The 122,660-nt window shown below is 50.5% G+C and overlaps 1 protein-coding gene and 1 non-coding gene across 5 annotated transcripts in view; both read right to left on the bottom strand.

Annotated features, from left to right (window-relative positions):
* The window catches only part of LOC113833408, a 170-nt gene extending 145 nt beyond the window's left edge, over positions 1-25 (bottom strand). Inside the window, exon 1 of the small nuclear RNA XR_003481057.1 lies at positions 1-25. This exon is cut by the window's left edge and continues 145 nt beyond it. This is a non-coding gene — a small nuclear RNA (U1 spliceosomal RNA).
* A 30,788-nt stretch (positions 26-30,813) lies between these two features.
* Foxp4 (forkhead box P4) lies at positions 30,814-85,393 on the bottom strand. 4 transcript variants are annotated; one of them, XM_027394508.2, is made up of 17 exons: positions 85,133-85,393; positions 66,055-66,292; positions 52,792-52,887; positions 44,911-45,033; positions 44,433-44,519; positions 42,934-43,081; positions 42,609-42,819; positions 42,249-42,353; positions 41,513-41,600; positions 40,052-40,135; positions 39,740-39,944; positions 39,583-39,659; positions 38,812-38,913; positions 35,186-35,307; positions 33,302-33,368; positions 32,759-32,928; positions 30,814-32,430 (listed from the first exon to the last, which is right to left on the bottom strand). In XM_027394508.2, exons 2-17 carry the CDS (start codon positions 66,274-66,276, stop codon positions 32,283-32,285), a joined length of 2,055 nt encoding a protein of 684 aa, XP_027250309.1. In that variant the 5' UTR covers positions 66,277-66,292; positions 85,133-85,393; the 3' UTR covers positions 30,814-32,282. The 4 variants fall into 4 exon arrangements, with proteins under 4 accessions (XP_027250309.1, XP_027250308.1, XP_027250311.1 ...); XM_027394507.1 differs by having other exon boundaries at positions 42,609-42,822; positions 85,133-85,391; XM_027394510.1 differs by having other exon boundaries at positions 39,740-39,908; positions 85,133-85,389.
* Between the last annotated feature and the right edge of the window lie 37,267 nt (positions 85,394-122,660).

Here is a 122,660-nt window from a genome sequence, read left to right as displayed (position 1 = left end):
TGGGCCCACCCTGCCAGGTAAGTACCTAGGCAACAGTGCACTGCTGTGCCTGAAGGAAGGCGTATTCTACAGACAGCCTTGCCTAACCTCCTGGCTGCAATTTTTCTGGATCCCACATTTCTTTGACAATGTGATGATAGCTATAAGCTCCCTCTCCAAAAGCTTCCTCTGCAAGTAAACAGCATTTCTAACACAATTCTGGTAGGTTCCTGAACTCCAGAAAGCTCCATGGCATTAACATCAGGGGCTGGGGAGAGAGATTCCAGCCACCTCTGTGGGTCTGTCCCCTGTCAGCTGGATTTTTGAGGACCTCTGACATTAATGATAAAAAGTAGCAATGAAAACTACATGGAAAGTAGGTTGAGTTTGGCAGCAAGAAAAGAGCACTCCCCCCTCCCCATAGCAGAGAGAATAAGACAGGACTTCAGGTGCTGAGGGAGGTGATAGAAATGGGAAGGACAGGTGTAGCCTTGTGTATACATGGACTCCTGTTGGGGGCCATCTTGCTTTACCCTGAAGCAGTCAAGCTGATGTGTGATGTCCTCTTCCACTAATGGGACAATTGCCAAGAGTTTAGGGGTTCCTTTCTGTTTTGGACCTTGCTATAATAAGAAGCAATAGATTTTCACCTTTGTCACGTGATGTTTTCTGTGTCAATCAGGAAAACAGAAACTTCAAGGAGAAACCTGTATCAAGCAAGGAGGAGCTGGTTTACAGGTGTCCTAGGGGACAACTGAGGGATGACTCCAGGGCTAGGAAGCTGCTGGAGCACACTGGCTGGTAGACAGCCAGACACAGGAACTGACTGTCACTAAGGATTCCCTGTACCCGCCCTGCTGCAGCTGACTTCCCTTGGGCCTTCCCATCCCTCACTAGCTCCCCACATGGGGAGGGAGTATTGGAAAGGCAGTTTGTTGGCTTTAAGCTCCATGCAAAATACAGAAGGGAAGGAATGAATCCGAGTGCCTTTGGACAAAGCTATAACCCCTCTTCTGCTCTCCCCAACCCTGCCTCTCTCTCTTGCCTCTCAGAAACTGTTTGAACTTGACTGCTTCCCAGTGCCTCATTAGAAATGGATCCGTGGTTTATAAGCGCAAATCATGGTACCCGGGAAGCCAGGGTTCTGTCTCATCTGCTCCGTTTTCTCCCACAGCTACACCCAGTGCTGAGTCAGTACCGCTAAGGGTGCTCTTGATGGCTCCATCCTCTCTCCAACAGAGAGGGCCAGTGTTCTCCGCCTTTTATATCCAGAGATGCCAGAGGCCAGAGAACCTGGACTTACCCCAACCAATAAAGCTGCCATGACTTGCCCGCCTGGCCAGCCTGAGGAAGGCTGACGCAGCACTGCCTGCTCCCTGCCACACCTCCCCAGCCGGTGCCCTGGCTCCCAGCCATGATGCCTATGTCTCTTTCAGGTCTCTGAGTTTTGGGATCCGAGGCCAAGAAAGGCTGACTCAGACGTGACCTCTTCAAGGCCCGCAACTTCCTCCTGCGCAGGGAAATAGAGCATCCTGCACCTCTGCCAAGTCCTGATCCCAGAACACAGGGCATGATGTATTGAAGAGGTTCAGTGTGCAAGAGGCTCACAGTGGAGGTCAGGGAGTCTAGTGACTGAGGCCTGCGCCGCCAGCCGGAGGAACCCTGTTCCCCAGGGTGGGGCTCTCAATCCCGGGTCGCTGCTGTATTTATGGTCACCATACTTCCCAAACTCAAAACTTATGCATGTGGTTAGGCACACACAATTCCCCAGTCACTGACTCTGACTTCTGTTGGGGGCCTCTCGGCAGACTTGCAGGATGTCCTATTTCCTAGGACAACAGGAAGTTGCCAGTCCTGGGGAGGTCACCAGAACACATAACTTGTCTTTGCAGCGCTCCTGACAGTTGGGGGAAAGATAATTATTTGTTGGAGACCTATACTTGGAACTGGAGGATGCCCCGCAGCTTGCTGGACCCCTGCTGGGTAATGCCAGTAGCATTTACCCAGAAATCCTTTAGTCATGGGAACGGAAATGGCCCCAGGCCAGGGAGATGGCTTGTCAGGTGCTGCCAAGACTGACAACCTGAGTTCAGTCCCTGGGGGAGAGAGAGAACTGATGACTCTTAAGGCCTCCAGACATGGCCAAATGTCTCAGGAGAGCGGTGACAAAAGCTCTCTTGGTTGGACAGTCCTGATCCCAGAACACAGGGCATGAATGTATTGAAGAGGTTCAGTGTGCTGCAGAGAACTGCAGAGAAATTCAGGCCTCACAGTGTCAAATCCTGTTACTGGGCTAGGGAAAAGGGTAAGTCTCACCTCAGAGAACTTCTGTGTTAAGGGAGGAGAGCAAACAGTCCCCAGGAGGCAAAGAAATAGACTTGGTTCCAGCCTTGGCCTTCATGAGAGAAGCCATCTGCTCATGCTTTACTCTCCTAACCTATAAAAGGAGGATTCTGATTGCACCTGTCTTAGAGGACTTTGTTAAACTTTGAAGTGTTTCTATTTATAATGCATTTTCTTCTAGAAATTTTTCATTTATTTATTTTTAAAGATTTATCTCATTTTAAACTATGTGTTTATGTGTGTCTCTGTGTGGGTATGTACACACCAGTGCAGTGCCCTTAGAGGCCAGAAGAGGGCCCTGGATTCCCTAGAGCTGGAGTTACCAGGAGCTTATGAACTGCCTAAGATGGGTGCTGGGAACCAGACTCAGGTCCTCTTCAAGAGCAGTATGTGTTCTTAATTACTGAGCCGTCTCTCCAGTCCCATGGACAATTTCATAGAGAAACTGAATTTAGAATTGGTGGTCCATGCTTGTAACACCAGAAACAAGTTTGAGACCAGCTTGTTCTACAGAGTGAGTCCCAGGACAGCTTGACTTCAGAGAAATACAGATTGAGACCTTGTCACAAAAGCCATACCCTCACGCAGAAGGGAGTGGATGTAGTGCAGTTGGTTGAGGACCTGCCTAACACATAGAAAATGCTGGATTTAATTCCCAGAATCACCCAAACCAGGGTATGGTGGTTCATGCATGAATTACCAGAACTGGGGAGGTAAAGGCAGGTGGCTCAGAAGTTGAGAGGCTCAGAAGTTCGGAGGCACCCTTATCTACATAGGGAGTTTGTGGGCAGGTTTGGTTCATCCTTGGCTACACAGGCTTGGTGTCATGGGGCCTTGCCTAAGCAGACAAAACAGCAACAAAACAGGTGACACCACTGAGCTTCATCACTTGGGTTTAGTTCTCAGGCCGCTGATGGTGGCAGCAGTCCTCTGACTTCCACACATTGCTGTACATACCCTGCTGCAGTAAATAAAGTAATAAGGAATTTTAATTTGAAAAATGGCAACAAAATCAAAGGGTTAGGAGGTTTAGCTCAGTGGTAGGGCACTTGCCTAGCAAGTGCAAGATCCTAGGTTAGGTCCCCAACACTGGGAGAATAAAAGGAAAAAGAAAAAAAAAAAAGGAGAGGTACAGAGAGATCCCATACACACGTCAGAGTCAATCCACCCACTAACATTTGTTACAGCGAATAAACCAGCACTGACACATCATTACTAACTAAAGCCCCAGTTAATTCAGTTTAACTAATATCTTTTCTCGGAGCCAGAATCCTGTCCAGGACATCTCATATTTAACTGCCAAGTCTCTCCCTCCCTCCCTCCCCCTCAATTATTTTTAATTTTTTACAGGTGAGTGTTTTGCCTGCATATATGTCTCCACACTATGCTCATGCTTGATGCCCACGGAGGCCAGAAGAGGGTATCAGAGTTCCTGGAACCCGAGCTACAAATGGCTGTGAGCTGCTGTCCTAGTTAGGATTACTATTGGTGTGATGAAATACTGTGGCCAAAAACAACTTGGGGAAGACAATGTTTATTTATTTGGCTCACACTTCTACATCACTGTTCATTACTGAAGGAAGTCAGGACAGGAACTCAAATAGGGCAAGAACCAGGAGGCAGGAGCTGAGGCAAAAGCCATGGAAGAATGTGGATGACTGGCTTCTCAGCCTGCTTTCTTATAGAACCTAGGACCACCTGGGAGGGACAGCCCTACCCACCATGGGCTGGTTAAGAAAATGCCTTACAGACTTGCCTACAACCTGGCCTTATTTAGGTATTTTTCTCAAATGAGGCTCCCTCCTCTCGGATAATTCTAGCTTGTGTCAAGTTGACATAAAACCAGCCAGCACAGCTATTGTGTGTGTGTGTGCTGGGAATTGAATGGAGGTCCTTCTGGAAGAGTAGCCAATGCTCTTAACAGCTGAACCATCTCTCATGTCTACTGTAAAGTCTCTTTATGGCCCTCTTGGCTGTGATCATGGTCCTAGACCTTTCTTACTTTTGATGATCTGGGAAGATCTGAGAAATCGGTGAGCTCTACTATTGAAATGAGATTTGCCCTGATCTTTTCTCGTGATTATACAGGGATTGTGTTCTAAGGAGGAAGATCACAGAGGTCAAGCATCATTCCTATGATGTCATAATAAGAGGACACTATGAGTGTGACTGGGGCTGTTGATATCGACCTTGACCATTTTTCACTGTAGAGTGACCTCCTTCCCTCTGGACTCAAGTGCTGGAAAGGAAGTCAGCCTTGTGCCGAGCACACTTGAAAAATGGGGAGCATCACAGAGCTGTGAAGATGGACTGTTAGGGAATGTAAGGGCTGGGGATGGAGCTCAGTGGTAGAGCTCTTGTCTAGCATTCAGTAGGTCCTAGGTTCAATTCTTGGCCAACACTGCTCCATATATATGATGGGGCAGGCTTTGTGGCACATACCTGCAATTCCAACAGTCAGGAGACAGGGATAGAGGCTGGAAAATTTAAGGACTGTTTGGTCTACATTGTGTATTCTAGACCATCCAAGGATACATAGTGAAACCATTTCTCAAAAAGGGGGAGGGGTCTTGAGAGACAGTTCAGTACCTAAAAGCACGTGTTCTTGCAGAAGACCCAGGTTCAATTCCCTGCACCCACCTGACAGCTCACAACCATTGTCTTCACTACTTTTCTGTCACTCTGATGAAACAAGTGTCTTAGTTAGGTAAGGTTACTATTGCTGTGATGAAACACCATGACCAAAATCAACTTGGGGAAGACAGGATTTATCTCACTCACAGTTCTAGATAACAGTTCATCATGAAAAGCAGTGAGGGCCAGAACTCATGCAGGGCAGGAGCCTGGAGGCAGGAGCTGTGCCAGAGGCCATGGGGTTGCTGCTCAATGGCTTGCTCCCCCTGGCTTGCTCAGCCTGCTTTTTATAGAATTCAGAACTACCAGCCCAGGAGTGGGACCACCCACAATGGACTTTATTTTTATTTTTTTAAAGATTTTATTTATTTATTATTATGAGTACAACATCCTGCCTCCATGTATGTCTGCATGCCAGAACAGGGCACCAGGTCTCATTATGAGATGGTTGTGAGCCACCATGTGGTTGCTGGGAATTGAACTCAGGACCTCTGGATGAGCAGTCAGTGTTCTTAACCTTTGAGCCATTTCTCCAGCCCCCCACAATGGACTTTAATTCATAAAAATACCCTATAGGCTTGCCTGCAGCTGCTCCTAGGGAGGCATTTTCTCCATAAAGGCTCTCTCATCTCTGATGACGCTAACTTGTGTCCAGTTGACACAAAACTAGCCAGCACACAATGGGAGAAGGGAGGAACCAGCTTCTACTGGTTGTCCTCCGACCTCTACATGCAAGCCATAACTGGTGTGAATCCACACAAAGATTAAATGTTTAAAATGTGAAAAAAAAAACAAAAAACAAAACATGTATAGGGCATGTGAGGCAGCACATCCGGCTTGGTGCTAGACAGATCAATGGCCTCTCAAGGCCTCCAGGAGTGCGTGAATATACTGCCTTACATAACAGAAAGGACTTGTACAAACAGAAGGGCATAGGCCTCAAAATGGGACGATCTCCTTGGTAGACCTCAATCCTCAGAATGAATCGGCCTTTGGATGAGACCAGGGTAACTAAAGGCCAGAGGAACCACAGCACAGGGACTCTGTCTTCCCTTCCAAGGGCACACCAGGAAGACACGGTCAGCCCAGTCAGCCCTGAGTTGGATCTCTGACGTAAGAACTATAATATAAAAGTTGCACAGGGACTGGAGAGATGGCTCAGAGGTTAAAGAGTACTGACTGCTCTTCCAGAGGTCCTGAGTTCAATTCCCAGCAACCACATGGTGGCTCACAACCACCTTGAATGAGATCTGGTGTCCTCTGCTGGCGTGCAGGGCACATGCAGACAGAAGACTGTATACTTAATAAATTAAAAAAAAAAAAAGTTGCACATGGCTTAATGCTGCTAACGTCACGGTGATTACAGCAGCGATGGGAATGAGCACACATGCTGACAAGCATGGCTGGCTGTAGGAAATAATTGCTGAGCAAAAATTACCTCTCACTGCCTTTGTATGTGCTGCCCCCGGACCTGCAAGTTCAGTTCTTTTAACAACAATAATCACCAAGACAACATTGTGCTGGGTGTGGGGCCATACACCTGCAGTTCCAGCACTTAGGAGGCGGAGAGCAGAGGATTCCATGTCCCAGGCTAGGGTGAGGTGACTCTGGGTGAAGGTGCTTGGTGCCAAGACTGATGCCTTGAGTTCAATTCCTGGGACCCAGACTCCCACAGGCAGTTCACTGATCTCCACATGTACATGCCCCCAATAAATAATTAAATAATAATAATAATAATAATAATAATAATAATAATAGCAATAATAATATAAACCCGTGTTCCAGACCAGCCTAAACCACAGAATAAGAACCTGGTGTCAGAAAGTCCCTCACTGGGGAGGCAGAGACAGAGGTTGGCAAACCTCTGTTAGTTTGAGGACAACAATACGTAGTGAGTTTCAGGATAGCCAGGGCTACAGAACCAAGTCCATAAAGTTTTTCTAGTACCTCCATGAGTATACTGTGATATGTATGCCCTAAACAGACATCACACACAAGGGATAATAACAATAATAATAGCTAGGCGTTGGTGGTGCCAGCACTTGGGAGGCGGAGGCAGGCGGATCTCAGTGAGTTCGAGACCAGCCTGGTCTCCAGAGAGAGTGTCAGGATAGGCTCCAAAGCTACACAAAGAAACCCTGTCTCGAAAAGCCAAAAAAAAAATAGTAATAACAATAATAATAATACTTTTTTGTTTTGTTTGAGACAGGGCTTCTCTGTGCAGCAGCCCTGGCTGTCCTGGAATTTGCTTTGTAGACTACACTGCCTTGTAGTCACAGATATCCACTTGCCTCTGCCTCCTGAGTGCTGGGATAAAGATGTGCCCCACCCCACCACCCCATGATAATAATACTTTTAAAGCTCAACAAAAACCAGATGTGGTGGTGTATGTCTGCCATCTCAGAACCAGGAGGCAGCAAGCTAGCCAAGATGTACATAGTAAGATTATATTAAATCTGTTCAGAACAGGGCTATCTAGATGGCTGAGTGGATAAAGGATTCTGCTTCCAAGTCTGATGACCTGATTGGACCCCTGGGACTCACATGGAGGAAAAACAGAACTGACTCTCTAAAGCTGCACGCACGCACACGCACACACACACACACACACACACACACACACACACACACACACACACACACACAGTCCCCAAGTCAATAAACAAGCAAAAACAACACTAAAATTGGACAACTGAAAACAATATTGTGATCTTGCTAATCCCTGAGGGTCAACTTCAAGCCAGGTCCTCAGTGGGGCCATTTTGTCTTCACACCGTATCATACTCTATTGTACGTGCATCCCAGTTGGAAGGCAGAAAGTTTGCTCTTGCTCTATCTTCCTCTTCTTCTACCATCGATCATTAACTTATGAGTCAGTCGAGGTTCTTAAGTCAACCGAAGTCCAAAGACTTAAGGAGGTATGTTTGCTATTTTGCCTCAGCTCAAGACTCCCATGAAGGTCTGGATGGGAAATACCCCCACAGCTTGGCCCCCAACTAGTGTTGACATTTGGGGAGGTGGCAGAATGTTGGGAGTGGGGGCCTGCAGGAAAGCGAATCTCTTCTGGTGGGCTTTGAGGTTTACAGCTTGATCCTACTTGCTGTTGCAGATCTGCATCTGCTCATAGCAATGTGAGCAAGTGGCTCCCGCTGCAACAGCCACGAGCGGGGAACTCGTAAGATGCCCCCATGCCTTTGTTGCCAAGATGGATTCAGTGAGTATACTCTCAAACCGTGAGTCACACAAGAAAAACAGGCGCTATGTCCCCTCCATACGATCCCGGCAGATCATCAGGAGTATCTGGTGGCATTCATTCATTCACTCCTCCATCCATCCATTCATGCAATGCTCACTGCATTAGTTCCTTTTATTGTTGCTGTGATAAAGCTTCATGGCCCTGGGGCTGGAGAGACCACTCAGCAGTTGAGAGCATGGGCTGTTCTTGCTAAGGACAAGGCACGTTGGCTCACAACTGTCTGTAACTCCAGCTGCAGGAGATCCAACCTCTTCTGGCCTCCGAGGACACCAGACATGCACGTGGTACAGACATACAGGCAGGAAAAACCTTCACGAGCATAAGAAAAAAAGACAAAGGAGTGACACAACCCACCACGACCACGGAACTTGAGGAGGACTGAGTTCTGATTCCAGAGAGACAGGGAGGTATGGCAGAAGGAGCAGGAAGCAAAGAGATCAAATCTTTACCACAAGGATGAGCGAGACAGACACAGAGACAGAGACAGAGACAGACAGGGACTCTGAGCTCTCAAAGCCAAGCCCCAGTGAACAAAGCAATACTTTCCAAACCCACCTCCTCCCAACAGTGATAACTGAGGACTATGTTCAAATATCTACACCTACGGGGAACTTTTCTTTTATAATTTTTATTTTCATTTTTTAATTTTTGGCTTTTGGTTTTTCGAGACAGGGTCTCTCTGTGTAGACCTGGCTGTCCTGGAACTGGCTTTGTAGACCAGGCCAGCCTTGAACTCAGATTCACCTGCCTCTGCCTCCCGAGTGCTGGAATTAATGTATGTGCCACCATGCACAGCACCACCACACCATGCTCAGAAGTTATTTTTATTTTCTTTGAGTTTTTTTTTTTTTTGTCTGCATTTCCCATGAGCACTTGGTGCCTAGGGAGGCCAGAAGTGGGTTTGGACTTCCTGGAGCTGGAGTTGCACACAGTGAGCCACCTTGTGGGTACTGGGAATTGAACTCAGGTCCTTTGGAAGAGCTTCAGTGCTCTTAACTGCTGAGCCAGCACACTCTTACTCAAACCACCACACTTACCAAGCCATCAGCTATGGATCCCTGTCCCTCAAGCAGGTTGCAGAGGGTGAGTGAGACACTGAGCAATATTAATGTGATCTGGGGCTGGGTGGGACTGTGGCCTTCAGGAAGCATGCTGGGTCATTGGACTGGGCAGGAGACACCAAACCATGGGAATCTGGGAGGCTTTATAGAAGCAGTGTCTTGAAGCTGGCCTTGAGTGGGCAAGCTTCACTGAGGAGACGATGTCACCAGCTGTCCACAGCATAGGCCCAAAGGACGGGGAGCAGGCCCACACAGTGCCTCTTTGACTCTAAACTCTACCCCTTTCTCTTCGCATTCACAAGGCCTCATATTAATGAGCAAGCACATCCAATCACATCGCCACACTCTCCACCTCCAAACAGCATGCCCCTCAGATTCGGTGAGCTACACTTTGGCTCCTAGAAGGCAGCAGAACCAGGGACAAGGGCTTGCACCTGCAATGGAAGCACTTAGGGGGTGGAGGCAGGCGGTTCAGAAGCTTAAGGTCAGCCTTGATCAAATAGTGAGTTCAAGGTCAGTTTGGGTTACTCAAAGACTCTGGCTCAAAAAACAATACTAACTAGGGATGGAGAAATGGTTCAGTGGTTAAGAACGTACTGTTCCTTGCAGAGGACCCAAGTTTGGTTCCCATGTTGGGCTGTTTACAACCATCTGCAATTCCAGCTGCAGGGGATCCTACACTCACTTCTGGACTCCATGGCACTTGCATGCACGTGCGCGCGCACACACACACACACAAATAAAAGTAAATCTTTTAAAAATTAAATTATATTAATTGATTGGTAGTGATGGCTGAACAATTCTATATTAAGATCCTTTGAATTTCATGTTTTTGGGGGCAGAACTGCACATTTTAGATGGATGAATTATGTGGTGTGTGAATTACATTTCAATAAACTGTTACCAAAAATACACATACATCTGATCATAAATATCTCAAGAAGGCAGTGGTAGAACATTTGCCCAGCATGTGTGAGGCCCAAGCCTCAGCAACACACACACACACACACACACACACACACACACACACACACACGTAAATAAATAAAATAACTCAAGGCCATTAAAATAAAAAAGAAAAGGAGCAAGCAGAGGGCAGAAGTCCTGCAAGCTCAGGGAAATGTCAGAAGGGGTTTTGTTGGAATCAGATGCCCTAAGCCGGTGGCAGTGTAGGGGTGCTGCCAGTGAAGGGGGCTGTTGGGCAGGGAGAGGGGTGGAGAGTGGCCGGCACAGAGAACTCTTTCAGGGCAGTTGTCAGAGAAAGGGAATAGAAGAGAAGGCTAGGAGCTCCTGGGGCAAGAGGGATGAGGAACGTGAGACAGGAGTGTGTTCTCTGAGAGAAAAGTCTGCAGAGAGAGGGAGAATTGAAAACTTCCAGAGAAGAGGGGAGAAAGTGACACAGTAGGATCTTTTTACCTCTTCATCCTGACAACTTTAGACAACGGAAAGCCCCTGGGGATCTCAGAAATGATTTGTGGAATGTGTTCCACAGGCCAAGCTGAACATGAAGCATCTACTCATGTCTCATACAGACCGTTTGGGTCAGTACTAACATAATCTCCATCTGACACCAGGAAGACTGAGGCGCAGACAGGTGGGTAACGGGCCCAGAGCGATTCCATAGTTAATAGTGCTCTTAAACCGGGGCAGAGGGTCTGACATCTGTGTGTCTCAGCCACACAGAGAGAAATAACCTTGTTAGCCAATGAAGAGTAGGAAGAGGAGGAGGAGGAGGAGGGGCAGGAGGAGGAGGAGGAGGAGGAGGAGGAGCAGAAAGGAAGGAAGGAAGAATCTAAATGGAGCTATCAAATAATAGAGAAAACAATGCCCTAAGAGTACATCTTAGGTCACCAGGCAGTCTCCAGTGCCAGGAATGGGTTGCATCTTGTTAAGTGACTGGTCAAAGGGGTCCCATGGAAACCCCTAAACATCATAAGTTATAGCTAAGGCTGTTGGTAACTCTCCACAACCTGACACCAAAGCCCAGTTGCTGAAGACAGGGCTTACATACATCCATCAAACATGGATAACTTGAGAAGGTGCCTCACCAGAAGCTTCACCCCTGTTGTCTAGCAGCCAACAGTGCTGCCTCTGTGTGCTGCCAGAGGAGAAAGGTAGCCATCAGTATTCCCTCTGCTAGAGGAATATAGAAACAAAATAACTCATAACAACACATTTCTATACTCATAGGGCAGTGCCTCACTCAGCCCCCAGCAAAGAAGCTTCTTCTTGCAGTAATATGGGAACTAACTCAACTGGGCAGCGTTCAGAGAGTGAGAGACTTTGACGCACTCAGTCCTAAGTGGGGCAACTTCATCAAAGCCCTCCCTTGAGGCTCAGGGCTCTGTGCAGAAGAGGAGGTGAAGACCGTAAGAGCTAGAGGTGACGCATGACTTCAGGTGAGCAGTCTTCCAGGTACAACAGGAATAATGCCCGAATGACCTCACAGAGGCTGTGGCAATAAACACAATGTTTGCATAGGCTCAAGCTAGGCAGGGTCCCAGTGCTGAGAAGGGGAAGCAGATACAGGCTCCCATCCCTGAGTTGTTTGCAGCTGATACCCACTTGCAAAGGAAAAATGAGTTTTCTTCAGTGGAGTCTGTTACAATAAATCTTTCCGCCAAAAGCCACCGAGCCCCACCGCCACATGTGCGCTTTACACCAGCTGCCCACCTGAGTTAGGGCCCAAATGAATACACGGAAAGACTTGTATTAGGTACAATGCTGCTTGGCCAATGACTAGGATTCTCATCTGTTAGCTCAGTCTTAATTATCATAAATCTATATATTTTATAAGACTTATCTTATCGGATGCCTTATTGGCATCCCTTCTTGCTGGTGGCTCACATCCTGCCGCTGGAGGAGGCGAAGGGGAAAGAAGGACACTTCCTGTTTCTCCTTGCTCAAATATGAGTCTCCTTGCTATGTCACTTCTGGCCTGGATCACCACTTCTCTACTACATTTCCCAGAATCCTCTTTGACTCCTAGTCCTGTCTACCTTGCTGTTTCAATGGCCAAACAGAACTTTATTTAACAATCAATAAGATAAACATACCAGTACATTCCCCATCAGGAGTCTCCCTAGATATATTAACCAAACCTCAGGGAAGGCCTCATGCCCAGGAAATATATGTTCAAAATATGTTGTATGAAAAAACCAAATAAACCAGACATGAATAGGCTGGGTATGGTGGTGCAGGCCTCTAATGCCAGGGCCTGAGAGGTAGAGGCAGGCAGATTTCTATGAATTCTAGGCCAGTCTGGTCTACATAGCAACTTCCAGGCCAGCCAAAATGAGATAGAGGGGGGGAGGGAGTGAGGGAGGAAGGGAGGAAGGGAGAGACTACCTCAAACAACAACAAATCAAACCCAGACACAGGGAGATGGACATAGCTCAGCAGTGAAGAGTGCTGTTCAATTCCCAGGACCCACATGGTGGCTCAACACTGCCTGTAACTCCAGTTCCAAAGGATCCGACACTTTTCTCGCCTCACAGGGCAGCAGGCACACATGTGATGCACAGACTTACATGTAGTTAAAACTCCCCCACATGTAAGAGGTAAAACAAAAAGTCTGATCCTCAGCACCTCATGCAGCACATGAAGAAGGACATCCCAAAGTCACCCAGAGCACAGGCTGGACCAGTGCCTGGAGCTCCCCCAGAGCACAGGCTGGACCAGTGCCTGGAGCTCCCCCAGAGCACAGGCTGGACCAGTGCCTGGAGCTCACCCAGAGCACAGACTGGACCAGTGCCTGGAGCTCCCCCAGAGCACAGGCTGGACCAGTGCCTGGAGCTCCCCCAGAGCACAGGCTGGACCAGTGCCTGGAGCTCCCCCAGAGCATAGGCTGGACCAGTGCCTGGAGCTCACCCAGAGCACAGACTGGACCAGTGCCTGGTGCTCACCCAAAGCACAGGCTGGACTAGTACCTGGAGCCCCCCCAGAGCACAGGCTGGACCAGTGCCTGGAGCTCCCCCAGAGCACAGGCTAAGACATTGTGTGTGTTAGATATTGCACGCAATCCTCAGCGGTCCTCCGAAGGGAGTCACCTTGGTGAAACTCTAAATTAGCCTTGGACAGCTAGTCTGTACCTGTGCCAGGAAGTCTTAAAGGCAAGAATCACAGGAGAACTCTAATTCCATCTGGGGAGGTGCTCAGATGCTGAAGTGCCCACGTGAGGACGAGTGTTGGGATCTCTAGAACGCGCCAAGTGATTGTGATGGGCCACCTCTAATTCCAACCTTGGAAGGTGGAGACTGGAGATCCCAGAGCAAACTGGCTAGCAAGACTTGCAAATTGGCAAGCATTGGATTTGATGGAGACCTGCTTCCATGAATAAGGTGGAAAGAGCAACATCCACCACTGGCTTCCACATGCATGTGTGGACACATGCAGGTAATTCACCCATGAACAAACTCACCCCGATAGAGGGCAGAGCACAGATCCAAGTGAGAACACCACAAAACCCACTCGGTGAAGGGCGAGTTTCTTGGGGCTTCTTAAAGGAATGCAGTAAGGCAGATGCATCACTGGAACCCAGCTGCAGTGTGGGTGGTGCCCCTGAAAGTGGGGAAGGCACAAAGGCACCACACAACTGCACAACTGCACAACTGCACAACTGCACAACTGCACAACCCCAGGCAGCTGAACAGTCTAAACGGCGGCTTTGGGGTGGGGGACTCAAATATGGTTTCAGAAAAATGAAACAAAGTGTCTTAAGTAGAAGGTACTCTGGGTTAGAGAAAGAGCTGATTTGATAATGTTGAGGAAAGCCAACGAAAAACAACTAAAGGCACATAGGGAGACCCTGTTTTCAAAAAAACAAAAATAAAATTGATTAAATATTTTTCATGTCTTCTGGAGAAAGAATGAAGTCTGAAGACCACATTCACCTACAACTCCTGATAGATAGACCTGGCATTCACTCTCTGACTGGTGCCTGCTCCACCCTGCTGGGAGCAGAGCCAAAGATGGGGTTCATCTTGACTTCCCTCGTTGCTAAATGACAAGGCAGGAACAACGGCTTGGTGCTTGCAGAGTCCTTCATGGCAGACACAGCCAGCCTGCTGGTGTCCAGCACCTGTTCCAGGAGGATGAACTTCTCATACTGACTGAGACTGTATTTTACAGAATGGATTGTGATGACATTTCACGACAATGTAGATTCCCGAGGACTCCTTTGCTGTGTGCACTGGAGTGTGTCTGTGACAGGTGGCAGTCTCAGGACCCAGCTACTTCTCTCTACACTGCCTGGGAGGAGAAGAAAGGGGAGGAGTTAGGAGGAGCAGAACGTGGAGAGGTTTCTGGAAGAGGCCGATGAAGATGCTGCAGAGCTCCTATTGGAAATGAAATGCTGTAGAGGAAAGCCAGATGGGCTGGGGGTGAAGACAGACTGACGATGCTAGGGGCATTGATTTCTTTCCCCTGGGGACAACAGACTCACAGAAAGAAATGTCAACAGGAGAGAGCTTCAGCTTGTAGTTGAGATGTGGGCTGGTAGTTCTGAGCCCTCTTTTGCCATGGTTTCTTCGCTCAGCTAGCTCCTTGTCACCCTGGGAATAGAAACCAGTTCCACTCGGCAGTCCTAAAAATAAACACCGGCCAGGCAGAGACAGAGACCTGGATGGGTGAGAGCCAGAGACTGGCTAGAACTGCAGAGGCCTTCCTGACTGGCCACACTAAGCCAAGATCCTTATGAATAAAAAAAAAATGATCTGATAGAATCAAAAGAATTCAAGGCATGGGTATGTAGCTCAATTGGTAGAATGCTTGCCTAGCATCCATGAGGCCCTGGGTTCAATACCATATAAAACCAAGTGCTCACTCCTTTTACTCCAGCATTGGGTGGTACATGCAAAAGTATCAGAATTTTGAGTGTGCTGCCAGCCTGGGATAAAGGTGATCCTGCCCCCCACAGCCCCCCAAATGTCAAATGTGAAGTTACTTTTCATTGTGCCCAAGGTCCCCCAAACAATCCCTAATGCTTCAGTGGCATGTTCCCATGGCCTGGTTTCCTTCCAGACACACTAAACCCTGAAATCAAGAGAGACTCTGTACGCTACCATCACCACCTCTCACCCCCTGACAGCCTCTCTCATCCAGTGCCATGTCCCTTTTAGATGTCGGTTAAGGTCTCACCCTGAAAGACAGAGATGACTACATTCCACAAGTGACAATGGGCCATGGCCAGTCCAGGCTTTGGTTGTTTATTTTGCTACAACCCAGGCCAGTTTGATGGCTTCATCCTCCTGACTCAGCCTCCTGAGGGTAGGATTAAAGGTCTATGTCACCACCACCTCCCGCCCCACTCCAGCTCGCCAGCCTGGTCTTTAAAAGGAGTCTAGCTGCTTCACTTCTGGACTCCCTGGACTCTGGGACAAATTGCTGGGGGAAAAAATCCAGCCAGCCTCCACGTACTGCAACCACCCCAGCAGAATGCAGCCAAATGAGGACCAGTGTTGACCAGCTTCACTCCTAGTCACAAGTGTGACAGTAAGTAGTGCTGTGTTAAGTCACTTAAGCTTTGGGGTAGTTTTTTTGAGGTTTTTTTTTTTTTTTTTTTTTTTTTTTTGTGAATACAGGTTCTGCCTACAGGACAGAAGAGGGCACCAGATCTCATTACAGATGGTTGTGAGCCATCTCTTGGTTGCTGGGAATTAAACTCAGGACCTCTGGAAGAGCAGGCAGTGCTCTTAACCTCTGAGCCATCTCTCCAGCCCCTTTGGGGCAGTTTTTCTTGTTGTTTAGACACCGTCTCAACATGTAGTAGTCCTGGCTGGCCTGGAACTTGCTATGTCGATCAGGCTAGACTTGAACTCTCCGTCTCCAGAGTGCTGGGAGTGCTAGGATTAAAGCACTACCATGTTCAGCCTTGGGGTGGATTTTACGTGGGACACACATGTGGAGGGGGATCTGGTGAGAGCCTTCTCTAGGTCATTCTACCCTGATGTGGCCCTTGAGGGCTGCACCTTCAGTTTTGTTTTCAGGTAGAAGACTGAAGTTCAAAGGGTGACATCGTCCCGCCCTCTCACAGCTGGGAAGCAGTGGATCCTGGTTCCACATCTGAGTCTGACTCCAAGGAAGCAGGGCTGGCTAGAGGGTGACAGGGTTGTGGGGACTGTGTCCCACATGTTAGGGAAGGAGGAGCCATGCCACCCAAGCCTCTTACCTACACAGGACCAGCCTGGGCTACAGCAGCAGCAGAGTGAGGGAAGGACAGGGTTGGCGAGGGTGGCCCTGTGTCTAGGTGAACAAGGGCTCTTTGTGGTTAGGGGCTCCTTGATCCATACTGGCTGGGACAGAACCCTGGCCCTTCCTGTTCCTCACTTTGCATGAAATGAATGCCTCCTTGGTGTCACAGGGTACTGGTTGACTACTCTTTCCCCACAGGTCCCTGCTTTGGCCAGTTCACCAGCCTGCTGCCCATGTAGCCAGCTTCTTGCTGTGTGTATCTATGGAGTGGCTGTCACAGGGCCACCTGCACCGAGCATTCCCTTGATACACTGAGAGTCCCTGAGCTGGGGTCACATGAGGCTCTCCTTCCAAGTCACATCATCTACATTCTTTTCCATGAACTCTCTGTCCCCTTTTTCTCAGTGTCAGCTTGTGGCATCCTAGTGGCTCCAAGCCAAACATGAGACCTTTGTTCCTCTCCGGTAGCTGGACTCTCTGATGGACAAGACAGGAAGGACAAGGTGACCTGCTAACGACACTGTACACCTGTGAGGTTGGAGATCCTGCTGGGTACCTCTGTGTTATGCTCTGCAGGGTTGGTTGGTCAGAACTCCTCTAGGCTCCTGACTGCATGGGTACCCTGACAGGTGTCCAGCATTTCTTTGGGAACCTGAGAGGAGAAAGGAACTTATCAATGCAATTGCTGGGGAAGAGAGAGGTTGGGAGGGTCACAGATGGGAAAGTCAGCTAGCCTCAGATTTTGTCACAACTGAGGTAGTAGCAAAGTGAAAGAATATTCTGGAAGCTGCTGAATGGACACTGGGGTCTGTTTTATAGATTCTGGATCCCCTGATTGCAGCATGGAGTGTGTCTTTGGAATTAAAAATTCCATTTATTTATTTTTTTGTGTGTATGTGTGTGAGTGTGTGTGTATGTGTGTGTATGTATGTGTGTGTATGTATGTGTGTGTATGTATGTGTGTGTATATATGTGTGTGAGTGTGTGTATGTATGTAAGTGTGCGAGTATGTGTATGTGTGTGAGTGTGTATATGTGTGTATGTATGTGTGTGTGTATGTGTGTGTGTGTGTATGTGTGTATGTATGTAAGTGTGTGTGTGTATGTGTGTATGTATGTATGTGTGTGAGTGTGTGTATGTGTGTGAGTGTGTATATGTGTGTATGTATGTGTATGTATGTGTGTGAGTGTGTGTATGTGTGTATGTATGTATGTGTGTGAGTGTGTGTATGTGTGTATGTATGTATGTGTGTGAGTGTGTAGTGTGTGTGTATGTGTGTGTGTGTAAGTCAGACAACAATTTGAAGGAGTCGGTTCTCTCCTTCCACCATGTGGTTCTCACAGATCATGCAAACCATGTCCTAGGACTCTTTCTCGTGTGTGTCCTCAGAATAAGAAGGTCCCTGCTGCCACCTCCTCTTCAGTGAATTTCTATTCTCTCAGCACGGGCAACATGACACAATTCTGGTAGGAATCACATAAGCCTCTTCTCATATGACCTTCTGAATGGCAGCTCCTCCTCCTTCCCTCCCCTTCCTCTTCCTCCTCCCCTCCTTCTCTCTCCCTGCTCCTCTCTGCCCTCCTTCTCTCTCTTCTCCAGTGCTGAGGACGGAACCCAGGACAGGCATCTCGCTAGGTGACCACTCCATCACTCAATTTCACTCCAGCCATGTCTTTCCTCTTCCTTTGCTCTCTTTGGAAGGCCCCTCTCTCCCCAGCTCAGGAGAGATGGCTCAGTGGGTAAAGTGCTTGGTGTGCAAGCATGAAGATGTGAGTTCAAATCCACAGAACCTACACAAAGTGCCTACAGAGAGGAAAGGAGGTGGAGACGGGAGAATCATGATGTTTGCCGGTCAGCTGGCCTGGTGTACATACAGAAAACAAAAGAAAACAAGAGACCCTGTCTCAAACAAGGGAGGAGATGAGGACGGGCATCGGATTGCATTCTAACCTCCACACACGCCATGTGTGTAGCCACATTCACACAGGGAAGATAAATAAAAAACAAAGCCCTCCCTAGGCGGCTGTTTTCCTCCTGTAACTATCACCTCTACAGAGCTTACAGGCAGTGCCTGCTTGCCACAGAGCTCTAGACAGAGAATGGAGGCTGACGTGACAGCCCTGAAGCCACTGCTAATTTCTTCATAGGCCTCAGTTTCCTAACATCCAGTGATAGGGCGAAGCAAAAGCTGTCTGCCCTCTGGAACTTCCAGTGACTCACCCCATAATCATGTAATTGAGGGCCTGCTTCTGACAGGTCCTGGGCCGGGTGCTGGGGCAACATAGTGAATGGGGCTTGGTCCATGACTGTGTTCTTGACCCTCTAGAGCCTGCAGGGAGACTCCTACAGCTGGGGCAACATCTGCTTCACTGAGCTTGTTAGAAAAGCAGGGGCCATCCTCCTGGGTTTCCCCTCTCTCAGCCCCAGCACAACCCAGTTCTGTGAGTGGACTCTCTGATTTAGAACCCATCTGTAGATAACGGATGGGTGGCACTGAAGAGATGGCTCCACTGGCAAAGTACTTGCCAGTACACACTTGAGGACCTGACTATAGATGTCCAACACCCATGGAAAAAACCAGGCACTGTACCCCTGTAACCCCAGTGCTATGAAGGCACAGGCTGGAGGGTCCCTGGGCTTCCAGCCAGTCAGTTCAGCTCAACTGGTAAATTCAAGGTTCAGTGAGAGACCTTGTTTTAAAAAATAGGATGGGCTGGGCGGTGGTGGTGCACTCCTTTAATCCAGCACTCTGGAGGCAGAGGTAGGAGGATATCTGTGAGTTCAAAGCCTGGTCTACAAAGCAAGTTCCAGGACAGCCAGAGCTATACAGAGAGACCCTAGCTAGAAAAGAAAGAAAGAAAGAAAGAAAGAAAGAAAGAAAGAAAGAAAAGAAACAGGATGGAGGGGGCAGGTGAGATAGCTAAGTGGGTAGAGATGCTCGCTTCAGAGCCTGACAACCTGAGTTCAATCCCCTAGCTCACACCATTTGTTGTTGTTTGGTTTTTCAAGACAGGATTTCTCTGTGTAGTCCTGGCTGTCCTGGAACTTGCTCTGTAAACCAGGCTGCCCTCAAACTCACAGAGATCTGCCTGCCTCTGCCTCCTGAGAGCTGGGGTTAAAGGGTGTGGCCTCCACCACCCAGCCTGCCTTGGTTGACCTCGGTTTCCCCCATCTGTATGCAGGAGGTACAGATCCCCTATTCCGTGCTGGGAGAAGTAGTGAACAGGAGTTACATTTGGGGAATTTGCATGTCTCCACATGCTTCCCCTGTATACTTAATTAATAGGCAGTCAGGGTGCGATTTCAGGTTGGGGATAATCTCCCCTTAGAATTGCCAAAGGCATCCCTCTTTTTTAATGGAGCGGTTGAACAATCAGATGCTACTTTGAGTCCCTGCCTTTTGATGTCTCTCTGCTTTCTCTTTGCGAGTCCGTGAGATCTGCTTTCTGTTGTGGGTTCTGAAACTCTGTGGTGGTGCCCTGGGGAATACTCTTGTACTTGCTCTTTGGTTCGCTCAGCTTGGAAACTCAAGTTGAAAAACTCTTGAATTGCTTCTTTTTCCTTCCCCTTCCCCTCTCCAACTAATCCCAAGTGTCCCTTTTGAGAGGCTTTCAGCTTTGCCTGGGCTAGCTTTGAACTCCTGGGCTGAGGTATGTCTCCTGTCTTAGCCTCCTGGGCTAGTCTTGGATTCCTGGGCTGGGGTGTGTATCCTGCTTTAGCCTCCTGGGCTAGCCTTGGACTCCTGGACTGAGGTATGTCTCCTACCTTAGTCTCCTGGGCTAGCCTTGGACTCCTGGACTGAGGTATACCTCCTGGGCTAGCTTTGAACCCCTGGGCTGAAGTACATGCCTCCTGCCTTAGCTTCCTGGGCTGGTACTTGCAGGCGCCACAGTGTCTTTTCTGTTTTCCTTTATGGTTTATGTATATGTGGGACACTTTAAGAATGGTCTTTATTCTTAATTGTAATACTTTAATAAATAGTAACTATTACTTAGTTTATATTTGATTTAAAATATTTACTTATTTTTAGGATTTATTTATTTTTATTCTATATAGATGAATGTTTATATGTATATGCACTACATGTGTGCATTGCTCATGGAAGCCAGAAGAGAGTGCCAGATCGTCCATGGAACTGGAATTACAGACGGTTGCAAGCCACTGTGTGGGAGCTGGGAACTTAACTTAGGCTAGCTGGAAAAGCAGCTGTGTGTTCACAACTGCTGAGCCATCTGTCTAGTTCCTATTTGTTTGTTTATTTTGATATAGGGTCTCACATATCCCAGGCTGGCCTCAAACGCGTGACAGTTGACCTTGTATTCCTAATCCTCCTGCCTCCTCTACCTCCCAGTCACTGGCATGGAACCTGTGTGTCACCAGGCCTGGTTTATGCAGGGTTAGACACTGAGCCTAGGGCCCTATGCATCCTAGGCACACACTCCCAACTGAGCTGCATCCCCGGCCTTTTTTCTTTCTTTCTTTCTTTCTTTCTTTCTTTCTTTCTTTCTTTCTTTCTTTCTTTCTTTCTCTTTCTTAAGACATGGTCTTGCTATACAGCCTCGGCTGACCTGGCATCCTTGGCACCCTCCTTTCTCAGTCTTCTCGGAGCTGGGATTTTCCCCACCCTGCTTGCCTGACCCTGTCTTTAACTTCCAGTCTTCATGGCTTTCATTTCCATTTCAGCTATCACATTTTTAATTTCTTTTTTTCTTTCTTTCTTTTTTTTTTTTCGAGACAGGGTTTCTCTGTGTAGCTTTGGAGCCTGTCCTGGCACTCGCTCTGTAGACCAGGCTGGCCTCGAACTCACAGAGATCTGCCTGCCTCTGCCTCCCGAGTGCTGGGATGAAAGGTGTGTGCCACCAACGCCCCACCACATTTTTAATTTCTAAGACTTCATTTGGCTCTATAAATTCTTATTTTTATATCATCTGACTTTTATTCCATGGATATAGATAGCATCATATCTGAGAATAAATGATTATTTTAGGTCAGGCATAGTGGCACACACCTTTCATCCCAGTACTCGGGAGGCAGAGGCAGGCGGATCTCTGTGAGTTTGAGGCCAGCCTGGTCTACATAGAGTGTTCTAGGTCAGGGCTACATGTGAGCCCCTGAAACCCTGTCTTTAAAAGGGTGGGGGGATGAAGTTTACTCAGGTATGGTGGCACAAGCCTTTAATTCTAGAACTTTGGAGGCAGAGGCACGCAGATCTCTGTGAATTCAATGCTGGCCTGGTGAACAGAATTCCAGGGCAGAGAAATGCAGAGAAACCCTGTCTCAAAAAAGATACAGTTTATTTCAGATTTACATGTGTGGATGTCTGTATGACTGGTGTGCATGTGTGTGCAGATGGGGATGAGCTGAGAGTCTGTGTGAGTGGGCATGCCCGTGTGTGCAGCTGGGGGCGAGCTGAGAGTCTGTGTGAGTGGGCATGCCCGTGTGTGCAGCTGGGGGCGAGCTGAGAGTCTGTGTGAGTGGGCATGCCCGTGTGTGCAGCTGGGGGTGAGCTGAGAGTCTGTGTGAGTGGGCATGCCCGTGTGTGCAGGTGGGGGTGAGCTGAGAGTCTGTGTGAGTGGGCATGCCCGTGTGTGCAGCTGGGGGCGAGCTGAGAGTCTGTGTGAGTGTGCATGCCCGTGTGTGCGAGCTGAGAGTCTGTGTGAGTGGGCATGCCCGTGTGTGCAGGTGGGGGTGAGCTGAGAGTCTGTGTGAGTGGGCATGCCCGTGTGTGCAGCTGGGGGCGAGCTGAGAGTCTGTGTGAGTGTGCATGCCCGTGTGTGCGAGCTGAGAGTCTGTGTGAGTGGGCATGCCCGTGTGTGCAGCTGGGGGCGAGCTGAGAGTCTGTGTGAGTGTGCATGCCCGTGTGTGCGAGCTGAGAGTCTGTGTGAGTGGGCATGCCCGTGTGTGCAGATGGGGGCGAGCTGAGAGTCTGTGTGAGTGGGCATGCCCGTGTGTGCAGCTGGGGGTGAGCTGAGAGTCTGTGTGAGTGGGCATGCCCGTGTGTGCAGCTGGGGGTGAGCTGAGGCTCCCGAGTGAGTGCCCTGTGAAGGGAAGGCTGCATCTCGGCTGTCCTTGCTTGCCTCAGCCACCCTCCCTTCTGCTTTCTCCGCTTGTCATCTTTCTTGTTGTAGTCATCTTCTGGAGTCTATTCCTTAAAATAAAAGGATCCGTGTAGCATCTCCGGCTTCCGCAGGCAGGAGGGAAGTGCATGAACTCTGTCCTCCATCTTTAATTAGAAGTTGCTCCAATTGGGTTTTCTGGAGTCACCTCAAATTCTACTGGACTCCGAGCCGTGCTTTCATCTTGCACCACAAAATGAGCTGCTTCTCCATATATCCCTCTTCCTGCCCTGGTTTCTGTCACTCTGTTATCTAAGCTTTAAAACCATAGGGTCCCTTTTGTATCTTTGTTTTCCTTGCCTCCTATTTGTGGAACAAGGTCACCTTTTCCTCCTTCCTCACAGCTCCCCCCCCTTCCCTTCCTTAGTTCACAGCAGGTCTGTCTCCTCACAGCGGGCAGGAATGAAGGCCCTAGGGAGTGATCTCCCAGCTTTGCCCTCATAGCTCATCTACAGTCTGGTTTTAGTTTTCTTTGGTTTGGGATTAGGCTTTTGTTATTCTGTGTTTTCAGACAGGGTCTTGCTATGTAGCCCAGGCTGGCCTCAAACTCCCAATCGCTTCCACCTCAGCTCCCCTAACAAGTCTGTTTAAAAGAAGAAGAAAGGCGCTGGAGAGCTGGCTCTTCCAGAGGACCCACGTTTAGTTCCCAGCACCCACAACAGGTACCTTGAAACTGCCTCTAACTCCAGCTCCGGGAGCTCTCAGGCCTCTGGCTTCCTCAACACCCACACTCACGCCTTCCCCCCCATACATATATCACTGCAAAATAAAGTATCTTTTTTTAAGACTCTGGGGCTGAAGACATGACTCAGTGGCTAAGAACATTAGCTGCCCTTCCAGAGACCTGGGTTTGATTCCTAGCACCTATATGGAAAGGCCCTGGGGAGTGATTCGGGGTGTGAGCCACATGGTGGCTCACAATAATTTGTAGCTCCAGGTCTTGGGGATCCAATACCCTCTTCTGGCCTCCTCAGGCATTGCACACATGTTGATGTACCAGCATACACATACAGATTTTTTGTTTTGTTTTGTTTCAAGACAGGGTTTCTCTGAATTGCTTCGGAGGTTGTTCTAGAACTTGCTGGCCTGGAACTCACAGAGATCCACCTGCCCCTGCCTCTCGAGTGCTGGGATTAAAGGCATGCATCACCAATGCCCAGCTACATAGACAGATTTTAAGACGGGAGGGCATAGTAATGAATGCCTTTCATTCCAGCACTTGGGGGTAGGGGCAGAGGCAGGTGGATCTTTGTGAGTTCTGTGAGTTCAAGGCTAGCCCTATCTACATAACAACCAGGTCCCCTTCTCCTGCTTCAGCTTGCCATCTGGCTCCCTGGTGCTCTGGAGAGAGAGAGAGACTGTCTAACGCATTTTGTATTTTAAGACCTCATCAGTGTCTTGTATGAAGGACAGTCTCAATAAATTTTGAATGTGTGAGTGACTGGCCTGCTATATTCCATTATTTATCTGCTGCCTTCGCTGTCATATATTAATAACACTCTTTATAGGAGGCCTCTTAAATAATTAAGTGTCGAGAAGGACTCTTTCAATGGAAAGCTGTCTAGAGAAGAAGGCCCTGGAATAAGTTCTTTTCTTTGGTGGGGACAAGGAAGAAGCATGTCACTGTGAAGACCAGTTGGAGTAGGTTCTTTCCAAGTCTTTTTTTGGGGGGGTTTTTCGAGACAGGGTTTCTCTGTGTAGCTTTGGAGCCTATCCTGGCACTCGCTCTGGAGACCAGGCTGGCCTCGAACTCACAGAGATCGGCCTGCCTCTGCTTCCCGAGTGCTGGGGTTAAAGGCGTGCGCCACCAACGCCCGGCCTCTTTTCAAGTCTTTTAAGCTTTGTGTGTGTGTGTGCACATGTGTGCCACTGTTTTTTCTCAGAAGTTCTTTAGACAAGGTTATCTTTGCAGCCAGGAGCTCCCCGCTGGGTAGGTTACACTGGCAGACCAGGGAGCCCCAATAGGGAGGGTTCCTGTGTCTGCCTCTCCAGTGCTAGATTCAAGTAGGCACCATGCTTTTTTTTTTTTTTTTTTTAACATGGGTTCTAGGGATCAAACTTGGGGCCTCAGGCTTGTGCAGCAAGCATTTGCTGACTGAGCCATCTCCCCAGCAACGCCCCCAGTGTGAAGCAGGATCAGTTAACACTGAACTTGGGTGTGAAGCAGGCTCAGTTAACGCTCCTAAACTGGATGTATGCTCTGGGACAGAAAAAGGCACATGAGCCAGCTTGGGGTCTGCTCTGACACGGATGCAAAATCAGGTCTGGGTTGGTGGCAGACCGGTGGCATCTAGGAACTGAGTGACCTCTTGGAGGGGTTTCTGGAGACAGTGACAGCCAGCTTCTCTCAGAGAGAGCTGAAGCAAGAAAAGTATAAGTGTGGGAGAGGACACTGGTGCTGCGTAGGCAGGGTGGGGGCATGGCTGTAGAAAAGAGATTCTTGTAGGGACAGGTCCCTGGAGGGGGACTTGGGAAGCTCCTTCACTCTGCTCATGCTGATGCTGAGCCCCCCACCCCCCGCCTGCCATAGGAGCCCCAAGTGTCAGAGAGCCATGCCACTTCCAGGGTGCCCATTAGGCTCAGGCCTTTGTTGGTGGAAGGGACTCCCTATTTCCTCCCCTCCAAATACCCAATGATGGTTTCCAGATCACCCCAGGGTCCCATCCCTCTTCCTGAGTGTTTTGTATTGAGCTGGGTTCTGAGCAGAACTTCCTTGGTCTGGAGTGGTAGCAGGATGGAACGGGGTACGGGAAGGGTGGAGAGTGTGTGTGTAAGTGGGGTGGGGGTGGGGGTGAAAGAGACGGTCTAAAAAAGAGGGAAGGCTGGCCCTTGCAAACTCAGAATCCTGTTCTCTACAAAGGAATGAAGTCATCCTAGAAAAGAGCCCAAGGCCATGTCCCCTTCCCTCGTCATCAGAGGGTCAGTTCTACCCCCTTGGTGACTGAAGTCTTTGGAATAGCCTCAGCTCTACACTTCTCCCCGAAAGCTTGCTTCTGAGCTGACTGTCTTCTGGGGCTGTTCTTCCTGGGGTGCCATTCCCAGGCTTCCGCCTCTACAGGCCCCTGCCTTGGCCTAGGCTAGCCCTCTCTCCTGGCTGTCTTTGAGATTCCCCACCTTTGTTTCAGGGTTCCTTCATGGCCACAGCTCATGCTCCATAGTCATATGTGGGTCAGCTGTGTTTCACCAATGTCCACCTGTCCACCTGCCAGGCACGGGCAGCTGGGTGTTCTACTGTCTTCAAGCGCAGGTGAGATTTAATCTTTGTCCTGACTTGAGTGGGTAGGGATTCTCCCTGGGTGTAGGCCTCACACCTTGGAACGACCTCCTCTCCTTCGTCCTCCAGTGACAACAGAATGTGTGAGGCTTTAGTGCAGTCACTGAGCTATATCTCAGCTCGGGTGAAGTCTTTCCTTGTTTGTTTTGTGGGGAGGATGCACACAGCTGTGTGCATGTAGACGTCAGAGAACAACCTGTGGCATCAGTTCTCTCTTTTGACCGTGTGGGTCCTGGGGATCTCAGATCGTGGCAGCAAGCGCCTTTCCCTGTGGAGCCATCTTGCCAGCATCTGTTGGTCGTTTTTGAGACAAGGCGTCTGCAGGTGGTCCAAACTGTCTTCCAGTTCCTCTGCCTCCCGAGTGGTTAGATTGCTAGCATATACCACCATGTCTGGCCGGTACTCCCTGCCCCTCCCTCTTCTTCTTTTCGAGACAGGGTCCCATGTAGTCCAGGCTGGCCTCAGACTTGCTATATAGCCAAGGCTGTCCTTAAACTCCTGGATTCTCCCGTTTCCAGCCCTAGACTATGAGGTTACAGGTGTGTGCCACCTCTACAAGTCCAGGTCAGCTCTTCGTTTTCTTTTAAAAGTTTTCTCACATTTGTTTATTTACTGTGTGTGCGTGCATACATGTGCTCCGGCACGCATGTGGGGGTCAGAGGACAACTTTCAGGAGTCGCTTCTCTCTTTCCACCATGCAGGTCCCAGCGATTGGACTCAGGTTCAGCTAAGGAACTTCACCTTCTGAGCCACCCTCCTGACCCCAGCTCCGCCCTCCCACCCCCGCCCCCCCCCCCGCTGCCCCAGCAGGGTTTCTTTGTGTAGCCCTGGCTGTCTTAGAATTTGTTTTATACATCAGGCTGGCCTTGAACTCAGAGATCTGCTTGCCTCTGCCTCCTGAGTGCTGGGACTAAAGGCGTGGGACATCACTGCCTGGCTTCTTTTCTTATTTGAGTTTATTTATGTTTTGAGAAAGGGTCTTGCATGTTGAGATGGGCTCCAACTGACCTGCATCTTTCTATCCTCCTGCCTCAGTCTCCTTTTGTTCTAAAACGAAACATTCCAGCTAGGGTAACAGTGTGACCCTTTTTCATATGTTCCAATGACATTAGCTGTGTACCAGAAACACCTGGAGCTCCCCCCAACTCCTTCCCTTGGAAGACAGCCAGATTCTGAGTTTTTGTCACTCCTATAGACTCCTCAAGTCTGTGTTGCATGTATGCACCTGATAGAAGGTTGCCACAGGTGCTATAAATGTAAGCATTGTCCCCTCTCCCCCACCCTTATTTTTTTCATTGTATCTCTGCTGTTGGTCTTGCTGCAGGGTCCTTGCTTAGTCTTCTTTGCTGCCTTGGAAACTGTAGCACACCTGAGTTCCCCCCTCTCTTGAACTAACACTTAGCACTGCCCAGCCTACTGCCCTGAAAGGCCTGGACTTTGCCTATCTCCATCTATTTCTTGGTCATAGAAGCAACTCCACCTCGATAGATGCTTTTGTGACCATCCTGCCCACCTGTTCCCCACAGCAGGTAGTGGCCTGGTACAACTTGGGGCCAATCTAGGTCCCAGGGAAGAAGGGACTGTGGTGGGAGGACACACCCATTCCACCTTGGCACTGCCAGTTAGCTCAGCTACCTAGTGGGTGGGCCAGCCCATGCCTGCCTGGGCCCTCTGCTAGGATAATGGACCTTTCAGACGGGCAGGCACAGGGACAGACTGTCTTTCTAAACTTTTGTATTTTACATCATTTATTTATTTTACATGGTGTGTGTGTGTGGGGGGGGGAGTGTGCAGATCACAGAAGAGTTAATTCTCTCCTTCCACCGCTGTGGGTTTTTCTGGGGATTGAACTCAGGTTGTCAGGTTGGCAGCACGTGCCCTTACCCCGGGAACGTTTGATCCTGAGGCCAGGGGAGGGGACCAGGCTTGAGAGGTGGGACTGCTCTGCAGCCTGTGGAAGGGGCCTCTGGGTGTAAACCAATCAATGCTGGGTGTGCACAAGCAGGGCTGTCAACCCCCACTTCAGACAAGGCTCTCTTTGTCTGCCCTGCCCCGAGGTGCTGCAGAAGGCCCTGTGTGATTATTTCCTCAGGGCAGTTCTGCCTTGCTTTGCTGCAAACCTGGGTTTACCTCATTCAGCCTGGAGAAGAAAGTCAGCTGGGGGCTCAGACAACCACTGTCTACACCTCACCTCTGAGGCTCCCTGTACCTCAGTTTCTCAGCTGAGTATCTCCAGAGAAGCAGTAGCCACCGAGTCTCTCCTTCCTTCCTCGGGGAGCAAATTTGGTCCCTACCTCCTCCTCACATTCTGTAGCCCAGGCTAGCTTTGAACTCATTGGTGGTCTTTCCTGCCAGCCTCCCGAATGCTAAAATTATAGGCACGAGCAACCATGTCTTCTGAACCACCTGCTAGCTAATTAGATTGTGACTCAGTTTCCCCATCTGAGAAATGGGGATACAGTACCTAGCCTAGATTGTGGGGAATGAAGCACAGGGCTTCTTGAAGCATGCAGGACATGTTAATACTTCATTAAATGTTAATACTTCTTTTGAGGGTTATTTTTGAGACAGGGTTTCATGTAGCCCAGACTGATCTAGGACTATATGAGCCAAAACATTCTTAGACTCCTGATCCTCCTGCCTTTTGTTAGTATAGGCCACTTGTTAGATGTTAGTATGTATTACTGTTAGAATTCATCCTTCCTTTGATGAGTGAGCAGCTGTGGGGGTCTCTGACTCTGGATCCCCACATTCTTCCTCCTTCCTTTCGATTTTCTGTAGACTGCTTCGTAAGTCACGCGTTGGAAGAATTTGGAAGGCCCCATCAAAGAGCCTAAGTTCTCCCCGGGCTAGGCAAGGGGTAAGGGCTCAAAGGCGTTGGCTCCACCTTCCTCGCGCAGCCAGCGTCCTCAGTAGCGGGTTCGCTTTGTCTGAAGCGCCCTCTGCCGGCCGTGGGCAACAGGCTCTGGGACAGTGTGACAGTTCTGGGAGAGGGAAGACGACCCTGGGGGTGCAGCAAGACCTTGCCTCCCAGAGTCAGGCTCCCAAGAGCTTCTCCACCAGGGCAGGAACCCTAAGATCAGGACGAGCCACTGGCCACAGCCAACCCAGTCAACAGGGGGTGCGAAAATGGCTCAGCAGTTTGGAGCATCTTGGTTCTTGGTTCCCAGCACCCACATGGTGGCCCATAACCGGCTCTAACCCCATTTCCTGGGGATCTGATATTCTTTTTCTGGCTTCTGCAGGTACCTGGTACTTACATGATGCACTTAACATACACGAAGGCAAACTATTCATACACATACAATAATCTTCAGAAATAAGTACAGAAGCTAGACAGCATAGAGGACTTCCTGATGGCAAAGTGACTGAGAGGCAAGGCAGAGTGCTGGCAGTAAGAGTACAGTGGACAGGGTACTCTTGGACACAGTGGCACATGTCTGTAATCTCAGTACCCGGGAGGCAGAGCCAGGAGGCTTCCCTCTGAGTCCGGCCCGGTTTCTATACTAAGTTCCAGGACAGCCAGGGCTACATAGGAAAATCCTGACTCAACACAAAAAAAGGTTAAACTGAGTGTCTTCTCCACAAACTGGCAAACATTGCCACTACTCTATGAAAGAATGGGAATACAAAACTCAAACCCCACTAGGATTCTAGTTGATGCCGGAGAAACTGGTTAGACTGCTGGGAGAACTGTCCAGAGTACAAAGCTGGCGGTGGGGAGGAGGAGGCATCTTGTCCCTTTCAGGATCTGGAGTAAAGAGGCGGCCACTGGGAATAAGTCTTAGAGCAGAGCCTGTTTTTGCAGGGGTAGGGTAAAGGAGGTATGAGCTTGGCAGCCAACACCCCTGGACTCTCCTAGGGCCTTTGGGCCAGGAGAGGGCAAAATGGAGCAAAGGTTTGACTGCAGAAGGAGTCATCTAGAATAAGAGCACATGGACTTTGTGAGGGCCAGGTGATCAGCAGTGCTGCCTGTCAGGGTAGGCAGTGTCCGTCTGTCTGTCTCCAAATGAAGTTTGTTCCTCTTTTGATGGTGTGTGTGTGTGTGTGTGTGTGTGTGTCGGGGGTGGGGCGGGGATGGACAGACACAAGGGGTTCATCTCAGACCCTTGTCGAGTGTACAGAGGGTTAGGTGGAGGAACTAAGGTGAGGGAGAGGGGTCAGTGAGCCAGAGTTAGAAGTGAACAAGACGGTCAGCAGGCGAGGTCACAGGTCACCGGTCCCACAGCTGCAATCTTTGGAGTCTCATAAGGTGAGAAGCAGCGTGTGGCTTGCAGGGTAATTGCATTTGCAGTTCTGCTACTTCTCCCGGCACCCCTCCCATTCCTGGCCGCTGACCACTTCCCAAGCATGGCAAGCTGACAGTGTGGGACAAGACCTGCAGATGAGGCCCCAGTGAGCGGTGCTGGGAGAGGATGTTACCCATGGACAGAACTCGCCTTGGGACTAATGGCTGAGTCCCTTCTCTCCTGTCTTTTCCTCCTCACGCTCCAGAATCCCCTGAAGGGATCAGACCATTCTTTTCCCAACCCAGAGCCACCTCCACTGCAGACACATGCATTACAGGGCCAACAGTAACTAGCTAGCCCTGTTGTGTCAGGATGCAAACATTCCTACCCAGGCGACGTGATGGTTTAGTTGGGTTGGGCACCTTGTATGGGACAGCACACACTTAGCCACAATGGCAGAGGCCACAGTTATGAGTTGTACTACTCCCCCGATGGAGCAGAGTGTCCTGGCTGAGAAGACCCTGTCAGCAATGATGCTGCAACGTGACCTGGCACTCAGGACTCGGGTTAGAAACCTGGTTAGTGCCGGGTGCCAGCTGTGAGAGGGACCCAGGATGACCTGTGCCCCAGACACAGGTTCACAGGCTTGGCTTGCCTGCCACTCCTGACCTCAGCAAATCTTCTGACTCAAAGGGCCTTCCCCTCCCTTGTCTTGGTGATACACACAGGGCCCGGTAAATAGAGGACTTTAATATTCTGTGCTGGTCAAACGGAACACAGGTGGGGGATACATGGGGAAGGCCGGGGCCCCTTGCCTCTCAAGAGGGTGGCTTGTGTAGGGTGGGATAAGGGTTGGTGGTGAACATGGGGTTCTCCTGGGAAATGTCCAAGGAGTCTTTCTCAGGGAAGGGGCCATGGCAGGGTGCTCCAGGGCATCCCTGACACCCAGTCTGTGGCCTTGGGTTGTGGGTCCCCCATAGGGGTTCCACAGAGTCTTAACTTTCCAGCTCTTCTGCTAGAATCCATACTCCCAGCATGATGGGGACTTGGTCCTATGCAGGGGTCTGAAGAACCTCCAGAAAACAGCCCAGGGTTGGGAGCAGGATTCTGCCCTCTCCCTTCTCCTTAGGCAGAGGGCAAATGGACAGGAGCACTGGACCCTGGGGAGAGGGGAAGGAGAGGGTCTTGCCACCAACAGACACTGTAAACTTTGGTTTTAAACAATAACTTAAGTGGAGGGATTGCTTCCAGCCTGGGGCCAGGGTACAAGGTGCGGGGGTGGGGGTGGGGTGTCAGGGTGCTCAGGAGGCGACAAAGGAAAAAGCCAACAAAAAGATTTGGTTTTTGCTTCCGGCATAAGAAAGGTCTTTGGTCATCCGTTTAACTGGGGACAGGTGCTGAGGGGGGTGAAAGGACCCCAGTGCAGGGGTTTGCAGGTTGGGGCTGAGGATGGTTCCTGCCTGGCTTTCTCCCATAGTGTGATGCTCAGGCCACAGAGGCCACCTATGCATACAGCTCTGAAGGTGCCCAGCATGGGGTCCCTCAGTACTCCCTCCGAGTTAGGGTGCCACAGGAGCACCCAGCAAACAGGGTAGTCTGGGTCCTGTCTCAGGTCAGGGGAAGTAGGGCAGGGCACAGCTTGCCCCACCCCAGCAGCTTGAGGGTCTGGGCTGCAGTTGTACTCCCAGTCTGCTTGCCACATTGAGTGGGTAGCTGGGGCTGGAGAACGTTATAATCTTCACAGTTGGGAAAGGTCAGGGGAAGAAGAACCAGGAAGGGACCTCTGGCCAGAAACCTCTGCCACAGCCAGGGCAGGAGATGAAGGTCAGGGATGTGAAGGTGGCTCAGCCCCGCCCGCGGGTCTCCCCTGTGCTAAGGGGCCCCGGAGGGGAGCGCTGGTCGGGGAGGAGGGCCCTGCTGCTGGTGGTGGTTGGGATACAGGGGCGGGTCTGAGAGGGTCTGGGCCCTCCATGTCCTCTATGGGTCCGGGCCAAGGGTTCTGTGTCCTCTCAGGGGGCAGGGATACGCCTGCCCCCAGGCGTCTGTCTGTCAGGTGGCTTGGGGAGCTGCTGGCCCAGGTCTCCCCCATTTGAGTCCCCGAAGTGCCTTGAGGTTGGAGGGGCTGTAGAGTGGGGTGGGTGGGCTGCGGTCTGGACTGGGCAGTAGGGTCGTGGCCTGCCCCGCCTGCCCACCCAGCCCTTAGGACATGTCTTCTCCTGGCAGGTCCTCCTCCAGGTCCCTGTCTTCCGGAGGTCCCACAGTGCTGGGGTTGGGGGCACCCAGGGGAGGCCCCGGCCGCCTGTCTTCCTCTGCCTCAGCAGGCTCCTCTTTCACTTGCACCTGGTGGCTGATGGAAAGGGTGGCGTGAGTATGTGGGTTCCAGGGCTTCCCTTCCTCTCACAAATTCACCCAGAAGCCCAGGATTCTGCCAGGATCCCACCATCTGAGGTCTGACACACCCCCCTCCCCCCGGCTCTGTGTAAAGAGACAGGAGAGAGGTAGAAGTGGGAAGAGAGACAGGGAAGAAGGAAGAATATATAGAAAGATGGAGAACAGGGTGAGGAAGGGAGGGTGAGTACAGAAAATCATGGGAAGAGATCGCTTGTCCATTGCATAGAGATGTTTTCGGGATGGACGAGCCACCTTCCACATCTGAGGGGCTTGTGTGAGCTCACCTGTACTGAGGAGGGGAGAGGCGAGGGGGGCTGCTGCTCCCGTTGCTGGGCAGTGGCTCCCCAGGGGCACCCATGTCATCCTGGCTGAGGGGCAGAAGACTGCTGGCTGAGCCAGGGTTCAGCATGCCAGGACTGCTGAGGAGGGGAAAGCTGCTCTCTGCCAGGGCAGCCTGGAGCACACAGGGTGGAGCTGTTAGTGGCTGGAGACCCTTCCCCATTGCCAGAGCCCTCATGGAGATGGCACACTGATCTATCTTGGCAACCCACCGCCCCCCCCAACACATACCAGCCAGCCTAGCAATGCCCCCTCCCACCTGGGGATGGAGGGCCCTAGTCTGATGGGCTGAGGGAAGGGACTCCATTGGCTGTACCAGTCTGCATGTGCTATGCCCGCCCTTTCCAAACCCAGGCTTGAGATCAGAGGTGCACACTGGTACAGAGTTAGAGTGGTGCAGAGGGAGGGCTGAGGCCAGTGTATGGGGAGTGTATTACCCTCCTTCCCGCCTCCTCCACCCACTAGGGGGAGCGGGTGGGCTCAGTCACCTGATAGCTGGCATTAAGGGCACCATAACTGAGGCCCGAGATCATGTTCTTCACCAGGGTGGGACTCCTGGGGAAAGAATGTGATGTCAGCTTACTGGTGGGCACATGACCGTCCCGACGACACTTGGCTCTCCCATTGCACAGGACAAGCCACAGATGGGTCCTTCCTATTTATTCTCTCTGTTCTGTTCTTAAAGCACACAGCCATGCAGGGAGCAGGGATGTCCAGCCTTATTGCTGATGGGCTGAGAGCTGGAGAGCAGGACCAGTGCTCCCAGAATTCCCCCTCTCTCATCATTCTTATCATTCTCTCTCTCATCATTCTCTCTCTCTCTCTCTCTCTCTCTCTCTCTCTCTCTCTCTCTCTCTCTCTCTCTCTCTCTCTCTCCAGGGTTTCATCCAAAGGAGACGCCTTTAATCCTAGCACTGAGGAGGCAGAGGCAGGCAGATCTCTGAGTTTTAGGTTAGTCTAGTCTACAGAGTAAATTCCAGGAAAGCCAGTGAAAATCCTGTCTCAAAACCAGAACAAAACAAAAAAGAAAAGAAAAAGAAACAGGGTCTCTCATAGCCCAGCCTGGTGGCTGAAGTGCCTGTAGCTGAAGCTGGCCTTGAACTCCTGATTCTGCAGCTTCTACCTTCTAAGTGCTGGGAATGGTGCTGCACCACCATGCCTATTTCCTGACATTTGGAAAACAAAGCCTGGTCTAGAGTTTATATTGCTCCTTATACATGAAGTCCATTTTCTGGAACTCCTGAACTTAGGACAGACGAGCCATGTGCTCAGACCTGTCCCCAGGAACACCATACACCAAAAGGGACCCTTCTGCTGCAGAAGCCAGAGGCTCTGGGGAAGCCAAGGCTGGGACTGTGCCTCCTACAGAACCTCAGGACTCACACCACAGGGGAGAGGCAGACATGCACCAGGGCCCAGGCTAGTAAAGAGATGACACTATCAAGTGCAGAGGCTGGCATGTAGGCACATAGTAGGGCATTTCTCAGTCTTACCCTACACCTGCTGATAGCAAGGCTATTCTTGGGTAGAAGAAACATGGGGTACTAAAGGTATCTTAGCCTGGGGCTGGAGAGATGGCTCAGAGGTTAAGAGCACTGGCTGAGTTCAATTCCCAGCAACCACATGGTGCTCACAACCATCTATAATTGGATCTGGTGCCCTCTTCTGGCCTGCATATATATGCAGACAGCACTCACACATAATAAATCTTTAAAAAAATTATCTAAGCCTACTTCAGGCCTCCCCTGAGCCAGGGGCCTCTGGCTGATGTGTGTACAAGAGGGCAGGGGCTGGTGTGAGAAGAGAAGGTTCTAACCTACTGTGCGGTGATGTGATACTTGGTCCGGGAACCAGCTCTGCCACCAACCTGCTGTGTGGCTTCCTGCTAGCCCCTTGCCCTCTCCACTCAATAGGTGGAGATTTCCACCTCCATTTCCACTGTGAAATAGAGGTGGGGCCCTGGGTTTTCCTCCTATGACTGGGAGGAGTATAGGTGACAGCTATCACCTCAGCCCACATCACAGTTCTGGCCATTACTGAGGGAGTTTCTCTCCAGTACTCTGTCCTCTTTGATTGCTTCTCTTAGTCAGAAGTGAGAACAGGGGATCTCAGCACTATCTCTGCACTGTCTTTAGTCAGAAGTAAGAACAGGAGATCTCAGCACTATCTCTGTACTGTCCTTAGTCAGAAGTGAGAACAGGGGATCTCAGCACTATCTCTGCACTGTCCGGTCCGTCCATGCAGCTTGTCAAGCAGTGGTCTCCTCTGCCCTTGACACCCACATTCCCTTTTCAGGGGAGCATTTGGAGCCAGGTGTTCTTGAGATGCAGGGTCTAGCTTGAGTACAGCTCACCCAGCTGGGACCCACATACCCTGTCATCTTTGGTGGTCTCCGTTTCTGATATTCCCGCTCGTCCACGGTCCACACAGCCCCCTTGACATTCTCCACTCGGACGAAGCACTTATGCAGGCTGAGGTTGTGGCGCACAGCATTCTGGGGATGCAGTAAATGGGATTCACCTCCATTCCAGTGAACATACACAGAGAATCCTCCTATGGTCCCATATCTCACATCCCAGTGAACAACAACCAGCTACCCAGCCCAGGGACAGCAAGAGAGAAGCTCACACTGCCCCTCCTGCCAGGAGCTCCCCACTTCTGTCTCATCCTAGAAAATGTTGTCTTTCATCAAATGTTGTCTTGAATAGGAATGTGGTGGCACGTGCCTTTATTCCTCATCATGAAAGGCAGTGGCCAACCTGGTCTACATAGGGAGTTCCAGGCCAGCCAGGACTACTACATAAAGAGGCCCTGTCCCAAATGGAAGAAAAGAAAATGCTGCAGCCAATGAAATAAAATCACTCCTTTCCCCACCCTGACAATCATTCTTGACTTCTGATTTTTTTTTTAAAGCAAGATTTTTTTTTAAGTGCACTGGTGTTTTGCTGCAGGTATGTCTGTGTGAGTGTGTTGGATCCCCTGGAACAGGAGTAACGACAATTGTGGGCTGCCATGTGGGTACCGGGAATCAAACCTGGGTCCTCTGGAGGGGTAGCCAGTGCTCTTAACCGCTCTCCAGCCCCCTGGCTTCTGATTTTAAGATTTAACATGGACCCTGGTGGCTTAGAGAAGTTGGGGTACTATACCTCAGGCACACAAGGAACTCTGTGCTTGCAAGCAACTTCTGCACTAACTCATGGACCTCACTACCTTTATTGAACCCTACTAAGTCTGAGGCTTCAAGCTGTGGTTCCGAACAGACAGCTTCCTGGAAGCACAGGCATACAGTGGAGCCCAATACATACACATGGAAACACACTGCTAACTTGAAAGGGCAGCCTAAATGCACAGCTCTGAGACAACACAACCAGAGCAGGTAAGTCACCTTGTCACCACCACCTCCTCCTAGCACGAGAACTTTAGAAATTGGGGTCACCTGGTTGGTAGGACACATGGGTGGGGGTTGCTGGTCCTAATTCCCTCTGGAAGCCTGGGTGAGGGCCCTGATCTACCCATCTCCTGTCTCCAGGTCCCTTGGTCCCACCCCCATAACTCTCTACTCTTAGTTTTTCTGTCTCTCACCACCAGTCTCAGTCCTGTCCCCATTACCTGTCCCCATCAGCCTCCTCCAATTCCCCCCATCCCTGTCTTCTCTTTACATTTCTAAATGGGGAAGAAAGCGGGCAGGGCGGGCAGTGAGTGCCCCTGGAGATCTCCTCTCCCTCTCTCCCATCCAACTCTTGCCTCTTGCAACTGGCCCGATTTCATTACCAATTTTAATTTGCCTCTAATTAAATCCTGTGTATTTTTCCGACTCGCTTGCTAATCCACGAGGGAGGCGGGCGGCTGGAGTGGAATCTCACGGAGCGATAATTACAAAGGGCCTAATCACGCCGGGGCTCCTGCCTCGGAATAAATTTGCCCGCATTACGGGGCTCCGATCCTCCGCTTTGCAAATGAGAATGACCCCAATTTCCGAGGGTGGCCTCGCCGGGGCTTTTTCCCTCGTTTCGAAGCCTGATTCGTGATGAGAGACTAATTCGTTACGCTGAAACATTAACGGCAATTTAAGGGGTCTGGCGGAGGCTGCGTAAACAAAAGGATGGGTGCACAACACAGGCCCTAGGAGGGATGGACATGAGAGGGCTGGTGAGGACCATCGGCTTGGCAGATGGCAGCTCTGTCCCCAAGAAATGGCAGCTGGCCTGGACCACACCCACTCCTGAGCCTGGATGCCCTGGATCTAAAGTACACAGCATCGCCTATGGATGGGGGCCAGAAGGGGGTGGGGTGGGGACTAAGAAACCCAAATAAAGTAGAGGGAGACTTAACAGAAACACAGGGAAGAAACCACAGGCTACATTTTCCCCAATACCATGAATGAAGTTGGCTGGCTGAAAAGAACTCTAAAAGAAAACATGCATCTCAAGCCAAGATAGTCTGACCCCCGTGGCAGTGTGGTGCCCCTGGGTGGTGCAGGTAACCACACAGGCACGTTGTGTATCCGGACCAGTGTGTGCAAAGATGAAACAGAAATGGAGGCCAAGGACCCTGAGTTGTTTTAACATGGCCACCGAGAAATCAAGAAAGCCACCGGAACCAGCTCCCACAAAGAAACCAGGCGCTACACGGTATTAAACTGTAGGTAATAGGATTGTATCATTTGTAAAGCCTGCCTTCCGACCTGGCCTGGAGTTTGGAGGCGGGATCAGGTGGCCCCAGAATGCCATGTTGGCTCAAAAAGAAAGCAGGACTGTGGTTGCCAGGAAGTGACATCACCCATAGCCAATCAGAACGGCTGCCCGAACCACACAGTCTCGCTAAGCTTTGGGAGCTTGGAATAGCAAAGGGAGATAGCCCTCTGTATATTACTAAGGTAGAAAGGCTGTGCAACTGCAGACCGCACCCAGTGCTTGGCAGTGCCATGGCCCGAAGGGCCTCGGTTACTCCTGCTGAGGTTGTCTGTTTCACTACAGTTTTTTTTCACTGGCCAGCAGGGGGACTCGAGAGCCAGGGATACAATTAGAGTTCTGAGATAGACACCTTCTCCTGTGTCTAGACTTCATTAAGGGGCCAATACTCCCTCCTCCTCCTTCTTAATTTAGATACCACCTTCCCACCTTGCTGCAAAGTGCAAGACACACAGGGGTGTGCATGCATACCGTATCTTGACTATAGAATGGTTTAGTGTCCCAGCCCACATCTCTGTGTCCCATTTTCCTAGGGTCTTGCGTTCCTCCAGTCTCCTAGGAAAATGCTTATGGCTGAAAGTGTTCAATGACTAATTGGATAGACAATTATCTCCATGCTGCGTGTGTGAGTACCCATCTGTGTCCCTGGGAATGGTTCATGGGCCTCAGTCCACCCATGTATCTGGGCCAGTATGCTTGTGACCTCCTCTCCTCCTTGACGTCATAGGAGCCTTTAGTTATGCAATGAGATCCATGAATTACCTGTGGATTTACCCCAAGACCTGCTACCAAGAATGTACCCTCCTGAGGCCCTGTCTTACAGGGCTGGATTCTTTGTACCTCAGAAGTACCATAAAAGAGAGAAGTAATTTCTTCCCATTAGAGACAGCATAAGGCTGGCCAAGGCCATTAAAAGCAAATCCCTGCAAATGCTTCAAATACACAGGGCTAGGTTCCATGCCTAGCAGTGCCTAATAGGGTGTGCTGATAAACACTTGTGATCTTGGCACTCAGGGAGATAAAGGCAAGGTGATCATCTGAACCCAGGGTTTTAAGACCAGCCTGGGCAATATGGCAAGTCCCTGACTTACAAAAGGGCAGTTATGGACACACTGTTAAGAGGTGTGTGTGTTAGGGCTGGAGAGATAGATGGCTCAGTGGCTAAGCAGTGTGTGGGGGTGTGTGGGGTGACCCTGGTAGGTTACTTCTGCAGAATGGTTGAGGGGCTAAAGTGTTGGGCAGCCTGGGTCTCAATGGGCTGTGGAGGCTTAAGAAGTGAGGATGTGGGGGAGGGCGTCAGGCCTTACCTTCCAGGTGGCAGTGTTTCTTCGGAAGTAAGCGAACATCCTGGTGAACCAGTTATAGATCTCATTCAGAGTCAGCTGCCTATCTGGAGTTTCCAGAATGGCCTGCAGGCAAGGAAAGGACAATGAGACCCTCAGCTTACACCTGCAGGGCTCACAGCCCCGTTTATGCCCTCCTATGTAGCCCCTGACTCCCTGCAATGTGTGTGGACCAGATGGGTGGATGCAGGAGTCTTTGGGAGGCGGCTGGGTGTCCCAGCAAGGCCAATGAGCTAACAGGGGCTGAGGATACTGGGAGCCCAGCCTCTTCTGGGGTTGGGGGTGAGGAGGAAATGGCTTCCCATGCCCTATCTGGGGGAAGCAAGTAAGCACCATTCTTGAGGCAGTTGGGAAATTGTCCTTATTTGGGCAAAGTGCACCCTGGGAATGTGAGAGAATGCACACCTGTAGTAAGTCCCACAGAACAGATGTGTGTTAAGAGTATGTCCATGTGTAAATATTGTGTGAGCATTAAACAGGAGGCCTGTGGACAGGAGAGAACAGAGAGGGAGGAGGCTAAGGGTTTGTGTGCAGAAATGAGCACGCCACCGTGGACAGACGGTAGAAATGAATGGGAATATACTCTGAGCTGCAGGCAAACTAAGCCACAGCCTGTAGAGGAAGACCAGATGAGGGTCCCAGGGCCCTTTTGGAGGTAGGGACCTCATGGTCAGGAATCAGGAGACCTGGGTGCAACTTGCTTGCCTTCCCACCCTTCCTGCCATCCACACTCACCTGGCGGATAAGGGAGGCATAGGTGAAGGGGGGCCTGACATCAGCATTCTTGTAGAACTCATGATTCTGGGCAAGCTCTGGGGGAGACAAGAAGAAGGTGAGGCAGCCAGATTGGGGACTCTTGGGGGGGGGTGGGACCTCCCACAAGCAGCCTCACCTGAAGAGATGGGGGAGCAGAATTTGTCGCTGCTTCTCCTGCGGGCAGGGCCCCCACTATGCAAAGAGGCAGAGCCCAGACCAGGGGGTCGCAAGGGTGTGACAGGGGCAGCAGCTGAAGTTGGGGGGTGCACGAGGCCATCTGGGAATGGGTCTGCAGAGACGGTCACCTTGGAGAATGAGGAGGAGCCAGGGACTGGGTTCAGCTGTGAGCATGGGGAGGGTGCTGAGAGCAGCACCCAGGAAGCCGTCCCCTGGAGGCCAGGGTGTGCTGGGGAAGGGCTCAAGGCATGCAGGGAAGTGGGGTACTCACTGGCTGGCTGAAGGGCTTGGGCTCTGAAGGCCGCATGTGCAGATGTGCCATCATGGCCTGTAACCGCTCACTCTCCTTGGCGAGCTGTGAAAAGGCTCAGTGAGGGGAAGGAGGCAATGGGACCTCGTTCCTACATGCCATCTTTGACCCGAGTACTCCTCAGAAGGCCTCAACACATACACACACACATTCTCTCTCACACATACATACACTCACACACACTCACATATATATACTCACAGTCACACATATATACACTCACACTCACATATATACACTCACACTCACATATATACACTCACACTCACATATATACACTCACACTCACATATATACACTCACACACTCACACATATATACTCACACACTCACACATATATATACTCACACACTCACACATATATACACTGACACACATACACTCACTCACACACACACATACACTCACATATATACACTCACACATATATACACTGACACACGTAAACTCACTCACACACACATACACTCACACACTCTCTCACACATATATACACTCACACTCACACACACACACAACCACATACTCATACTACCTTACACACTCTCTTACACACACAGAAGTATTTACTCCCTCTCACAAACATACTCTCACACACATATATACACTCACACATATACACAACCACAGACATACACACACTCATACTATCTCACACAACTCACTCTCACGCACACAGAGGTATTTACTCCCTCTGTACTTCACTTGTGAAAATTCTCTGAAGGCCTCAGACATTCTTGGCCCTCTGGACCTCTACACCCTCAGGGCCAGGATGTGATGTTCTCTCCCTTTCTCCATGGACATTCTGGGCTCAGCCTTTACCATCCTTACACATGGGCAGCCATGTGCCCTTCCTCCCCAGGAAGGCAGAATCTGTGGCTGAACCACGCCCCAGTGCCAGCCTGGTTCACTCCTGAAGAGGTATGTGGGAATGCATGAATGACTCACTTCCTCCATTCATAAAGTTGATGTATCTTTTACAACTACCCTCTCTCCCCAGGGCACCTGTTAGAAGCCAGAGATGGTTAAATATGGGTGGCTGACTGACTCCACTCAGGAGCCAGGGTTTCTGGTTCTAATCCCAGTTTCTCGATTCATCGGGCTCTCTGTGCCTGTGTCACAGGGGGATGGTATGAGTGCAGGCCCGGCAGGCTGCTCTGAGAGCTCCTTGAGCTACTTAGGTGGCCGAAAAGCATGGCACAAAGCAGGCCTGTACACTAGTCACTCACATTAGCCTTGTGTTTTTATAGAGCATAAAACCTCCTTGAATGCATAGCCTCCACTCAGCTCACCCTCACAACTCATCGGTCCTCACCTCACACTGTGGTAATTAAGACCCCCAAGAGCATAAGATGTTGGCTCTGGCCACAGGACCCTCCCAGCCCTCCGTGTGCTCCTCCCTGCACACCCTCGGATCACACCTGGATCTCCAGCTGTTGGACCACCTGCATCTGTACTCGGCATTGGGCCGTGCTCCGGTCATCCAAAGCATGTTCTGTGTTGAGGTGTCTTAGAGAGGAGGAGAGCAGGGAAAAGAGTGAGCTCTGGGCTTTCACCTCTCCAACCCATCCTCCAACCCCAACTCTGTCAGCCAGCCCTTAGCCAGAAAAGCAGACAGAATAAGATACAAAGAGAGAGAAAGGGGTGGAACAAAGGGGGGGGGGCAGCAATGGAGGAAGCTTTCTCCTCAGCCTCCTTTGATGTCTTAGCTAAAACCGGGCTACAGAGAGATCTAATTGCAAATGAACTAATTAAGTAAACCTCTGACGAAGCGTGAAAACAATTTGTTTGACCCTGATGCTGCAAGGGTCCGGGAGACAGCCGAGTTAATCAGTCAGTGACAGAGCTTGGCACTGTGGTGGCGGCTGGCCGCCTGCTGCCAGCCGCCTGTCTGCCTCCCGCCCTGCCTGTCCTTGGCTGGCCGTCTTAGGCCGTCACTCTCTGGGATGCAGAGAGATAGGTTTCCTCCACTGACATCCGTGTGGGTATTGGGGGGAGCTGCCAGCAGAAATATGGGGGTGGGCAGGAAAGCAGAGGAAGAGTTAACCCTGAAGCACAGCTCAACTAAGCTGGGAAATTAGGACCACAGGTGACAAGAGGTACTGAGGCAGGCTGGACAAAGAGGAGCCCTGCAGGGAGAGGCTGGGTGACACCTACTTGATAAACTGGCCCAAGTCTTCACACAGGGTCTCACAGCCTGGCCATTTGCATTCTCCATGTCCATAAAGGGGGTGGGAACTGGGGGTCTCCTCGTGGGAGGAGCTGGAAGGGGAGGAAAGAGGTGGTGGTCAGAGCCCGCCCTGCCCCTACTTAGCAGCCCTGGGCCCAGCTTTTGTCTGAGTGCTGGCTTCCCATTCTGTATACCTGGACTCTTAAGCTCCAGCCCCTCCCTCTCTCCCTCCCTTCTTCTCTCCCTCCCTCCCTCTCCCAGTCCCCACCATGCTGCCACCCTGGGGTTCCAGGTACAACCCAGAGCATGAAGGGCCTTGGCATGTGTACACCCTAGGCCATCCATACCTGTCTCTCCGAGATGTGAGCACAGTGGGCTGTCCATTGGGTAAGGGGTGGTGGGAGAGGGGCGGGGAGACCTTGGGGGGGCTGGCGAACGAGGTAGCAGTGGCAGCTGTGCTGGCGAGGTCCAGCCCCTCCTGCCTGACGCTGTCCTCAGCAGGCTGCCCTGGGGCACCCTCGCCTTTCCACAGCTGAGGCAGGTCTGTCGGGCACACGGCTGCTGCAGGAGAGAGAGGCTGGCTGGCTGGCTGGGAGCACAACACAGAGTCTGTGCCTCACCCAGGGCTTGGTGAAAGCTGTGGGGCTGGGGGCGGGGTGGGGCATTGCTCACCTTGCGGGAGGGCCTGGAGGGGCCCCGAGGCTTGGCTGGGCTGCAGGTTGACCAGCCCCTGCCTCTGCAGGTTGAGCAAGTGCTGTTGCTGCAACTGTTGCATCTGCAGGAGCTGCTGCTGGAAGGCCAGCTGTTTGTTCCCCAGAGCCTGGGGGGGAGCCCGAGGGGGCGGGCAGAGAGGGGCGCCATTGGCCTCAGCCGTGCCATCTGGCCCCCACACTGCCGCCACCCCCTCCCAGGGCCTGTCAGCCCCTGGAGCTGTCGTGTTGGCCTCTGCAGCTGCAGCTTCTCTGCTCCCGGCCCAGCTTCCATAGGGCTGCATGCCTTCTCGCAGTAAACACACGCATGCACGCACGCACGCACACGCGCAAACACACACAGCCAGACCCAGACACGCAGCACGAGGCCCTCCCTCCTCACTCCTCCTCCTTAACGGCAGCTTCCTCTACGCACACCACACCGCAGCTGTGCGCGCCTGGATGGGGGGTTCTCATCACAGTGATGAATGAGCCTGTCAGATCTGGGGGGGCCACTCCCACCTGGAGGAGATCCTTCCCACATGCCCAGGGCCCCCTTCTTCTAGGGTGGGGGAGACTTTGTACCCCCATCCCATCCTATTTTGCTTTTTAGATACAGTGCTAAAGGAGTGGATGGGATGGGACCCGACCAGTCTCAGCGGGGTCGTGGAACAGTGACATCAACATTGCCCAGACACAAACTCCTGGTTCTGCATACGTGTTTCCCCACCCCTCCTGTCAGCAAGTTTTCTAAGCCCAGAGAGCCAAGAATGCCCTGGATATTTGGGAGGCCAGGATATCTCTACCTGCCTGTCCTGGGGAGGGGGCTGGTGTGTAGTAGGGGTGGCAATTCTTTGAGGCAAGAGGATAAACAGCCCAGATTCAATTTGAAAGCACATTGGAAGGGCTGCAGGAGTGGGGAGTGCCTGGCTACCATCAGAGCAGCATTCTCAGGGGCAACCTGAGGCGGGGCTGCAGTCTGGTCACAAGGGACCCGATGTGACCTCTCAGGAGACACTGTGGCAGGAGGTGGGACAGAAGCTGGGTTGGGGAGCTGTGAGAGTAAAGTAGTGAGATGTCCAAGGCACCATGGGACAGGATAGAAGCCCGGGCAGGCTATGGTGCGGGAGACACACTGCTGAGGGTCCTGCGGATGGGACAGCTGGCTCACTAAGGGACAAAGTGGGCAGCAAGATGGTATGACATGAATCTGATGGATATAAGCAAAGGCCACCAGACACATCCGATGACCTGCACACACTTCTACACATACGCGCAGAGACAATACAATTCGAGGCAAGGAGGAAAAGATGGTAGGGATAAAGACTTGGGGGTGTGTGAATGTCTAACCCACAACTTCTTCCTTGAACCCTCCCCTCTCAGTGTTTTCGTCTGATCCCACAAGGCCATTCTTTTTATCAGACTGTCAGTGATGGCACTGGAGAACTCGGGCTATCTGGGCTGGGCTCTGCAGCCACTCACCTCTTTGGGCTGCTGTTTCCCAGCCTGCTGCTGGGTGAGGATCTGCAGGTGGAGCTGTTCTTGCTGCTTCTTGTAATATTCCTGCAGCTGAGGGAACAAGAGGGGTTGGTTTCCAGGAGCTGCTAGATGCAAACCTAGCCCTGCCTTGCCAAGGCTCCTGCAAGCAGGGCATGAGAGTTCCAGGAACATGGCCAGGCAGGGACAGAGATCCGATCTCTTCAGCATGTCACTGAGTGTGTGTTGCGTGGATTGGGGGGGGGGTGTTCCAGCACTTCACCCTGCTCCCCCAGAGTTCTAAAGACAGAAGTGAGGCCAGCACGTGGGAAGGAAGGGTGGGAGGTAGCTGAAGACTTTCCCAGCAGCCCCGGAGGAATGCAGATCTGTCTGGCCTGGGCAGTCTCTCTGGTTTCTGCCACAGCACAGGTCCTCAGTGAGGCTCAGAAAGGGAGTGGGGATGCTGCCCCGGGGCTAGACTCACCTGCTGGAGCATGAGAGCTTGTTGCTGCTGCAGCAAGGCCTGCAGCTGAGGGGGTGACAGGATCTGCTGCATCTGCTGAGGGGTGAGTATCTGCTGTGGCATCATGGCCACAGACACCGGCACCTGTGGGACGCACCCCATCAGGTCAGTCAGCGGCGGTGCCCAGGGCACGGCAAACTGGCTCTCCCATGTGCCTGCTGGGATCATGTCTGGCTCTGCCACCTATGGGGCTGTGTCTCTTCTGATATTTTTGTTTTCAATGATATTTATTTATTTATTTGCAGGTGATGATGGGATAGGGTCTCATCATGTGTCCCGGGTTGGCTTTGAACTCCTAACCTTCCTATTTCCCAAAGTGCTAGGATTACAGGCCTGTGCCTTTATACTTTTATTTGATGACATTTTCACTCTATAGCCCAGGCTGGCCTTGAACTCCTCTTGCTCCAGTCTTTCAAATGCTGAGATTACAGATAGGAGCCACTGCACAGTGTCAACTCTTCAGGCTACTAGAGGGTTAACAATAACAGTAGTCAGAGGCTGGTGCACAGCAATAGCCAATAAATGGCTGTGATTTCGGGATGCATGGTTCCAGGTGTGGGAGATGAGATGGCATTGGATCAGGCCTCTGGGCCACTTCCAGTTGAGACTACCTACCAGCAAGCGGAGCCTGCTTAGGAGAGCGGCTGGTAGATAGTTAAAAAGTATCCCATCTGCGGACATGGTGGTGATGGCCTATAATCCCAACACACAGGCAGAGCTCAAGAGTTTGAGACCAGCCTGGTGAACATAGCAAATTCCAGGCGCTTGACATGACCCCACCTGGCATCACTCTGAACACTCATGTTCACGGCACACATGGTCCAGAGGGCACACATTGCTGGGACCCTTCTGGTGAGTGTGCATGTGCATGGAGTCCTATTTACAGTTGAGCAGAACGCATAGTAGGCCAGCAGGCTTAGAGTCACTTGCCCTCTCTAGGATGCCACTGTCCTCAGACATCAAACACAGGAATTGGGCTATAAGAAATGAATTCAGGATTCCCAAAGCCCAAGCAGAGAAGCTCCTGAGCCGATTAGAACTCTCCAGAAGGGGCAGGGGATTTCATCTATAGTATAATGGCTCAGAGAAAAACCAATGACATCATATTTACCCATATCCCTACCTTCCCTGAACTCCCTCAGTCACAACAAGGCACTTTAAGCCACTACACAGCCCTACTGTGGTGAACAAGTGCTCTGATGGGACTGTCCGTATCCCCACCAGTCTGTGAGCCCTGCACAAACGACTCGAATCTCTCACTCCCATGCCCTGATGGAGGACCTGGCACACAACAGATACTCAACTAAGTACTTGCTCGATGAGCTGAAGTGCCTTCCACAACTGGCCAGAACATGGCAGGCCCTAGGACCCAGAGGGAGGAGAGGAGAATGGCCTGTCCGAAGCAAGGTCAGCAAGCAGTCCTGGGTCAAGACAAATGAGGTGCCCAAGGGATCCTTCCCTCAACCCCAGCCTGGCTTGTAGGGCAGGGAAGTAGGGCTGCTTCCCTCCCTGGTCTCAGGCCTCAGCTCTGAGCTACCCCTTAAGCCAGAGAGTAGAAAATCCCCAAGCACTGAGCAGTGGTGCACGCCTTTAATACCAGCACTGGGGAGGCAGAGGCAGAGGCAGGTGGATCTCTGTGAGTTCGAGGTCAGCCTGGTCTACAAGAGCTAGTTCCAGGACAGCCAGGTCTACACAGAGAGATCCTGTCTCAAAAAAAAAAAAAAAAGAAAAAAGAAAAAAGAAAAGAAAGAAAGAAAATCCCCAAGCAAGAGGGCCAAGAGGGAACCTCGGTGGATGTGGACAACGCCCACCCCTGCCCCTGACTCTTCCTCTCCACACCCATAACCAGTGGCTGATGGTTGGGCTCCACTCCCAAGCTTTCCCCAGTGCTCCGAGGCCAGATCAGCTTGAAGGAAGGATGATAACCTGCTTTTAGTCACAGACACAGACCCTGCTTGAAGCCTGGGGGGGTGGGGTGGGGGTTGTTTTCAGGTCCCAATTTTACCTGGAAGTGAATCAGATAGGTCAGATGGCAGTGACAGCAATGGGACTTGAGTGCTTATCTACAAAGGACAGGGTCCTACCACAGGCTGGCAACAGGGGCTGGGCCAGTACAACTTGAAGGGGCCCTGAGGCTGAGGTCTCAGGGTGACTGCCCTCTAAGGTGGGCTGGGGCTCTGTGGGAAGAGCACTTGCCTAGTGTGCAAATGCCCTGGAGTCGAACCCCAACACTGTATACAATCAGGTGCAGTGGTATACACCTGTAAGGCCAAGACTAGAAAGGTGGAGGCAGAATTATGAGCTCAAGGTTATCTTCGACTGTATATTGAGTTTGAGGACAGCTTGGGATATATGAGACACTGATCCAGACTGGAAAACTAATAATAATATAATAAGAATAAAAAGAAACTCCATCAGGTGGTGGCGGCAACTGTCTTTAATCCCAGCACTCAGGAGGCAGAGGCAGGTAGATCTCTAAGTTCAAGGCCAGCCTGGTCTATAAAGCAAGTTCCAGGACAGCCAGGGTTACACAGAGAAAACCCTGTCTTAAAAAACCAAAAGGAAGCACATCTTTAATCCCGGCACTGGGGAGGCAGAGGCAAGTGGATCTCTGTGAGTTCAATGCCAGCCTGATCTACAGCTCAAACTCCAGGACTGGCCCCAAAACTAGAGAAACCCTGTTTCAAAAAAACAAAAAAACAAAGACACACACACACACACACACACACACACACACACACACACACACACACACACCACACACACACAACAGAGAGAGAGAGAGAGAGAGAGAGAGAGAGAGAGAGAAAATGAGAATGGAAGGAAGGAGGAAGGGAGGGAAGAAGAGAGGGAAAAGAACCGTTACCACTAGGACTAGGAACCGAGGTCACCTGCCTCAAACTCAGGGCTTGAGACTTGTCTACCTCTCAGCTGGGGCTCCCTATGAGAAGAGGAAAGAAGACAATCCAAGGGTGCTCAGTGTTGGGTACTTCCAGCCTGAGTTCTCTGTGCTGCCAGCCACCCCCTTCTTGGTATCCACCAGCAGGCACAGGGCCATGATCCATTGAGCCCAGCCCTAGGTCCCTCAGCCTGCAGGTCTTGACCCTTCAGCAGTCTTGCTGTATAGAGAACCTTTCTGGGGTGAAGTTTCTTCTTCCTCCTCCTCCTCTTCTGGTTTTTCAAGACAGGGTTCCTTTGTGTATCCCTGGCTGTCCTGGAACTTGCTCTGTAGATCAGGCTCGTCTCAAACTCAGGGATCCATTTGCCTCTGCCTCCCAGGCGCTTGGTTTAAAGGCATGAGCTACCACCACCACCACCCAGCTTGTTCTTTTTAAAATTTAATTGTGTGTGTGTGTATGAACTTCACAAAGGACAACTTTAGGGAGCTGGTTCTTTTTCCATTGGGCCCTGGGGGCTCAAACTCAGGTTGCCAGGCTTGTGTGGCAGACACTTTACCCACTGATCCATCTCACTGGTCCTCATCACTGTTCTTTGAAAAAGCTAAGTATCAGGGCTAGAGAGATAGATGGCTTAGCAGTTAGAGCACTGGCTGCTCTTCCAGAGGACCCAGGTTCAATTCCCAGCACCCACAAGGCAGCTCACAACTGTCTGTGATTCCTATTCCAGGGGACCTGACACCCTCTTACAGATACATATGCAGTCAAAACACCAATGCACATAAATAATAATAAAATAAAATAAAATAAAAAAAAGCTAAGCATCACTGTCTCCATCTGGCCCTGGGATTTGAATCTCTTCTACCTCACATGGAGAAAATGAAGATGCTGCTGACTGGATGTCCACAGCAACCATTGAGAAGGGTACATCATCTCCATTTAGACAGCGGAGGCCAAACAACCTGCCCCAGTCGCAAAAGGACAGCAGCAGAGTGGCATATACAGGACATCCCAGGGGCACTTATGACAACTCAGGATGGGCAGACACACCCCGAGGACCCTTCTGGGAACCAGGGTGTGAATGACAGTGGAATGGGCAGCAAAGGACATGGTCTCTGACTCAGAGGCAGGGAAATGGAAGAGATGACCTTAGAAGGCGTTTCTGGCCCCCATGCCTCCTGTCAGTTGGCTGAGTAGCTGGCTGCAGAAGCCTCAGTGGAGATGGACTTCACCCTGTGTACTGACCTCCAGGTGGCTGGCCATTGGAGCCAAAGTAGAATTAGAGAGATGGCTTGGCCCAACTGTCACCATGCCCATCTTGGAGTTCTGAAAAGTGAGTAGAGGCTCTTTCATGGCGTCCCTGCAAACTCACTGGGCTGGGGTGTATCAGTGTGGACACTGGTCAGCTGGGAGGCTCAACAGCTGTGAGTCCCTGTCTAGAGATCAGCCTTGAAAGCCAAATGATCAATAGTGCCATGGCAGGGAGGATGGCCGAATGCCAACTCTACTCGGGCCCAGCCCTCTACACACTTGGAGTGCAGAGTGCTGGGTAAGACAGCCTGATGGGAAGGAATGAGACAGTACCTGACATGGAGGAAATGTGTCTAGGGGCTGAGGGTTGGGATAAATCCAAGTTCAACTCCTGAAGGACAGACTCTGGGGTCCCTGGAAGCGGGAGTAGTGTGGGGCATCAGGCTGCCATGTGGTTCAGGTCTACCCCATTGCAAACAAGCAGAAGATCCTCAGGCTGATTCTGTACTGACGCTAAGTGAGACAGACAGTGGTGGTAAGGAATGGAGTCTAATGCCTGTGATCCCAGCACGTGGAGGCTGAGGCGGGGAGGGTGAGTGGGCGGGGGGTACCTCAACTCTGAGGTCAGCCTGGGCAATATAGTAAATTCCAGGCCAATCAAGACCACAGCATGAGACGCTGTTTGAAAGGACAAACTAAAATAGGGATGGGAAGGAGCGTATGAAAGTGGCTTAGTGGCAGGAACTTGTCCAACATGCACAGAGCCCTGCGTTTAACTCCTAGCACTATGGAAACCAGGTGTGGTGGCTCATGCCTGTAATCCTAGGTGGACACAGAAGGATCAAAAATTCAAAGCCATCTTCAGCAATACCTACATAGAGAACTGGAGGCCAACCTGGGCCACATGAGACCCTATCTCAAACAAAACAAAGAAAAACAACAACAACAACAACAACAACAAAACAAAAACCCATAAAATACAAAGCCAAAGAAAGGGCACAACTTCCAGAATTGTGGAGCTGAGAGCAGCAATGCTGGCCCTGACTACCTCCTCCAAACTCCTTCCTGGCTGCCTGCTCACCTCCTGCTCACCTCCAGTGATGGACACTCCTCGGCCTTAATACCATCTCAAAGCTCACTGAGGCTGGCTGCAGGAAGATGGTAAATGAAGCTGGGGTGAGGGACAAGTGACCTCTCTCGGAGCAACAACTTCCTTCAGTGACTTACATCCCAAATCCACAACACATGCTTTCTGGTAAGGGCCAGCCTTATTCTTCCCATTTCTTCTCCAGCCCGGAGCCCACAGGAAACTATTTCTAGGCTCCTAGCCCTGAGTCCCACTTGAGGACAGCGTTTCCGTGGCCTCCCTCAGAGACACTAAAGATGGGGTGGAGTGGGAAGTATGGGACCCCAGGGACTAGAGAGGCACTGGTACTTCGGTTGTCTGATCTCTGCCCTAATTTGTAGGATGTTGCGGTTGGTTCTGTCAACTTGACACAACCTAGAATCACTTGAGAAGAGTCTCAATGAAGGATTGTCTTGATTACTTTAATTGATGGGTGGGGGTGGGGTGGGGAGGTGGGACCCAGCCTGAAAGTGACTGGCACATTGGCACCATTCCCTGGACTGGGGAAGAGCAGAGAAGGCAGGCTGACACTTCGCGCACACACACATCCATTCTCTGCTCAGCCTGTGATATGCTTAGCTGCCTACAGTTTCTGCCTTGACTTCCCTGCAAGGATGGAATGTAACCTGGACTTGTGAGCTAAACAAACCCTTCCTTCCCTGAGCTGGTTTTCGTCAGGGCCTTCTATCACAGAAATTAGGGCACAGAGTGACTTTGGACTAGTTAGTTAGATACTCTCTCTGAGCCTTGGCTTTCTCATTTGCGGACGGATTAATAATAGCAGCTGTCCCATGGGTACGAGGACAAAGTGCCGGGATACTTGTAAAGGGCCAGCCTTGGGGAAGCACTCTGTATCTAGGCTGGTGGGGGGTGGAGGGGGCTCATTTGGTTAAATTCTTGAGAAGGCCTGGAGTTTGATCTTCGACACCCACCCCTGGGACCAGTCAGTGTAACCTAACTGCTGAGCTCCAGGCCATTGACTGTCTAAGGAGGTGGTGATGATCCTGAAGCTACCTTGGAGATGACATGTGACGTCATCCTCGGGCCTGCACAGACACACATATACGTGCACACGAACACAAACACAAGTGCACACACATGAAAGAAGAAGAAGATGAGAAGGAAAGGAAAAGACACACCATTTTTTCTCTTGGGACCTAATTCAAGGCAGCTCTCTTTGGCAGAGGACAGCACCCTAAGGAAGTGACCTTCAGATAACCATCAGGCACCCAGCTGGAAAGTCCCCCCTGGGGTGCTGGTTCTCCTCCATGGCCACCCAAGTCCTCCTGTCCTCCTGGGGTCCACCTGGCGCCTTCCAATTGTGTGTGTGTGTGGGGGGGGTGGTTCCTGTTTCACAGTTCTCACCTCTACTAAGATAGGCCTGCATGGGAAGGGTCACTGTGGACCCAGGGAACATCGCTGGGGAGGTCCCTCATCCTCTGAGACCTAGTCACATACCCCATGAGAACTGTCTTCCCTTGAGCTCTAGCTCCCTTCCCCCCCTCCCCCTCCCCCCTGTTGCCTTTCCAGACTGCCCTCCCCAACCTCAGCCACAACCCTTTGCCATCTCCCACTGGAAGAACTATCAGGTTGCTCTGATGTCCGAGGCTGCACAGCTGTCTGCACAGCTGTCTGGCACCTTGAACCCTTTCAAAGCACTTTTCAAACATTCACTTACAAAAAGAAAAAAAGCACAGGTGACTTTGTGAGCACTGAGCCCCCTCCCAGGACCACGCTCAGTCCTTTGTACCTGAGCCTATCTCATGTCCCTGTTTCCCTAAGTCCTCCGGGTCCCCTGGGGCCCCAGAGGCTGGGGAACAGGTCTTCACAGGGCTCACCCCCATTCCCCTCACATAAACTTCCTTTCAGAGCCTGGCTTAATCCCGTTCTCTGTCCCAGACACCCCCTCTGCCACAGCGGGGAGGGGGCTCTGCGGCTGGGAGGAAGCGGCTTGCCAGAGTCGTGACCCACTGGGACCCAGACTGCAATTCTCCCAAGTTCTTTGTGACACAAAAGGTAAACAGAAGGCCAGGCTTCCCGACTCCCTACCGCTCCCCCTCCCCCTCTAGCCAGCCAGATGGGCCAACAGGCTGGGGGTGGGGGGATAAGGGAAAAAGGGCAGATTGTGCAAAGGAAACCAGAAGAGACAGGGTTAGCAAGAGACAGGAAACAGGGAGAGACTGGGAGAGATAAGGGGAAGAGGGACCCAGTGATTCTTCAACTGAGAAATCTGGGAGGGGCCAAGACCCAGCTTAGGGACAGAGTAACACGTGGGGAGGAAGGAGGACAGCCAGAGTGAGGACCAGTGGGAGGAACCAGTGAGTCAGGTCCAGAGAGAGATTCAGACAAAGCCAGGCAGACCCAGGCCTGGCCCATCAGGTGGAGACGGGAGGTGTTGATGCCTTGCCCCGCCCCGCAGTGACTGTACCTTTCAGAGGTATGGGGGCTGGGAAGACTGGCTTGCTCTGAAGGGTCTTTGACCCCCCCCCCCCCATGTGCCAAGCATATCCCCGAGCCCTGCCCTCCATCCGAGCCCTGCCTGGTCTGGGTGGGTGCGGCCCCTCTCACCTGCACTGCAGAGGCCGACTGTTTGCTGTCATTGTTCCCCGGGGAGTTCAGACTGGAGGCTTGCTGCAACAGGAACTGCCGGGCCACCTGGAGAGCCTGTAATACAGGGCTGAGTCAGTGTGAGGCCCAGCAAACCTCAGAAATGGCTGGGATCATGGATGAATGCACGGGGGGCGGGCGGGCGGGGGGGGCTCAGGCAGCCAGGAGGAGGGTCACAGGTCCACATGGGACAGGGATGGAGGCAGGAGTCCCTGAGAACTGTCAAGGCAGGACTCACCGGGGACCATTGGCTTTCAACTGGGACAGCACATGAAAGGGCCAAGGGTCAAAAGGACTCCAGGTGAAAGTGCAGGTGGGTAAACTCAGGGTAGGATAGTAGGTACTCTTTCCTGAGAATTCCTGTGAATCTGGTGCTTCACAGATATTTGTTTGTTTTTGAGGCAGGCCATGGCTACCCTGGAACTCACTATGTTCAAGACCAGGCCAACCTGGAACTTAGAGATCCTTAGGCATCGGTCAGGGCTAGGGGCAAGCTCTTGATTGTCTCTTACAAAACTATGAGTTAGGGCTGATCAGCCTTCTCTTCCAGCCAGACATCCAGGGGGTTAAGTAAGTAACTTGCCCCAAGATCAACTGAGCAGCCCAGGAAGCCTCGGGGAGGAGGTGGTGTCGGTTAGGAAGCAACCAGGGCAGCACTGCCTTGAAGCTAGGGCACACAGGTGGGGTCGGGGTGAGGGTACAGTGGAGGAAAGGGTCAGTGGCTCTGAAGAAACTGATCAGATTTGAAGGCTGTGTCTAAATGATCAGTCACATGAGTGTCTGTGCTTGGTGGCCACAGTGACAAAGGACTGAGCCAAGGGATCCTAGGAATGAGGTGAGGGTGCAGCCAGTGAATAGGTGGGCAATGATAAGTCTGGCAGAACACCGAAGGTCAAGGGGACCCAGGAATGTGCTCCTCTGGGGCCCAGCCAAGATGTGGAGGTGGCAACCGCAACCGTGGGGACCAGTCCAGTGGTTCCAGGTTCCTCAAAGGCCTCCTAGAGAGCCCGGAGGCAGGGCTTTGGCACCAGGCAGACATGGGCTGCAATCCCAGCTCTGGGCTCACTGTCTGTGACCTTGGGTAAGTCATTCCATCTCTCGGTGGTTATGTCTCTTTATCCACACAACTGGGACACTATCCACTTCAGAATCATGCGGAGGGATTAAAAGAGCAGGGCTGGCGCCTCGTTGGCATTCAGGAAGTGTATACCCTTTTCTTCTCAGTAATTCCCAGGTGGCTCTCTACTTACCCACTGCCATCAGCCCACACTTGGCACATCTACATGAAGGTGCCCAACTCGTAGCTGGCTCTCACACTGGCACCCATGCCTGTTTCTTTCTCACGTGGATTGCATTCTGCTACCCCAGCATCTTGCAGGCAAAACTCTCTCCTCTCCCCTGGCTTCTGAGGATCCAACCCAGGGTCTTCTCCACACCCTTAGGCCAGCACTCTACCACTGAGCCACACCTCCAGCCCCAGCAGTACCACGGCTGTGTGGTGGACACTCAAAGCTCAGCAAACAGCCTCTGAGCGCCCACTGTGTACCCAGTATAAACTATAAATATACAATCCACCGGCGTGGCCCTTCACAGTGTTGACTGGCACTGCTTCCTGGGGCTTCAGCCTAGTTTACCTTAGGACACTATCTAAATACTCACTGGTGTATCTATGGGAACGTGAGTTCTCCTCAGCAGCCCTGTCCCCCCACCACCCCCATCTCTTTCCTCCAAATGACCCAGGCTTCCAGGCAGAGCCGGGATGCTGCCTCTCCTGAAGGGTTTTCTTTAGAAACAGAAATTGGACTTTTCTGGGTCAAGACACTGGGAAACTACAGGAAGAGAGGATGGCGATGTAGAAAGGCGAGGTGGCCTAGGGGCCCTTGAGAAGGAATTCTGGCCTCTGTTGCCTGGCTCTCACAGGTCTAACCATACATAATGCTCCTTGTCCTCTAGAGGTGGAGACAGTGCAGATGAGCACTAAGGGGTGGGAGTGGGGACTGACCCCAGGGCTGGCCAGCACGGGTGATTCAAAAGAGACATTAGTCAGTGGGAAGGGGGCAAACCCTAAGGTGGCAGTGGTGGGGGCAGCAGAAGTTGGGGAGACAGCCTGGCCCAGTCTCTGGGGCTGCAGAATGGCCAGGGGAGTTGAATTCACTCCTCACCAACTCTCTTACTTTGTGGTTCCCTGGAGCACGAAATTACAAGATTTACAGGGGACAGGAGAAGGGTGTGTGTGTGTGTGTGTGTGTGAAGGTCCTCCAATCTCATTCCTGAAGGCATCAGGCTCTCCACTCTCTCCTCCTCTCCTGCTTCTCTTCCCTTTCTCCCTCCACCCTGCTTGGGGAGCTCCCCTGTTAGGTGAGATGGTCCACTCTTCTCTATTCCCTCACAGAGGTGTGTTTCTTCCCTTCTTCCCTTTCTTTTGCAACTTCATTAGCATGTATGAAGTGTCTTCTGTGTGCTAGGAAGTGGTGGTCCTATCCCCAGGTGTCAGCTGCTGGAAGCAGGGGTCTCTACAGAGACTGAGGAGGAAGTAGAGGCTGCTCTCACCCTCGGCCCACATGCTGTGGAGCTGAGCAGGCCTCCTACAGAAGGTGATGGCAATAGGGTCCTGGAGTCCTGAAGGCTCTGCTCATTAAGCAGACAAGGAGGGAGAGGGGCTCCCACAGTGTGAAAGCACGCCTGAAGTGACTGTGGCTGGCAGGGGACAGCCAGGACTTGAGATAACTCCCAGGTCAGACAGGCTGGGCTGAGGAGGCAACAGGAGGGCTGGTGGCTGGCTGAGTGCCTCTCCAGGCACCTCACGCACTCAGTGCCTCCCTTCTTCCCACAGGGGCCTGGCCTGGAGGGTTAGGAAAGCAGGTTCCTCTCTCACACTTGCTTAGAGCCAGCCTTGATCCATCTAGAATGGAGTACCCCCTAAAAAATATGCTATAAGTGCCAAGTGATGAGTATGGATAGACCCCAGGACTCTGGTCTAAGCTCAGATGGTCACAGCATGTCACACACCAACTGCTCAGTGGGCAATAATTGCTGTCCTGGGCTATACTCTATGCCGTGAGCTTTGCTGTTCATGCACCTGGCTGAGGATGGTGATCTGGGAGCCTGGGCATCCCCCAACTTAGGCTGTCTTTTTGTAGACTGTTTGCCCTATGGGTCAGGTAGGTCTAAAGCATTGAAGCTTCATTTGAGTTTCATTCATTAGTGTAAAGCACCAAGTGCCAGCATCTGCCCCTGCCACTGAGGGTTAAATAAACCCCTGCCCCATAGCCTGGGACATGGAAGCAACAGGCCCTGACCTCACAATCCAGCTCACCTTCAGTGATGCTGATCAGGACTGGAGCCACTGTGTATGTTTGTGTGTGTGTGTGTGTGTGTGTATGTGTGTGTTTGTGCGAGGGCCAGGAATATGCTGGAAGGGCAGAAATAAAAGTGTTGGAGGGCTACGGGGCTAATCCAGCCCCCTGATCATGGATGCCATCGGGGAGGCCCCTGCACTCCTGGGAGCCTCCGGAGGTGGACTGGCTTTTTGCCCTGGTGTATGTGGGGGACTTCGAGAGCCCTTCCCACTTGAAGGGATGCACTCTGTCTCTGAACACATGGGGAGGGACCCAGGCCCAGCACAGGAAGATTTGGTGGACTTGGTGGAGCCCCGGTTGGGGGCCCTACCCTGCCTGGGGAGTGGTGGGTGGATGGGGTGGGGGGTAGGTTGGAGGTGGGGGAGAAGGAATGGGGGTAAGGGGAGGGAGAGGGAGAGGGGAAGTACATGTGAAACAAGCCTGTTCCCTAACTTGAATTAATAATAATAAAAAGAGAGAAAAAAAATAATAATAGCAAACAAACAAACAAAAAGTGTTGGAGGGCATTCAGCCAAGTGGGGTTCAAATTGTTAGTTATGCCTATCCTACCAGCACAGCAATGTTATACAGGTTAACAGATAAGAACATAGAGATCGAGGCGGGAGAGTTGGCTCAGTGGTTAAGAGCACTGACTGCTATACCAGAGGACATGGGCACTCACATGATGGCTCACAGTTGTCTATAACTCAAATTCCAGGGGATCTGACACCCTCAACCAGATATACATGCAGGCAAAACACCAACACATATAAAATGAAACTAATTTAAAAACAGAACTTGGAGATCCAGAAAGAGGCCTAGGGTTCCCCGAGAGACACAGTGGCAAAAGTAGAACTGAAGTCCACCAGACCTAAAGCTGAACTCTGGGATAAAGGAGCGAGAGGTGGCCTGGGTGATGATGGAGGGAGACTCCGAGAGCCAGCCTGGGTAATGGGAAATGGGAGGGAGACCCCACATCAGTGAACTGTGTTCACCTGTGATGCTTTCTTGTCTAACTCTGGAAATCCACACTTTCTTGTATGCCTCTGGAAACTTTTTGACAAAACTGGAATTCAGCCCTATCCATACTTGTTAATATTTATGTGAGCTTCAGGGATCAAGTCAGACCACTAAGCTCACAGGGCAAGTACCTATAGCCCCTGGTCCTGTGTTGATCATTAATGTGCTGAGGGCAGGCTGGATGGAGGTGAAGCGGGGACCAGGTGTCCAGAGTGCTGCCTCCACCCACCTCTCCAGCTGAGTCTCAAGTCTAAGAGGCAATCTTACAAAAGGCTGTCAGCTTCAAGCCCAGGACAGTCTAGTCACTGACCTATCGTCCCAGGAGCCATTGTCAAGTTCAAGGAGGAACTCTTAACTGCCTAAGCTCCCTAGTTTAGTGGGTTGGTATGACCACCAAACACACAGTCAAAACTGACACAGCTAAGCCTTGCTGAGGACGGCAAGCTACATAAAGCATGGTTGAGGGAGACCTCTGAGGAGATGCCTCACTGCAGAAGAGGCTAATTCTTCACAGAGAGGGTATTCAAAGCTGAAAATGGTTGGTGCAAAGGCCCTGAGATAGGAAAAGCAAAACATGAGGTGTATCATAAACCATATACAGGCCAGCCAGGTGGTGCGTGCATTTAATCCCAGCACCTGGAAGCAGAGGCAGGAGGATGTGGAAACCAGCCTGGGGTACACAGCAAGACCTTCCCTCTAAACACATTCACTACCATGCCCCCCCACCCCCCCCCCCCCCGCAGCCCCCAACCAAGTAGCAGGCAGAGGCTGAATTCTAGAGACATGGAGCAACTCATTAAATAAGGGCAGGTTTGTTGTTGTTTTTGCTATCTCTGTATGTATGTGTATGCACAGGTTCCTGTGTGTGTGCATGTGCACACACACACACACACACACACACACACACACACACACACACACACACGCACGCGGAGACCAGTGGTCAACACCGGTATCTTCCCAATAGCTCGCCTTTGTTTTTTTACACAGGGCTTCTATGGAGCTTGCCAATTCGGCTGAGCTGGCTGGCCAACAAACTGGCCAGCCCCGCCTTTCCAGCACTAAGATTCCGGCTTTTTAAATGGGCCCAGGGACCAGAACTCGGGTCTTAATAAATGTGTGTATGCACTTTACTTGCCTGACTCACAGGGTTTTGTTTAATATATTTTCTTTTAATGTGTAGGGTCTTATTTGTTTGTTTTTGCCCATACACATCCTTGCCTGGTGCCACAGAGGCCGGAAGAGGGCATCAGATTACGGACAGTTGTGAGTCACCATATGGGTTCTGGGAATCAAACCCTAGTCCTCTAGGAGAACAGTCAGTGCTCTTAAACCACTGGACCACCTCTCTAGCCCCATCTGTTTCTGCTTTGTTGTTGTTGTTGTTGTTTGTTTTAGACGTTCCTGCCTCAGCAGCATGAGCACCAGGCACTTCTAATGAAGTTTACCTCATTCAGTACCTGGTGTGGGGGAGCTCTGGGAGACTTTGAGTAGAAACTGGTACCTAACTCCCTGCTAGTAAACAGCAGGTGTCTGATAAGTGCTCCTTAAATACTCACCCACCCCTCAAAACTTCTTTTGGACAGATTAAAGGAGAGATGGCAAGGAGAAGGGGTCAGAGGGAGACACAGGTTCTAGACCAGTAAGGCTTTGTCCTCCAGTGAAGACACAAAACAATGAAGTTACACAGAGAAGGGGGGGGACAAAAAGTGTGTGGTGGGGGAAGACTACATAACCCCCAAAGTGATTCTACTTTTCTTCCCTTGGATCTCTCTCTCTCTCTCTTTTTAAAGAAAGCTTTTTGGGAAAGGCTGTAAATTTTTTTTACACCAACCTCGTAAAAATGACATCGGCACATTCTCAAATTAGAACCATTAAAATGAAAACCAGTGAAGCACAGACACAGACAGGCCCTCCCAGGTGGGAGACATCCCCAGGACAGCAGCAGATTCAGGGCGGGTGCTGCCAACTCTCCAGAAGGTTCCCACTTCAGGAAAGCTGGCCTTAGCAGGTGCAGACTACCCGTGGGCCAGTGGCATAGGAGGACTTTGTCCTTAGAAGGCTCCTGCATGCTCCCCTTGCAGGAGCCAGCACATGAGGGCTTCTCAGCAGCTTGGCTCCCAGTGATAGCCAAAGCCAGTTTGGCAAGGTTCTGGGAGTGGCAAGGCTGGGGTCCCAGCATCTGAAGGGATGGCATCCAGGCACTGACAAGTGTGAAGACACAGAGGTGGACAGCATGGTTCACAGCCGGGTCCTCTGTCTTAGCTGTAGAATTCTCCAGAAGTAGGTCTGCTCCACACTGCCTGGCCCCAGCCACTTCTACAGGGGGCTGGATTTAGACCAGAACCGGGTGGGCAGATACCTTCCCCCCAGGGATCTGACTAGGGCATTTCAGAGCAACACCAGCTCACACTGCAGGTTCCAGGGGAGCCGATGGGTGACTGGAATATAATCCTCTCCACTTCAACCTTCACCCCTTTAAGCCCTTTGCCCTCAGGAGAAACAGACCCCACACCCCCAAGCCCTACTGTTCTCCTCAGCAGGGACTAACCCTCTGCGAAGGTAACAGCTGGGAACCAGAGGGGGAAAGCTGAGTCTCCTGGAGGAGAGCCAGGGGTCCTTCCCCCCAGGCCCTCTTGGCAGATAGGGTGGCCTTTGGCTTACTAATCAGAAGTAGGGCAGGCAGTCATGCTCCCCATGCCCTCCAGTCCCACCACTTCTCATGCCTTTCCACACCTACATCTGGGATGAAGGTACAGTTCCCAAGCGCCCCCCACCCCTGGGTAGTTTTTCTCTGTACATCCCAGCTCCTCTAGGGCCGGGGACCGGCATCTCCAGGGGATAAGGAGAAGTTAGTTACAGGACCAAAGCTGACACAGAGGAATCTAGGGTGTGAGGCTGCAGTACTGAAGCCAGAACCCTGACCGGCAGGAAGGCCTCAGACAACTGTTGGCTGCGTGTGGGCGGCGGGGCGGGGCTGTGCTGATCCCCTCTGGAAGCTCCCTTTCCACCCAGTCCTTCTAAGTAGCCTGGCAGAAGAGGGCCAGATGGAGGCAAGGCTCTTTCCATTCTTCTTCTCCCCTCCCCCCAGCTCCCTGGCTCCCCAACCCCCACCTCTTTGGAGGGGGTGAGTTAAAAGCCCTTCACTGGGCTGAGTCCCCCAACCCTTTTGAATCTCCTCACAGGATGTGACTGGGGTGGGATTTGGCCCAGTTGCCATGGCAACTGCAGTGGGAGTTCCCAGACGCGAGGCAACCCTCTGGTGACCCTTTCTGACCTGTCACCCTTGCAACCCAAGGACAATGAGAATGCTGGCTCTGGGGGCCCAGGACGCCTTTCAGCTCAGTGGTCATTGGTTCTGCTTACCCCCACCCTACCAGTTCAGGCCCCCTGGCCCCAAGTCCAGCTGTCTGCCAGCAAACCAGACCAGTCTCTAAGACCTTCCAAAACCAGACCAGGGACACACCTCTCAAAGTCCAAGCCCAAAGGGCATTTGTGGGTCTCCACAGAATTTTCAGTTAGCAGAAGCAAGAGATTCAACTGTACCTTGTTCAGGCTGACCTCGAACTCGGTACAGTAGCAGAAGATGACCTTGAACTTCTGATGTTGCTGTCTCTACCTTCCAGGTACTGGTGTCACAGGCATGTGAGTGACGTCACCCTAGTTTATGTAGCAGCTGGGGATCGAACCCAGGCATTACATGTGCAGCGCAAGCACTCCACCAACTGGCCTAGTGTTTCTGCTACCACCTTCACAGCGCAGTCTCCACAGAGAGTTTGGCTGCAAAAGACGTGGGAATGCCCCAGGGAGATAACGGAGCTTGGTACTCCAGTGGCTCTGTTCATAAAGGCTCTGGGAAACACTGAAATGAGGCAGCTAGCAAGGGACTCTGTGCAGCCAGAACTGGCCTGGCAGCTATGCTGGGTCGCCCCCTCGCCTCTGTTTAAACAAGGTCCCAGCCTGCTGTCGCATGGAAACAGAGCAGCAGCTCTTGTTCCGAAGTGACGTGGCTGCCCTCTTCAGCACTGTTTGCTCCAGCCTAAAGTCCTGTCAAGCCGCCTGACTTGTGACTCGCCCTGTCTGGCTGTCTCTCAACTCATTACTCCTAAAGGCCAGGAGTGCATTTCCAGGACTTGTTTACCAAAGAGACAGACAAGACCCACAGACAAGGGGAGACCCTAGGAGAGTAGGAGCACACAACATCTATGCAGAGCCATCGCCAAGCTCTGCCTCCAAGCAGGTAGCGGAGTGGCCACTAAGGACAGTGGGTAGAGTCATCCCAGCCTTTTGTTGTTGTTTGTTTTGTTTTTTTTGACACTGGGATTCATGTGGACTAGCCTCCAACTCCGTGGACCTGAGGATGACCTTGAATTTCTCCATCCATGTCCTGCCTCCACCACTTAAGTACTGACATGCACCACCATGCTCAGCAGGGATGCTTGTGTGCCTGCCTCTGTGTGAGTGTTCACATGCGTGTGCACCAGTGTGCTCACCTGCACAGGCACCTGTGTTGAGGGCAGCAGTTAATATTGGGATGTTCTCCTCAACTGCTTTGCCACATTACTTTATCTATTCTTCAAGTATTGTGGACATGTATACAATGTATTTTAATTGTATCAACCCCTAGCCCAACCCTATTCCCACCTTATTTTTAGACACAGTGTCTCTCACTGAACCTGGGTTTATAGTTTCAACTAGACTAAAAGGCCAGCCAGCTCCTGGGACTCCTGTCTCCTCCTCACTCCAACACACTATGTTGGGATTATAGGTTGTTCCACCACACTCAACTTTTATGTGGGTGCTAGGGATTCAAACTCATGCTCTCATGCTTTACAGCAAGCATTCTGTCTCTTGCTCACTCTCTCTCTCTCTCTCTCTCTCTCTCTCTCTCTCTCTCTCTCTACACACACACACACACACACACACACACACACACACACACACACACACACACACATACACACACACACACACACTCAGCTATCTTCAGAGCCCCAGGGCTGCTCATGTCTTAGTCAGGGTCTCACCAAGTAGCCCAGACTATTCTTAAACTTGAGATCCCCCTGCCTCAGCTTCCTGTACTATACTTGGCTTTAAATTTACTTTCTCCCTGTATTTTATTATTATTATCTTATTATTGTGTGGACATGTGTGCTGGTGCACAGGTGCCATGGTGTAAGTGTGTGAACAACTTTCAACCATTGGTTTTCTTCTTCCACCGTGGACTCTTGAGCTGGAGTCCACCAAGTGCTTTTTCCCAGTGACCCATCATCTCGTGAGTCCTGCCTTTCTTTCTTGTTTTAAGAGACCCTTTTAGTCAGGCAGGAGGTATTCCCACTCACCAAGTATTCACACATGTAATTTAGCATCTACTGTGTGTGAGAAGTTCCCCCTCCCACATCACCCAGCCAGGAGAGAGGGCTGAGCCCTGAATGAGGCACCTGGAGGCTGTCAGTGCTGCCTCTGGCTGCCACATCTGTGAAGTGGGAATGACATGCCCTCTCTCCCCAGGGATGCTGAGGCAATTTAATGACATTTAATGACACAGCAAATCCAAAAGCTGTCTTCTACAGACTTCCTGCTTATGGCTGAAAGGCAGGTGGAAGCAACAGACCAACTTCCCTTTCTTGATCTTGCTTACCCTGCCAATAATAACATCTGTTTTCTGGGGGATCAAGAATTGCTAAATATTCTCCCGCAAAAGCCCCTATTCATCTGTTGGAAGTGGAAGAATGACCCATAGACTATGTTTCATTTTAACTGAATATTTTATAATTTTAATTGTGCAGTGTTATTTTTGAAGTTTGGAGCCAACGAAACCTTTTTTTTTTTTTTTTTTAAGTCTCACATATTTTCCTTGGGCCTGGGCACTTAGCCCATGGTGAGCCCAAATGGATATAACGGCCCCTTGCCTGCCTCCAAAACCCCATCCCAGATTATTTGTGAAGCCGATACAGGATTTTTCAGGACTTTGGGATGGTCCCCAAAACAAACAGGAACAACTGGAACACAGAATTGAGATGGTAAGTCATGGCCGTGTACAGGGCAGAGCCCAGAAACTTGATCAGTACAGACGGTTCTGTCCTTCCCACCCAAACTTCTTCCCAGTTACCCAGAGGCCTGTGTTTATGCCTCATGGCAAACTTTCTATTTTCCCTTTGAAAATTACATTTTATTTATTTATTTTGTGGGTATGTATGTGTGTACCAGGCCACAGTGCATGTGTGGAGGTCAGGAGACAATTTGCTGGAGTGGGTTCTTTCCTTCCACCTTGTGGGTCCTAGGAATCGAACTCAAGTTGTCAGGTTTGGCGTCAAGCCTCTGAGCCATTTTGCTGGCCCCAAGGTGTTTTGGTTTTGTTTCCAGTTTAGGAAGCTCCTCCCCTGCCACATTTGAAGTTTTGCATAGTTCTCTTCGCATAGAGATATAGGAGGGTCCAAAACAGCTTGGCCTTGGAAAACTCCTAGGTGTAAAGTTTTTTAAGATTTATTTCTAATGATGTATAAGTGTGTGTGTGTGTGTGTGTGTGTGTGTGTGTGTGTACATGCACACGAACTGGTGCCTACAGAGGCCAGAAGAAACTGAATCCCCAAACTGGAGTTGCAGATGTTTGAGCTGTCAGGTGGGTGCTGTGAATCAAACCCAAGTCCTCTGCAAGAGCCCACATTTAGTTACATTTTGATAAAACAAAACAAAACAAAACAAAACAAAAAAACAGGATGCTGTCACAGCAGAAAGCACAGACTCAGTGGGTCTCTTCCCCCAGAGATCCTGCTTAAGAAGGATGGTGACCCTGCCCACCAACACCCAAGGACCTTTAGACCCGAGCTTGATATCTGGGTCCCACGTGATGGAAGAAAGCTCCATACTTGCACCATGGTATGTGAACATCACACACACACACACACACACACACACACACACACACACACACACACACAAATGTAATATAAAAAATAAGATGCAAGGTGTAGTGGCTTACTCCTTTAAACTCAGTACAGAGAGGCAGGCAGATATCTGTGAGTTCCAGGCCAGCCTGGTCTATATAGCAGGTTCTAGGCCAGCCTGGTCTACATAGCAGGTTCTAGGCCAGCCATGGCTAATAGAGAGACCCTGTCTCAAAAGAAAACAAACAAAAACCAAAACCCTCACAAAGGTGGAGTGTGGCTAAGGAAGGTACACAGGAGCACACACATGCAAATAATACACACAGAAACTGTTAACCCTCTACTTATTCACACCTACTTGGACAAGTGTGAGGAGCGCCATACCTGGCTGCTTCTGGTCTTAACAACTCAGTATTTTAGTGGTCAAGATCATGGGGCTGCTAAGATGCTATCTGAGATTCAGGACAGGCCCTGTTTAAAGGGACCAATCACCCGAAACTTACAGTGCAACCATGAAGCCTTGGGTGTGGTGTAGAGGAGAGGCCTGGGTCACTGCAATGTCTGGAGGAAGCATGAAGGCCCTGCTGCACAGGTAAGGATGGTATAGGGCATCCAGGGTCTTCCTGGTCTACTTTCCCAGCTAAGCCCCTAAGGGCCAGGAAGGACACCAGCAACAGTTTATGAGGCAAAATCAAACAAGATGACTCTCAAGGCCAGGGCTGGCTGGGCTGGTTCTCCTGAAGTCTTCAAGCATGATCCCCTCCACCCTAACTGCTGGGAGGAACTGAGACCCAGGGGCCCTGCTCATTCATACTCTAACTAGGTTCTCCACCTAGTGCCCTGGATCTTCAGAGAGGCTAGATTATAGGCATAAAAGAGGAAATGGGACACATACTGGGTTCCTAGTGTGAGCCTTTAAACTACAAATCTGGGCTGGAGAGATGGTTCAGCAGTTAGGAATATTTTCTGTTTATCTAGAGGACCTGAGTTCCAGCACCTGTATCAGGTGGCTCAAAGTCATCTATAATTCCAGCTACACAGTCTGGAATTATAGGTGTATCTGACACAGGTCTTTGAAGGCACCTAAACTCACAAGCACATACTGTGTGCAAAATGCAGATAACACATTATTAAAAATATAAAAATAAGATGGGTGGTGGTGGCGGCATTGGCGCACACCTTTAATACCAGCACTTGGGAAGCAGAGGCAGGCAGATCTCTACGAGATTGAGGCTGGCCTGGTCTACAAAGTGAGTTCTAGGACAGCCAGGACTATTACATAGAAAAACCCTGTCTTGGGGAAAAACAAAAACAAAAACAAAAACAAAAACGACAGACGGTATGGCACATGCCTTTAATCCCAGCACTCGTGAGGCAGAGGCATTCAGATTTCTGTGAGTTTGAGGCTAGCCTGGTCCACAAAGCTACACAGAGAAACCCTGTCTTGAAAAAAAAGAAAAAAGAAAAAAGAAAAAAGTGTGTGTGTGTGAGATCGCCTTTCTCCTCCCTTCCTGGGCTTCTTCCCAGATTGTTTGGCCACTCGTGCCTGTAAGTTTAACCTCTTCACAGCTCAGATCAGAGCTTATTAGGCAGCCTTGGTTCTCAATACAAATAAAGACACCCCTGTGTGCATAGCACACACTTCCAAACCTGTTAATATAGCCAGTTTCCCAGCTACATGCCTCTAAGAGCTAAGACGCTCACCCACTCAAAACTGACTTCCAAAGCCTGCTGCCCAGGCTGCTGTCGGTCCTTATGGCTTTGCTGGGACCATTTCAAACTTCATAAATTTGAGCCCCCAGTACCACTTTGATACCCCAGGCTCAGGCTATCCACTAGATTAGCAGACACACAGGGAAGTCCCTGGAGGCTGGCCCTTCTCTATCTAAAAGCCAGGGTGCTAGGCTGCAGAGAGCAGTAGTACCCGGGTGGTCCAGAGGGTGTGGGTTAAAGGCCTGGAGAGGTCAGCCTGCTCCTACCTGTTGCTGTTGGAACTGCAGAAGCTCCGTGGAGCTCATCTCGCCATTGCTGTCAGCTCCGCTGGCGGTGTCCCTGCTGGAGCCATCCCTACCCGCAGCCGGAGCCGTGCCTGCGGTCCCGGACCCACTGCCGCCATCAGCTTGCCCAGAGAGGCTGCCCACGCCGCCGTTCTGACCAGCCGGTGCCGACCTGATTGTCTCCGATGCAGATTCCACCATCATGTCGCTCTATAAGGACCTGGAGAAGAGATATGGGGGAGGGGCTGAGGCTCAAGGGTAGATGGGCAGGGCAGGTTCTACCTGGGACTACAACTGAAAGCTTCCCCCACCCATCACACACACACCCCACCCCCGTCCAGGGTGGTCTCTTCCTCGATTTCCCAGAAGCTTTTCTAAGACCCTCTCAGTGCCACGCCTTCCTCAGAGTCTGGTTAAGGGGCAGCTGCATAAGGAAGCTGAGACCCCTACCCTACGACCTTCCTATTTCCCCCCTTTCCAGGAAGAGTAGTTTGGGCGGAGGGTAGCCCTTGCCTATCCCCTCAGGGCCCTAAACCTGTTTTGGTATCTCCTTTTAGCTGAGGCCAACCAAATCTCTTCCCTTTCACCAGCAATGGCCATTGCCTTTGTTTCCATATAGATACCGAGTTCCCTGGGGGCAGAGGCTGCTTCCCCAGGACACAGAAGGCCCCAATCAACACAGAAATCTAGCTGCCCTAAGCCCTTGTCTTTAGCATCTATGAAAAGAATCCTGGGACCACTACCCACCTCAGCCCAGCTACCAAAGTAACTCATGTCTTTTTATTACTACCCACAGCCCACAAGTCCTCACGGTCTGTGTTTAACACCCATTTCACTGACGGGAAAAACAGAGGCTGGGAGTATATAGGTTTAGGTAAAGGCTTAGCATGTTGGACTCCCAAGGTCCAAGCCCTAGCAAGCCTCACCCCCAAAACAGGGCAGTCAGTGTAATTCATGGCTAGAGTGTGTGTTTAGCATGTGAGGGTTGGGTTCCCACTCCCAGCACTAAGTAAACTGGGGTAGGGAAGGAAGGAAAAAAATACTGCACAACTATAATCTCAGTTTGGGAGGCTGTGGTAGGAGGAGTTCCAGGCCAGCCTGAGCGACAGGAGAACCTGTCTCAAAAACAGAAAACAAAGGTTAGGAGCACTAGCTGTTAGTTCCCAGCACCAGAATAGGAGTGCTCACAACTCCAGCTTCAAGGGATCTCATACCCATTTCTGGCTGCCACAGACACCAACAAGTGCTTGCAAGCAGGTGCGCACACACGCACAAATTTGAAAGAAAAAAAAAGTGGACAAATTAATTAAAAATCAGATGTTGCTGGGTGGTAGTGGTGCACACCTTTAACCCTAGTACTTGGGAGGCAGAGGCAGGTGGATCTCAGTGAGTTCGAGGTCAGCCTGGTCTAGAGAGTGAGTTCCAGGACAGCCAGGACTGTTACACAGAGAAACTTTGTCTTGAAAAACAAGAAAACAAAAGTCAGGTGTCTTTTTTAATATTTATTTTATGTGTATGGGTGTTTTGCCTTCATGTATGATTATATAGCATGTGCATGCAGAATCTAGAAGAAGGCATCAGATCCCCTGGAACAGGAGCTACAGACAACTGTGAGCTGCCATGTGGTTGCTGGGAATCGAACCAGGGTCTTTTGGAAGAACTAGTGCTCTTAACCACTGAACCATCTCTCCAGCCCCAAAGTCAGGTATCTGATACAAAGCTTGAGGGTCAAGGCCCAAATGCCTCCTCCTTAAATATGGGCACATGGAGTGGCTGTAAATTCTCCAGAGAGGGGGTGTGACTTGGGCAGTGAACAGCAGGGAAAGTGAGGGGCAAGGAGTTCCCTTTCCCAGTTGGAGAACATTCCACAAGCTTGACATAAACACTTCAAAAGGGGGACCGTTCCCACAAAAAGCTATTCTAAAACTAGGAGGGGTAGTGCACGCCGTTGACCCCAGGTGCATTCCTATAATTCTGGGACTATGAAGCAGGGAGATCACAAGTTCAAGACTAGCCTGAGCACTACAGTAAGACCTCACACCCCCAGCACCCACTAGCACGAGCACTCTCGGATACACACACACACACAAGTTCTTCTCAAATTCTAGACTCTCTATCAATCACCCTAATGGGTGCTGGTGCCCACCATGAGCTGTTGTTTAACATCTGTCTCAGACTCCCCAAACCTCAGTTTTCTTGTCTGTCAAAGTATTCAATCCCAGCCTCGTGGAGTCCTTTACAGACAATGAAGGCGCCTACCCAAGTAAGCCCTCATCAACCCATTCTCCATCCGCCCTGACTATGAGGGCAGAGGTTCAGAGAGGTTAATGGCTAGTCTGATGTCACACAGGGATCAAGTCACTTGAATATCCAGCAAGGATTGGAGAAGCCAGCCAGATAACCACATGTCTTTCTCAGCCAACAGGCTGAGGCCCTTCAGGTAACAGATTAAAGGAAACTGTAGGAAGTGGCTGAATTACTTCTCTTCCCAGGGTGAGGCACCCAGTAGCATCCCATTGCTACCTTTAAGCCTTTCTTTCTCTCCCCTGGGCCACGTGTTCAGTCTTTCCCTGATGGGAACAGAATAAGAGGTGGGGGGGGGGAATGCACCGCCACTTCCACCTTCTCAGTTTTAGAAGATTGGGGAGAGGGATCCTTAAGCGCCCATGTACTATGTGAGTGGCCTTAATGTCACTCTGTGTTCCCACTCCTGAGTTCTGAGAGGAGCTAGAGCAGGGGTAGAGTGTGGAGGTGATGGTTTGGAAAAGATTGCGTACTTGGTCCCAAGCCTTTAATAGCCATGTCAGCCCCAGGGCCAGAAGCTGCCAAATGATGGATGGGTGGGCTCTGGCCTCCATCCACCACAGCACAGGGCTTCATCCCTCTTCCCTGAAACCACCCACCCCGAAAACTACAGGAGTAACTTCCCCCACTCTGGCCTGAGCCTCAGCTGAGGGTGCGGGAGCTCTGCCCACTAAGCTCTCCCTGGCCTCCAATTCCAGCCCTGCTCGGGTAGAGAGCAGCTTCCAGCTCAGAATCCCAGACTAGTTGCTCTGAGATCTGAGAACTCCTGGGCCCCAGGGGACAAAGACTAGCCTGGGGGGGGGGGTGTAAGCCCGCAGGAGAAAGCAAGGAGAATCTGGCAGATCTTTCTCTCGGGGAAGGGAAAGAGGTTCCTTCCAACAGTCACAGGAACACAGCAAAGTTGTAGCTCTGACAGCAAGCTTGGAAAGGGGAGAATGAAAGGAAAGGAGGCTGCCGACAGAGGTGTCCCTTCCTTTCCCATCATTTCGGGAAGGGGGGGTAATAGCAATACCAAGTGAACACCATAATTGTGGCAATGTGCCATGAAATAATAGCTATTCAAGGGCCAATCATTCATATTGAACAAGCCTCTCATTTGCATGCTTGAGATTATATACATCTGAAAAGTCACTTCCGCAGGGTGTATGGATAGCAGCCATTCCCTTGTGGAGTGCTCTGCCCCCTCCTGGGGCCTTTGCCCACTGACACACACCCATATACCTCCTTCCAGGTTCCCGCCCACCCACCAACACCAGCCCCTCAAACCTGCATGGCAGGAACTTCCAGGCCCTCTAGGAATCCTCACCTCTGCCCTGACACACCTGCCCTCTGAGACTGAGTACACCACCAGCCTCCAGCCTTCCGACTCCTACCCACCTCTCAGCAGTGTTGTAATGGAGATGGGGAGTGCCCTGTACTGGAGGTGACAGCCAGAGGTTGGGTGGGGTGAGGTGCTCTGAGTTCGCTTTGTTATCAGTGCCTGGTAACTAGGAGGGAGTGGGACAAATCACTGGTAGAGAGATGGCAGCCTAGGCTCTGTCACAAATCAGCCACGGGCCCTTTGCCTTCCTACATCTCAGGACCTCAGTTTCCCTTCTCTCCATCAGAAACTCCCTAGGGCAGTTGGTGGATGTTGCTGGGAGCCACCAGGAGACCATTAGGGTCACAGTTGGCTGCCGTGGGCAGCCTTTCATTCCTGACTTCACGCAGCATTCCTGCTCCCTCTGTATACAGTCACCCCTTTCTGCAGCAGTGAGTAACTTAACACCTGCAGCAGGGAAAGAGACAAGCTGAGATTAGAACACTTAGTCCCAGTCCGGTGGCCCTGAGAAAGTCACTGGGCTACTCTTCATACAATATGGGCTTCTCAGCAGCCAGCAGGCCCTGCTTTTCCCTACCCCAAAAGCCACTAAGGAGTGGGCACCAGTTTCAAATTTCCCTGAGAATTGTTAAGACTAGGCTTCTCACCCCCGCCAGCATTCCCAGACCACTCCCCCACCACATGTTGTGGGTAGTGGAGAACCATTTACATACAGTGTGTGTGTGTGTGTGTGTGTGTGTGTGTGTGTGTGTGTGTGTGTTCGTGTGCGTGTGTGTTTGAGGGGGAGTGATCTAGGATTTGGAGGGCTACGTTTGGGTAGATCCTAGTCTCCCATACTCCAGATTCCCTTGGTGAAGTCAGCACTAGGGAGCCATGGCCAGGCCCAGGCTCCAACAGGCATCCTCAGAAGGAAGCTAGGTCAAAGCCACAGCCACCTCTTCCGCTTTGGGGAACTCTGTGGCCATCTGGGGGCTCCCACATTCCCTGAGGCTTTTGCCTCTATGATGCACCACAGCCGGAGCAAAGGCAGCAACGCCTTCTTGGAACCAGCCAGGGTCCGCCCGGTCCCCTCCCTGCCGGAAGTGACGAGTTACACCTAGCTAGGGGCCAAAGGGGCACTCAGGGCCTGGGTTGCTTTTGGGAGGCAGAGAGGAAAAGACACCAGAGCCCTACACGTGGACAAACCTTTTGTGCCTTTTCGCGGGCCCATATGGCGTGGGGAGTATTAATTACCGTTGCGTTTTAATTAACAGTCGCTTAATCTGAGCCGTAACATTTGCCACGACACCCTTCGCCTCGCCGCGAACCCGCGCTGCCCGTCCTGCCAACTCATCAATTAATTTTTATTGACGTTTTCTTTCCCCAAACAGGCACAATACCAGGGTTTTCCAATTAACACCTCCGCGATCTCTAATTAGTGCAATTAACAGACTGATGGATGCCCGGAGTTTACCCGCGAAGGGGGGGACGACGACTGAGAAGCTGGGGACGCGCAGGATGAGCCGCGGTGGCGCAGCAGCAGGCAAGGAGACAGATGGGGGCGTGGCCTTGGTTCACCCGTACCCAGAGTCCTGGTGGCCCCTGAAGCAGACTGTGGTATAGTTGAGAGCCTGACATTGATGGGTTAGAAAGCCGGTGTCTATCTGTAGCCCTGCCGGTCACAAACTTGCTGAACGACTTGAAGCGGAAAGTGGATGCTGTCTACTTAAAACTCTAAACGAAGCCAAGGAAACTGATTGCAGTTAGAGACAGACCGTCCTAAAAGAGCCCAGGGATGAGCTGGAATCTTAGCGTGCTTGTGCTGGGCTAATTCCACTGGTTTGAAGAAGATGTAACTTGTACTGCAGGTCCCCGTGCAGCTGACCTGCTTGTCTGAGGCAGTAGGGCTCCGAGGAGGAGAGCAACCTTCAGTTAAGAGCTAGCTTTCCCATGGTCCAAACTAGTTAGTAGTGGAGCTCTGAGGTCGTGCATTCACTCAACAAACATCTAGGGTCTGATTAACCTAAAAACTGAGATGTAGCCACAAGAGCCTGAAGGACAGACCTTTCTGATATGTAAAGACTCGCCAAGGCAAGTGGTAGAGGTGACGGCCCCACCCCTCATGTCTTCCTCTGTGTGTGTGTGTGTGTGTGTGTGTGTGTGTGTGTGTGTGTGTGTGTGTGTGTGGTCTCTCTCACTCCTAGCCAGCCAGGAGTAGGTTGTACCAGCAATGATCCTTCATCATTCATAGTTTCAAAAAGCATTAGGCAGCACTGGTGTGCCAGGCTGGGGAAGTGGAGAATAGGGACTGGTGTGCCATTCTCACCAAATGACAGACATATAAATAGCACCTCTCAGAATTCTATCCAATGTGAGTATAAGGAATAAATGGGACTCTAATTTTTAAAAATACAGTGCTTTTATTAATTCCTGAGAATGCCATACATGCACAGTGTCTTTTGATCATATGAAACCCTTCCTCAACCTTGGGGCTCTACCTTAAATGGAATCTGGCTTTTTTTTTTTTTTTTTTTTTTTTTAATGCATTAGCTCTGAAAGATGAGCAGGCTCGGCAGACTATAGACTGCATGCCCAAAAAGCAATGCAAAGGCTTTCATTTACTAAGAGAGAGCCTACCGGGTTCAGGCCTTTCTAGGACTAAAGGTCTTTGAACCAGTGACATTTCCTATTTCACATATAAAAACATACATGAATATGACATAGAACACAGTATGGAGCCCACCTTATTTGTCTACTCCTTTCTTTCTGACTATCCTGCTAACAAATCCTCAGTAAGGAACAGAAAACAAACAGCTTTTCGGGGCCATCAACCTTGGTCCTACAGAAAGCTAAGTGTACCGCTCAAGTCAAGGACCCAGGGACTCGACACATCTCTGACCTTCACTGGCTGCAGGCTGCCAGGAGAGGGAAGGCTCAGCACAGCAGCCACTTCAGCCAGTCACACTTGCCATCCTACCGCTTTCCTGGCATGATTCATGACATGGAACAGTGAGGTCACCAGTCTGAACCTTGGTGTCCAGACCTCTAATATGGGACTGATACCAATAAACCTTCCTTCCCTCAAAGGATGCTTCAGAATCAAATAAGACATAGTTCATGAACAAGGCGATCAGAGAAGGGCAATTCCTGAGGCTGCCAAAGGCCCTGCTGCGGCTGACCCCTTCCAGCCTTCTGTTCAGCTTCTGAGAAAAGTTAAGGTAGGACCCAAACAAAGCCTCTAAAGGCTAAGGATCCAGCTCAGTGGCATAGCATTCACCCACCATGAGCAAGGCCCTGGTTTTTACCCCAGGCAACAAACATCCTCTCCCCAAGTTCTTGTCCTGGAACTCAGGGACTTTCCCATCTGTAGATTGGAGGCTGGCACCTCAGCTTCCCCACTCGCCTGTGCCCCAAGGCAAAGATCCTCCATGAATGACATGCAACACCTTAAGAGCTACCTGACTGCAAATCTAGGGACCATTCAAAACCTCTAGAAACAAAACTTCAGAGCTAGAGGGGCTTAAGATAGGGAGCAGGGCAAGGATGGACACATTTCAAAGGATTCTCTGACCACACAATCCTTAACTGGGAATCTGTCCTGGGCTACCTTGGGTGGTGGTGGTGGGGGGTTCCTCTCCCAAATCTCAAATTTTTTATTTTCTAATTCTAAAAGCAAAGGACATCTTAGTAGAATATTCTGGAAGGGGGATGTATATCTAGGTGTGGTGGTACATACCTATAAACAGCATTTGGAAGGCTGAGCCAGGAAGAAAGAGTTTTGGGCTAGCCTGAGCTACAAATCTAAATCCTGTCTTAAAAAAACAAAAACCATGCCAGTGGTGGTTGCACATACCTTTAATCCCAGCACTTGGGAGGCAGATGCTGGTGGATTTGCCAGCCTACAGAGTTAGAGACCAGAGCGAGTTCCAAGACAGCTTGAGCTACACAGAGAAGCCCTGTCTTGAGAAACCAAACCAAACCACAACCACCAGGTCTGGCACTGTAAGCTGGCAATCCTAGCACTTAGAACACAGAGGCAAGAGGGTCACTGGGAATTTGACATCAGCCTGGTCTACAAAACACATTCTAGTTCTCAAGCTCGAGTTTATTTTCTTAACCCCAGAGTCCAACACACCGACTGTTACCTATCTTCACTGGGAAGAACAGGAAACTCAGCATTTTGCTTAGAAGGTAGAGCTATTTCTTCATTTTCGTTGCTTTTCATTTTGTTTATTTATTTATTTGTTTGTTTGTTTTGCTTTGTTTTCTTCTGAGCCATGGTCCTACTAGGTAGGCCAGGATGGCCTGGAGCCCCTGTGATCCTCCTGGCTTTCCCAGTGCTAGGGTCACAAAGCCACTGCTGGGCTTCAGAATTACATTGTTTTTAAGGTCCCTACAGACCTCAAACTGGAAATTTTGCTGAGGATGCTCTTGAACTCCTGCTTCTCCTGCTTCCACCTCCCAAACGCTCAGCTTACAGGCATGTGCCATCATTGCCAGCTCTGAAATGTGTCATTACAGCTCCTGATTTCATTGGTGTCCACTGATTGCTCCCAGTTTGACCTTTCCTCCTGACAGCTCACAAGCCTTTGGGGCCATTTCCCCCACTCCAAGACAGTCTCAGATCTACATAGGAAACCAACACTAAGCCCTAAGCCCCTTCGGTATGCACAAGCTCCTGGTACAGAGGTGTGGAGTGGGCCTTGTCCTGCAGTTGATACTGGATACATGGGGTGGGAATCGTGGCAAGCAGAGGTGGGAAAAAAACCACAGCCCTGGATTTTGGTGGAGTGAAAAAGGATCATAAGCAAACAAAAGTACACAAGGTTCTTCCTGATGAAGGAACCTTAAAAACAAACCATTCCCACTTACTCTCAGAGGCATGGGTAGGTCACATGGCTGTTTCCAGGATTCTGAACTACAAATGCAGCCCCCCCCCTCCTTTGCAAATGTTATGTTAGGCACTAAAAGAAAGGATAGGTACCTAGAGGGGGTGTGGTACCCAGGAAAGGCCTCCTGAAAGTGACTTCTGAGCTACGTCACAGGCAGTAAGGCCTCCAAAGCATAATTTGTCCATGCTTTTTATTCTGTGTGTCGCTCTCTCTGGTACTGGAGACTGAGCCTAGGTCCTCATGCACGCCAGACAAGGGCTTTACCACTGAGCTATGACATGAACCTTCAACAAACATTTTTTTCCCCCTAAAGTGTCAGGCAGGGTTTTCCTAAGGGAGCCAAGGCTGGTCTTGAACTCACTCTGTAACCTAGACAGGCCTAAATGTGCATCAGCCTCCTGAGTAGCTGAATTACAGGTCCAGGCCTCCAAGTGCAGCTTATGCTTCTTAGTCACAGCCAGTCCACTTAGAGTCCCTGACTGCCTCCCCGTACCCCGACCCTCTTCTCTGCTCCATGCTCCCGTGGCACTCTGAAAGAGTTCTAAAAGATAACAAATAACTTGACATGGTCATCTGGCCCCAGATCCTTTCCAGCATCTCACCTCAGTGGTGACAAATCCATAGACCCGAGTAGACACTTGTCACTGCATCTTTTACGACAAGGAGGAGGATATCACAATGCTTCCACCAGGCCTGGCAAAGAAAGCCTCATTCAACAGTCTTTCCTATTGCCATGACCAAAAGGAAGGATTAACAGACACAGAGACAAGAGAGACAGAGAGAGAACCAAAGAGCCCACTCCATCTCATTAAGAAAGTAAACATAAGAGCCATCTAAGTGTCTAATTAAGCTTCTAATTAGTCCCTGCTTGTTACTAATGCAAATTAGATTACTCCGCTTAACTACAGCATGTCCACAACACCCTTGTTAATTGCGGCCTTTTGAAATTAAATTACTCCCTAATTAGCATATCAAAGCCATTGATTCGGAGCTGGGAAAGAAGAGGGCAAGAGGAGCCTAATGCCAAGTTTGGTTAATCAGACACAGCTAATTAAATAGTGACGTCTTATGTGGGGGGCCTGCCGCTTCAGGGGTAGGGGCTACCCATTCAGGGTCCAAGTGACCATCTGGAGCCAGTCTGAAGCCTGGTTCTGGTGGTGCCCTTGGCCCCAGAGGCTCCTGTAGGCCTTCGGCAGACCACCTGGTCTGGCACTCCATGGCCCTTGACCCAGCCCTGGCCCCTCTGTCTCCCCAGAAGATTTCTAGGCATGGTATTCAGAAGGCCCTGAGGCACCAATTCAAAGACATCTAAAACACAGCAACATGCAACTATGCAAAGATTGAGAGAGCCTTCCTGCACCTCTTTGCCCCTGCATCAAGGTTTGCCTAGGAAGTTGCCTCATCCGCTCTAGGCCTCAATGGGCCAGAACCTGCTTGTGACCCCATTCTTGGAGGACCTCCCTGTCAATTCATTGATAACAAGAGGCATCAAACTATTTTCTTGAGGATGTGAGATTCTGATGAAGGGAAATCTCATTGCTAGGAATCGGGTGGGAGGTGGCTCCTGTCCAAACAAGATGTACACAGGGAGGGAAAGTTTTGGGTGGGGACAGGTAACTGGGTGACTTCCACAGAGGGCCGAACTTGGAAGGGGATGGGCTCCTTTGCACTTGCACAGCCTCTGGAGGCATGGGGCTGTAAAATTCACTCCACAGGAGAAAGGGGAAGACTTGCTAGGATTGGAGTTTAATGGCACCTGGTTCAAAAGTACCACCAAAGCCAGCAAGATGGGAGTGGGAATTTGATTTGGGCAAGCATGTCCTTACAGGTCTTCGATGAGCCGTTGCCATAAAGACACTTTGGGGTCTTTGAGGTGGCTTCTCTCCATCCCACCCAACACTCCCCCTTCACTTGAGGCAGCTTTCAATCCCAACAGAGGCAGGCGATCTCTTTGAGTTCAAAGACATCCTGGTTTACAGAGTTCCAGGACAGCCAGAGCTACACAGAGAAACCCTTGTCTCAAAAAACAAAAAACAAAACAAGAAACCAAAACCAAAAACCAAACCCAAAACAAAACAAAACAAAACCCAAAACCTGGGACCAAACAAATCTCCATGTGAAAAGATGTTAACCAGCTTTAATTTCTATAATCCCAGAAACTGGACGGCAGAAACAGGAGAATATACATGAACTTGAGGCCAACCCCAGCTACATAGTAAGACCCTGTTTCAAAAGGAAGGGAGGGAGGGAGTAAGGGAAGGAGGGAAGGAAAGAAAAAGACCTGGAGTTGGAGGGTTAGGCTTAGTGGTGAAGAGCATTGGCCTCTCTTCCAGAGGACCCTGTGTGAGCCAGGCACACATGTGGTGCACACACACACACATGCAGGCAAAACACCCACACATAAAATAGAAAGAAAGGAAAGATGCTAATATGCTCTCAGTAGCTGCAACGGCCACGAAGGAGGCCGGGGAAAAGCAGCTGTCACTCAATCTCAATACATCCTCACGGCACATACATGTAGGCTGTGTTTGACTATTCAAAGGAAACCCAAGTGGGGATATTTATGTGACATTTACCAAGGGTTGAGCTGTGTGGGAGCCAACAAAAAGCAGGGGTGAAATCAGTCAACTTGTGATACCACCCCTGGCCCTGACAAAATTAAGCATTTCAAGAGACAAGTTCCATAACAGGTGATTCTATCCGAGGCAGACCCCTCCCTGGGCCCAGGTCCTTCCACCGTCAAATGGGAGCACTAATCACACCTTGGCAATCACCAGGATGTGGGTTAGATTAGGGTGAGGCTGTGAGCCAGTGGTCCTCAACCTTCCTAACTCTGCGACCCTTTCCTACAGTTCCTCATGTTGTGGTGACCCTCAACCATAAAATACTTAATTGCTACTTCATAACTGTAATTTTATGACTGTTACGAATTGTACTGTAAACAGCAGACATGCAACTTCTGTGGGCCATGACCACTGCTGTAAACCATGGTTCTTTGCTGGGAGGTGTCTTACAGGGCCTTCTCCACACCATCTTTCATTCAAGGGACAGATCGAGGGCTTCCACATGCTTCTGAATGACTCAAACTGGCTCTCAGGAAGCTTCCACTGTCAGGTGGGGGCTTGGGTCCCTTTGCCCTACAATTGATAAATCCATCTGCCAAGAGCAACAACTTCTAAATAACTCCTAAAAATGTTGGAACAGCACAGTTGACATTTTCTTTGGGCCACCAACCAGCTCCCAAATAAAGACACAGAGATTTACTACTAATTATGAATGCTGGGCCTTAGCTTAGGCTTATCTCACCAGCTCTTCTAACTTAATTTAACCTGTTTCTATTCATCTACATTTTGCTTCAGGGCTTTTACTTTTCTTTCATTCTGTATGCCCTACTTTCCTGCTTCCTCTGTGTCTGTCTGTTTGTCTGTCTGGACCCTGGTGTCTTTGCCACTGCCCCAACTAAAATGCCCACACTATGCTCCTTCCTGCTAGTTCCTATCAACTAGCTGCTAACCTGAGTCCAGACTGATTTTATTTATCAAAAACATATCTTTACATAGTTAAACAAATGTACCATAAACAAAAGCAACACATCTTTGCCTGGTTAAACCAATGCTCCACAACAGAATCGGACAGCAGAAGAATGGGCCAGTGAGATGGCTCAGCAGGTAACGATGCATACCACCAGGCCTGATGACCTGAGTTTGGTTCCCAGAATCCACGGGGGTAGAGAGAACCGACTCCCAAAAGCTGTCCTCAGACTTCTACGTTTGCCATGGCACACGTTCATGTGTGCACACACAAACAAAATAAAAAAATGTTAGTGCAAGGCTCCTGCTTTGAGCCTCTGTGCTGAGTGTCTCTTTCCCTAGCTCAGCTCCTCCCAAGTTCTAGCCCCTGGAGTGCACAGGGTGAGGTTTTGTTGATTTAAGGAGAAACCAAACAGAGAGGTAGGATCCCTGAAAGGGCGAGTCCAGCCAGTACCCAGCTGGATGTGTCCATCCACGCCAAACCCGGCAAAGGGGCTCATAGCAGTGCTTTGATTTTAGAAAATATGTGAAATTAAAAGCAGAAAAAAAGAGTTTGGGGGAAGGGTGAGGCTGTCCTGATAAGTGGGGGAGGAAGGACAGAAACACATAAGGGCCAAGCTGCAGCCGCCTCTCGCTCTCAACGAGATTCAATTAATTGATAACAAGAGGCATCAAATTAATTTCTGGAGGATGTGAGATTCTGATGAAGGGAAATCTCGTCGATGGGGATCAGGCAGGAGGAGGCAGACAGCACCCCTTTTAATCAGGCTCTGGCTGCCTCATTGGCAAAGAGGAGGCTTGCATGGGTCTCAGGGTCCCTTGCCCTGAGTTCCACAGTGCCCCCTTCAGGAAGCCCCTTCAGGGGCAGTAGGCCAGGAACATGCGGTTGAGACAAAGACTGTGGCCATCCTCAGCTGAAGCCAGAGTCAGGAGACTGTCATTCACTGACTGACAGTAGGAAACCTGATACCCACAGTGAACAGCATGCCAAACGCTAGACAGTGAGTTAGGATGTTGATGGCAGTGCCTTACAGGGACCCCTCAGTGTACCCTAGAGGACCCGAGAGTCATCCCTGAGCACAGGGAACAGAGCACGGAGGGGCACTCCATAGCAAAACACAGATCATGAAGTCTGAGCTCTGGTGGGTTGGGTCCTACAACTGAGAACTGCATTCCTACGTCCATGTCTCAGTTGTCTGCGACCTTCCATCCAGGGGCAAGGATATTTGATGCTCTTGGGACTCAGGGAAGATGCTAGGGAGCCACTTGGAGCTTCCATTGACACTGTGCTCCAATCAGGAAGAAAGGCAAGCAGCTTGTGGTCTCTGTGGGAAACCCAAGGGAGATTCTCCCAAGGGACCAAAGATAAGACCCTCAGCATAGCCTGCTCTTCAGAGTGCCACCAGTGCCACCTTACTCCCCTAGCACTTTCAGCAGCTGCCCCTCCCTGGACACACCTTCATGTTTCATGACTCCCCTCAAATTCTCTCTGGCGGGGCATTTTCCCTTCCCTACAGGGAATTCCTGCAGAAAAGGAGGGAGTCACGCTTTGGGAGTGACTTCTTTAGACCTGGGTCCACCACAAGCGTGGACTCCTAGAAATGCAGGCCCAGCCAGAACTGTGTATCAGGAGCCTGCTCTGGTTTGGCAGGGTTGAGGAAACCAGAGCTCAACCCTTCTTACCTACCCATCTCTGCACCTTCCCCTCACACTGGGGTAGCATAGGGCTGTAAGGCAAGAACTCTGCCTCAGCCTCTGTACCGTCAGAACCCCAGTCAGCCTGCTTGTCCCAAGCATCTGTCTCAAAGATCCACGCTCCCCTACCATTTGGGGTTATCTGAGTTGCAAGAGAGCTCCCTCTCATTTCCTCTCTTCTCCGAGTCCTGCCAATGTGTCTACTGCATGCACACAGTAGGCACAGGGGTTTCAGAATGGACACACAGGAATGCCTATCTCTATTCCCCAAACCCTGTCCTCAAGCCTGGCAGCCATCACTTTTCTCTCTCTCTTCCTGCCAGTCAGAAAAACAGACATGACATGCTCCATGACATGATAGACAGACAGACAGACAGACAGATTTGGGTCACTTATGCACCCCCCTCCTACTTCAAGCAAATGACATGCTTAATTCTGCATACTGTCCTACTATTTGGAAATTCACCATTTGCTGCCACTGCCCTTTTACATGGTAGTGGCTGGGGTCAGATGCCATCAGAATCAACTCCGGTAGGAAAGCAAATACCCTTTACCTCTGCCTGGCAGTGCTATGCGGCCCAGCCATCCTGAGGCAGTGGTGCAGAGGAAGGGTCCCAGGGGATGAGGAGACACCTGAGGCTGGAGGCACAGGCTTTTGATAGGGCCGGGGAGATGAAGCATGGCTTTATTGTAGGTAAGTGCGCGCGCATGCATGCATGCATGCATGCATGCGTGCGTGCGTGCGTGTGTACTCACGCATCCATCTGTCCTGGAACCAAGGAGGGTGACCCAATAAGGAAGAGTACATGCATGGCCCATCACCCTGTGGTTCTATACAGAAGGTACCTTTTGTGTAGGGTGCTCTTGTTTACCAGCCCACCAGTGTGCCCCAGGCCCTCTGAGAAAGCCCAGAACATGTACAAAGTCAGAGGTCAAAGGCAGCAGGGTTCCCAGTGAGACTGGTGGCTTGGGCAACCAGTAGTAAGGAAAAGTATCCATTTCCATGCAGAATTCCAGACGGCGATGGGAAGGACAGACAACTTTAGTCTCGCTGCAGGAAAGACTCTTGCCTCTTGAGAGGACCATCCAGTATAGGTCTGGTTCTTGCTTCTTGAGGACCTTCTGAAAGTACCACGGGCATCAAATGTTAAAATGTAGGAAAGGCAGGATGGCTTCATAGGGAGATGACCCTTCCCTCCCTCACAGAGTCCTCTAAAGCCAAACCCCTCCCATGCCACCCCACCTTGAGAGGACCATCCAGTGGTGGGTTCCAAATCTGAAGCTCTCTGCCTGTTCCTATGTAGACAGGAGGCTCCATTCCTAAACACTAGGGATCTTCCCCTTTTAAAGAAGGAGACGCTAGTCTTCAGTCATACTTTCCTCCTCAGTCTTCTGGAGAATTCTATCTCATTTTTATTTGTCTCTATTACTACGCTAAGAAGGCCTAAGGGACAAGTCAGGGTAGGTGCAGGCAGGGAATGCAGACCCCTAGGAAAGGCAAGCAGGACATACAGCTAGGACAAACTAGGGAGAGAAGAGGCTGGGCCAGGCTGGTGAAGGGGTCAGTCCTCTATTCCTGCCCTTCTCCCTTGACCAAAGCAGAGGTTCTAGCCCCTGGTTATTCCGGAGCCCAGCAATTTAGTCTCAGCTCTGCACCTGGGCAGCAGCAAAAATCTCACACAAGTTGCCACTTCTCTCTGGCTTCATTTTCCAACCTATAAAATGAAGGTTTATATTCCAACATTTCCAGTATTTGGTACAATAAGTGGCCTGGCAGTGCTGGTAAACTAGTTAAAGAAAAGAAAAAGGCCACCATTGGATGGCACTCTGATGGCCAGACACTTGCTGGGATCTGAAACTTTACCTTGGATTCAACTCTGCTGTTCTACTCTGGGCATTGTTGACCTACTTTACAACTAAGAAAATTGGGGTTCCAGCAGTTTAATTAAGTTCCCTAGAGCCCTATCTCAAGTGCCAAGTTCCAAAGCCCTTTTTACTCTGACACACATACACCCTAGCTATGTGCTAGCTATGTGCCTTGGGTTCTAGGGCTCTGGAACCACCCTAGAGGAAGCTATCATCAGCCAGTGGAGTCACAGGATCCTGGCAAAAATAGGCCCATCGCTGCCTTGGGCCTGAAGAAGCTGAGAGAAGATGGGAAAGGGGGTAGGGGCAGAAAAAGCCCCTAGAATGGAAGGAAGTTAAGAATAAAGGCTTGGCCTTCAGCACATTGCCTCTAGAGGGGGAACCTTCTGAAAGCACCATGGGCATCGAAGGGTTAAAGTGTAGGAAAGGCAGGATGGCTTCATGGGGAGATGACCCTTCCCTCCCACACAGAGTCCTCTGAAACCAAACCCCTCCCATGCCACCCTACCTCCCTACCACATCTGTCTCATCTATTCCAGTGAGCTGAGGTCCTGAGGAGGTTCCAGAAGAAGCACAAGGGTACCCTAGTACCCAGCCTGGGATCTGCCCAGGCAAGGTAGGGGCTCAGCAAAAGCTGAGGAAATTGCCAGATCAAAGAAAGCCACCCTCCTCCAATCCTCCTGGGGCCCTCCCCTGCTAGGAAAAGGTGTGTTTGGAGTCAGGGCTCAGCAGGATATGCACATTCCTGGCAAGAAGGGACCTACCTACCAGACAGTCAGAAAGGAAGTTTTTGGCCAAAGATAGAGGAAAGGGGTGGGGATAACTAGGAAGGAACAGGAGCGGGTCCCCCAGCAAGTCAGGCCTGGCCAGCCCTGCTCCCCAGTGTTCAGAGGTTCCTCAATTCCAACCTAGCCTTGGCCTCAAAAGAGACTGTAACCAGGGTCTCCTCCAACTTCCAGGGTTGGAGTTAGGGTAAAATGTAGTAGGAGCTTGGTGAGGTGTGTGGGGAACACACACACACACACACACAGAGAGAGAGAGAGAGAGAGAGAGAGAGAGAGAGAGAGAGAGAGAGAGAGAGAGAGAGGGAGAGAGAGACAGACAGACAGACAGACAGACACAGACAGACAGACAGACAGACAGACACACACACACACACACACACACACACACACACACACACACCTGTAATCCCAGAATCCCAGGGGCTGTAGCAGGAGGACATAGTATGAGGCCGGCCTAAGTAACATAAAGAGACATTATTCTCAAGTCTCCCCAGCCCTCCCAGCAAACAAAACAAAACAAAAACAACAAAGCACAACCAGGTACTTAAGGGTCCCTGCAAGCCGACGTTCAGGTATCACCGGATCTGAAGCAAGTGTGGAAGAGAGGGTCCCAGGAAAGCCCCAATACCAGGCTACCTTGCCCAACTGACTAGAGTGGTGGCCCACTGCATTTTTACAGGCGCTGTTCTAAGGGTACCTCAGTGCCAGAAAGCCATTCAAGTGCCCCTCCAACCTCCAGATGACAGTCCCTGAATCACTCTGGCAAGGTAAAAGTTTCTCAAGTGTAAGAAGAAAAAGAAGAAAAGTCTGCAGACTTCCCCACAGCGGTTTTCCGCGGGGGCGGGCAGAGGTCGTCTGAGGCCGACTGTTCCCCTTCAGGAGCCTCCCCTGGCTCCTCGGTTGATCTCAACCAGGGGCTTAAAATGCCGGTGCCGCAGGGTACCTAGGCCGAGGCTTTGACCCATTAGGGTTCGCGGGGGTGGGGGGGGCGGGGGCGGAGGCTAAAGCTTCGCCAGGAAGCGGTGGAACAGCATGGACCACCCGCTGCTCCTTTCTTCGTGGGAGATGGGACGCTCGGGCAAACCACAGCGACAGTCGCAGACGCAGCGCTCTTCCGACCCTGAATTCCAGACCCAACGCCGTCGACTGCCAATCCCGGCAAAGGCGCTTTAAGTTCAAGGTAAAAATCCCGCATTAGCCAAAACTCTTTTCGAAATGCTCCGGAACTGCCAAACGGGTGGCTTTGGACTCAGGTTTGTTCCTTCTGGTTCCCAAACCCACTCAGCTCGGAGCGCCACTGTCTAGCGGGTGGGTAGACCCGTGCAAGGGTGCACCACACATCTGGAATCCCAGGTGCCAAGCAAAGGAACGTGGAAACTCGCACGGCGCTATTGGCAAAAGAGGCCCGCAAAGGAGAGGGGCACTGTCTGAGAGCAAGGACACCCCCCATACCCTTGTTCTCCCAACCTATAGAGTCGGCGGATGCCACAGGAGGGTGTTCACGCGGTCGCCTCAGTTGGGGAGAGAGTCAGTCTGTGGTGGTCAGGGCCTCTGCCTCAAAATCCGCGTCCCACGAAATCACACGTTCCTTCACACAGGTCTCTAAGGGCATTCAACATTCTGGCGCCACCGGGTTCTGCTCCCGCGCAGCCCAAGAAGCAGAAGTTTTACGTAGAAGCCGAGTGCAAGGTTTGAGCGCCGCTGAGGGCGGCCGCGGGTCAGAGAGGTGTCGGGGAGACGAAAGGGCTGTCTAGTGAGTCACCAGATTCTCGGTCTGGAGGAAAGGGGTCCAGCTCGGCCACTCGGACAGCCTCATCTCTGATGGCATTGGGCCCTCCCTGCAGTGGGAGGTAGTTCTCCCACTACCTCGCAGGAGCTCTGTCCCAATGGGGGAGATAGCCACCAGGTCAGTCCCCCACCGACCAGCTCCAACACACAAAAATCACAGGGGCCATTTCTAGTCTCTCTCAAGTCCCCAAGAAGTTTTCCGCTCTATCACAGATCTGATTCGGGGATGAGGGAAAAGATGGGTGACTATGACTAGTCTCAGCACTTCCGAGGTGCGACCAAGGGACGAGGTGTTTGAGATTGTTGGTCGTCCCCCTCTCTCACCCTCCCCCCACTAGTCCGTCTGCCTCCTGCTAGTCCTGGGGAGTCCCGTGCAGACTGGACTTGGGGGCATCCCACTTCCCCACTTCCCTTCCCGGCTCAGGAAAGTCCGGGCCCGGAGTATTCTTTGTCTCACTCCGGGAGGGGGGGGTCGCGCCCCCTAACACCCCATTCCCAGCAGCGAAGCCAGGAGGGGGCGGAGCCCAGATTCTTGGGGCAGGGCGGGCCTCAGTGGCCTCTCCAAACCGCCCCCATGGCCGGCTTCCCGCTGCCCCCCAACCCCGCGCCGCAGTCCCCACCTGTTCCCCAGACAGCTCCAGTCCGCTGGGGGCCCGGGCCGGGGGCAGGGTTTCGCAGCTCACTCGGGTCAGTGAGACGCGGCTGGCCCCGGCTGGAACAAAGTGCTCCTGCCCCGGGCCGGGCTCCTCCCGGCGCCCGGCGCGCCTCGGGCCGGCAGTTTGCAAACACAAAGTGAGCCAGGGAGCAGGCGAGAGAGTGAGCGAGCTGGGGAGTTCGACGAGTCGTCAGCCCAGCCCAGCCCCCACCCAAGTCCCTGGGGTCCCTAGATCGGCCACCTACCTGTCCGGCCCGGCCGCTCAGTGCGGGCTCCGGCCCGTCAGCCCGCACGGGGCATGGGGCTCGCTCGGGTCGCAGCCCGGGCCCGCCGCCACCCGCCGGGACTGCCCCTGCGCGCTGCGCCGCGCCGCTCCGAGGCGATCTTTCCAGTGCCGATCGCAGCGCGCCTCAGCCCCTGGGGGGCATCGTACTTTGTAGGATGGCTCGGCTCTCTCCGGCTTCCGATCGTCCTTCCCCGGGCACCCGCGACGCTCCTGAGCTCGCTCCGGCTCCGGGGCTCTGGGACCCCGGCGTCCCCGCCCCCGGCCCAGCCCTGGTTCCGGCCCGGGCTCCTCCCCGCCGTGCCGGCCGCCTGCGCCGCGCCCTGATCGCGCGCTGGGGGGCTCTGTCCCGGCCGCCGGTGGCACCGTCCGGCCCGCAGGGGCGGCCGGCTCCGGACTCCGAGGGGCTACGATTGAGCCCCGGCTGCGAGTGGCTGCGAGCGGGCGGCGCGCGCGGGCGGGGCACACCGGGCGGGGGACCGGAGGGGTGGAGGGAAGGAGAGAGCGCGCCGAGCGACGGGGAGGAGAGAGCGAACGAGAGAGCGGCGGAGGGAGGGGAGACTAACTTCTAGTGCTACCATAATTCGCCTAAAGCAGGTGCAGCCACTTTCCCCCCCGCGAGGCGGCCAGCGGCGAGCCGAAGACCACGTGGACCAAACTTTGGGGAAGGAAAAATGGGGACGTGGGGCCACAGATCTGCTAAAGTAGATAGGCCGCAGAGGTTCACACTGGGCTAGGGACCCATCCTATGGGACGCTTTATAAACTCCGGCCTTTTCCAGGAGCCTGGAGGTACCGCCAAGTCCTGCTGGCACACGGTTCACTGGTTTCGGGCGGGCTGCGCCTGGCGCGGGGAGTGGTCAGCCCCCACCCCCCTACCCCGAGTCCAGAGCCGGCGTCCGGCGCGGGCCCTGCCTTGTCTCCTTCCGACTCCCCACTGTGTGGGGGCTGGGGCTGGGGAGGCTCTTTCTGGGCTTTGTGAACAGTCGTTCTCCCAACCCCGCGCACGCGCTGCCTTGGTCTGCAAAGGGGAATTTCCTATAAAGTGCTGTGAGAACCAATGAAGAAGGGGCTTCAGGCTGGATCCACGCGGGCCAAGCGCAGAGCAAAGTCGAGGCAATTATCTGAACAAATTAGATTGTAAACAAAACTCGGCGTCCCTGAATACCGCTTGTGCCCAGGGGGACTGGGAGGGTGGAGGTGGGGACAGTGGTGTGTGTTTGGGTTGGGAGGGGGAAGTCCGGGCACGGAAAGGCCCAAGTTCTTACGGGGAGGCTGAAGTTGGGTAGCAGGCGTCAGGCTCAGACTGGTGGAGACCTGAAAAAAAGAAAAAATCCTCCCACTCTCTACCCCAAACATCTTCCCTATCTGGTTGTATGAAGTGGTGAGGGGTGCCTCAGGGTCCCTCCGTGGTTGCCCCCACCCTGCCCAGTGATGGATAAGAGCAGGAAGGCAGTGACCCTGGAAGGCCTGGTGGCTTCAAGTTACCTTGAGGCAGGTGACCAAGGGCAGGCAGACCCATGCCTCAGTGGAGGATGAGCTGCTTAAGGACTGGGCCTTGTGTCCTAGGGACACATATTTTGGAGAAAACTATAAAAATGGGACTCAGAGACGATGCTCAACTTACGTACTGTTTGCTCACTTACTCTGCCCCTTTTCTGGGGGTGCTACAGCCAGGAGTTGAAAGGGTATGATAACTATGCAGGTCTACAGCCTCTCTGTTTACCTAAGTGGACAGACAACAGGTAGACACAGACCCTGCTGAAGTCTTGCCTACAGGTAAGTTACAAGTTGGGGAGGACTGTTATGCCACTTAGTTATTTGTGAGGCTGGAGAGCAAATCAGGCCTCATAAATACTAAACACACAATTCTCCCACCTATTTGGACATCACAGTGACCTTTCCAGTAGAAATGGGACTCAAATGATGGTGGTGAAGGCAGAAGGTTCAGGTGTTCAAGGTCATCTTCAGCTACAGATGGGGTTACAGGCCAGACTGAGCTACCTGAGACCCTGTTTCAAAAATCCAAGGCAATGCTGGCCAGGTGGTTCAGTGGGTAGATTCGCCTATCACCTACCAGTAGACCTAAGTTGGTCCCATACATGCACACACACAAATAAAATTTTATTCTTAAAACACCTTTTAATCTAAAACAAATAAAAAGCAAGGGTTAGATGATAGCTAATATGTGAATCTTGCCTCATTTCAGGTAGTTGGCTCTCCTTTAATCTTCATAATTAGCATATGAGGTAGATAGTTCTGTCAGCTCCATTTTACAGAGGAGGAAACTGAGGCACAAAAGGCACCACATGTAAGTTTACATAGCTATAGTGATGGAGCACTTCCAACCAGAGCAATTTATCTTGGACAAAGTGTCACTCTGGAGTGCCTTAACCTAAGAGTCTTTGTATTAGTTCTGTGGAGAGGCAGCCTGGTGGACATCATGGTGTCCTGATAACCAGGGAGTGCTGGCTGGTGACCCTGCTCTACAGCCCCTTCCCATTCTGTCTACAGCAACGGTTGAGGGTAGAGTGTCAGGGAGGGTTGCTGTTGTCAGGTCACAGAACTCTGCCCCCTAGCCTAACCTGGCTCTAGCAGCACCTCCCCCACCTCCCACAGGGCACACTGGGAAAATAACTTTTGTTTTTCTTTCATTTCAGTTTGCCCCTCTGCTCAGGCCCACCCAGTCCCCAGTGGAACTGTGTGACTTGTGAGTCACAGTGGAAAGCCCAAGGGAGTCAGAAGACCCCATCTTGTCTTAATTGGGGCAACTCTCGGGGAGAATAGACCTCTTGAAAGAAGGTCATAGAACAAACAATGTCTTAGTCATAGTAGCCAGCCAAGTCCTTCCTCCCAGTGTGAGAGTTTGGAGGGGTTCCCCCACAGGAGCTGTAAGTTCCCTAGGGGGAGTTACTGAGCCTTGTCCCATCCCAGTATGCAAGACAGGTGCAGAAACTTCAGGTGGCTGCAGGCCTGACTGGAGAACAGAGACCAAGGTTAGAGCTAGGAGGCCTAAAGTAAGGAAGGCACTTACAGATTTGTGACCTGGACAGATTGTAGGTCCCAGCCTCCCTTCCTTCTGTCACAAAATTGAAAGGATACCTTCTGTTGGGTGGGGGTGGGGTTCAAGACAGGGTCTGTCTGTGTAGCCCAGGTTGTCCTGGAACTCACTTTGTAGACCAGGCTGGCCTCAAACCTCCTCCAGGTTCTGGGATTAAAGGCGAGGGCTACCACTGCCTGGTGGCAGGATGCCATCTTAAGGGCATTGGGAGGAGAGTGAGAAGGTAGCATGAGCAAAGCCTGGTCGCCCCGGGGAGGGGGTTTTTCTAAGTACTCAGCTTTTCTTTTGTGAGCCCCATTTTCCTTTTGTAAAAATGAGTGGTCCCTGAAGCAGGATACCCCAGAGACCTAGGATAGATCCAAACACTAATGGCAAAATAAAAAAAGGGGGGGGCAATGAAATGCTTTCTAACAATAGATACTCTGCTGTACTCATAGATTGGTACCTAGTCCATCTGTTATCAGAGGGGCTTCAGTCAGTCAGCAACTGATGGAAACAGATACAGAGGCCCACACCCAAACATTTGGGAATCTTGAGGAAGATGGGGAGGAAGGATTGTAGGGCCCGGGAAGCAACCAACCTGGATTTATAGGGGCTTACAAGACTGAACCAACAACCAGGAAGCCTGCATGGGACTGACCTAGGCCTTCTGCATATATATATTACAATTGTGTAACTTGGTCTTTGTGTGGGACTCCTAACACTGAGAACGCTGGATGTCTCTGTGTTGCCTGCTTTTGGGACCCGTTCCTATTGCCGGATTGCCTCATCCAGCCTTGGTGGAGGAGGGAGTGCCTGGTCTCACTGCAGCTTGATATACCATGACACGCTGATATCCATGGGAGGCCTGCCTATATCTGAAGAGAAACTGTGGAGGAGGAATGGATGGGGCAGTGTGGGGTGACTGGAAAGAGGGGAGGGAGGGAGGGGAAGCTTTGGGTCGGGTATAAAAACAAGCAAATAAATAATGAGGAAAGGTGATCTCTGAAGGCAAGAAGTAGCCAAATCCTAAGAGCTGCCAGTTAGGAAATCCTGGTGTGTGCTAGGCCACCTGCAGGGGCTCCTCCACTCCACAGGCAAAGATGACTCAGAGAGGCCAGATAATTTGTTTCAGACCCCAGAGCCAGGAGATAGTCCAGCAAGTACTTGCTCCTAAGTCGTCTTTGGACTGGGAAGCAGATCAGCTTTCCAAAAGGGCATGGGCTAGCCAATAGAGGAGCTTGTTTGCTGCAAGAGGCCTGAGATCACCTCCAAGGACATATGGTGGATATGTAATTAGAAACAGTGTATTTAATCCCATACTCTGAACACACCTAGACCCAGATATTTTGTTTCAGTTTATCTCACTGCTGGGGAACTTATCTTTTTCTCCTAAAGAGTTTTCAATCATTTTATCTTTTAAGATTTAGTGGGGAGGGAGGGAGGGAGGGAGGGAGAGACAGAGAGAGAGTTTTGCCTGAATCTGTTTATGTGTGTCACATGAGTCAGTGCCCAAGGAGGCCAGAAGAGGGTGTCAGATCCCCTAGCACTGGAGTTATAGGTGGTTGTGAGCCACCATGTTGCTGCTGGGGACTGAATCCAGGTCCTCTGCAAGAGCAACAGGTGATCCTAATGGCTGAGCTATTTCTCAAGCCCCCATCATCTTTTTTGAAAGATTTTTTTGTTAAATGTGTTGGGTACCTGAGGAAGCCGGAAGGGAGAGTCAGATTCCTGAGGCTGGAGTTACAGTGATTGTGAGCCACCTGATCCAGCTGCTTGGAACAGAACTCTGATTTTCTGGAAGCACATCGTGTGCTCACAAGTGCCAGAGTCCACGGAACGAGTTCAAGGCTGGCCTGCTCTACACTTGTGTCTCTAGGCCATCTCAGAGTCTCCAGACAACATCCCACCACGTGTGTCTCGTTCTTTACCACCCCCCTGTCACTGATGGACAGTTAGACTCTTTGGATGTTTGCCCATCATGGTCTCACTGCAGTTCCCATCCTTTTGTGACCCCCGTTTCCCTTCTGCTGAGTTGTCCCCCCTCTCTGGAATTTGCTCCCCTCCCCATCTACCCCTTGCAGTCTTTGGGAAAGACCCAGAGTCTGTGCTGAGTGGAGGTGGGGGCGGACTGCAAGGGCAGCGTTCCCACCAAGGCCTCTGTTCCCCAAGATAAATGACAATTTAAACAAAGGAATATTTCATTAAGGGTTGATATCTTAATGAGCTGTGCCAGGATCCCTCCAGGCACTCTGTAGACTCCCCCTTATACTAAGAGGGGGCTCCAGCCCCTGCAGGAGGCTTATCAGTTTACCATATTGGCCCGAATAGAAGACCATGCTGTGAGACTATGTCCCCGGCACTGTGGAGTTGAGGCCCCTGGGACTGGCCATAGTGAGCAGGCATTGACCTATGTGTCAGGGCCCTGGGAGATGCTTGCAGAAGCCTTGAAATTAAGGAATACAGACACTTAGATTTTGTCTGTGGTGGTGGACATAGACACTTTGGGCTGATTGGTTGGAAACCTCTCATTAAAGATCAAGAAATGAACATTTCATGACAGGCCATGAGCAGTCTTCCATTAATTAGAGAACAGTATCCGTGGGTGATGTGAGGTCTCCGGCATGGAGAGGCTTCTGTGTGGGGAAAGTGAGACAGATACACATGAACATAGCAGGAGAGGCGCCCTGGGGTGTGAGCCTTCCCTCTGTCAACCAGTCTTGAGGGAAGGGAGGTTGACAGGAAAACTCATTGTGCACACCTTTGATCCCAGAGTTTTGGTAGCAGGAGCAGGCAGGTCTCTGTGAGTTCAAGGCCAGTCTGGTCTACATAGTGAATTCCAGTACAGCCAGGGCTACATAGTGAGACCCCATGGAGAGAGAGGGAGGGGAGGGAGTAGAGAATGAATCTCACAACATTGCCTTTGCCCAGGCTGGTCTCAAGGCCAGGACTATGGCCTTCCTCCTCCCTCAGCCTCTCTAGTACTGCAGGTGAGTGGCACTGAATCATCTGTGCACTGTGACATTACCTCACACCCTATCCTGTATACTGCTGGAGATGGAAATCAAGGCTATGTTCCAAATAGACAGCGGATGTAGAGTGAACAAAAGAAAAGCTAAAGGAGCCTTTATGTGTCCCTATTGGATATGGTATGTGAGCTGACCTGTTTCCTAAGTTTCCTTACACTGCCCCCAGCTGTATTCTGTGACAGGCCTCAGCCCCAGGCTCCCTTCCTCATTCCCTTGGTCCCCTCTTCTTTCTGATGGTCCCCTCATCACTCAGGATCCATCTTCCTCCAATGTTGTGGGAACTCATTCAGCCAATAGCCTTTGGGGTACTGGACCATTAAGACGTGGTCTTGGATACTGAGTGTGAACTGGTAAGGGAGAGAAGATGCTCTCTTCCGGATGATATTGGAGACCTGATGGCTTCCTGCGCCCCTAGGATGGAAGACCGTGGCGGCTCTCTACCTTTATTGTGTGAGTGTTCCCCCCCAAAATATTTGATACCCTTTTTGTCTGGGCTCTCGTGGACTCCCTTATTCATATGTACACTCCAGTCTCAACTGTATTTGACCTCTGTCCTCCTAACCCCAAGATTCTCTCAGTTGTCAGGCAGCTGGAGATTCCTAGAGTTGAGCTGAAGGCTTGAGTGAGCTGGATGTCAGTGGGGCAGACAGACCCCCAGGCTGGCTCAGTGCCACACATTCTGCATGACTCCCCATGTCCTCCCATGCTCGTGGGCATAATGCAGCTGACGTCTTGTTATGCCATCACCCTGACCCCTTTCACCCTTCTCTCCCTGTAACCAGCACCTGCTCTCCTTCCTGCATGAGTGTGGGGAGCTAAGCCCTCCTAGGAGAGCCCTCTGCCATAACAGATGGGAGCTGATGGCTAAGTATCCCACTCAAAAAAAAATTGCCAGGAATCTGAGGCTAGCCTGGGCTACAGAGTGACTATCAAGTGAGACCCATCTCAGTGAAACACACACCACAAAGATAACTCTCAGGCAACTATACTACAGGTACCCAGGGTTTGCTGATGGAGTGGGGACCACACTAGCAGCTGAGCTAATAATATCATTCATTCATTGCCTTCCTCCCCCTCCACGTCTCATTTCCCCACTCCTCTGCTGGGTTCCTTCAAGTTACATATTTACAATGGAATAGTCCTGTCAGGCTGCATCTGTGGACATTGTTACCTTTTTCCACAGGACAAGGACAGTGGGGTTAGAACTCAGTCTCATGATTACAAAGAGCAGGGCCTGGGTTCAAACCATGGCTTCTGATGCAGCAGGTGATCTCATCCCTCTCTCTCCTGGGTTTGCCTCAATGGTTCAAGGCCATTATATTGGGGGTGGGGGGGGGAGGGGGGCTGGAGAGATGGGTGGCCTAGCAGTTAAGAGCACTGGCCGCTCTTGTAAATAACTTGTTTGGTTCCCAGTACCCACATGGTGCCTCCTGTTTGAAATTCCAGTTCCAGGGGGTCTGATACCCTTTTCTGACCTTTGAGGACACCAGGCAAACATGTGGTACACATACGTACATTCAACTAAAATGTGTTGGCACATTCCTTTAATCCCAGCATTCTGGAGGCAGAGGCAAGAGAATCTTTGAATTTGAATGAGACCAGCCTGGTCTATAGAGCAAGTTCCAGGATAGCCAGGGCTACAGAGAGAAACCCTGTCTTGAAAAAAACAAAACAAAAAGAACAAAATTATTTGGGGGGTAGGGGGAAGATAAAGAGATAGTTCAGTGGTTAGGACACACGCTGCTCTTGAAAAGGACCTGAGTTCAGTTCCCATCACATGTATCGGATGGTTTACTACTTTACAACTCCAGCTCCAGGGGATTCCATGCCTTCTTTCTTGCTTCCCAAACATCTGTACAAATGTATACATACACACATACATACATACATATAAGTAGATATGAAATATTTTTTAATATTTAATTTTTATTTATTCATGAGTGTATGCCTCTTCTGTACAGATGCCCATGGAAGTCAGAAGAGGGTGTTAGATTCTTTGGAGCTGAAGTTACCCATGGTTATGAAGCATCCAGAGTGGGTGCTGGGAACTGGATTCAGGTCCTCTGGAAGAGCAGTAGGCACCCTGAACCTCTGAGCTGTCTCTGTCTTCCTTGCCCTTCTCATCTTGAGAGTAGAAGATGAGGAACAGGTAGGTCTGGTGGATGCTGGCAGGAAGAGGAAAGTATTTCCGGGCTATTCAGTCTCTTGTGTGTCCCCAGGGGCCACTGGATGACAGTTCCAGCCAGAACTTAGATTGTAGACTGAAAGCTGAGAAAGAATAAACAGAGGGCTAGATACATGACAAATGGAGAGAAGAAAGCCATGGGGTGGGGACAGGGACAGAAGGTGACCATGTCTGCTACAGAACGAGAGCCGAGAATGTTTCCAAGCTTTTGAGGTAACCAAAAGTGGTTTGTTGTTTTGTGGTGCTAGGGATCTTTTACATGCTAGGCAAGTATTGTGCCACTGAGCTACATGCCCACCCAGGAAAGAATTCCTCACTGCTGAAGTGTGCTCATGCTACATATGGGGTGTCCCCTGCTGAGAGCCTTGACCAGAGGAGACATTAGTCTGCTTCTTTTTTAAAAAATAAATTTTATTTAAATTTAAAGCAGTCTTATTTTACATATAAATCCCAGTTTCCTCTCCCTCCCACCCTCCCATTCCCCCCACCAACTCCCCATCCCAACCCCCATCCACTCCTCAGAGAGGGTGAGGCCTCCAATGGGGATCATCAAAGTCTGCTTCTTTTAAAAATACCTATTTTACATGTGTGTGCGCACGCATGTGCATATGTGCACACACATCACGTACAAGACCCCATGGAGGTCAGAAGGTATGGGACTCCTGGAATTGGAGTTAGAGACAGTTGGGAGGTGCCTTGTGTATGCTAGGAACCAGATCCAATCCTCCGGGTCCTCTGAAAGGGTAACAAGTGCTCCGAACCACTGAGCCACCTCTCCAGCCCCTCAGTTGGCCTCTGTTATTAATATGGGTGTGGGGGTGGGCACTGCAGGCAGGATGACCTGATGGTGCCTTGTAAGTTACACCTGGAGCGAATACGGTAGGATCTTCTTTTGTCTTCCATCTTCCCAGAGGCAGAGCAACCATGAGAACTGCAATGTTTGTTTAGGAGGTAGTTTCAGAAAATATTGTTGGGAAGTGGGGTGGTGAGGAAAGAGAGAAGGCAGCAATGAAGGAAAACTGCACACCCAAGGAGCCATGTGGAAAGCACCGAGTCTGTGCAGATGGCCAGGGAGATGGAGCCTGCATCGTTCTCCTCCAGCCCCTCAGGCACTACTCAAGGTCTGCTTGCAGATAGATGTCTTATCGCTCCCACAAGCCCATGTTAGCCTGGGATGGAGCCATGGGTATTTCCTTAACTAGGGAAAAAAATGTAACAAACCCTCCTGGCAAAGAGCAGGTATGGGCAGAGAACCACCTTCTAAGTTCCCAGTCAAAATCTTAGAGACAGGGAAGGGTGCCAGTGCCTGCCACACTATGTCCATCTTAGCTTTCCCTTTTTGTGTGTCTTGGTGGCTTCAGCCATATCCCACTGTCTCCTCCTGTGTACTTGGGCTGTGGTAGTTTGAATGTAACTGGCACCCATAATCTCATAGGGAGTGGCACTATTAGGAGGTGTGGCTAACACTAGAGTGGAGGAAGAGTGTCACTTTGAGGCTTTGATGTTTCCTATGCTCAGGATACCACTCAGTGTTTCAGTCAACTTCCTGCTGTCTGCAAGATGTAGGACTCTTACTATCCTCCAGCACCATGTCTGTCTGTATGCTGCCCTGCTCCCCACCATGATGATAATGGACTAAACCCCTGAAACTGTAAGCCAGCCCCAATTAGATGCTTCTTTTATGAGTTGCCGTGGTCATGGTGTCTCTTCACAGCCATAGAAGCCCTAAGACAGTGGGGTTTTCATGCTTCCCAGCTGGACCCAAAGCTGTGCTCACCCTTGGACAATCCTGTCTACTCTCATGGTTTGGTTTAAATGACTTTATATTGCATCAATATTGTATGTGTATATGTAGTCATACATGCTATAGAACATGTGGGGGTCAGAAGAGAACTTTCTGGAGTCGGTTCTCTCCTCCCACCTTTGTGTGAGTTCTGGGCACTGGAGTCAGCTTATCAAGTTTTCGTCATTGGGTAACAATGGCTAGATGGCCTTTAACCACTGTGCCTTCTAGCCAGTCCTACTCTCTTGGCTATTTGTGTGTGTGTGTGTGTGTGTGTGTATGTGTGTGTGTGTTGCTATGTATCTATGTCACATGCTTATCTGGTGCCTGCAGAGGCCAGAAGAGGGCATCAGATCTCCTAGAACTGTACTACAGATGGTTGTGAGCTGGGAACTGAACTCAGGTCCTCTGGAAGAGCAGCCAGTGCTCTTAACCTCTGAGCCATCCTTTCAGCCTCTTATTCTCTTGGATTAGCTACCACCTGTATGTTGCTGGCTTCTTGTACCATCCTGCTTTAGATTTTTATCCCATACCTATTTCTGTGGGCCTCAAGGGTTGTCACACTCAAAATTTCTCCAGCCTAAGTCATCATCCCTGAACTTTAGGTCCCTGCCTCTGCCTCCTGAATATCATGATTACAGGTGTGTACCATCAAGCCTGGTTTATGTGGTGCTAGAGAGCAAACCCTGGACTTTGTGCATGCTAGGAGGCCATGCTACCACTTGAGTGTATCCTCAGCCCTGGGGTCTCTGCCTTCATCTAAAACACGCTGCTTTCATTGATCCATAAGAACCACTGGGCTCTGCTATCCCTTCCTCTACACATCCAGTCATCTTGTCCCACCAAGTGATTCCTAAAGCATTTCCCAGAGCCGTTCGTTCCCTCTTTGCCACCCACACTCTGCTTGCCTCTGGGAGCCTTGTTACTGACGACTTAGGACATTCTGGCTTCTGAGCTGGACTCTTACTTACAGTCTGGTTCTCTCCAAAAACTTCCCTTCAATGCATCCATCAACCATAGTGGTAAAAAAAGCTCTAGGATCAATGTGGTGGTTCACACCTACAACCCTTGCAAGCTGGAGGCTGAGGCAGATGAGCCACAAGTGGTAGGTCATTCTGGGCCACACAGCAAGACCGTGTCTTAAAGGGCAGCAAGGACTGAGCAGGTGGGAATATAGCCCAGTTGGTAGAATGCTTGCCTAACTGGTGAAGCTCTGGGTTTGGTCCCCAGCACCACATAAATAAGACATTATGACACATACCTATAGTCCTAGTATTCAAGTGGAGGCTGGAAGATCAGAAGTTCAAGGTTATCCTTGGTGATTTGGAGACCAGCCCGGGCTACACATGGGACACTGTACAAAAAAGAAGAGTTCTATGTTCAAGAAATGTGCAATCTAGTGGGGGTGGGGCACTTCAGCAAGTATACTGACTTTCAACTATCCTGCATTTGTGAGCCGTGGGTTCAGTTCCCAGAGTGCCCCACCCAAGACCCATTCCAGGGTTGGTGAGATGAAAAGACCTTGCCACAGAACCCTGTCCATGTGGGTTGGGCCCCTGGAACCAACAGCAGAAAGAGAGAAGTGATCCTGAAAGCTGTCCTCTGACTTCCACATTTTCCACACACTCCATGAGCATCTGTAGTCACAGCCACACACATCATATACACACAATAATAATTAATAATAATTCCATATATATATATATATATATATATATATATATATATATATATATGGAATCCCACTGCACCCTGTCCACCCCCAGCTTTGTCACCTGACACTTGTGCTGCCCTCTATCCGGAATGTCCTTTCTCCCATTTGCTGTCACTGCTGACTCTCAGACCCATCAGGACGGCACCTCCTCTTGGAAGTCTTCCCTGAATGCCCCTGCTGGATTAGGAACTTCTTTTGTGAGCTTGTACCAGTGCAAGCATCAGAAAAGCCACTTCAAAGGGACTTAAGTCACAATGGAAACGGATCAGATGGGCTCCGGAACTGCAGGACCCAGTGTCAGGTTTGCTGCTGTGCTGTGTGTTCTGGGGCTTAAAACAACACCCCTAGGCTCTCCTATTGCCTTTCTGAGCGGGCTTTGTTCTCAGAGGTCCTAAAGTGCAGGAGACTCTCACTCAGCCTGGTTTGTTCCAGTGGATTGTTCAGGAAACACAGGCTCATCCCGTCCCTCTGGAGGCTTTCCTTAGCTGTCACACCATCAGGATGGCTAAGGGCTCCCAGAGTTCTGCTGTAATGGCTGAATTCCCCTAACCATCTGTACCAGGCTTTTTCCTTTTGGGCCATCAACCAGTTCCCAAATCATGACATGGAAACTTCTTACTAGTTATAAATGTGTGGCCTAGCTTAGGCTCCTTTCTGGCTGGCTCTTTTAACTTAAATTAATCTGTTTCTGTGTATCTACCTTTTGCCTCGGGGCTTTTTACTTTGTTTCTGTATATCTTACTTTCACTGCTTCTCATGTCTGCTGGGTGGCAGCTGCCTGGCTTGTGGCCCCCAGGCGTCTTCCTCATTCTCTCTTCCTCCTTCTTCTCTCCTCTCTTCTCTTGAGCCTAGATTTCTCCTCCTATTTATTCTTTCTCCCTGCCAGCCCTGCCTATCCTTTTCCTGCCTAGCTGTTGGCCATTCAGCTTTTTATTAGACCAATCAGTTGCTTTAGGCAGGCCAGGTGAAACAAATGCAGCACATTTTTACCTAATTAAACAAATGCAGCATAAACAAATATAACACACCTTTACACAGTTAAAGTCCTATTCTGCAGCATAAACAAATGTAACACATCTTTGCCTAGGAAAAATAATATTCCACAACAGCCATGGTCTCTGTCAGTAAAATTGTGTAGAGACATAGCCACACCCATCTGTTTTGTACTACAGTGACAGGTAAGAAGTGGAGGAATAGTTCCGAATTTGAACTAATAAAATTTTAAAAAAAGGAGTGGAGGAATAGCCAGGCGGTGGTGGCACACGCCTTTAATCCCAGCACTCGGGAGGCAGAGGCAGGCAGATCTCTCTGAGTTCAAGACCAGCCTAGTCTACAAGAGCTAGTTCCAGGACAGCCTCCAAAGCCACAGAGAAACCCTGTCTGGAAAAACCCAGAAAAAGAAAAAGAAAAAAAAAAAAGAAAAGAAAAAAAGGAAGTAGAGGAATAGACCAGAACCCTTTTTTGCACAGTGATAGAGAATAAATATTTTAGGATTTGCTGCCCAAGAGACCAAACTAAGGATGTTCTGTAGGGACTCATAAACCATGTTATTGATGAAATTACAATAATAATTAACCATGTCTTTTGTAGTGCTGGTCTATCAATAAGAAAAGTAGAATTTGGGGGAAGGAGGCTTTCTCTCTTTTTTTGAAATGAGACCTTAATATGTAGTCTTTGCTGACCCAGAAAACCAGGCTGGTCTTGAACTCATAGAGATCCACTTGCCTTTCCCTCCTGAGTGCTGGGATCGAAGATGTGCACCACCACGGCCAAGCTTCTATTCTCCTCCCTTTCTGCCTCATGAGCATCAGGCTTGGTGGCAAGCACCTTTATTTGCTCTGCCGTCTTGCCAATCCCAACATTTTCCTTCACTGATAATTTGGTACGCTTGGTCCCTAGCTGGTATCACTATTTTGGAAGGTTCTGAAAACCTTGAGGATGTGGGGGCCTGGCTTGAGGACATTGGTCCCTAGAGGTAGACAGATGGACCTTTGATGATTGTTCCTGTCCCTGTCTTGTTCTCTGTTCCCTAGTTGGCCATGCTATGAAGACTGTTTGTCACATGCTCTTGACACCATTGCCTAAGTTGTCCCACTGTGTCTGTTTTTCTTTGATGGGCTCTCTGAAACTGTGAGCCACACCTGCCTGTTGTGCCTGTCCAGAACTGTGGTCTGGGAACTGCAAAAGTAACATATAGCTAGACACAGTAACACACATCTTTAATCCCAGCATACAGGAGGCAGTTGATGGATATTTGTGACTCTATACATGGGAAGTTCCAGGCTAGCTAGGTCTACACAGAGAGATCCTGTCTAAACAAACAGACAAACAAACAAACCAAAAACAAAGAATAAAGGAGGAGGAGGAGGAGGGATATATAATTGGATTCAAAGTTAAAACTCCCTATTTTCAAACTGTTGGTAAATAATTACCTGTTATAATTAAAGCCAGTCTGGGGCTGGGGGTGGAGCTCAGTGGATAGAGGGCTTGCTAGTATGTGTAAGGTGATAGGTTTGAGCCCCTGAACTACAAAACCCTGGTGTGACTCTATCCACCTGTAATCCCAGCACCCCAGAGATGGAGGAAGGAGGTTCAGAAGCCCAAGGTCATCCTTAGTTACAGAGGAAGTTGGAGGACCCTGATGGTTTATTCCTGCCGTCCTAGCATTTGGGAAAGTAGATGCAAAAGGGTCAGGAGTTCAATGTCATTTGTGGTTATATAGTGAGTTCAAGGCCAGCCTGGGCTGTGTAGGATCCCAAGGCAACAAAACTCCTGCACTGGGGCTGTAGCTTTAACACTGCTTGCTTAGGATGCATGAGGCCTTGGGTTTGTCCTCAGAGCCATAACACAGACAAGCAAAACATATGCTTAGGGGTTGGAGAAATGGCATAAGAGTTGAAAGGACTTGCTGCTCTTGCAAGCCAAACTCAGGTTTGGTTCCCAGCACCCACATGGTGGCTCACAACTATCTGTAACTCCAGTTTCAGGGGGTCTGACACCTTCCTCTAGCCTCTTAAAGCACCAGGCACACACATATTTGGTGCACATATATACATGCAAGCAAAACACATACATAAAATTAAGTAAATCTTAAATATGTATATTGCATGCTTAGCTTGCAAACTATACAATACAAAAGCAGTCGGGTTTGAGGATCTGCAGACTCCTGAATAAGGCAAGACACAGTGGGAGCTGGGAAAGGGTGAGGCAAATCACTCTGATGGTGTGGACACTGGGTCTTAGTGCAAGGGGCTGTCTTGGTGAGGTGTTAGTATCAGCGTCTATAAGCCAGGCAGGCTCTAAGATATCTTTACGTTTTATTTATTTTGTGTAAGCTTGTATGTGGCGGGCACCATAGTGTGAGTGTGGCAATCAGAATGTGTTATTTCATTTCTGAAACTTTGGGAGTCTTTTCTCTCCTTTCACCATGTCTACCCTGGGCACCACACTCAAATTGTTGGGCTTAAGGCAAGCACCTATACCTACTGAGCCATCTCAACAGCCCAAGGCATTTCTTTTTAAGAAAAGTAAGTTCACGGACATTGGGTCCCTTCATGGTGACACACCGCTGTGACGTTGGTAAGGGTGGGTGAGTCCTTTTCAGAGGGAAAGGATGCCCAGCAAGGTCAGTCTGGGATACAACTGAGAATTTGAAGACACAGGCTTTATGACACAGGCTCTGTGATGAGACTACTCTGATGTCCCAAGTGGGTGACTGAGGTGGCCTGGCTGGTCCATGTGTTAGACCACACAAATGCTGAGAAATCTTTGGGCCAACATCTCAGTGGACTAAGGCTCTTGCAGTTAGTATTGGTGACTTGAGCTTGAAGCCAGCTTCGGCTGTGAGACCCTATCCTCAAGACTCAGGCAAAGGCCCCTCCTAAGGCTGGTAAGAGAGGGTCTTCTCTTCCAGCTCCTGGGGCCCAGGTGCTCCTTGGTTAGCAGACACATCACTCCAGTCTCCCCTGTGGTCTTCCAGGACATTGTCTCTGTATGTTGGCGCCTTCATATGAACCATTCTGAACACCCAGTTGTAACACCTTAGGGCCACCCAACTCCAGATCCAGTTCCTCTTTACTGTTTACGTTTACAAACATTGGTCTCCAAATTAGATCATATTCCAAGGTGCTGGATGTTGGGATGCCATATATATGTGTATGTATATGTACGTGTGTGTGTGTGTGTGTGTGTGTGTGTGTGTGTGTGTGTGTGTGGTGGGATGGGAGGAGTACAGGTCAGCCTCTGACACCACCTGTGGTCATAAACTCTACATGCATGCTGTATGCTCCCACAGTGACACATATCTATCTGCACATGCCCACATTCCAAGGTCACATGTGCTAGAATATGCACACCTCCGTGGTCTCATACAGCTCAGCACAGGTCCTCTCCCTCCATGCTCTACTGTCACACACTCAGTGATGGCCACACTCAGAAGCCACCCTGGGAGGGGTCATGCTCAGAGCCCCAGGGGTTTGTAGACTTAGACTAGCCCCTGGTCTCACATCCCCTCCCGCACACACAGCCTTCTCTTGATTCCTTCCTGCTCCAGCATTCCCCCCTCCCAGCAGACTGGGAGCTCTGGCAGCTCTGTCTTAGACAGACACCAGAGATGATGTCCCCTTGCCTTCTAGAACCAGTACCCGCTTACACACCAGCCTTTCTCCTTCATAGATTCTTCCCCGCCCCTCCACTCTTCTGGAGTCAAGAGTAGCAGACAGGACTAGAGAAGTGGCCCAGTGGTTAAGAGCGCTGGCTGTTCTTCCAGAGGACTTGGGTTCAATTCCCAGCACCACATGGCAGCTCACATCTGTCTGTAACTCCAAGATCTGACCCCCTCACACAGACATACATGCAGGCAAAATACCAATGCAAATGAAATAAAAAATAAAGAGTAGCAGACACATTCTGTCTCTCTCTCTCTCTCTCTCTCTCTCTCTCTCTCTCTCTCTCTCACACACACACACACACACACACACACACACACCCCTCCAGCAGCCCCACAGCAGCAGTCTGTTCTTCATTATGGCCAATGCGCCTGTTTACTCACCCAGCTGGAGATGGTTAGAGAGTGATAAATAATGAAAGAGAAAACAGGCTTTCCCCCTCTGTGGCTTCTATTTATGTAACATGTGTCACAGAGGACTCACAGGCTGGTTCAGAGTTGCTCGCAGGAAATAGTTTATTTTTTCCGGACAGTGGCTTGAGGGGTGGGGTAGAGGGCCAGGGTTTGGGTTTCTGGTCTCACACCCATGGGAGTTTCAGGATCTGGCTTCCAGAATCCTCTTATGGTGCCTTGTTCCTTGACAATTCCCCACTGCACTCACTGCCTTCCACCCTGGAATCTCACATTGGCTTGGGACTGCCTAATAGCAGGGACTCTCCTGTTGCAATGATATGAAAGGAACCTGTTTGGCTGGGGCCCCTCCCAGCCACCTCTGAAACCCTTCAGACAGATGCGCTTGTTTTAAGAGCCCGACAGCTAGAAGCTGGGACTCTGTGAAAAGAGCCAGTTGGAAAAGGAGCTTTTTAGGTAGCCTGCACCTGTCATGGGGGAAAGGATGCAGAATAATCCAAACTCTAAAGAATGAGGGGCCAGTTGGGCCGTGGTGATGCACACTTTTAATCCCAGCACAGAGGCAGATATCTGAGTTCCAGGCCAGCCTGGTCAACATAGTGAGTTCTAGGACAGCCAAGGCTACACAGAGAAACCCTGTTTCAAATACCCAAGAACAAAAACCAAAAAATAATGAATGAGGGGCCAGAGAAATGGCTCAGTGGTTAAGAACACTTGCTGTGCTTCCGGAGGAGGAGTCTGGTTCCTAGCACCCATATAGGGTGGTTCACAACTGCCTACAGCCCACTCCAGGGGATTCAGCACCAAGGGTCACATGCCCAAATACAGATGCACACACACCATGATTAAGAATTAAAAATAAGCTGGGTGGTGGTGGTGCACACCTTTAATCCCAGCACTCTGGAGGCAGATGCAGATGGATCTCTGTGAGTTCGAGACTAGCCTGGTCTACAAAGTGAGTTCCAGGACAGCCAGAGCGGTTACACAGAGAAACCCTGTTTTGAAAAACCAAAACAAAAATTTTTAAAAAAATAAATATTTAGAGAAAGTAAGAAGGAAAGATTCCTATCCTGGTTCATGTCTAGTGTTCTGGACCTCAGAGGTTTCCCAGATGGAACACTGGAGAAGGACTTGCTTTGCCTGCCCAATAGCCATGGTAGCCAGGACTTCAGACTCAGGCCTAGGCTCCTGAAAAGGCCTCCCCTTCCCCCACTGTCTCCTTCTCCCAGCAATACCACCTCCCTAGCAAGGCCAGCCTACCTCACTTTTGCTAGCCGGTAGGAATCTCTACAAGGGTATCACAGGTTGCAATGTCTGGAAATGTGAACAGTGGGGAATCTGAGACGTTCTCCTCAGTCCTTCCAAAGGTGGGCACACTTAATGAAGCAGGAGAAAGCTGCCTGCAAATCAGCCTCCAGAGCACAGCCACCACCTGAGCCAGCCTGGCTTCCCATCCAGGGCGGTGTGACAGGCTTTTGGTGAGCATAGAGCCCCAGGGGTATCCCAGGTTGTCAAAGGACCTTGGAACCATAGGACCTTGGAAAGATAGGGTTCGCTGTGGATCCTAGAACTGGGAGCTGTCACCTTTTACTAGTTGTAGGGGGAGAGTTTAGGATTCTAGTCCAAGGTCTCAGAGTTATTTCGAGACGTCCTTTCCTGGCTAAGGGAAGAGGCTTCTACCCCAGCTAAGAAAGACCTTATACCTTGACAACACAAGGACAGACAGTGTAGACCCAGTGCAAGAGAGAAAAGTAAAATGAGCTAGCCCCAACTCACAGAGATCCATCTGTTTCTCCTCTAAAGTGCTGAGGGACTAAAGGCTTGTGTCATTATGCCAGGTTTGGATTTTCTTTATTTTTGTTTCCTTTTATTTCACTTAGTGTGTGTGTGTGTGTGTGTGTGTGTGTGTGTGTGTGTGTGTGTGTGTTGTATACATGCACATACATGTATGCATGTCAGGAGTTGGTTCTCACCTTCCATCATGTGGGGCCCAGGGACTGAACTCAGGTTGATAGCCTTACACTTTGACCCACAGAACCATCTTACTCGACCTGTTTTGTTTTTTGAGAGAGGCTCATGAATCCCAGACTGGCCTTAAATCTGTGACCCTTCTGCCTTAGCCTCCCAAGGGTTGGGGTTGCAGGTCATTGGCCAGGACATCTAACAAGGAGGCAGTCTTCACCAGGAATGGAGTCAGATTCAGTAGGGCTGCCTCCAGGCTGCTGTCCTGGAGCCCTCTGCAGGGCAAGAATTCAGTAGGTTGGGTGCAGGGAATCCAGCGATCTGCCCACAGGCACTAGTCCCTATGGATACTGAGACTAGCAGCTGGTGGTTTTCCAAACACTTGCATCAACAGGCCCTGAGGGGACCCTGACAGCATTCTGCTCCACCATACCCAAAGACAGAGACTGGAATCCCTGGTCAGGTTAGGAAGGAATTTCCCCAGAGTGGAATTCAACTGGAAACCAGGGAGGAGAAAATTGGTTTGAAGGAAGGCAAAAAAGGAGGGGATTTTATCAGCACCTGATAAAATCTCTCGCAGAGAAGACAGGACATTTTGACCTGTTTGCTTGGACATTTGGGGCTGACCAGACATGCTGCACTGGACAGTTGAGGCTGCAGACTGAGTTGGGTTCTGGTATGGGCACTCAGTAGCTTCTTAGGGCTCTGTCCAGACTTCCCTGTATGTCACTTGCTCTCATGCAGTGATCTTGGATACACACCATTCTTTTATTTTTATTTCTTTATTTTTACACAGGGTCTCTCTGCATGTAGTCTTGGCTCTTCAGGAGCTCGATATGTAGACCAGGCTGGCCTCAAACTCACAGAGATCCTCCTGCCTCTGCCTCTGCCTCCCAAGTGCTGAGATTTAAGGCTTGCATTTCCATGCCCTGCTCCAGTACCATTCTTGAAGACTCTAGCAAAGCTGAAGATTCTCATGACCCTGGGGATAGTGACAGCAATGGTGAGATTCACAACTGCTCTGTCCATGAGGACCCCATTGTCACAATGATCCTGTGAACCATTACTGTCATCACTCCAAACCTTAGACAGGAGAGAAAAGAAAGCCAAGCAACAGGGCCACACAGCTGCCATATGATGGGCAAGTTTGGAGTTAGCCTCCCCTCAGGCCCCTTTGCCTTCCCGGATGGCTTGCAGCACCATGGCAGGTGTAAATGTTTCTTTGAGTTGGTACAGGCACTGGCTGACCCCTTCTTCAAACCACACCACCAAGTTCTTGGGGGAGTTTTTTGTTTGTTTGGTTTGGGTTTGGATTTTTTTTTCCCTTTCTTTAACCAGGGTCTCACCATGTAGCCCTGGCTGTCTGGAAATCACTATGTAAACCCAGGTGGCTTTGAACTCACATAGATCGGCTTGCCTCTGTTGGGGTGAAAGGTGTGAGCTGCCTGCCACACCCAGCTATCTCCAAGTTCTATAAGACAAAACAACTTTTTCCTTTTACATTTATTCAAGTGATCAGTCCATGAAGCCATGCTCATACATGTTTGCCACACAGAGCACACGTAGAGGTCAGAGGACAATTTGCAGGGGTCTCTTCTCTCCCCCCGCCCTGTGGGTTCCAGGGATCAAACTCTGGCTGTCAGGCTTGGTTGCCAACATCTTTACCCACTGAACCATCTTGTCTACCCCACTCTTAAGTTTTGGTTTTCTACTGGCTCAGAACTATATGTAGCCCCAGCTCCTTCCCCCACTCACCCCTCCAAATTCCTTGATTCCCTAGCCTCTCCTCTGCCTCAGACTGGAAGACCTGAGCACTTGCCTTGGTAGACAGGCAGTACTGGCTAGGCCCCAGCCCAAGCCCCAGCCCTAACCTCACTCCCTGAACCCCTGGGGTCCTGCCACCTCTATCCTGACTCCTCCTCCTCAAAAACATCAGACTTGGCACCGCCCTCCCCCCAGCCCTCCTCCCTGCTGGCCCCCACGGGAGCCCAGGTTTTGCTCGAGGGCAGCGAGTGAAGCAGGCTGTAACAGAGAAACCTCAGGCTCCTCTTTAAAAGTCCCCAGAGGAGGCAGATCTGAGGCTGGGCTGCCGAGAAGGTGCCTGCAGCAATGTCAGCTCAGAACAGCCGGCTGACAGGAGGCTGAACAGGGATTAAGGTCGGGATCAGGGAAGCCGGGGAATGAAGGCCCGTTCCCTGTCTCCCTCGTTGCCGCCACCACAGCCGCCTCTGGGTTTGTCTTGTTTGTTCTCTTGCTCTTGCTCTGGGAAAGTGGGTAGGGGGGAAGTAGGCAGGGGTGACTGGAGAAGTGGGGGCAAGGACAGGAGATGGGCAGAGAAGGACAGACAGGACTGAGAGGAGGCCAGGCCTCCTATGTGTCTCAGGGACCAGCCAGTTTAATGTCCCAGTCAGCTAGTCAGACTGATGGACAGTGAGGCACAAGCCTTCCTGGTCACTTGCTTCCATGTGGTTGGTATGGGTTGCAAAAGCCACCTTCAGAAAGAGGAACAGCCTAGCCTGTCCTGGTGCCAGCTGATCCCAGCCCTGCAGAGGTAGAATGAGGAGGATCAGGAGTCAAAGGTCATCTTTAGCTACATAGCTAATTCAGGACCAGCTAGGCTACAGGAGACCCGGTCTCAAAAAAAGTGTGTATGGAAGGGGTGGCTGGGTGATGCAGAGTGCTGGCTATGCAAGCTTGATAGCTAAATTCAATCTGTGGAACACACTGTGGAAGAAAACCAACTCCTGAGAGCTGTTCTCTGATCTCTACATGTAAACTGTGCCATGTGTGTGATCTTATTCATACACATACTAAATAAAATAGAAGGCTGTCCTGGAACTCACTCTGTTGACCAGGCAGGCTGACTTCAAACTCATAGAGATCTGCCTGCCCCTGTCTCCTGGGCCAAAATAAAAAAAAAAACTTTAAAAAAGAGGGCCAGGTATGGTGGTGAACACCTTTAATACCAGCACATGGAATGCAGAGACAGGAGGATTTCTTTGAGTTCAAGGCTGGCATAATCTACACAGCCAGTCTAGGCTATCGACAGCTGCACAGTGAGACCTGGCCTCGGGGAAAAAAAAATTAAATAAAAAAGATGGATGATCCTTGAGGAATATCTAAAGCTGACTTCTCTCTCTCTCTCTCTCTCTCTCTCTCTCTCTCTCTCTCTCTCTCTCATACATACACATACAAACGTGCACGTACATATAAACCTGCACATTCATGAGCACACATAAATAATGATGTGTAGTTAATAACTGTTCAACGTTGATCGTCAGTTTGGCAGCCATTGATGTCCAGTCAGGTTCTGGACCTTAATGAATGAGCCCCTCCCCTGGTCTCGAGCTGACAATCCACACAGGCATGTGGCTTAAACTAGCCATGCTACTTTCAGGAACCAAGTGGTGGCTTTGACTGCTAGGACACATGTCTGTCTGCTCACCTAGCCATTGGGCAGCCCTTCTGGGGACCTCAGCCCCTCCCCCACCTCTGGATACTCTGGACATCAGGCTGAGGTGAGGACAGGGTTTGAATGAGATGAGGGCTCAGAATGGGGGGAGTCTGTTTTTTAGGGTAAAACCCTGGGACCAGTTGCCAAATCTCACCATAAGTATGTGGGGAGCCCCCCTCCCTTGCTGGGAATTTAATTTCTAGGGTATTGTTTCCTAGAGCAGATAATCGTTACCATTTTATGATAATCAAAGTTATGTATATTATAGAATTTCAGAAAACATACCTGGGCATGGCTGTAATCTCATCACTAGGAGACAGAGCATGGAGGTGGGAGGATCAGAGTTCAAAGTCATTTTCATCCATAGAGAAAGTTCAAGGCCAGCCTTGGCTACTGGAGACCCTGTCTCAATTAAAAAAAAAAAAAAGAAGAAGAAGAAAGAAAGAGAAAACAACACATAGATACACATACAGAAGAAAACTTAGAAATGCAGAAAAGCACACACACACACACACACATACACACACACACACACACACGGAGAGAAAATCATCTATAATCTAAAAGCCCAGAGATAACCATGATAATGCTTCTTATATATACTAGTCTACATCTTTTGACGTATGTCCACGTTTACAGACTTTGGGATGCTCTTTGTTTTTGTTTGCTTGGGACAGGGTTTGTCTGTGTAACAGCCCTGGCTGTCCTGGAACTTGCTGTATAGACCAGACTGGTCTCAAACTCACAGATCAGCCTGCCTCTGCCTCCCAAGTGCTGGGGTTAAAGGTGTGTGCTACATGCCTGTCAAGATGCTCATTTTTAATACACACATATAATTTCTCTGAGACAGAGTCTCATGTCATTCAATTTGATAGTGTTTTTCTAGCATGCCCAAAGTCCTGGGTTCAATTCCCAGCACCCAACACACTGGGTGTGGTGGCACACACCTGTCATCCCAGAAGGTGGAAGTGACAGAATCAACAGTTCAAGGTTGGGGGCTGGGGAGATGGCTCTGTGGTTTAGGAGTGCTTGTTGCTCTTGCAGAGAATCTGTGTTCAGTTCCTAGTACTCAAACCATTCATAACTCCAGTTCCAGGGAGTCTGACTCTTTGGACCTCTACAGGAACCAGCGTACTGCAGGCAAAACACTCATACCCATGAAATAATATTTTTTTTTAAAAAAAATTCAAGGTCATCCTTTTCTATATAGCCCTTTCTATGCCATTCTGGGCTCACAGAGTAAGAGTCTGCTTCAACAAATAAACAAATATATATGTGTATATATACATACATACACACATACACACACGTACACATATGGACACACACACAGAGAGAGAGAGAGAGAGAGAGAGAGAGAGAGAGAGAGAGAGAGAGAGAGAGAGAGAGGCTGGAGAAAGGGCTCAGTACTCTCAGGGAGTTGGGTTTCCCGTATATGGGGTGGTTTACAACTGCCTGTAACTCTAACTCCAGGGTATCCAACACCCTCTTCTGCCCTCTCTGGATACTATACACACTACACACACTTATGCATACAGACACAAATACACATTTAAAAAGCTTTTAAAAGAGGAATGCTCTGTCTTTTGGTTTATTAGACAGTATTTCCGTTGGCGGTGGTGGTTGTGCATGCCTTTAATCTCAGCACTTGGGAGGCAGAGGCAGGAGGATCTCTGTGAGTTCAAGACCAGCCTGGTCTACACAGTAAGTTCCAGGGCAGCCAAGGCCACACAGAGAAACCCTGTCTCAAAAAGAAAAAGGAAGGAAAGGAGGAAGGAAGGAAGGGAACCTATTAGCAACCTGGACTTCCTGCCCCTGTGCAGAGCCCACAACCTCTCCTAGAAAAAAAAAATTCCTAACTCAGAACTACTATCAAGATGCATTTCATCTCATCTGTCCAGTGGTTGGATATAGAGACTGTTTCTGGATTTTTTTTTCTGTGATAAACCTGCTGTGAACATCTTTAGAGAGAAATGTTCCAAGGGGCAATTTATTCAGTAATGGTTTGTTTATGTATCCATCTACCCCCACTTTCCATTTCTGCCCTTTCTTGGAAAGGGTCAGCATTGATTTGTCCTCAGGACTCCTAGCTTGGCCCTGGTTCTCCGTTGGCAGTAAGGAACTAGTGTCCTGAAGCAGATGTCCTAACTGATGGGGACAGAGCCCAGCTCTCCTATTAGCAACCTGGACTTCCTGCCCCTGTGCAGAGCCCACAACCTCTCCTAGAAAAAAAAATTCCTAACTCAGAACTACTATCAAGATGCAGATTCCCTGAGCAGTCCACTCCCCTCTCTAGTCTTCCCACGTAAACCAAACCCTGTCTCCCAGGCCAGTCTCTCTTGCTCAGACCTCCATCCTTGACTCTCTCTGGTTCTTTTGTGTTTTAAAGCTGAAGGCCAGTCCACAGAGCCCTTCCGTTGTGCTTGGCGTGTTCTCTTAACAGCACACCTTGACAGGTGCCTGCAGAAGGTACACTTTTCTCCACCCTGCTTTGTTCACCTGCCATGGTTTCCCAGCTCCCTGAGCAGCAGTTCTTACTCTGAATCCTTTTTCTAACAGTGCTACCAATTGGCTCCTGCAGCGTGTCCCCAGCGTCTCTCACCCACAGCCCCTGCTCCATCCCCTGCCTTCCACCACAGTTAAGAAACTGTCTCTTCCCCACAGAGCTCTAGGCAGAGACTGATGTTCTTAAGTAGGTTTGACCACAGGTTTGGAAGCTAAGGTCCATCTTCCAGCTTTCCAATGGCCTTTGGGGGTGGGAGGGGGTGTCTGGGCTAGTAGAGGGGTATCTGGGTTGATAGAGTGCTTGCCTGGCAAGCACAAAGCCCTGAGTTCAATCCCCAGCACTCACTGAGTGGGTGGAGGCAGGAGGATCAGGAGTTCACATTCCTCCTCCAGCCTGGGATATAAAAGACCCAGAGTCAAAAAGAAAAGAAAAGAAAACAAAACAAAACAAAACAACAACAACAACAACAACAAAAACCAGCAAACAAACAAAACTTGGGAAGTGAAATCTACTGATTTAATTTCTTTCTGTCCACTACTCATGCTCCCAATCCTGTGAAATTTTCTCTTTAAGTATTTTTCATCCCTCTCTCTCCCTGTCTCACCTATTCATTCCTTCTCTCTCTCTCTCTCTCTCTCTCTCTCTCTCTCTCTCAGCTCTGACCCACAGTCTCCCACCCTCCTGTCCTCCTCTCCCCTCCTCTCCCCTTTCTTTTTTTTAAGTTTTTTTTTCTTTTAACTTTCAAGGTCATTCCGGACTCCTGAAGCCGCCAGTCCCTTAGTGAGACGCAAGCGCCATTGGCGTCCGTGGCCTCTGTTTCCGTGGCAACCCAGTAACCATTAATTTTCAATTAAAGGAGACAAAAAGCTGGATGACAGCTCTGGGTCTGCTGAAGATGTCAAGAATCTGTATTAATATACAGCAAGAGAGTATAATTGTGTGTCCATCTTCCAGAGCGGCGAAAAATGGAGGGATAATTACCGGCTCGAAAGCCACTCTGTAATTTAGTTCTTACTGTCACCACAGCCCTACACATTAGCATAAATTAAAAGCAGGGTTTATTGTTATCAAAGTGCATTGATATAGCCAGACCCGCTTTCTTCCTTTTAACTGTTTGTTGTGGTTGAAGTGACTCTCTAGTACTCGCTGGGGCCTCCCTGGGATAGAAAGGGGAAGCTCCAGTGTTGGACCTGGAAGGTCATAACCATTTTTTTTTTTTTTCTGCCATCATTGGGTCCTCTGGGTGGAAGACCTGTGGGAATATGAGGGCTGTGGGTGATGGGCAGGTGTGCTGGTTTTTATTTCACCTTTGTTATGCTTAGGAGCTCACTAGCTCTTTCTCAAGGGTGCCATGGCCCTATCTTAGGTCCATCTCCAGTTCCACCAGTGCATCGTGGGGGTGGGGAGTACAATCAGAACATGTAATGCACCCCCAAGGCCCACCTGGTAAAGGGATAGGTTTTTACCTTTCTGGATACCAGAGGATGGGACCGTCTTGATTTTCTGGTCCAGGGGATTGTCAGCTAGAGTAGAGACACCCCAGGCTCCTTCTGGGCCACCCAGAGCCCCAGTTCCCCAGACAGAGCTCTCTGGAGCACTCCCTCCCTTGGTCATACTTCCCTGTGGTTTTGGGTCTTGTCACCCTGTAGCCTCCCCTCAGAGGAGTCAAAGTGCCTTGAAGTAGCTCCAGAGTGCCAGTGACAGCCACAGAGACCCAAGCATTTCCATGAACAGAGATGTGATGTGGGGGTTTTCTTGTATTCTATCCAGAGAGAGCTGTCCTTCAGAGGGGAATTTAGTGTAATTACCCTTAAGGGAGAGATCCTTACACAGCCAGTCACAACACTGACCTCCTGGCTGAGGTTTGACAGCAAAATTACAGGCTGTGTACTCAACACAGGGGCATCCTCCCTTTTTGGGGGGTGGCGGGGAGGAAGGAGGAGGAGGCAAGGAGACACGGGTGCTTTGAGAAGAAAAGTGCTGGCTTCCAGCTGCCAGGCACGAGGGTTCTCCTTGGCAAAGCGTCCACAGGGCAAAGAGAAAGAACCCTGCGGTCCCAGGCACTCCAGCTGCCAGAGAGGAAGGGTTGAGGCTGCAGTCCAGCCCTATAAATGTCTTTGCCGTGGTCTGCAATCCTATGATCCCAGCTGAAGTTCATCTTATTCTAGGTCGAGTTTTAGAGCTCTAGGAATTACTTGATAAAATAATTCCTAGAGCTCCCAAACACATCTGTCCCTCAGTCCTTCCCATGGGGCTGGAATGTTCTTGTACCTCAGTGAGAACACATTCAAGGCCTGTAAACATCACCTGTGTGGCCTGGTTAGTGCTCATAGGCTATTGTGCTGCTGGTCCAAATTTAGCATGTGCTTATCTCTCAGATGCATGCTGGCCTCTCACGTGGCAGGACACTAAGGACAAACAGCAGACAACTTTTCCCAAGGACTGGAGAAAATCTTGATGGACTTTGGAACCCCCATAAGGAGTGGTGGAAAATCCCCAAATCTTAATTTAGCAGTTACTTCAGAAACCTGATGGGTCTAAACTCCTCACAGGGCAGCCCTTCTGCCTCTCTGCCCCACACAGGAGCTCTGTGCCTTGAAGTCCCTCCCACTGGTTGATAGCATTGACTTCTTGGATTTCCTCCTGAGTGTGTCAGAGAACCCATGTTCTGGAATTCCTACCCCCCCTTGTGAATCCCACAAAGCCAGTCTGGACTTTCTCCAGTGAGAGGGCCCTTCCAGTGCCTGCAGACGACTTAGCTGTTCCTCATCTCCTCCAGTTTTGGAACGTGGTAGACAAACTCCTCATCTTCTAGCGAGGTCTTCTGAGAGGAGCTGCAAGTGCAAGAGGCCCAGCTGGGAAACCCAGTGTTTACTAAACACCTACTGTATCTCATGTACAGACACCCATGTTCCTTCCTTCCATCTTCCCACCCAGGGAGGAGATGGTATATGACTCCCACTCACTAAGGAGAAAACTAGACCAGGAAGCTTCGAATCACTTGTCCAGGTCACGTGGTTAGCAAAGGCAGAGCCAGGATGGAAGATTCCCAGTCCACTTGAGGACTTGTCTTAAAACCTGTGCTGCTTCTGATCTAGACTCGTGGGGTGCCATCATGTTGGAACTGTGTCAGGAGTTGCCTGTCTCCCTGTCTTCAGAGCTTATGTCCTTGCTGCCTGGAAGGGACAAAGGAGTCTCACTCCCACCTGAAGGTTCACCAGCCCATACCCACCTCAGCAAGGATGTGGACAGTGCCATGGTTCTTTCTGCCCATGAGACCTGTTCCAGGGCTCTGTGGAGCACTCATCATTCCTCCAGGCCTTTACAGATACATGGTCCAATCTCACCTTCCAGGGAGCCTCAACCCCCCCACCTCCCCACCCCCGACCCAGTCCCTGGGGCCTGCTTCCTCCCTCAGTTGGAGTCTCCTTAGCTGGTACATGCTCACAAGCATACATGCTCCTGTGTGTGCACACACACAATCACTATGTGTGCATGCATGCTTGCTGTGTGTGGAGAGCTTTACTTGTTCTGTTTTACCAATGTCCCCCACATGGTGGGAATCAGGTCCTCAGCACATTTGGCCAATGGAAGGAGGCAGGCACACTCAGCATACCCTCAGGCAGGCCTGCCAGGGTTGTGGAGGCCGAGCAGATCCAGGTCTGGGTGATTTCTTGCTGGTGTATACTGGGTTGTGGAGTGTAAGGTGTGGGGCATGGGCCTAAATCCTGCTTCTATTCTGAACTTTGAGTATGGCAGAATGGATTTCTGGAGCTTTTTTTTAAAAGTTTAATTGTGTGTGTGTGCATGTAGTGTGGTATGTGTACATACTAGTGTAGATGCGGCAGCCCAAGATCAACCTCAGGTATGTTTTGTCAGGTGTTGATGACCTTTATTATTCTTAATTATACTTTATTTTATTTATTGTGTGTGTGCATGTGTGTACAGCTTGCACATGTATGTCAGAGGACGTTTTGCCAGAGTTTTTTTCCTCTGCCATGTAGGTCCTGGTGAACAAACGCAGGTAGTTGGGCTGGGTGGCAAGTGCCCTCCTCACCTTTACTTTGTTGAGACACGGTCAATCAGTGAACCTGAAGTTCATCAGTTGGGCAAGGCGGGCTGGCCAGTAAACCTCAGTGATCTTCCCGTCTCTACCCCCCCACCCAGGTCAGGCTTTCACACTGGCTCTAGGCATCTTAACTCAGGTCCTCCTGCTTGTGTGCCAGACATGCTACTGACTGAGCCGTGTCTTAGCTCCTTCATGTGGGATTTTTGCCTCCACCCCACCAGCAGGTCCTTCTGGGTCCCTTCCCTTTTAAAGGCTGCAGCTGACTAAGGACTCCTTTTAGACTCCTTCGACTACCGTTAGCCCAGGAGGGCCCACAGGTACAGCCCGGCTCATCTCCCTCCCCCAGGATTCAGGTGGTTTACCTGGCTGGAGTCCACACCCAGGAGTCCAAGGGTGCCCCTGGGAGGCCCCCACCCTGGCCTCCAAGTGGCTCCCCTCCCCAGAGTGGCCACACAGAGCATGCCTCTTAAACAAACACTTCTCCTTGCTGTTTATCTCCCTGGCCTTTAAACAAACTCTTTCAAAGGTTTCTGCTGATAGGGGGAGATTTGCTGAAAACCATTCCTTGCTTAAAAGCCCTGGGTTTACGCTGCCGGGTGGGGGTTGCAGGCCTTCAGGCCTGGCGTTTCTCAGCCTCGGGACCACATGTTTATCCTCTGGGCCTTGATAGAGGAGCAGCAGAGACTAATCTTTATGGAAAAGAAAATAATAAAAGCCGGAAAGGGGAGGGGGGAGACCGGGGAAGGTTTGGTTCTTGTCACAGACTCCCAGAGGCTGTGGCAGGTTGGGGCGTGGCAGTGCCCACCGCTCTGCTGTGGGGGTGGGGCACAGTGCCAGGGTGGGTGGGGCCCCCTGGACTTTGAACCCAAGGCAGGTGAGCCTCCTCCCGGACTTCCATCCCCTACAGAAGCCAGAGTGGGCCTCTCCCAGGTGCATTGTGCAGGGGTAGGGGTAGGGGTGGGGCCTGACAGCAGTCACATGTTCCTATCTGTTTGTCCTCTGCCTTCGGTCAGTCAGTCTGAATTCTGGAAGCACCAATGCAAAGCTTTTAACAACATGTCCTTAGCATTCTTGCTGAGCTTGTTCAAAATCATTCACTTAATTCAGTGGCTCTCCACTTGTGGGCCATGGCCCCTTGGGACTGAATAACCCTTTCACGGGGTTATTTCACGGGGAACATCGGAAAACACAGATATTTACATTACGATTCATAACAGTAGCAAAATTCTAATCATGAAGAAAAATGGAAATAATTTTATGGTTGGGGGTCACCACAACACAAGGGACTGTGTTAAAGGGTGGAAGCATTAGGAAGGTTGAGAGCCATTGACTTAATTCCTATAATACAACAGATGCCAGGACTGCGTTGGTAATGAGCTTGATTTTACACCTGGGGAAACAAAGGCACAGGAAGATCACTGGGCCACATCCTAGAGGTTTGAGCTCACTTGGGATGAAGTATTCGTGTAAAATTTGAAAATGACTCTTCCCTAGTAGGGAACTGTTGTGGGAAGTGACACTGTTGCCCTAGCTCTCCCAGAGATCCAGGATCGGTTCCATAGTGTCTCCCAGTTCATTGACCACACTAGGGTGTTTGGTTTGGTTTTGTTTTATTTCTTTTTGGTCCTCATGTATGAAAGGCTGGCCCCAAATTCTATATTTAATTGAGAGAACCTTTTTGTTTTAAAGATTTTTTTATTATGTTATGTATGATTTTGTGTGTAGCCATGTGCATGTATCTACATGAGGAGGCCAGAGGCGTCAGATCCTAAATGCCAGGACTATAGGCTTGTACCACCATGCATTGCTAAAAGCATGGCAGGTAATAATGGGGCCTCTTAGAATCTGAGGTTTATGCTTTTTTGTTTTGTTTTTGCTTTTTTTTTTTGAGACAGCATCCCTCTACATAGCTCTGGCTATCCTGGAACTGGCTAAGTAGACCAGGCTGGCTTTCAGCTCGCAGAAATCCCACTATACTTCTGACTCTGTGCTGGGATTGAAGCTGTATGCCACCATGGCTGGCTTCAATCTGAGGGTTATGAAAGCAGCAGCAGAGGGGCTGGAAAGCTGGCTCAGCTGCTGTGAGCACTGGCTAATCCTCCAGAGGACCCGAGCTCAGTTCCCAGTACCCCCACAGCAGCTCACAGCTGTCTGTAACTCTAGGATCAGGGGACACCTGCAGTCAGCCAGGTAGTGCACACAGACACACTCAGGGGCACACAAACACACACAGATAAAATAGAAATAACTAAATAAGAACATGTAATGGACTTCTATGACTGGCGCATAATTGGGTGACTTTCGCTATCTCATAACCCACCTCCAAAGCCTCCAGGCAGTCAGTCACACGAGCACCTGAGGTGTGAAAAGAGGCACAGAGGCTTGGGGAAGTGGCTTAGCCTGTAGCTTACTTGCCTGGCATGTGCAAAGCCTCAGGCCTGAGGCCCAGTAATGCATAAAACTGGGCTTGGTGGTGCCGGCCTATAGTCCCAACAGTTGGGAAACAGATCACAAGTTCAAGGTCACCCATAGCTGCCAGAGATGGGGTGTGTGTGTGTGTGGGGGGGGTGAGTGCTGAGACAAAGAAGCCGGGACCTCTGGACTTATGTCATCTCCAGGATCCACTTGGATGTGGAGGCAGGGTTTGAACAACAATTTAGTTCTGACACCTCTCCTTTTCACCTTTGTCCATTGAAGAAGACTCTGGGGATCCAGAAAGGCCAAGTGACTCGGCTGCTTCACGATGGCCTGGGAAGTGGGCCGGGCCAGGCCTCAGGTGGTGTGGGCTACTGGGCTCCTGGAACCTCTCAAGGACAGAGGCTCAGGCCAGGCCAGGTGTCTCGCTGACTTCCGCCTCTGCCTTGTTTGTTTGTGAAGTTGCTGCCGTGGCAGGTAGGGCTGGAAGAGAGGGCCGGCCAGGTAGGCTTTTCCACTGCTAGCACCAGCCCGAGCTCAGGCAGGAAGCCACTCCCTCCTCATGTTGACACGCCTGGGGCCACACCCCTCAAGTTAGCACAAGTTGACATTCTCCTCCCCCACCCTCCTGCCCCTGCCAAATACCTTTCCCCTCCAGAAAGCACCTTTCACCACCTGAGCTCCCCCCAGGAAGGAATAGCGAGGGCAGGTTGAGGGCAGAAAGAGGTGAGGTGGGGAGGGGGGCAGCCCAGGTCAGGGGAGGGCCCACCTCACTCCTTTATAGAGAAACATCCGGTTTCCAAAACTTTCCCTTCCTCCTAGCAACTCTTGTTGTAAGATTCATGACCCACATCAAGGTAAACACTAGTGACAGCCTCCAAAGCGACCCTTTCCAGGGAAAAGTCTTGGCAGCAGGCCCCTTTGTGCGCTCTTTGACTCACTTAACAATTCCCTGGGTGTTCCTGGGAGACTCTATCCCTGCTCCTTCCTGCCCCTGCTGGGATAGCTCACTGTTTGTCATGCATTGGGCTCTGTGGGTTAGGATACCTACCCTGACTGTAGGACTTGCATTTTGGTATTCTGCTAGCCCTATTTTGTCCTCATTCACATGAAGAAGTGAGGTGACCTTGCTTAGATTGACAGTGGGGGGGGGGCTGATGGCAGACCTTCAGGCGGGTGCTGTCAGTCTGTTTAGCCTGGTGATGGAGCTGAGGACCCTAGGAAGCTGGGCAGGTGTTCACTCAGGACACCAGACCTTGGGGTGAAATGTCCACCAGAGTCTCTACACAGACTTTTCTCTCTGTCCATAACAGAGGCCCCCCCTGTGAGTTATTGGAAGACATGGGGCTCACGGATGCCAGGGACCCAGCAATTGTCTAGGTTAGTGTCTTAGTACAGCCCTGGGGATATAGCTCAGGTTCAATTCTCAATACTGTATCAACCAGGTTTAGTGGGGGCACCCTTGTAATCCCAGCACTCAAGAGGCTGGAACAGGAGGATCATGGGTTCAAGGTTAGTCAGGGCTACCTAATGAGTTCAAATCTAGCCTGGGTTGCTTAGTGAGCCTGGGCTGCTCCCTTTCAAAATCAAACCAGGGGTGAGATTCAGGGTATTGTTACCCACAAAGCCTAGAGCTTGGACAGTGGCTAGCCAAACAGTCTGAAGATGTCTCATCAGGGACCGTACAAGAAGTCAGAGGCTGGGGGATGGAAGGATGGAGCACTCAAGATGTCCCTTAGAAGGGTCAACAAGCTTGAGGGCCTGAGTGTGGGTCCCCAGCACTCATCTTAAAAGCCCGGTGCTACAGCTCATGGCTACAATTCCAGAGCGGGGGAGGCAGAGTTACAGACAGGTGGATCCTGGAGCTCATGGCCACTCAGTCTAGACCAATTTGTAAGCTCCTGGTTCAGGGACAGAGCTTCCCCCTCTCTCTAAGTGCAAACCTAGCACTTAGGAGGTGGAGACGGGAGGATGAGGAGCTTAAGGTCAGATCCAGATGCCTAGGAAGTTCCAGGTCAGTCTCAACTATGAGAGACTCTATCTCGAAAAATGAAACAGAGGGCTGGAGATAGCTCAGTGGTTAAAGTGCTGGCTGAAACTTGGTCCCCAGAGCAAGCTGGCTAGGAAGACTATCGGTGAGCTCTGGGTTTGATTGAGAGACCCTGTCTCAATGAATAAGATGGAAGAGTGATGAGGGAATGATTCCTCACATGGAGCCTCCATACATGTGCACATACATGCAAAATAAAGCATGGATACACGTGCATACATGTGCACCACACCCACACAATGAAAAAAACAACAATAAAACAGTGGATTGGGATGTGACTCAGTTGATAGAGTGCTTGTCTAGCATACAAGAGGCCCTGGGTTTGACTGACAGACCCTATAAACTGGGGGCATGGTGGTACACTCTGTTAATCCTTGCAAGCGGGAGGTAGAGACAAGAGGATCAGAAGTTCGATGTCATAGTGAGTTCAAGGTCAGCACGGACTGTGTGGCACCCTGTTTCAACCAACCCCCTCCCCCATACACCCCAAATATCCCCATATAACTCAGAAGGATATATCTGACTTCTGGCTTGGCCTGAAGAATGCAACATTGTTTTCAAGCTCAATTCCAGGCCACTCCTCCTTGGAGCCATTCCTCAGATTCCCACCTCGGCTGCTGTCCTTCCTCTCTTGCTCACAACCCCACTTTCTTCATTTCTGCTCAGCTGGTGCAGCCCTTTGCCCTAACTCGTCTACAGACCCCATGGAGACTGAGGCTGGTCTAACTCCCAAGCATCTTGCCCTCAGCACAGGATTACTCCTGAGGCTGCTGGGCAACTTGGGCCACACAGGTGGAGGGTCTGCTGGGGTGTCAATAGATGGGGCACTGACTTTAGTAGAACAGTTGCTTAAGACAGGGAGGGCCACAGAGTCCTCAGAGCCTGGGGATAAAGGTCACCTCAGTCCCAAGCAGGCCTCCATGTCGGCACCAAGAAGATGGACAGCAGAAAGGGCTTCAGAAGACAAGGAGCCTGGGCCCTGGCTCCTACCATGGACTTGTGTCTTGAGCTCTGGGTGAGCTCTGCCTTTGCTCTCCACAGCCTCCAACACTTTGAGGGCTGTTGACACAATTAGATCTGCAAGTGCTTAGCGCTCAGCCTAATTGCCTGAAAGCCACTTGAGGATCTAGCTGACCTAGAGTCAAGCCCTGTGTGGGCAGGAAAGGGAGGGTGGCCCTAGACAAATTGCTGCACACCTTGGACCTTCCTTAGTGACCAGCACTGGGGTGACTTTGGGAGAATGCCAAGAAGGGGGCTGGATGGGCCTCAGGTGGACGGAGTCACTATAATCTATGTCTGTCCCCAGCCCTCCCATCAGGAAACCCGATCCCTAACCTTTCCTTAGACACCTTCTCATGCAACCCAGCATCCTTCAGGTGGTTAGGCCAGATGTGTCTCCAACTACCAAGGTTCAGAGCCAGAAAGTAGCCAATCCAGAGTGAAGCTTGTCATCTGGCATCCTCTTCACCTGGTGTTGGGGGTGGGAGGAGATTTCTAGACAGCAGAGTAAAATGGGAGGCCCTGGTAAACACCGATGAGGGATGACTCAGCAGACTTTTAAATTCCATTTCATTATTATTATTATTATTATTAATTGTTCTGTTTTGTTTCAGACAAGGTCAAACCCCTTATGGGATTACAGGTATGCAACAACTTACCAAGTTTGGGTTTGCTTTGCTTCTTTGTGTGTTTGCACCATCTCATCCAGCTTATTTGGTGCTGGGGATCAAGCAGGTCTATGTGTATGTTTGGCAAGCATTCTACCAACTGAGCTACAGATATATATTATACATACACACACACACACACACACACACACACACACACACACACATATATATATATTATATATATATATATATATATATATATATGTTTGGTGGTGTTGGAGGCTAAATTCAGGATGTGCTGTCATATGCTGGGCAAGTGCTCTACCTCTGGGTTATATCCCCAGCCTTTGATGTTTTGAGACTAGGTCTTCTGTAGTCCAAGCTGACCTTGAACTTGGGATCCTCTGCCTCTGCCTCCATGCTTTGGTTACAAGTGTGTGCTCCCATGCCCAGCAGGAAACACATGTTAATTTAAATTCTTTAATTCTAGTTTTAATTATGTGCATGTGTCTGTGTAGGGTGTGTGCATGAGAGTGCAGGGCTTCTCAGAGGCCACAAGAAGGCATCAGATCCCCTGGAGCTGGTGTCATAGGCAGTTGTGAGCCTCTCTACAGTAACAGTAAGCGCTCTGAACTGCTGAGCCATCTCTCAAATACTTTAAAAGACATTAATATTACATGTTTTTATTAGTGCGCATGCCTGTGTGTGGGCAGTACTCATGGGATGAATGTGTTGTATGTGGAGGCCAGAGGACAACTGGTCCCCAGGATCCAACTCAAGCCATCAGCCTTGGCAGCAAATGCCTCTACCCACTGTGCCATCTCTCCAGCCTGTAAACACATTTTTCTAAAAGGGCGTTGATGCTGGTATAGACCAGCCTGGAGGCAGGAAAAGGAGTGGAAGCAAAGAGAGCAACTGGGAAGCTATTGTGATGGCCAGGTAACAGGTATTGGTGGTTAGAGTCCTGAGAAGTAGCCAGGTTCCAGCTAATGTGGCCCAGCTCATCCATCAGTGGGTGGGCTGTTGGTGAGGGACAACTGTAGGAGGTTTGATGCTGGAACTCTTGCCATGGGAGGATTTGTGCATTGGTAATGTTCCTCTGCCTAGAGTGTACAGAGCCCTGTGTTCCTATCCAGGCCAAGGTGACAAATGTTTGTAATCCTAGCACTCAGGAGGTAGGGGTAGGAGGATCAAGAAGCCAAAGTCATCCTGGGCTGTATTGAGTTGGAGGCCAGCCTGGGCTAAACAAGACCTTGTCACAAAACAATGCAAAAGCTGCAGGGGAGAAGGAAGGAAGAGGCTTGAGGCTTAGGGGCTGTTTCTCCCTGTCCAGACCTGGGCAGAACTCTCAGCTTTAGAAAGGATACTCGCCAGTCTACCAGAACAGGACTTGCTTTATTTAAGTTTGTTAACTTGATTTATCACTTTTAAATATTTAGACATACGGAACGTGAACCCCCATTTGTACTTTTGCCCCATCCAGGGATGAGTGGAAAACGTCTGAAGGCTGCAATCATGTCTTCTCTGCCTTGTTCACCCCACTCTGGGCCCCTGGGTCTGGGTAATTCCCCTCAGTCTGGAAGGAGAATCAGATCCCAGCCTGGCAGTAACAAATGTGCACTCTGTATGCCATAGGAAAGGCTGGATTGTCAGAGGTCTTCAATAGGTGTGGCCTGGCCTGGGACAGGGTGGCAGCTGATCCCAATCCCAAGGAGAAGGAGGGGCTTGAAGACATCATGGGTTGGGAGCCCAGCTTAGTTCTGGGGGATTTGTTGCTGCTCAGCTCTTGGTGTGTCTTGTCAATCAAGATGATGTGTGTAACCCCACTCACATTGTCCTCCCACTCAGTTGGCTGGGGGACATAGGGTCTGCATGCAAGGACTTCTAGAAAGCATTGATTATTGCTAACTCATAAAATGGCCCATTGGAAAATTACGTTTTGTTTATTTATATGGTTCTCTCCTTCCTTATATGGCTCAGTGGGATTGAACACAAGTTGTGGAGTTTGGCTGCAGATGCCTTTATTAGTTGAATCATCTCGAAGGCCCCTGGGAGGAACATGTAAACCAAGGTAAGGGACAGCACAGCCAGGTGGACAGTGTAGGAGCCTGCAGGACACCTGGCTTAGGAGAAGGACCAGAAGGCTACATGAGACCCTGTATCAGAACCAGAAGATCATGGGCCAGTGAGATGACTCTGTAGGTGAAGGTGCTTGCTGCCCAGCCTGACTGTGTTTGATTTCCAGGTCCCTTGTAAAGGTGGAAGGAGGAAATGTCACAATTAGTCCTCTGACCATCATGTGCACCCCTGCACATAATAATTAAAAAAAATTAAACAACAAGAGTGGAACATGGTGGCATGTGCCTTTAATCTCAGCTGTCTGCAGGCAGAGGCAGGAAGATCTCTGAGTTCCATGCCAGCCTGGTCTACAGAGCGAGTTCCAGGACAGCCAGGGCTACACAGAGAAACCCTGAAATTTATTGAAAACCAACAAATAAATAAAAATTAAACGACAAAGTAAGTCCAGCTAAGGGGTGGTTCCTAGCATTCTATGGATGTGGGAGAAGTTGCTTGTGGCACCATACTGCCCCAGGGCT

The sequence above is a fragment of the Cricetulus griseus genome (genome assembly GCF_003668045.3).
Source record: "Cricetulus griseus strain 17A/GY chromosome 1 unlocalized genomic scaffold, alternate assembly CriGri-PICRH-1.0 chr1_0, whole genome shotgun sequence".
NCBI lineage: Eukaryota > Metazoa > Chordata > Mammalia > Rodentia > Cricetidae > Cricetulus > Cricetulus griseus.
This window is presented reverse-complemented; position numbering and strand designations above follow the sequence as displayed.

Excerpts from the sequence above, each read along its gene's own strand:
- Foxp4 (XM_027394507.1), bottom strand. The coding sequence starts at position 66,276 with ATGATGGTGGAATCTGCATCGGAGACAATCAGGTCGGCACCGGCTGGT. Across the intron at positions 45,034-52,791 it reads AGTCGGCCTCTGCAGTGCAG|GTGCCGGTGTCTGTGGCCAT; the intron begins GTGAGAGGGGCC and ends TGCGTCCCACAG. Across the intron at positions 32,431-32,758 it reads CTCTCCCCTCCTCAGTACAG|CCACCAGGTGCAAGTGAAAG; the intron begins GTGAGCTCACAC and ends CCTTTCCATCAG.